Source organism: Rhamphochromis sp. 'chilingali', assembly GCF_963969265.1.
Source record: "Rhamphochromis sp. 'chilingali' genome assembly, chromosome: 15".
Lineage (NCBI taxonomy): Eukaryota > Metazoa > Chordata > Actinopteri > Cichliformes > Cichlidae > Rhamphochromis > Rhamphochromis sp. 'chilingali'.
Genome location: NC_137942.1, coordinates 24,266,658 through 24,391,807, shown reverse-complemented (window position 1 = coordinate 24,391,807; position 125,150 = coordinate 24,266,658). Strand labels below are relative to the sequence as shown.

The following is a 125,150-nucleotide window of genomic DNA, read 5'->3' as shown; positions in this document are numbered from 1 at the left end:
TCAGGTCAAGACTATTAGTCATTCCAATTCAGTGGTTAGAAAAGTTAGAGGTCAACCTGTTAACTGTGGTTGGCATTAATAACCACAATCCTTATTTTGTTCATTGTAATTTTCCTTGTAGATGAATGGTTGTAAATGCCAGTATTAAACCATTACTTTCCATCTGCTGTATGATGTCTGGCTGTTAACCCCTGACAGCAGTATGTATAATATATTGGTTGGGCAGCGGGCCTGGGTGGGGTTGACCCTTTGTGATATATTTAGAGGAGCCCTTGCTGAATGTTTTATCCATGCTACGTAGAAAGAACACAGGGCAGTCATTAAACATTCATATCTGCCACTGAGATGACCTCCTGGAATATCAGCCCATCATCAATGAATCCACGACAGACACTTCTGTAATTCTCTCAGTCTTTTGCACTTCCCATTGCGCATCTACTGACAGCCCATACATGTATGTATGTGTTTGTGTTTTTACCAGTTTAAATATGCCAACATGCCACAATAATGAGGGGGAAAATAATAAAAAGGTTTTTGTTGTTTGGCTGTTCTTTAGTTTGCCTCATAGCAGCCATCATTAATATTTAGAAAGATGCATAATAGCCAGTTTATGGTCACGAAGCAGACTGAGTTTTTAAAAGATCTGGGCAATATCAATAAGAAGCAAAGCGACTTGATTTTCTTAAATCTTTCCTAAATCCTTACTTGCTTTTTTAGTTGACATTTTAGATCCTTGAATGGTGTCTTTTTCCATAAAATGTATTGTGCATATGCACTGTAGGAACCTAATAGAAGGCATCACTCTCAGCTGTGGTCCATGCTGCTTCTTGTGTGTGTGTCTGTGTGCGTGTATGTGTGTGGTTAAGCTATTTGAAGCTTTGCCTCTCAGATACAGTTTAGCAACAGCTCAGCCAGCTTGCATTATTCATACAGAAGTGAGGCAGCAGATAGTGTTACCCCAAGCCAGTATAGCTGGGACATTATGGTTCCCCTTTTCAATTGTAACTGGGGAGACTCATATTCTGATGCACATGCACGCACAGACATACAATATATTTCTATTTTTCTATATATGCTCCTATGTCATGCAACTGGATTGAGATGCGGAAGAGGCCTCGTGTTGAGGTGAACTGGGCTGTGGAAGTTTCAGTAACCAGAGAGAGATGGAGAAGGTTGCAGGAGGTCACAAAGGCAAGCTGACGCGGTTGTGGGTGGATACAACCGCAAACGCAACACTTGTGCACACTCATTCTGAGACAAAGAAGAGGACATCCCTTGACACGGAGACTCACTCTGACGCACTTGCATCGGCTCTCCTTGTTGGGGGGAGCATTGCGCTAAAGTTGGTGCGGTGGCCAAGATGAGGATTCACTGCTGGACTCACAGGACGAACTGACAATGGGAGACACACAAAGGACTACACAGAGTCTGTCAGTGGGATAGCAGGGTCTTTTATCTGTCGTGTGAACCTGGGAAATTACTTACAAACCCATACAGACCATCGGGACCAGGAACTTGCTTTGCCATGATGGATTATTTTCTTATTTTAGATGTTAAGTGGAAAAACTCAGTAAGTGGGTAAAACTTGGAAACAATCAGCACGATTTTTTTTTCCATATGTGATATTTGAAAATCAGTAAGCATCTGCAGTTTGGGGAGTTTTTGGGGGGTTTTTTGTTTTTTTTTTGCAATACTCCTGGAAAGGAGGTTTGTTTCTCTTTTTGTGCTTAGAAAACAGCTCTTTTGCCGAGGATTGAGGACGTATTGTAATGCGAGCGAGCACTGATGGCTGAGATTCCGACTCTGTTACTAGATCGTCTTTTGAAGGACTGTGGTTTGTGTTTATCTTGGTGTGCATTATAGAACAACTGACTCGAGACAGAGTATCCTGAAGTGTGTGTTTGTGGTGTCACACTGACAGATCGGATGGAGGAAAAAGGAGAGAAGACATGAAAGCAACTGGGGATGAGAGGATGTCGCTTCTGTTTAAACTGCTCTTCTCAATGCTGCATATCAACATTTACATTAATGCTGCCCTGTCCAGCATGCGTTTGGGAACTTCCTGACCTTCTTTGAAATGATTTGACTCAGAATTCATCATGCCACCCAAAAAAGGTGACCCAAAATCAGCTGCCAAGAAAGGCAAGTCAGAGGAACCAAAGAAGGGAGGGAAGGATGATAAAAAAGGAGGAAAAGATGACAAGAAAGGGGGGAAGAAGGTGGAGGAGCCCCCAGCTAAGGGGAAAGGAAAGGATGATGGAAAGAAGGGAAAAGGAAAGAAACCTGTCAGTGAGTCGGAGGAGGGGTCGGAGGAAGAAGAAGAGGAGATGAAGACTGAGGAAGAAGAAAGTGGTGACAGTGAGGAAGAAGTAGTGACCAAGAAACCAGATAAAGGGAAAGGGAAAGCAGCTCTTAAAGGTGCATCCAAGGCCATGGCTGTAAAGGGTTTTAAGCCTCCTTCTAAACAGCCTCCTCCATCAGATGATGAGAGTGATGATGGAAAGCCACAAATCAAAAAAGGAATGGGTGCAGTAAACCTGAAAAAGATGAGTGATGTACACATTAAAGGAGCGTCTAAGGCCATGATGGGATTTGCTGCAGAGGGGCAGAAGAAGACCTTAGGAGCAGCAAAAGTACAGAAGACACCCGATGTGAAATCTCACCTGAAAGGAGCTTCCAAAGCCATAACAGGCCTTACAGGAAAGGCATCCCCTTTCAGTTTTCCCTCTAAACAACAGCAGCCAGAGAAGGCAAAACCAAAGAGAAACCTTAAAAGCACATCCCGTCTCTTCCTACAACTCTCCAAAAAAAAGAAACCAGCTGCTGGTAGTAAACCACTTCTAGGCACCAGTAAGCTTTTTGCTGGTTTTGGGGCAAAGTCTGCTGACAAAAAGCCAGGCTTGTCTGGCTTCAGCTTGCTTAATAAAAAAGACAACAATGCAAAAGAAACCACACCACCTAAAAAGACAATAAATCTATCCAGTTTAGGGGGTAAAGGAAACATGGCAACAGAGGCAAAGGGACTAGGAGGGAAGTTCAAAGGCATGTTTGGCAAAAAGAAAACCACACCAGGCTTTAAGGCTAAAAGTTCGATGTTAGGGAGGATAGCTGCAGCAACAAACTGGTTGACAGGGAGGTTCCTGACTTCAAAGGGCCATGGTCAATTTGGTGCAAGGGCTGGAGGACGAGGCCGAAAGCGCTTGTCATTTGCCAACAGGGACACTAGAGGGAGACAGACACATTATTACAATGGAGAATATGAGTATGATGATAATGAGCATGGATATGAGGATGATTACCATGACAGGTGGAGGCCTAGAGGCTTTGGTAGACAACCAATTGCCTATGACCCATATGACCCTTTTGGAGAGGAAATGGATTACTATGATGATGATGAGTGGGAAGATGAATATGGTTACTATGATGAGGAAGGCAACTTTTATTACGATGACGAGCTTTACTATGATGATGAAATGGATTACTATGATTACCCTTATGGCTACTATGAGGATGAGTATGACGATTACTATGGTGATGAAGGGGTGGAGTACTACTATGGTGAGGATGGAATGCTATATGCAATAGAGTCAGAACCATATGGCTATTATGGTGATGCCATAAATGGTTTCTCTGACCCATATGACCCTTGGCCATATGAAGAATACTTTGACCACAATGTGGGATCTGCCTTTGGCCTTTCAGACTCTTATGGACTGATGAACGGTGGAAATGGTTTTGTTTCCGGTCTATATAATGACCCAATGCTGGGATATCCACAGCCTGCTCCTACTTATAATCATTATCAGCAACCTTTCCATATGGATTCTGGGCTGATTCCAGTTGAGATTGGGCAGCTATATGGACAAGAACAGCTGTCTTATCCTCTACCTGAGCCAGTTCCTACACAGCAGTTCAGGTTTCCCAGGCCCCAGGTTAGGTTATTTGGAAAAGACAGACTAGAGGTGGAAACATTGCCACCACCTCCTCTTCATTCTCGTCCCCCATCCCCTATGGTTCCTCCTCCCTCCCCAGTTCTGGCCCTCAACAATCAGGAGATGATGTCAGATATACAATATGAGCAACCCATCCACACATATCATCCTACACAGCCAAATTACCCTACTGTCATGAACCAACAACACACTTCCATTCTTGCTGGACACGCCCCTTTTCTTACAGCCACAAGCATTCAACAAGAACACATTCCTTTCCCTCAGCACACTTACCCTCCTTTCCCTGTTTCTCCTAGTCATCTGACCCCATCTCCCCTGCCACCTCAGTTCTCCTCACAAGTCTATCAAGATCCCCTTGCACAAGACCCACAGACATTCCAGATGGTTCAAATGACACCACTGGGTCCACCAGTGCAGCCAATGATGCATTCACAGCTATATTCACCTGTTGCCTCACCTAGGCCAGTGCGCCGAATGAGTCCCCTTCCATCCCCACAGCTATCACTGAGGCTGGGATCAACTAGGGCAATGGCGCCTCCTTCATCTCGCCTTTCACCACATCACATGGACTTCCAAACAGGCATCCGGTCTGACCTACACCTCTCTCCTCACCCTCATAGGCGGGTGCTCAGTCAGCGGGCCCCAGTGCCAGGTCAAAGGCCAACATCCCCAGTTAACAGGCGCAGACCACACAGCCCACCACCTTCTTCTCCACTACAACATAGGAGAGGTATGTCAGTGAGAACTCAACCTTCAATGACAAAAGAGAGGGGAGATATTCGGTTGCGTCGAGCACCTTCATCTGTCCGACCCCAATCCCCAATTTCCAGCCCGCTAGCTTCTCCCCGGGGATCGCTAAGGAAGAGAGCAAGCCCACCACCTTCCCCAAGACTCTCCTTTAGACAGCAACCTCCACCAGATGCAGTCCATTTGCCTTCTACCAGACCACAATTGTTCAGAGGAAGAAAACAGACATCTAAGATGAGGCGTTCCCCCTCTCCACCCCAGCCACATTCACAAAGAAGGAGCCCGACTCAACCTGAAAGAGCTGAGTCGCCTCCGCGATCCTTCCGCCCCACCTCTCCCCATCGCCCTCCTTCTCCATCGCCGTCGCGCATCACCAGTAGACCCCTCCCCACCCGCTCCTCTACTCGCAGAATGAGAGGTGGTGCAGGGATTCGAAGTCATGTGCCCATGGGGGCTGTGAAACCGTCTCCAGCCAACCCCTACTTACAGAGACACAGTCGACACGGGGCCCCTGTTACTCAGCATGTTGCCCCATTTAGGTCCTCCATCCATAGTGGTCCCGCCCCTCTTTCAGGTCAGATAGAGGATATAGCTGGAACACCGATGTTAGCCAGGGCAGGCTCCCGGCCTACAGGGTTAAGGGAGTCCAAGCGAATTGGTACCCCCCAACGAGGATTCCACAGACCTGTAGGTAGAGGGCAGCCATTAGTCCGAATGCCCAGAAACCAGTCCTCTCTTCAGTCTAGGCAGTCATTCAGAGCACCTCCTCCAGGTCCCCCTGCCCCTCCACAGCAATCATTGAAACAGAGTGGCCCTCTTTCTTCCCAGCCATCAGTGCGCCGGCTTCAGAGTACACCTCCATCTCCACAGCCCTTGCAGCAACAATCTCCAATGCTGTCCCGTTCTGCATCTCCCATGCACCATTTGTCTCATCCACCCTCCCCTTTGCCTCACAGGGCAATGAGTCCCCATGGTTTCAGACCAGCATCTTTTCAGCCTCCTGTTCCTAATGCTAATATTTCTCTTGCTACTTTTCCACCATCACAGAATATCACTCATTATGACTATACATTGATGGAGCCAGGCCCATCTCCAATGCTTACAAATGCTTTACCAAACGGTCAAATTGTAGGCTCACCCTTTCCTACCTCTCCTCTCCCTTACTCCACTATAGCTCACACTTCACCTTTACAAAGGCCCAGCTCCCCACAAACACAACATGAGATTTACCCTCAGAGCCTCCCTCAACTTACACCCTCATCACCTAATCTTGGACGCACACTCCAGAACCCTTACCTGCACAATGTCAGCAACACCACAGCTTTTCAGAGGAGCCCGTTACCTGTCATGCCTGGTGGACAGGAGGAGATATCAGCTAATGTACAGGAGAGCCAGATGATGCCCCAGTATCCCACTGCTGGTCTATCCAATGCTTTAATGCAGAACTCACGCCTACGGAGTGCCTCCTACTCATTTCCTCTGCAACGCAATGCCAACCTCTATACAACAGTTCTCACGCCACCTGAAGCAGCAGTCCCTCTTGCCCCTTCTGTCCCTTCCTCCCCACAGTTGTCCCCTGCTATGCTGACCTCTCAGCTACGTAATGCTTCTTTTGCTTCACCATTTCAGCGACAACCCTCCCCCACATTGCCAGGCTCACCTGCTCCTCCACCTTCCCCACAACAACAAGGAGGTGTCAGAGGTAGCTCCCCACTTCTCTCAGGTGGATTGCGAACTTCACACATCCAGGGATCCATGTTCAAGCTTCCAGGTGGCACTTTGACAATGTCCCGGGGCCCTGTTGAGACTCCAGTTAACACTGATAGTGTAGGTGGTGTTAGCAGTGGGATGCTCTCTAATGCCTTACAGAACCAAAGCCTACATCGGGCGACCTATAGACTACCCGATGGCTCTTTTGTCACAAGAAATGAACCTGCTGAACATGTCTCAGGTCCATCTCCACTGTCTTCCCCTATGCTGTCCTCTGCTTTGCTCAATCCCAATTTGCGACAAGCCACATATCGTTTACCTGATGGTACACTTGTTACCAGGACAGAGTCCACACCTGCACCCTCCCTTTCCTCTTCTACACTCTCCTCTGCTCTTCTCAATGCTAATGTTCGTAACGCCTCTTATCGATTACCAGACAGTTCATTTCTCACACGTCCAGGAGAGCAGACGCAGAGTGCAGAGAGCTCAGTAGCCTCCCCTGGGCTTTCTAGCGCCCTGATGAATGCTAACTTGCGTAAGGCAAAGTTTCAGCTCCCAGAAGGATCTTCATTGTTCTCACGGAACCAAGCTCAACCTTCTTCCTCTGCTTCTTCCGGCCCTGTCCTTTCTGGTGCATTGTTAAAAACCAACATCCGTGGTGCCTCTTATAGGCTTCCAAACACATCATTATTTAAGCAGCCTGGATCTACTGATGCCTCTCAACCGCGCTCACTTGACCTTTCCAATGCTCTTCGCAACCAGAACCTCCGATCTGCCACTTACCGTTTGCCAGACGGAACTCTCATGACCCGCCCTCAGCCGGCTTCGACACCCAAAGCGCTTGACCTATCTAATGCCTTATCAAAAAACCCAAACCTTCGTGGGGCGAAATACCGCCTCCCTGATGGCAATATCATGACACGACTCGGTGCCCCCAAAGCACCAGAACCTCGAACACTCAACCTATCTGGTGCTTTGCAGAACCCTCACCTTCGGGGGGCCTCCTTTCGCCTACCCTCCTCATATGCAGTAGTATCACCCCAGGTGCAAGGATCTGGCCCTAGACAGCACTGGGCACAGAACGCTGGAGTTGAAGCCCAACAAGATGAAGATGTGTGGGGGGCAGAGAGGGTTTTACCTCATGGGACAGTCCAAAACTTAAATAAGTGGTCCATGTATGGTGAAGGGGAGCTGCTGGACCCCCGCAGCTTGATGGGACAGGAAGGCTTGGGGAATGAGCAAGGAGAATGGAATCTCCGCAGGGAGGGGGAACCACATGGGCAGTGGTTTGACAAGGTAATTTCTAAAAACGAATGTGGCATGACAAAACTATGTATCCACAATGGCTAAAATTGTCATGGTGTCAACCTGTGAAGTGCTTTTGTTTATGCAGCGAGTTCGAAATATCTAGTGTAACATTAGAGTGAAAAAGTTCCATAAATGATTAGGTATGTCTTGATGTTTTTGTTTTGAAAAAGCAGAATGTTTTGCTAAACAGCAAAAAAGGTAAAAATTTCTGAAATGTTTTTCATAAAGTTTGAGGGTAAGCAACTAATAATAATTCAAAAGTAAGAGAATCAACAGTTCCTTGTGAGTGAATGTGTTCTTGTAACATGTACTTGCATTTAATTTCTGAATGTCTGTGCTTGTTTTAGATGTATGCAATCAGAAGCCTGCCCACAATGGTTCAGCGGGAGCAAAGAGAGGAAAATGGTGTTGAAGATATGACACAGCTAGAGTAAGTTAAAAACAAAAATGCCACAGTACACCACAGTTACACTTAGAACAAAGCAGTGGGGACCTTGAACACTGTCTGGTTGTTCAGTATTTGTATATATTTAAGTCATATTTTTGGTTATCAGATTATGGAGGCAATGCATTGTGCTCAGCAGGCAGTGTTGCACAACACATTTTATAACACCTTTATAACTAAAGAATGATGAAAGGGTGGAGAAAGTATTTGGCTGTAAGAAAAAAAAAGCTCAATTTAAATTCAGTTGAACTCAAACATGAAAAAATAGTGTGGTTTTGGGTTGCTTTTTTTGTTCATAACCCCATAAATAATACTCTAATTGCTTCTTTCCCCTAGTGACATGCATGAAGTGGCTGTTCTGCTGAACATAAGGAAAAGGTTTGAGAGAGAGGTTATTTATGTAAGTATTTAAAGTATTTAAGCAATACACACATTGCAAAAACAACCCTAAGGATGTTTTTTTGTTTTTGTCTTTGCAGCACTCATGTATGGTCAAGTTATCTTGTTGTCTTAAAATTTTCCTTAATTTTTATTTAGTTGGATGACAAAAACGTTGTCTATAAACATCTATGGCTACTTCACAAACTACATTGAGTTTGAAAGACAAACAAAACCTGACCTGTAAACCTTGGGTTACACCAAAAAGCGTACATTTTTAACCTGGAATCAAGAGTTATAAAAGGGACATAGTGCATGTATTTAATTCTTTGGTCAATAATTTTAGATACCAGTTTTAATACACATTGTAGCCAGATGGATTTACATCTTGGCTGTACATCTAAATTGACCCACAGGCTGATCATTTAACCTACGTCTGCTGCCTTTAGCAGTACTTGCTGTGTATGGCGTTATTTTTGTGCCACTATTCTGAGCGCATGTAAAAACAAATTGCAGGTGCAGGTGTTGCATTTTGAGGAGAAATTTATTTTGAGTGAAGAAAAGCTAAATTAGAGTGAACAAAATTCATTGCTGCGTGCAAAAAATGTATTTCAGTGTTTGCTATTATCCACACACACACACACAATAGCAGCCCCTCTCGCTCAGTTTTTGCATTTGTGCTCGCTCGCAATGTGTTGCTCGCGCTCTCAACATTTCTGCCTGTGCGTGCTCAACTCTTTCTGTACACCGCTATATTTGTGCCACAAAACCAGCCAATCACAGACTTGGATGCAAAAAAAATCTGATTGGCTGTTTTGGTCTCCAATCAGTTCGAAATGACGAAATGCAATATCCCAGAATCCATTTCGTCCAAAACTCAAACGAGGCAGTGGCGGAGGAACACAGAGTGGCGGAGTTTGAAATATTACTCTTTCTGGGTCACAAAATAAACTTTTAAGATATTTTCATGCGAGAATGGTGCTGTGTAAACTTCAAATATCTGCTCGATTTATCGAGACATCACATATTTGCATAAGTGCTCTAACGTTTTCGGAGATGCCTGTTACCCACCAGCTGACCTGGTGGTCACTCGGGTTAAACATAATATAAAAAGCTGAACTGACAAAAAATCGGCCGACTGCACCACCAGGTATTATAGGAAAAACCATAAAGCCTTTCAACTAAAACAAACGCTGTTGTGACAGTGATGTACACTGTCTTGTTGGTATATATGTATGATTTGTATCACCTTCATGTTTCCCTCTCACCACATATCCAAACCGATATCATGACCAGCAGCTTTTACAGCTGTGGCTCCAGCAAACATCAGCTGATACTAGAAAGTAATATTAAATAAATTCTAACAACAGCTTATCAAGCTTGAACGTGCTGCTGTTGTTTAGCGCGACATCCGCTGGTTTCCTGTTTCTGGTGCAAAGTGGGCGATAAACAAACAAGAGAGACGATCAGCTGATCATTGATCAGTTTCATGATTGAAATAGCAACAGGAGAGGGAGGGGGAGAGAATGAGAGAAGAAGAGGAGCTGTGCGTTCCTTTTCCCCTCAATACGGATGTATTGTAATTGGTCCAGCCCAGAGTTGATCATGACCAACTGGCTAATCCACCACCTTTCATTGTTTATATTGTTACAAAAACAAACATAAAAATGAAAAATCACCATCGGCCCACCGGGCCAATGTCCGGTATGCCCAACGGCCAGTCCAGCTATGCGGTCAGCTGGTGGGTAACAGGCATCGAAAGAGTAATATTTCAAACTCCTCCACTCTGTGTTCCTCCGCCACTGCCTCGTTTGAGTTTTGGACGAAATGGATTCTGGGATATTGCATTTCATCATTTCGAACTGATTGGAGACCAAAACAGCCAATCAGATTTTTTTTGCATCCAAGTCTGTGATTGGCTGGTTTTGTGGCACAAATATAGCGGTGTACAGAAAGAGTTGAGCACGCACAGGCAGAAATGTTGAGAGCGCGAGCAACACATTGCGAGCGAGCGCAAATGCAAAAACTGAGCGAGAGGGGCTGCTATTGTGTGTGTGTGTGTGTGGATAATAGCAAACACTGAAATACATTTTTGCAAGCAGCAATGAATTTTGTTCACTCTAATTTAGCTTTTCTTCTCTCAAAATAAATTTCTCCTCAAAATGCAACACTTGCACCTGCAATTTTTTTTTACATGCGCTCAATTTTTTTTACGTGCGCTCAGAATAGTGGCACAAAAATAATGCCATAGCTGTGGGGTTCATGCAGTCCTGGTCACCAAAAACATCGCCTGTCAAGTTAAATGTCTATGATATTTCAGGATTTTTTTTGTAATTCTTTATTCAATATTTGGTGGTGACTAAATGATGACAGTACGGTGGCCCTGAGAGGCCAAATGGACTGCAACTTAAGAAAACACCAGCAATAAGAAAAATGCTGCAAAAGCACACAAAACACAACAGAAATAGGAAAAAACACAAGGGAAGTGTTTCTGGGGAGACAATAACCCGACAGACCAGTTCCAGGAACCCAAAACATGGTAGGCGTGTTTTATCATGATTCATATAATACTGATGACGGATTTTTAGGCTAATAGTTAGGCTAACACACTTAGCTCTCATCTTTTCTTTCCTCACAAAACCGATAGATCCTCCACTTCTGTTAAGTGTCTTCCAGCGCAATTCTTAACATATTTTGGTTCCTGCAGCTGGTCCGTCAGATCTCCCCAGAAACACTTCCCTTGTGCTTTTGGATATCTGTTTTTTCCTATTTCCGTTGTCGTTTTTCCTGTTTCTGTTGTGTTTTGTGTCCTTTTGCAGCGTTTTTCTTATTGCTGGTGTTTTCTTAAGTTGCAGTCCGTTTGGCCTCTCAGGGCCACCGTACGACAGATACAAATTTTGATGTCTTTTAAATTCCACGCAGGTGATGTACAGGGAGTGCAGAATTATTAGGCAAGTTGTATTTTTGAGGAATAATGTTATTATTGAACAACAACCATGTTCTCAATGAACCCAAAAAAAATCATTAATATCAAAGCTGAATGTTTTTGGAAGTCGTTTTTAGTTTGTTTTTAGTTTTAGCTATTTTAGGGGGATATCTGTGTGTGCAGGTGACTATTACTGTGCATAATTATTAGGCAACTTAACAAAAAACAAATATATACCCATTTCAATTATTTATTTTTACCAGTGAAACCAATATAACATCTCCACATTCACAAATATATATTTCTGACATTCAAAAACAAAACAAAAACAAATCAGCGACCAATATAGCCACCTTTCTTTGCAAGGACACTCAAAAGCCTGCCATCCATGGATCCTGTCAGTGTTTTGATCTGTTCACCATCAACATTGCGTGCAGCAGCAACCACAGCCTCCCAGACACTGTTCAGAGAGGTGTACTGTTTCCCCTCCTTGTAAATCTCACATTTGATGATGGACCACAGGTTCTCAATGGGGTTCAGATCAGGTGAACAAGGTGGCCATGTCATTAGTTTTTCTTCTTTTATACCCTTTCTTGCCAGCCACGCTGTGGAGTACTTGGACGCGTGTGATGGAGCATTGTCCTGCATGAAAATCATGTTTTTCTTGAAGGATGCAGACTTCTTCCTGTACCACTGCTTGAAGAAGGTGTCTTCCAGAAACTGGCAGTAGGACTGGGAGTTGAGCTTGACTCCATCCTCAACCCGAAAAGGCCCCACAAGCTCATCTTTGATGATACCAGCCCAAACCAGTACTCCACCTCCAGCTTGCTGGCGTCTGAGTCGGACTGGAGCTCTCTGCCCTTTACCAATCCAGCCACGGGCCCATCCATCTGGCCCATCAAGACTCACTCTCATTTCATCAGTCCATAAAACCTTAGAAAAATCAGTCTTAAGATATTTCTTGGCCCAGTCTTGACGTTTCAGCTTGTGTGTCTTGTTCAGTGGTGGTCGTCTTTCAGCCTTTCTTACCTCGGCCATGTCTCTGAGTATTGCACACCTTGTGCTTTTGGGCACTCCAGTGATGTTGCAGCTCTGAAATATGGCCAAACTGGTGGCAAGTGGCATCTTGGCAGCTGCACGCTTGACTTTTCTCAGTTCATGGGCAGTTATTTTGCGCCTTGGTTTTTCCACACGCTTCTTGCGACCCTGTTGATTATTTTGAATGAAACGCTTGATTGTTCGATGATCACGCTTCAGAAGCTTTGCAATTTTGAGACTGCTGCATCCCTCTGCAAGATATCTCACTATTTTTGACTTTTCTGAGCCTGTCAAGTCCTTCTTTTGACCCATTTTGCCAAAGGAAAGGAAGTTGCCTAATAATTATGCACACCTGATATAGGGTGTTGATGTCATTAGACCACACCCCTTCTCATTACAGAGATGCACATCACCTAATATGCTTAATTGGTAGTAGGCTTTCGAGCTTATACAGCTTGGAGTAAGACAACATGCATGAAGAGGATGATGTGGACAAAATACTCATTTGCCTAATAATTCTGCACTCCCTGTATGTTGAACGTGACAAACAGTGAAAGATAGCATTTGCAGGGGGATAGTGAAATGCACATATAGTAACACAGAAAATCAAAAGAATTGGGATTTATAATAAGTGTTTTTAAAACATATATTAATAATTGTGGTATGTGTGACAATGTTCATGAAAAGTTTTTGTTCAGATTGGTCCACGTGTTAAGGGATAGATAGGGTACACAGACACATGTTCCTACACACATACACTATGATCATTATGGTAAAATTACTTTCTTTGTGAACCTCTTCTTTCTTTTTTGTCCAGACATACATAGGCAGCATTCTGGTGTCTGTGAACCCCTATAAGATGCAAAACACCTATGGGACAGACATGGTGCTCATGTACAAGGGCTGTGCCTTGGGAGAAAACCCTCCGTAAGTTATTTTCACTCTAAAATTGTTGAACCGTGAACCTTATATTTAAAAAACAAAACAATAAATGTCAAATTATTAAGTATGTTTCATCCATGCTGACAGCTGTAAATAACTGTCAGCAACAGAGGATCAAAGTGCAGAAAGAGGGAAGCAGAATACTTTGTTGCGCTTCCTTTAAGAGTCTGAAGGCTTGTTGTGTATCTCTTTCTCCTTCAGGCATTTGTTTGCCATAGCAAACGCTGCTCATTCCCAAATGATGGATGCCAAAAAAAAACAGGTCATAATAATCAGGTAAGAGGCTGACTCTCATTGTTTCTTCAGTCACTTTCTCTGTAAATATGAATCAGACAACAGAGACGTGCATGCAGTTAATTATACGGTGCATTGTATTTTTAACATCTGAGTCTTGCAATGTGAAGCTTTTCTTTTGTATCCTTTGATATATCATTGGTAACCTTTCAAGGTTGTCCGTGAAGCTTCTTGGTTAAAGGTTTCCATCTACAGATGGATTAGTGTTTGTAAATTCATGAGTGTCTGTCTGTGGTTTACTGGCCAGCAAACTTAAGATGGAGTGTTTTGCTCCATGTCAGAACTGATCTCTTGGAAGAAAAAACACACACACACACAAACACACACACGCACATAAACCAGTGAAGTTAAATTTACCAACACTTGAGTGTGACTTCATTTAGTGGCTGCGCTCATCTGTGAAAACAAACACACCGACATCCAGAGGTTTGCACAAACATAGGTCTATGCTTTTGGATATGACAAAAGACACTCATAATATACACATAAACGCACACTCACACATGCACACGCCCTCACAAACCTGGAACACTTTAGCCGTATTCGGAAGGAGACACCTGTAAGGAAAGCCCAGCCAGGTCTGAGTTGGAGCAGGTTATGTTTCAGAGGTGTGTGTGTGTGTTTGTGTGTGAGTACATTTGTGCGGGCTGTGTGCTTGCAAGTGTGTCTTTGTGTTTCAGTTAGTATGTGTTAAGGGGTAACTGAGGTCTGGTGTACAGTGACCAATAATGGTCCTGTTTTTAGCTAAGCAGCCATTGAGCTGAAACCCTATGCTGGAATGCGGTGAAGGTGCCAGCATCCCTAAATGCACACACACACACACACACACACACACACACACACACACACACACACACACACACACACACACACACACACACACACACACACACACACACCCTTTGGCCAAGCTTACATAATGGTGGTATTTAGTGCTTGGCAATGGTAGATCAATGGACCTGTGTGTGCATGTGTGTGAAACTCTTTCAGGTGGTTTAATGCAAAAGTGGAACCGAAGCCTTGCCTAATGCAAGATTAGCCTTGTCTCACATCACTTAGTCAATTAAGTCAAACACTCTGCAAGCACCACCACAGAGGTGAAAAGGATCAAATAATGGACGCTCTAAATGATTTCTGGAAGTCCTGAGAAGCTGTGCTCTAATTCAGGGTAATGTTCACACTTGGTGAGCTTTTCCTTGCATCAAACCTGTTTTTGTATTTCCACTAGTAGAATGCAGATGATCAAAATAGTTCAGAGTTATTTTTGCCTACCATTAAAGAATATAATCTTTTACACTGCTCAAAAATAAAAGGAACACTTTTTATTCAGAGTATACCATCAAGTTAGTTAAACTTCTGGGATGTCAGCATGACTGGTTTGGTGGTGGGTCAGGGATGGTCTGGGGGGGCATATCCATGGAAGACACACCTCTACAGGCTAGGCACTGACACCATGACTGGCGTTACATATCGGGATGAAATCCTTGGACCCACTGATACACCCAACTCTGGTGCAGTGGATACTGGATTCCTCCTGCTGCTCAACTCATGTACCAAGAGTATGTAGGCAGTTCCTGGAGGATGAAGGATCTGATACCATTCACTGGCCCCCACGTTTGCCTGACCTAAATCCAATAGAACACCTCTGGGACATTATGTTTCAGTCCATCCGACGCTGCCAGACTGCACCTCAGACGGTCCAGGAGCTCAGTGATGCCTTGGCCCAGATCTGGGAAGAGATCCCCCAGGACACCATCTGTCTCATTAGGAACACCCCCCGACGTAGTCAGGCATGCATGGAATCATTTCTATCACTTGATGTGCCATCATTTCATTGAGCACATTGCCCAGTCCATATCTGTGTAGATATCAGCATCATTTCTTTCCACTGAGATCAGTGTTTCCAAAGTGTTCCTTTATGGAAATGGCACCTCATAATTAACCCATCATGGCTGTATAACAATAAAGCTTTTTGTATCTGGGCTTTGAAAAAGCACACACAAATTTTAAACATTAAAAACTGGGCATTGTAATGTTTGATAAGCTCAGTTTGTATGCACTAATATTCAAACTTTCCAGGTGCTGGTTATCTGAGGAAAAGTTGTCTCCAGCTCAGCTGAGCACTGGGGCAGTTCTTGATTGTTTTCATTGCCGTGTTGATGGGTTTTCTGTATTCCCAGTGAGACTCTGTTACTGTGTTTCAGTGGGGAGAGTGGGTCTGGAAAAACCGAGTCCACCAAACTCATCCTTCGCTACCTAGCAGCTGTACTTCACAAAACTAATCTTGCGCAACAGGTATGCACACACACTTCCTGACATGAATAAAGAACTGCCATCAGAGTTGGATATTTGCAAACTAAGACACTCAAAGTTTTCCTTCTTGTAATGACGACTAATGTGCTTGTGCATATTTTTTATTTGCCTGTATCTCCGGTGGCTTTCCTTGGGTGCAGATTGAGGTAGTTGGGGTTTTCTGCATGCTGCGTGTTTTATATTTTACAAGTAATTTTCATCAATGGCCATAAGAATATCAGGTTACTGTGTTTTGCCGTGGTGTGTTTTTCTATGATTCATTTGGCCAGACATTCCCACTGAAACAGCTTCTTTCCTGTGTGTTGTACAGTTACAGTTACTGCTCCCTTTATAAGGCGATCTGATAAAGGTTTATATATTGTTTGTGTGTTTGGCATCCCTGATAGATACTTGAGGCAGCTCCTCTTCTGGAATCTTTTGGAAATGCCAAAACCGTGCGGAACGATAATTCCAGTCGCTTTGGGAAGTACATTGAGGTCTTTATGGAGAAGTGAGTTGTTTTTTTTTTTAAAAAGCAACAAGCAAAACTTTGACCTCTGCTCTGATCTCACTCCAGCTTCTTTTACTTCTGAAGCTGCTTCTTTTTCACGTGTGTTTTCTGATTCCTTGTTTTCCCAGTGGTAGGATCAGTGGTGCCATAACCTCTCAGTATCTGCTGGAAAAATCCCGCATCGTCTTTCAGGTGAGGCAAGCTGACACAAAGGTCTCGATAGCTTGTTTATTTCTGTATATGGAAGTGTTGCTGTAAATGTGCCGCGTGTGCTTCAGGCCAAAAATGAGAGGAACTATCACATCTTCTACGAGATGCTGGCAGGTCTTCCTTCGCAGCAGAAGCAGGCCTTCTATCTACAAGAAGCTGAAACCTACTATTACCTCAACCAGGTAGAAGATAGTTTGAGTTTGATCATCATCATTGTCAGTGATTTTGGGTCACGACCCTTCCAAAAATCCTTCTCGGGTCACGTTTAGCACTGCTGGTCTTCTCGTTCTGCACACAGGGAGAGGATTGTGGGATAAAAGGGAAGAACGATGCAGAGGACTTTCTACGTCTGCTTTCTGCCATGGAAATCCTTCACTTCACTGCGGATGACCAGTCATCCATCTTTAGAGTCCTGTCTTCCATACTGCACCTGGGCAATGTTTACTTTCAGAGGCATGAGGTGTGAATTATTTTATTTCTCAGGTTTTTCTCGTATGTCATCCCTTTTTTTAAATTTTGATTAATATAATAATAAGGTGCAAAGTGTTCAGTCACCTAGACTAATGAGTTAAATTCTAAAATAAACTAAACTTTATCAGGACAATAAAAACTATGTAAGATAAGCAGCAAAGATTTTCCCACAGGTAATTCTTCTTTTCTTTTTTCTTTTCTTTTTGCATTTCTATTTTCCTCCTGAACTGCAGGCTGATGGCCAGGAGGTGGCGTCAGTGGTTAGCACTCAGGAGATCAGAGTAGTCGCAGAGCTGCTGCAGATCTCACCAGAAGGACTACAGAAAGCCATCACCTACAAAGTCACAGTCAGTATCAAACCGTGTCCCGTCTGCATGTGCACTGATGTTCTGTCTTTTGTTCGTTCAGTGCTTGAAAACAACAAGCATAGCACTGCAGTCTGTGACATTCCTGAACCTGGAGGTGATTTTTCTACATTGTCAACAGGAAGGTTTCTACCTTACTTACACAGCTGTGGTTACATTAAAGGCATTGTATCGCCCAGAGTGTCGCTTACGCAGACACAAAGGAGACACATGTGTTGATGCCACACACAGAGTGAAAGAATGAAAGACAAGAAAGAGGCAAACTGCTGTCATCGACCTGCTTGGATGGTTCTTTTCTCATCCTGACCTCCTCTGGTCGGTTATTAGGATCGTTTCTAGCCAACCTGACTATTTCTATAAAGCAGGGGGTTTTGTGGAGTATTTGGTTATCAATTCCAATGAACCATGCATGTTTTAAAGGGGAATTTAAATATATTGGAGTGCAAAACATTGGAAGATACTTTGTATATGTTTGCGTTTTAAGGCCTTAAACAGAACAATGAATTTAGAAGTGAAAGAATTGAAAAACAAATCAAACATGTGCATATAGCAGCCTGTAAACTAGGAGAGCCTTCAGCATTTGTGAAGGAGGTGCATGATTATTTATCGAAGGACTTCACTGCTGATTTAGTTTAAATCTAGGACAGCTCATAGCTCTGTGTAGTGCAGGAGAGTGACTCAGTTTATCAAAGATTTATTGGAGGAGTCTGATTAAAATTGTTCCCTTTTTTAAAAAAAAGTTTTGATTCCTTTATTAAGAGCCAAACATTCAACCCAGTAACTTTTTTGACCCAGCTGATAAACTACCAGCAAAATGGCAGACATCCTCAAGTGAATGTACAGCATGAAAAAAAAGTCTAAAACTGAGTTTTGCAACTTTAGCTTTTACCTTTGTTGGTGTATTAGTGGTATTCAAATAAATGCAGATGTGCCTTTAATAGGTCACTTTTAATGATCTGTATCACTTTCACATGGTGAAAACAAGACTTTGCAACATTATACACAAACAGCACAATTTGATTAAGCTCTTGACATCATTGAGGAGGAAACGTCTCTCACCAGGACCAAGATCAGGAAGGGCAGCCATCTGCCTCAGCCAGTGAAGGCAAAAGGGGCAAAAAAGTATGATGCACAGACAATATATATAAAAAAAAAAAAAAACCAAAAAACAAGGACGGGTCAGTCTAAATTAATTCAGTTCTATTCAGTTTTATTTTATATATGGATCAAATCACAACAGTTGCCCCAAGACACTTTATATTGTAAGCTAAAGACCCTAAAATAACACAGAGGAAACAGAGAACAACAATAACCCTCTGTTAGCAAACACTTGGGAACAGTGGGAAGGGAAAACTCCCTTTTTACAGGAAGAAACTTCCAGCAGAAAGAGCCTCAGGGAGGAGCAGCCATCTGCTGTGACCGTTTGGGCCTGAGCGGTGGAGACAGGACAAAAGACAGACTGTGGAAGAGAGCCAGAGATTATTAATAACTAATCATTAAATGGAGACTCCTAAAACGAGTGACTGAAACCATCAACTCAGCAGGAAATTGTATAGAGTGGTCAAGTCAGAAAGTCCTCTTTCTTATAGGCCTCTATAGGTCTGAATGTCTTTTTTGCAGCCATCTGGTGGTCTGCAGTTAGAATGCAATTTGAGGGCACTTTCACACTGGTTTAATTTTTCCAACCCAGAACAGGAGGCAGCCCACAGCGCTGGAGACTCGCAAGGGGGAAAGCATGAATGTAAACGGCTGCACACATCCACACATCCTCGATACATCAGAGGACACAGAAAAAATTCATATATAGTATTTAGACTGAGCTATGCTATTTTAAAAGGGAAAGCATCTTTTTACTTCTTTTATTTTTAGTGTGCTGCAGAGATGAACAGCCACATTCAGCTTATAGCTCCAGGGCGTGAATCTGTCAGTCATGCTTTTGTTGTGATTTCAGCTTTTTATGCTTCTGGTTTTTGAATCTAACCAGCTGGGAATCCTCTTTGTCCAAAGAACGCAGTTACTTATTTCCACGAGGCTTTGCTGTTTGCATCTTAGTGTCTTCATTTCTATACCTTACACATTCTCCTGCATAAAGAAGAAATGCTGTTTTGTTTTCATGTGAACTTTCTTGAGGTCCATTGAATTCAAACTGGGACAGGATGGTAAATTGGTCATTTTTTTTATGCTCTGAAGGAACTTCTTTAAAAACAGTAAACAGTTAGGTGGTGACAATTTTAAAACCTAGATTGTTTGCAGTACAAATAAATAAATTTGGTTCCATTTTTCCTTATTGTTGCCCACATGGTCAAGTGTGATTAAAAAACAAACTATTTTTGTTATTAATTCCAAACTAACCCAAACTGAGTGTGGAGAAGTGTCACAATACCAGTAAGTATTAAAACCAGAGAGCATAAAAACCTTTGCAGAAGCCTGGCTTTACTTGAACTTATCTCCTTTATTATTTTAAAGCAGCATAAGAGATTTCACAGCTCCAGAAAGTTTGATGGAGCTTTTGAAGGAACTGTCAGTGTTAACAGCGCAGTTAAAGGACTTGCACGTGACTTACAATAGCCAAAAAAAGAGAGGACCCTCCATCGCATTTGCTGTTCAGTTATCCTTAATTACCAGTACATGAGCTATTGATGTGGTCATTATCATCCAGCTAGGAAATGAAGTGAATCCATACCAAATCCAGGAAAGGAACAATTAAAATATCCCACTGTCCATACAAGTGTTCCAGTTGGTCATCCACCTATTTGTGTATTTCCTTGTTTGCTTAATTTCCATCATATCCATGAACAAAGTAGAAAAAAAACATATTTTTTTGTTAAGCAAAGTATTTCTCCTCTTAGTATTTCGTTTTTTGGATCCATTTTCTTTTATGTGTAAGTGTCCAGTAGTTTCTCTGTCCGGTTTAAGGGCTGATTCAACTCGTCCTGACCCCTCTGGTGCTGCCTCTGGTGAGGAATGAGGGTGATGGGAGAATTAAAAGAGAGAAACATCTAATTATCACCCACCTTATATCTTCCACATACACATGCTCCTATACACTAACCAAGGACCTTTTGTATAATTGAATTCCTAATTACAAAGGTGCCTGAGTAACAGGAGAGGGGTGAGTCGTACCCACTCATTTCCTCTCACTGGAGGAATCATGTGTACACATTAGTGTCTTTGTGTGAGCGCACACGTGTGTGTGTGTGTGTGTGTGTGTGTGTGTGTGTGTGTGTGTGTGTGTGTGTGTGTGTGTGTGTGTGTGTGTGTGTGTGTGTGTGTGAGTGATAATTAAGTGTGTTTGGCAAGAGAGGGTCTCAAGTCTCAAAGCATTCTTTATCTGATCAGATCTCAAGTTTAAGACACCCGAATCAATGAATAAGAGAGTAGAAGAAAGGGAAGAAGGGAAGAGCTGAAAGGATGCAAAGGAGTGGATACAAATATAGGAAAAGAAGTTAAATAGGAAGCAGTTCAGTAAAAACAAAGGGTGAAAAGCCTAACTCTTCAGCCCAGAACTTATGGCGTCCTGTTGTGATTCTTCAATTGCAGAAGAAAAAGTTCTGCTTCTATAAAATATATATTACAGTGCAGGAAAAAAAAAAGGAAAAACAGGCTGGAAGAAGCAGGAAGCAGGTGGAGGATAAGACCACCTGATCTGTCAGCCCAAGATGAGAGCCTCACCACAGTTACTGAACAGGCACCAATGAGGGGCACATTAGCAGGAAATTTGGGTGCAATTCCATTTTTAATTTGAACTTAAAGCCTTTCAACTTCAAACCAAGATGAAAGGAGGCTTGAGACTCTATATTATCAGGTAGACGCCTGCGTAAAACGTGCTGACTTAATGTTTTTTCACAGGAAACAATGAGGGACAAGATCTACACCCCTCTGAGTGTAGAAAGTGCTATTGATGCCAGGTGAGAGACAGCTACACACAGAACATGCCGTGCATAAAAAATCATTACATTTATTACCGTTAATTTATTTAAATAACATGTTTGCATCTTTATCATTATGTATGCATGCACACTAATACATGTGCACTAAATTACTAACACATATGCAATCTTAAAATCCCTTTTGTCTTAAAGTCTTACCTAATAAAATTCTTGCTAATAACAATGCATATGTTTTCTTTCTCCTTTTTAATTTCTTATATCATTGTGTCACTCGCTGCCCACCACTCACACACATCCAGAGATGCTGTTGCCAAGATCCTATATTCGCTGCTCTTCCGCTGGTTAACAGAGAGGATCAATGGTCAGGTGTACCCTCACCAACACACCCTCTCCATCTCCATCCTGGACATTTACGGATTTGAGGTAACGGAGCCTTGTTGTATGTTTGACCTTAAACCCCTCAGAAAAAACTAGAATGCAATGAATCCTTAGTAGGTTCTAAAATTACTTTAAACTTAATCACAGATGAATAACAGCGCATGATATATTGCACCTTGTCATTATTTATTTAATAATTATTAAGCCAAAATGAAGAGGCAGCTTTACTTCTTCTATAGGAATTATAGGAATGCTACTTTCAGCTGCTCCTTTGCCACATGGGGTCGTCGCAGCCGGCAGCTCTACGTCTTTGATTCATTAGAGTTTTGCACCAGATACCCTTCATGACACCACCCCAAAGGGGATTTGTGGCTTTGGCTGGAATTGAAGCAGCAACCTTTCACTCACACTACATCATGAGAATGATTAGTCACAAGTGGAAAGTATTAAAAACTGCTGCCAATCGACACAGGAGTGAACGACCCAGCAAATTCACCCTGAGGTCATACCGTGCAATATTCAGAAAAACTGCAAAAACCCAAGAGCTCCATCTCAACTCTACAGGCCTCAGTTAGGATGTTGAATGTTAAAGTTCATGACAGTATAGTTATAAAAAAGACTGAACAAGTGTGGCCTGTTTGGAAAGGCTCACAGAAGGAAGCCTCTTCTCTTAGGACAGTTTAAGTGTGCAAATTTGCGGTGCACGAGCAGCTTATCAACACAAACACCTGATACCAGCTGTTAAACATGTGGTGCAGGGGTGATGATTCGGCTTGTTTTCCAGCCACGGGGCCTGGACGCCTTGCAGTTACTATGTTGACTATGAACTCCTCTGTATACCGAAGTACTCTAAAGTCAGATGTAAGACTGACAGCTAAAGCTAAAGCATTTGAAATAATCCGTCGCATTCCCAGTAATGCAGTCAAAGCTTTTATTGACATAACTTATAACTATAAGAGAAAAGATTCAGATTACTATCAGCAGGGAAGGAAGGAAGGAGGGCTTAACAATGTTGCACGTTAAAGATACTCAGAGGGACATCCAGATAATCACTTTGTAGGCATGATGATGAGACAGAATTACCATAAGAATTACCATATATATATGTGTGTGTGTGTGTGTGTGTGTGTGTGTGTGTGTGTGTGTGTGTGTGTGTGTGTGTGTGTGTGTGTGTGTGTGTGTGTGTGTGGGACAACAGGATCTGGTCCTCAACAGCTTCGAGCAGCTTTGCATTAATTATGCAAACGAGTACCTGCAACTCTTCTTTAACAGGATCGTATTCAGAGAGGAACAGGTGAGTCCACGTCACACTTGCCGATGAAAAGCACACACTCACGCACTTGTCCTATAACAATTGAGGACAAAAAATGCACATATTTGAGGCATCATATGCACGCAAATGGATCTCATTAAGTGTAGATTAGTGGCATATAAACATGTGAATCCTTTGCTTATTTCAGGCGTTGGCAACGTTCAACATCAAAACAGCCATTTTACCTCCTCCTACCAAACAGCAGGAGTAAAATAGCAGCACTTGGGGGATGAGGGATAGACGGGTGGATGACAGATGTAACTGGGGGAGGATAAATGAATGTATTGCATATAGTATATGTATTAATAGGTAACCCTAACCTGTACCTCGTGAGCTGCAGGTTGCCAACATCTGGCTTAGGTAATAATGCAACTAATATTTTATGATCTTTTATGTGATCCTGTTGAAGGAGGAGTACAGCAGGGAGCAGATCCCATGGCAGGACATCACATTCAACGACAACCAGCCCTGCATCGACCTCATTGCCACTAAGCCTCATGGGATACTGAGGATTCTGGATGACCAGAGCGGTTTCCCGCAGGTGAGGATGAGGAGGAAGTACTGACAGACTTCCAGATTCCTTATATGGATTATAAAACTGGGACTTTTGGTGTGGTAATTTGTTGACAGGCAACAGACAACACTTTTCTTCAAAAGTGTCACTATCACCATGGCAGTAATCCACTGTACATGAAGCCAAAGATGCCGGTCCCAGAGTTCACAATTAAGCATTTTGCCGGGCGGGTCACTTACCAGGTACTAAGCTCCTCACTGAGATTCTCTTGGCTAGTTTCATTGTATTATAATTCATTGAAGTATTGAAAATGTGGTGAACTGTAATGACAAACAGAGTGATCATCTGTCACTGATGCAGGTTTACAAATTCCTGGATAAGAACTACGATCAGGTGCGTCAGGATGTCCTGGACCTGTTCATTCAGAGCAAGAACAAGGTCGGCTTGGTCTTAAAACTTAATCTAATCGACACAATCGCTAAGCAATGTTTTTGTAAAGTCTGTATTAATCTGTGCATTTGTGTGTTTCCAGATGGTATCGAACCTCTTCCTGGTTCATGCAGAGGCCACGGGTCAGCAGAGAGGTCACATAAGGAAGAGCAGCACAGTCACCAGAAAATACCAAGCTCCCACCGTCAGCAGCAAGTTTCAACAGTCCCTGCTGGAGCTGGTGGAGAAGATGGAGAGGTGAAGTACACATGTTCTCTCTCAGATCATAATTGGTTTTTATTGTTTTCATTAAAAAAAAATTATCATGTTTTTGTTGTTCCATTTCAGGTGCAATCCTTATTTCGTTCGCTGCATTAAGCCAAATAACATGAAGGTAGATCTTGAAGCGTCATATATTTAAAGTTAATTACCTGCACATACATTAGTGTTTCTGAGCTTTTGGACACCTGTCTTTAGCAACCAGGTGTGTTTGAGGACGAGCTGGTGAACAGCCAGCTGCGGCACTCTGGTGTCATGGAGACCATTAGGATCCGCAAAGAGGGATATCCAATCAGAATGCCATTCTATGTCTTCCTGTTCAGGTAACATGAACTCTGATCCTCAGCGTATTTGTTGAGTTTGTGAAGCTATTCAGGACTTTGTGTTCCCAAAAAAAATGAAGATAATTGATCTCACAGCTGAGGCAGAGGAGAACCTTCTATAACAGAAAATCCCAGCAATAACTGAGCAGACCGCGAAGTGGCAACTCATAGCTGATGCTCTTCTGATTTGCAAATATCATATGTCATGCCTTATTTAAGCTACTTCAACTGGTCCACAGTTGCACGTGTCTCTGCAAGTCACTTTGCAACCCAACTTTAACTAATTTTCTTCTTCTCATGCTTTGTCTGACTTAATCAGTGTCATAGCTGCTGTCATTGCGCTGCTCATTGGTGGGGTCTTGCTGCTGCCCTCCCAGTACAAAGCCATGCCACCAAAGTTTAAAATTTTAATTCATGTGTAACTTTGTTTATGGTGTTGTCTTATTTGGCAAAAAAAAAAATGAACTATGGAAGATTCTGTAACCACAACCACAACCATAAAAGCACACAAAAAGAATAATTACACATTTCACACAATATACACTACATTGACTATGAGGACACGTACACATTATACCTACAGGAGCCTTTATTACATCCCATTATAAATCCACAGCCATTCATAATGTGTCTGTTAATGCGTCCATAATGCGTTTTCCTTCCTCCACCAAATTTTACAGTTGGCACAATGCAGTTTGGTGTTCAAACCCAGACTCATCCATCAGACTGCCTGATAGAGGAATGTGATTTGTTATGCCACAGAACTATTTTCCACTGCTTCAGAGTTCAGTGGTGGCATGATTTACTCCGCCTAGCACTTGGCATTGTGTCTGGTGATCTAATGCTTAAAGCATGGCCTTCAGCTATGGAGAGCCATGAAGTGAAGCTGCCAGTACTCCAAGAGCTTTGGTGTAAGTTGGCGACCCTGCTCTGTAACTTTGCATGGTCTGAGCTACTTTGGCTCCTAAACAATGCAACTGTTAAACAACAGTTTAACAGCTGATCGTGACCCAATACCTCTGTCCATATTACGTGTCTGAATTGCGACACAGTCAGTATCAATTTATATCAGTACTTCTTTTTTAAAAATCACTATTATCGACTGAGCACCCCTAATTTGAATGTGTGTCTCTGTCAGGTACAAGTCCCTGGCGGGGATACAGACACTTCCTGTGGCAAATGGAGAGAACTGTGTGTTGTTGCTCGGTAAACTGTGTCCTCTCCGACCAGGAGCCTACCATGTTGGAGTCACAAAGGTGAGCTTGTTCACATTAAGCCTCACAGTTAAAGACAGACCCAGCACCAACTGCTGGTCTAATGGCTGAGTAGAGATTGTTTTCCTGCTTTGTAGCTTGAAATTTGAGATACTATGGTTTGTTGGATCAATGTTATATCTTTTTTTTTTGCATGAACTCACACATGTATTTGAATAATTGCACTTATATGTGTGTGTGTATGAATGGCAGTTGTTCCTAAAGGAGGACATCTACCAGCTGCTGGAGTGTAAGCGAGAGCGCTCTCGTCATCTTGCCGCCCTCACCCTGCAGCGTTACACTCGCATGTTCTTCGTCAGGAAACGCTACGTTGAATTCCGCAACAAAATCAGCAGGTTTCAGGCACACTGCCTAGGCTTCCTCGTTAGGTGAGGTGTCCCACAGAGATCTTACATTTTCAGTAGATTTTATTACAAAACAAAACGCAAATTCAGATTCTGATTGGAGTCCTGCATTCTTTCAATGTAATGATTCTGAATTCCAGTATGTGCTCAACCACATAGTTTAGGTTAAAAGGGCAGTGAGGTAAAGAAAATGTAAATTGTGTCTTTACATTAAAATCACTATAATTAAGAAATAAAGCTTTCAGTGAACTGTTGTGCTTGAGCTTGTAGCATGCTTGTGAAGTTTACCTCTGTGAATGTGGCAAATGTTAGGAAACAAGATCAACAATCAGTGCATTAGGATTCATTGTACTGAGATTCTCTTCATCTTCTAGGAAACGCTATGTGAAAATGAGGGAGAGTCTGGTCCGTTTCCGCTCTCTGGTCCACATGTATGTCAACCGGAAGCAGTACATTAAGGTACACTGAGATACTGTGGTTTGTTGGACTGATGTTTATACCTTCTGCCTGTGATTTTTTTTAAGTAACACATGTATTTGATGCAGTGTCCTTTCAAACATCTTCATGTTTTCTTCATTTCTAAGAAAATAATTTCAAATATGACCCACCCTTAAGCCTGCTTTGTGCTTTTGAGTCTTTCTGCTCTGGATTTACATTAAAACACTGACCGTGTGTTTTTGGGATCTCATTGAAGATGAAGTTTGAAGCCAGGAGGAAAGCAGAAGAGGAGAGGAGGAGGAGAGAGATGGTAAGATGAAGGACTAGCTAAGACAAGACTTCAATGAGAAAAGCATCCGTGTTTTTGTTTTTGCACACTGGCATGAGTTCAAACCAGCAGCCTATGTTAGAGCTCTTCTAACCTCATTGTTAGTTTGCAGATAGATTAAAAGTGGTGTTTCTTTCAGGAGCTGACCAAAAGGGAGGTGGTTAATGTGACCCACTTGGTGATCCCTGCAGAGCTGGGCGCTTTGCTGCAGACAGCAGGAGGTGTGTAGACGTCTGTCCGTCTTTCCCGTCAGTGTGCATCACATGCACATAGATTATTCATGTGTGTGTGAGTGCTCCAGCCAGCTGTTTGAATGTGTCTTATCTCATCAGCACTGACAGTATCAAATTAAGAAATGATACGAACAGTTCTGACAGGGTGGAGCAGGAGGCCCATCATCTAATAAATAAACCAGACACTGAAAAATTGTCAAGGAATGTAAAAAAGTTTTAGGATTTTGTACATGTAAGTTTTTGGTGCTCTTGCATTACTCCTGGCTGACTCCTCGTTTAACCTTGTCTGTTACTCCCTTCAGTCCGGAGGGAGTTGCACTCAGACTGCTTGGCTCTGCTTCAGGCTCCTCATATCCAGGATGATGCTGAACTCACGTTGCCTCTGGACATCAACAACTACCCTTTCTTCCGCTATGTTCAGATTTACTTCAGGGTGAGATGCACGTGCATCAGCATGTCGTCATATGCTGTGTAACATACTGTGTATGTGCGTGGTTACTCAGATTTGAGGACAGCTGTTGAAGTTTGTGTTTAGATTTATCGGTTATAACATAATTTTGAAAGGTTTTAGGTAGATTTGTTTGAAAAGCTGTTTATTAAACACAGCAAATCTTTTGTTGCTGTAGGAGCCAAAGTTTGGGATGTTGATGGCTCCTCTGGAGTCATCTCTGACCCGTGTGGAGGACGACCTGAGAGGGGAGGCTCTGGAGCTTTTCAACATGGTAGGGTGATCTTTGTTCTCCCCTTAAAAGGCAGAGACTATGTAAACTGTTCTTTTTGGTTGTTTGTCTGTCCGTCGTGCACAGTTTTGAAACATCGAAGAGCTCGAGCTGATTTCAGTTGGGTGGAAATCGCCCCAAGGTCAAGGTCAAATGTGAAAATCAGTAAAAACCTTCCTATTACCCAGTTTTTATGAATCGTCTTCAAACCTCTCAACAGTATAGCAGGTCTTGGGGAAATGAGTACGTAAGTTAGCTAAGCATTTGACCTTAATCTTCATTGTTAGTGCCGAAGGTCAAATTTAACCTTGAACACAAACTTCAAGAAATCATATCAAGTGTCATACACTTTTTTAATGCAACGCCCTACGACGTCACAACTATGCCATAACAGGTTGTAATGAAAGCATCATAAAACATCAGTTTAAGTTTCCCATTTACCCTGAATATTCTTGAGCACTGCAGTAATTTAAAATGATAACAGTTTCACAGAGACACACTTGCATCATGTCATTATGTTACTCTCGTTACACAGAAGCAAACCATCCTCTAATTATGAGGTTCTGCTACTAACTGGGAAGCAAATAAGAAATTTGGAACATGCTTTTTACATTGTAAAAGATTTAACAGCAGAATAAAAAAGTCTCTTCTATTTTCTCGTGTTTGTAGGACAAACCTACAAAAACACACACAAATACGTCACCAGACTGCCATAAAGCTGTAAAACCGACAGAGTTAGTTGTTACAGCTTTCACCTGGATTCTGTTTTCTTCAGGTATTACGGTTTATGGGGGACCCTCATCTGAATGGGGCGCAGGAAAACATGTTTGGGAATTACATCGTCCAGAGAGGCTTGTCGTCGCCAGGGTTACGAGATGAGATCCTGGCTCAGGTTGTCAACCAGGTGTGGAGGAACATAAACTCTGAGAATGCAGAGAGAGGCTGGCTGCTGCTGCTGGCATGTGTCTGCTGCTTCGCCCCATCGGCCAAGATGGACAAATATCTGCTCAAGTGAGAAATCATAAAATGACCTCGCAACTAATTATTTAGCAAATAGTTTGAGAGGTTAAAAAAAACACATGTTAAGAAGCTATATGCTGTAAGTAAGAGACTTCTACTCCACTGTTGAACCTCATTTCACCTCTGCTCCAGGTTCGTGTCGGACCACGCTCCTGCTGGCTGGCAGGTGCTGCTGCAGCACAGACTCATCCAAGCGAATCAGAAGATGCAGCTGGGATCAGGCTCCGCCCCCGAGACTGCGCGGACGTATCCGCTGTCGCTGCTTGAGTGGACCGCCAATAGGAAGAAGGCTAACATGGTGTTGCACGTGCACTGTCTTGATGGTAATATCTCACCTGCTTAATGTTGCAATGTTCAACTTTTCATCGGTCTGCTTCTTTGCTCTTTTCCAAGAACTCCAAATGATTCAAGCAAAGTAAATAAAAAATTCACAACATTTTCCTTTACAATCAGTATCTAGTTTTGAGGTGCACAGAAAAAAACCAGGAGCTGTTCAAATATTTAGGAAGTCTTTCACACCTGGGGTCTAAACTGGCACACACCTCAGAGAAAAGAAAGAGGGGCGACCTGGCATTGCTTTTATTGTGTAGGATCAATTACATCCCCAGATCATTGATTATTCATTGTCATTCAGGATCAGGTGATGTGACTGTGGGGCTCATGTGCTTTGTATTGCGCAATTAACACAGTTTGTTAGTTAATGAGTGTAATTTAAAGCAGCAAAGGAACTATTTGTTGCATTTTTATTAATTTATCTCTCCCTGCAGGAGGGTCCTTCCTGTGTCCTGTCCATTCCTGGACCAATGGAGAGGATTTAGCAGGAAACATTCTGCGTCACAGGTTTGGTTTTGTATTTTTAGCTCCATAACATTTAATGTAAACATCTGAACATGCCATGATAATGTTTAGAGAGTAGTTTTAACACGTGTGTATAGATATTGTGAACATCTGAATCATGCATCTTGCAGGGGAGTGTCTGACTGGTGGAGGGGGAGTTCAATTCTGATGAAGGAGCAGGGTCAGTGGGTGGAGTTAGCTGGTCATGACTATGTCATGGACCTGATTGCAGATATGGAGCTTCCTATGGACTTCCCAAAGCAGAAGAGTTACTTCATCATCAGCACTGACAACCCAGCTAAAGTCAGAGCTAATGCCAGCCTGTTAGTATGCAAGATGCACACATGCAGTTCATTACTCACGTGACTAAAGCTACACCACGTGGCACATTACTCCTCTCTCCTCTCATCTCTCAGTGCTTTGTTTGGCAGTGGCTTTGACTCAGATGAGGAGCTTCCTTCCTCCCTTCCTCTCAGCAGCAGCAGACCAGCCTACAGCCTGCCTGATTCAGATGGTTACTACAGCCACGGTACACACACACAGTTAACTCTTAACTGCATAACTGAATTTTTAAGCACTTACAAATTAAAGATTTTCAAATGATCTGATCAAATGTACAAACTAATCTTTGTGTGAATTGAAGCCCCCATCGGCTGTTGTTTTTAACTACTTACTAGCGTGTATCACTCCCAAACTGCTGAACCCAAAACTTTTATGCTCTTTGTGTTTAACAAATGCTTCAGCTGTGTTATAGATGAATCCCACCTGTCCAGATGTTTAAAGCTGAGTACCAAGGATGGCACTCAGAAAATAGCTTTTTTGAGTCGTGAAATCAGAGGTTTCAGGTTTCCAACTCACTCTGGGTTCCAAGAGATACAGTTAGCAGGATTATATGCAAATTTAAAACTTGTGCTAGTTTGAGTACACAGTCTATAAGAGGAACACTAATGAAGCAAGCTTGATCCTTGCATATTTGCCACTGCATTTTTGATATGCAAGAAAACACATGGATAGGCCTGCAGGGTGCTGTGAGTCTGTTTATGGACTGATGAGACTAAAGTGGACCTGTATTGACCTCTGGATGGGCTACGTGTGTGGTGTAGGAAGAGTAGGCACTATTTTACCATCATGACAGCCAATCCCTCTGATGTTCTTTGATGGGACTTAAAGAAAGCAGTGGATTCATAACTGAGCTGGATGCTTTTGGCTTCTTATTAGGAAATTACCGGAATGTCTTATTGTAGATTTTAACAGTTAAAAGGTGCCCAACAAAGTAATGTATTTGTTGATGATAACCTTTTTTGGAGAAGTTCATTAAAGCTTTAATTAAAGCTTTAATTTGAATAATTTTAATCACATGACCGGAATGTCTCTTACATTAATGCAGTTGAATAATTGTTTGTACAAGTTTCTGTATTTAAGTAGTTTTGTTTATTAGAGTTTTGGTTATGATGTATGCTCACCTAGTCCTCACCACTGTGTTGTATGTTTCTAACTCTAATTAGTTACTTCCTGGTTCATTTTGCAAGCACTTGTTTTTCTGTGTCTTGTGTTTGTGTTTTCATTAGGTTATTGTCTTCGTTTCCCACATTATCTGGTGTGTTTGTATTGTGTGAGTCTCCATCTGTTCCTTGTCGCATCATCCAGGTTGTGTGTTTCCTTTGTTCAGTGTTTCCCCTACGTTTCCTAGTTTTGGGCCCTTTGCTTCAGCTGTGCTCTTGTTTTGTATCTTTGTATCATTTGAAAGCATTCAGCACTACAGCTGCTGTTTGAGTTTACACGCTGTTTCATGAGCCCTGGATGTGGGTCCATGTCCTGCTTGTCACAGAGCTGCACTTTGGCAACAAAAATGGAAGAGTTGGGAAAGTTTGAAAGTCTTGTGATCTTGAAACAGTTTCCTGTGTGTTGTCCGAAGAGAGAGAGAGACGTAGATAAAAAGCTGGATCAATTAATCAAGGTTTCTGCAACAAATGTGACAATCAAAACCGTGAAAAAACAATGAACTGACTTAGGTTGCATTTTTGAGAATAAGACATTTTGATCAGTGACTAACAACCTTTTCTCTACAGTTAAAGTAAACCTGATCACCTGATAAAACATGCTTGATTAAAAGAAAAAAAATATCAAACATGACAGTTTCTGTGCACTAAAAACACTGAAAATACAATGTTTAAAGCATTATTGCTGTTTGTCTGTGTTCAGAGTCAGAAACATTGAGCGAGAGTCAGCCTCAGAGAGGGATGGACCGCTACCTGGACAGCCTGTTTGACCCTGTGCTGTCGGACAGCAGCACGGTGAGTGCTCGTCCTGATTTCTCATAAACTACACATGTCAACCAACTATTTCCTCTTTGTTTTTAAAATTGCTGTAGTGCTATGAAACTAACACGCAAAATAGTAATAAATGATTGCTTGGTATAATCTTTTAAGTCATCTACCAGGTGAAATACTCGACAGATGACCATATTACTGCATTGCCACTGCTTTCATTTTGACAAAGACTTTTCACTATAAATGTGTCTATGTAGAGCTGCAAGTGCTTTCCTGCCACTGCAACTCAAAGCTTATTACTTCTTTGTTCAGTTATATTAATTATATTATAAGACCAATCAGTTAATTGCCGACCTAAAAGAAAAGTAATAATACAGGTGGATAGTTGTAGCTCTGTGTCATTGATCTGTCCTCTGAGTGTGAACAGAAGAGTGCTGATGGAGGAATTGAGCATGTGATCCTCGGCTTGTGTTTGGGTATGAATGGAGCACACGGGACGGCTGATTAGGTTACCGAGTGACCTACCGTATATGACCGCAGCAGCAGTCAGCATAAACGAGTCACCGTGTGGGGAAAAGATTCCGCTCATAGCTTCATCTTTTGTTTATTAGTGGAAACAAAACGAGTTCAGCGTCCTCATCACTCGGGTTGCACAGGAAAGGTTGCATCAGGAATGTTTTAGGGCTTTGAGTAGTATATATCAATGGCAATAGTTAAAATAAAAACATAATATCTGTGTTTGGCAGAAGTCTTGATAGACCTGTTTAGATTTTCTTGAGCAGTTTTGGCTTTAAAATCATCTGACACTGGGAACAAAGTAGCTGAGAATTTCAGTCAGCTCAGGAGAATGAGGTCTGTCATGTAGTGGTGAATTTTGTTGTAGTCCATTTAGTGTCTTTATGCTGGAGCCTCTCCTCCTGCGTGTACGGTACTTCCTGGAGAGTATACTGTTCCTGCAGCTCTGGCTCAGAGAGGGTCTAAATCAACCAATCCAGTTCACTCCCTCTTGCTTGTTGTCTTAGTCCCTCTCCTTCCCTCCCTGCTTCTGACACCTTTTCTTTTTCCACTTCATGCCCCTTAAACTCCAGTTTCTCAACTATAAGCATCCCTTTCCTTCTGCTGAGTCTCCTGCTGCTCTTTGCTCACCAGGACATGGAGAAGAGTGGAAGTTTGTCAGAAAGGATGAAGGGAGGAGGAGGTATAGGCATCACAGGAGAAGGAAGGGAAGAGGGAGAGAGTCGTCCAGCTTCCAGCCGGCCTTATCCACCAGGAATACATCCTGGAGGTAAACACTGAGTGCTGTGTGTATTTGTTGTTATGTGTGTCAGTGCTGATTGGCCATATGTTTGTCTCTGGACTTCTATTTTTTTTGCTGCCTATATTTTGTGTCTAAGCGGATATTGCTGTTTCCAGAATTAGTGGCACCTTTCTCCCTTTTTGTATGTGAATATTTTGCTGGACTTTTCATTTTCAGACATTTCTTTTGTCCTCACAGCTCACTCTCTCTGCACTGACATTAATAATTCAGCTTAACCTAAGCGCTCCTAAATCATTGGCTTTTGTCTCAGGCTAATAGAGTTTCCCTTTGTTTCTCCTTTGTAAGCTCCTCCTCAATAAATTAATAATAACGCATTTAAAATGTTTTGGTGATGCTTTATTATCAACCTACTTTCATTCCCATAGTAACAGGCAGACAGAGTATTTCTTTATTGGTATCTTAAAGGCAATGAACAGACCTGAACTTTAAAAGTTTAACTTTGAGCTGTTGGCTGTATTGACTGTCCTCATAGATAATACATTAAAAGCCATTCACTATAACAGGTGACTGTTATTTCTCTTAAACACCAGTCATTACAAATTGATCACTTTCCACACATCTAGTAATGTTAAGTACCTGGTACTATTTTTACTGGCTCTTGTGTGCTCGACTGTAAAATTCCAGAATTTTTATTTATTATTTTACCTTCACAGTTTCCTCTTTTTTCCCCTCTAATGTACTGATGCCAGGCTTACGGCACTGAGCAAAACTCACATAGTGACAGTGCCAACATGCTGATGTTACACTGGTTTGATGTTTATCATCAGCAAGCATGTTTGCTTTACTTCTAAAGCAGGGTATTGGACAAATTGAGATTTTGACCTGACATGTGTTCAAAACGCAAATCTAAAAAGAGGAAACCATACAGTATCAAACAGCACATACTGTAGAGAAATATTGGACTTTTAAGACCAACACTGATAACAATATTTGGTGATTTAAAAATCTGATATCCTGATATATCACCAATGCTTTTTTTCCCCCTTTCAGACACATGAACAAACAGATTTCCCTAGCGCTTGCTTATTTACTTGCTTGCATATTTCCTGAGTCTGATTGGATAAACTGGTTGTTATGCTTATGGTGTTTCAAACATGTGTGTTGCCCTCTGCTGGACGACCTAAACAACGTCAACTCCCAGGACACGATTGAAGCATGTTTCACCTGTCTTTACTTTTTTGTTACATTCTCATTCGTCAGCCGTTATGTTATAAGTGTGACAAATAGCTGATATTGGCCAGTAATATCATTCCACTGATGTGCTCTAACAGTTACTACTACTTTACTCAATAGTAAAAATGTTAATTTTACAATGGCTCCAGCGTAAAGCTGAAAAATAAACCGAACATTGGCATGAAACTAATTTCTGAGATTTGTAGAAAGACCCTTTGCAACAGTGTTAATTTTGACAGCAAATTTTGATTTAGTTGTAGTCACAGACTTGACTATGATGTCATTTAGTTTTAGTCGAGTAAATAGCTCATGATGAAGTCAAAAGCTGCCCAGCAAATTGGGGAAGTTGGTTGTGTTTTCACTGATGAGATTTGCTCAACACGATTTACAAAGTGTCTTATTTTCCTTGCCATCAAATGTAAAATGTGTACATGTGTCTACTCTTCTCTTCCTCCCAAGCGTTGACATTTTGTCGTGTTTTCATGAGAATCGGGGAGCATGGGAGCTGGTTGTAGTTTCCCTGGGGCGGCTCAGACGTGCGTGTCCAACCTCACAGCACAAGATTAGTTCTGCTTGGATCACTTCCAAACTCGCTTTTCTGTACAACTTAATTAGTTCTGATTGGATCTCGTCTCTCCAGAATGTTTTCATCTTGTTTTTTATTTGTTGAATGCATCAATACATTTTATCATAGCTTTTGTCGTCCTGCATAAGTTTTTATTAAGTTATTGTTCTCATTCGAAAAAACAAGGTTGTTGATGAAAACTATAATTAAAATTATTTTTCAACATAATTAACACGGTTTTTCAAAGCGATAAATACAGCACAAACATCTTCACACCAGCACTGATACAGAGCAGAAAAACATAACAGCTTCTTCATACAAATTGTATGAATACAGAAGTTGTTTGCTCAGCTTTAAGGACTTTTCTTGTCGTAGTCATGTCAGCACCTGCCTGATAACAAAGACACGGAAAGTGCCTCATGGCCTTGAACAGAGTTTACAGTTAGATTTGAACCTGTTGCTTCCCATCTTCACACACGCACACACTTTGTACTCTTTGTACAAGATGTTACAGTCACATACCAGCAGAACACAGAGATTAGAAAAGCTGAAACAGGTTTTCCATTACACACTCAGCAGGATTTGTCTGGGTCAAAGTTGGGGAGTAATAAACACATTAATATTGATGTTCTATGAACCACAGCATCAGTGTGGCTAATAACGACCACTCTGACATATTTTATTTCTGAATCTGAACTTGATCATACCTTGTTTGTCGTAAAATGTGAAATATTTCCCAGTCACTAACAATGTGTGGACTAACTGCCACTTAAGACCTGTCTATCTTCCTTTTCCCTGCCTGCTACTCCTCAAGCTGTGCCAGTGCTTCCAGTAGCAGGAGGAATGATGCCCCCAATCCCTGCTATGCCAATCCCCTCCCACCACCATCATCACGAGCAACATCAACAACAGCAGCAACAACAACAATACCACCAATACAACCGACCCCAACACCCCTACCACCGTCAGCAATCGTTTTCTGCCACCACTCCTTCTAGTCGTGTAGCACCCACGCAGTCACCCACTCGCACCCCCGCTGCTGCCCCCGCAGCTGCCCCTGCTGTTGATACCGATGTCGCTTCCAATGTGTCTGTTGTCCCGGGTCTGCCTGCGGCGCCCTCACTCCCAGCCACGCCTGTGGTTCCAGGCTTGCCTGTGATGACAGGTGTGCCAGGTAGAATAAAAGGATGTGTGTTAGGTTTTCCAGCATGTTTGGCCTGAAGTGTTTGGGCATGATGGACTCCTTTATTTCTTTTTTCTTTAATTAAAGCCAGTTTCAAGTTTTTTTGTGTTTGTTTTTTATGTGGGGTTGCAAAGTTCATTCGTGTGGTTTGTTTTAAACAGATAATTCTGTTTCTTGTGCTCTTAGTGCAGCAACAACATAACAGTTATATGTTTGTGCTTCTCCAGGATCGGAGCAAGTGGTACTGACTCAGCAGCAACAAGCCATCATCAACCAACAAGCCATCATTCTGGTCTGACATCATTTCTCTGAACAACTCTGATATTAAAACCACTGTTCGTACTGGGCGATACAGTTCTGTGTAAAAGAGAGACTGTGCAACACTTACACCTAATGATTCAGTAGTTTGTAGGAACACATCTAGCAGCAATAACTTGAAGTAATCATTTTCTGTGTGACCGGTTTGTCACATAATTGTGGAGGAATTTTGGCCCGCTCTTCTTTACAGCGTTGTTTCAGTTCACTGGGGTTTGTTTATGCTTTCTCTTAAGGTCACATCACAGCTTTTCAGTCAGGTTTCACTGGACCATTGCAACACATTGATTCTTTTCTTTTTCAGCCATTCTGTTGTAGATGTGCTGCTATGCTGGGGATCAATGTCCTGTTGAATGACCCGGTTTAGGCCAAGTTTTAGCTGCCTCATGTAGACAGACATCACATTGTATTTTCTTTCTGCACCAAAAATATGACACAACAATCTAGTTTTTTGTTTGTTGGTTTTTTAGACTTGTTCAGTATATTTCCAACTTTCCAACTTACCTAATATTCATATTTAACATGCTAACTGATGGCTGCAGAGGCTTACATGTAGCTAATGGGTGTTTTGCAGTTCTTCTGAGTATTGCACTGTCTGACCTTAACTCGTGAATGCACCAGAGCAGCAAAGCGCCAAAACATCTGATTTTATAGATGTGCTCACACTTGCTGATGATCAGCTAATCCATTACATTTGATTTGCTGCTACTTTATGGAACGCCAGGACTGCCAAAATGAAATAAATAAATATATCATTAAATTAATTATTTAATGATAAATATATCATTAAATAATTAATTAAATGTGTCAATAATTAATTAAATGTGTCAATAATTAATTAAAATGTGAAATACATAAATAATTAATTACATGTGTCAATAATTAATTAAAATGTGAAATACATAAATAATTAATTAAATGTGTCAATAATTAATTAATTAATTACATGTGTCATAACTATTTATTTAATTAATTAATTCCAATTTTAATTAATTATTGCCACATTTAATTAATTATTTAATGGTGTATTTAATTAATTCATTATGGCAGTCCTGGCGTTCCATACTACTTACCCTCTCAATTTCAATGGAAACATTAACGGTGAACTTTTTTTACAGGACTGCACAGAGTCTTTTTCACATGGCTGTACGAGCAAATGAAGTATGATAAAACTGTCTTTATGCAGTCAAATGCTAAAAAGATAATGCTGCACTCTGAGCCCTTAAACTAATGTTTAAGTGAAAGATACCATAATCAGTACCACTTTCACATTTGTATGTCACAGTACACATGACGCTAAAGGCTGTACTACCAAAATACTTGGATAATCTAAGCAGTTAATTCATTTATTGAGTGAAAATTGACAACTTTACAAATGTACCACATTACTTTACTGACTCCTGACATCAAATGTCTTGCCTAAACAAATGATATCAAGTTACAAATTGACACAGTTAACCTAAACATTAAGTTAAACCATAAAAGATGAATATGTTTTAAACATAGGTATAAACTGTTGTTTACTAAATATTGAATATATGTTGGATTGTTTGTGTTGCAGGCCCAGCAGATGACGATGCAGGCCATAGCAATCCAGCAGCAAATGTTGTCTTCTTTCCCCCCAGCTGCTCCAGCCCCACAGTCACCACCCTCATACTATCACGCGCACTCACAACAGCGCTCACGCACAGCCAGTCCTGTGAGTAAACACACACGCTGCTGTGTTGATGTAACGTTCAATACACTTTATGCATGCAAATCTGAAATATAATCTTGAAGCCGTATCACTTATTGTTGTTTTTCCTGCAGACCAAAGACAGTGAGGCGTCTCTGCACAAGCCAAGCGCTGCCGCTGTTCAACGGAAAACGAGTATGTGGTACACTTGCTGTGCGGTTTCTGAATCAAAAAAGAGTGGAAATAAAAATATTGGTGCATTGCAGCATAGTGATTTGTGGTTGGAAAGCCCACTGCAATAATTGAAAATGCAGAATTGAGTAACTGTCCTTAAATAAGTATATGATTATCACTTTAAGGATTTCTCCCTGTGTGTCATGAGTCGCTGTGTGGCAGGCAGGAGTTGGACCCAAAATGCAGGCACTCAGGCATGAGGTTTAAACACAAAAAAACTGAGCTTTATTTGCTGGCAGGGGAAAGTCATAAAAAAGCAACCTAAACTAAACTGGAAACTCATAAACAAACCTCACAGTGAGCCACAGGGAGATCCACACAGCATGAGGGACAACGCAACACTGACTCAGAGAAACACAGGGTTTAAATACACTGGGAAGTAACGAGGGGAATGAGACACAGAAGGAGAGCACAGCTGGGGGAAATCAGAACTGACGAGACAAGGAAGCGTAAACTGAACACACTGAGATAAGACAGAGACCTTCAAAGTAAAACAGGAAACACATAACACAGACTGAACAAAAGACACAGACTCACATGCAGGCACTACAACAGAGGGAACAGAGACGTGGGACCAGGGCAGACACAGACACTGACTGGACACGGGGATATAGCGGACAGGGGAACCAGCAACTAAGGATTACACAGAGACAAACCATAAGACATGACTCTAACAAAGAAACCAAAGACTAGAAATGATAAATAATATATAAACTCAAAACCCTGGTTCAACGACCCAGGCATCCTAACACTGTGGCTACAGGGGTTAGGGATGAACCCTGAACAAACCGGGTTCGTGTGTAATCAAACTTTTTATTCCAGGTCCATTACGTGGCCCCCCTCCTGAGGATGTGGTCCGCTCCACTGTGAGTAACACTGAGCACTTGGACCCCAGCCATGATATTAAAGACATTATCAAACAGCACCAGCCTGAAGGCACAACATCTTCCTCTGGATCTCCCACGCAAAGGTTAACACACACACACACACGATGATGTGAGATATTGACGACTGTCATACTCTGTGGTATTTAATCTGTTCTGACTACTGTGGTGTGTGTAGGAGAAGTGATGGAAAGTTGTTTGGAAAGAAGCCAGACCCTCATGATGAAGCGATGGAGATCCTTAAAGATCAAATGGCAAACCCACCACAACCGGTATCCTAACTCCACACCTACCACACACACACACACACACACACACACACACACACACACACACACACACACGGCAAAACAATATCTAACCATTTTCCATATCTCAGACTCACAGAAAGACTTCGTCCGCCCAATCTAAAGAAGACAGGGGACACAAGACTAGCCAGAAAGCCAAGCCTCGCCCCCAAGGGCCATCTAGCTCCAACATAAGCCCCGCCCCTCCTCCAGGTAAATTTACACTGTAGAAATACCTGTGAATAAGCTCCAGATTAGACTGATACAGGTGTGTATTGTTCATGATATAAATAAATAAATGAATGTTCTTGCTTCCAGTCTCCAGAGAGTTGCCAGTTGAGGAGGAGATCATTCAGACTCAGCTCCACAGCAGAACCAGTGATGAATATTACACTTATTCCAACGTCCCGTGGAAACTCTACATGAGGAAAGAGGTTTGTTTTTACCTCAGTTTTTTTTTTAGCTAAGTACAAAAAATGGAGCTGTAAACCCCAACGTCAATATAATCATTTACATAAAAATACAGTTTATTTATGTCTGTCCTCCATTTACAGGTTTTTTATCCTAAAGAGAACTTGAACAATCCACTGATCCTGGATCTGATCTTCAGACAGGTTGGTTTATAAATCCAATAACTGTCAATATTCATCATCTTTATTTATTTTGCTTTTATGCAATTCTTTGTGTAAACTTGTGTAAATTATCATAGAGACCTCAGGGTGTCTTCCAGCTGGTCTAGTTAACAGTAATTATGGCAGTAGTTCAGATGGTCATGATTCATTAATATTAAAATGCTAAAATAATGTCTGTGATGTAGTTATTTTTCACTCCAAGTGTTTCCCATTAGCACATTCCTATTCCTGGCTGTGTCTTCCCAGATTGTACATGACACCTTTTCTGAGGCTTGCATACGCATCACGCAGGAGGAGAGACAGAAGATGAAAGACCTGTTGGGTATGAAACTAGCATGCATGCTTTAAGGTTTATGACTTACTTGCATCTATGTGACGCTCTCTGTTGGTTCTCAGGAGTTCAAACCTTTACTGATCCTCTGTTTCTGTGACAGCGGAGAACAAGGTGGATCAGGTTTCAGGAACATACAATGAGAACGTGAAGAAGAAGGTGGTCACCGTGGCTAGAGACGAATGGGAGATCTACTTCTCTCGCCTCTTTCCAGCCTCTGTGAGCTGTTGTTTTGCTTGGCATAGATAAACTGAATTAATAAATAGTTTCATGTGTTTATATTGTGGTGTGTGTATATGGTTGTGTGTGTTTTCCAGGGCAGTGTCGGGACAGGTGTGCAGGTGTTGTCCGTGTCTCATAAAGGTATCAAGCTGCTGAAGATGGTGAAGAGCAGCTCTTCTGCTTCAGACTACTTCAGAGTGCTGAGGCCTTACAGGTGAGTCTCATACAACATATTCCTGTTAAAAAACCCTGTAAGTTAGATTGTTTTAAATGCATTTTCTTGTTTTAAAAACACAAATCAGATGCTAAAAAGAAGATCTGGTCATAGATCTTATTTAACTTTCTGTGTATACATGTCAAATGCCTGATTGCTTTGAACTATGACTTTAAGTTGACTTCCTGGTTTGGCGTATCACTTCCTTTGCAGCTATTCAGACATCCTGTTTGTGTCTATTCCATCTAAGAACATGCTTGAGTTCAACCTGACTAATGAGAAGCTGATCTTGTTCTCCGCCAAAGCCCCGCACGTCAAGCATATGACCGACTACTTCCTCACAGAGCTTAAGAAGGTCAGAGGAATGTTGTCAGTGTCTGCGTGTGACGAAGTGTGAATTATGAATGGATGAGTTTTTGTAATGCACACTGATTGGCACAATTAAATTAGATAACATTACTGTGTAAAAAAACTCATATAATTTTTTTTTAATATATGTATGCATGGGCTTTACTCCATGTCCTCTTTGATTTGAGTGTTTTTTTATTAACTTTCTATTTATTTATTTTTTTACTTTAAAAAGATGAAATTTCAGGTGTAATCCAAATTTATACTGATGCCATAACATTGACATCTAAGCGCGTTCACAGGGTGTGTAGTGCTCTTTATCCACGTGTGAAACTGGCTCAGTTTTCAGTGTCTTAAAATTATGTGCAAAAATAATTTTTTTTAATATTTTGCTTCCAAGAAGCCAGACTTTCTTGTATTTTTTTTAAAGTGGTTTTGAGCAATACTTTTAGAGTTTTTCTTTGGACATTTTCTTCTTTTTCCCTCATTTTCACTCCTTGTACCTGACCATTTTCAGAGGAATTTTTTGTTTTGTTTGTTAAGCCACTTAACACTGACCTCTGAATCATTCAAGCACCAAAAAAGGCGCTTGAGTCAAAGGATAAGTCTGTATTTTGTCTACATGTGACACACAACTTAGCAAAAAAAAAAAAAACAACAACAAAAAAACCAAACAGGCACTTTGTTTCTAGCAGCCTGTAAAAAAAAAAAAAAAATGAAAATCCCCATTTCTGGAGCTGGATCTTCAAAAAATTCCAAAGACAACAGACATGAAATAGCAATTAGCAATTTTACACCAAACAGGTCCTTCCCAAAGAGCTGCTAGCTGAAACCTGGGTGTATACCGGCATGGTGTGCAGTGTGTCCTGACACGTGACCTCATCAGAAATGGTTTGATTGGAAGCCATTCTTAAGGAACGGAAACGGGGAGAAAAGACTGAAGTGTGCCAAATAACCCAAGAAGTGGACTAAAAGTCAGTGACAACAGGTGTTATGCACTGATGAATCCACATTTCAAATGATCGGTTCAAATCATCATCAGTATGTACGGAGGAGGAGGTCGGGAGAGATGTACAACACTGAGCGTCTCCAGCCATCTAAAGCATGGTGGAGGCTCCGTCATGGTTTGGAGCTGCAGACTACTTAAACAAAGCTTGCCTGATGATTTCAGGCTGTGCTGAAGAATAAAAATGGTCACACAAATCCTGTATTTCTTGTATGCTTGCACATGTTTCAATAAATCAATGCACATATTTCCCATTTTCTTTGTAAAATACAAAACCATGAAGTGTGGCTTAAGACTTTTATACAGTACTGTATTATATGGCACTTTAACTATAAAATATCACTACCTTTATTTCTTTATTTTTTACTTATGGAGATGTGATCAGTACGCAGGAATAACTATTTTAAGTTTATAAACTTTAAAACAAACCTACAGTGAGTAGCGCTGACAAACCCATGAATTCAAAGTGGACATTAAGCAGTGAGTGAGGAAAGGGATTTTCTTGGCACAAATGTTCTTTGGCTCTCTGCTGGATGTCAGCGTGCCCTGTCTTTGTCAGGACTCGGAGTATGTGGTGGCAGTGAGGAACTACATCACTGAGGACAGGACTCAGCTCAACTTCCACAAAGGCGACATCATCAGACTCCAGCACATGGACGGACTGGAGGCTGGTGAGATACAGGAACAATCCAACACTGAAAATTGTCACAGTGATAGATCTGCGTTCTGCCTCTGAATTATTTCACAGTGCCCATTTCATTGTGTGGTTGTATCTCAGGTAAACGTTATGGCTGCATTGTGAGGAAGAAGGTGATGCTTCTGGAGGAGCTAAAGAGAAACACCGCTGAGTTTGGTGCGTGTGGCGTGACCTTTCTTATTCTAGCTTTCTTCTAACATTTTGGAGTTTATTTATGTTGGTTGTGTGACGCAAAATATTTACGACATTGAAGAGTCTCTATTTTGTGTGCAACCTTTTACTTATTTTGTGTGTGTGCATGTGTGTAGGCTGGCGGTTCGGCGCCGTGTATGGAAAGTCTGGAGTGTTCCCCAGCGAGTTCATCCGTCCTGTGGCTGCTCCGGACTTCTTGGTCCTGCCTCCTGAACGCGTGGAGCCCCGAGACCGGCAGGGACGAGTCGCTGCCTCTGCTGCTGTTGCCGTTGCGATGGGCTCAGCTGTAGCTGCTCATGAGCTCGACCTCTCTACCGAGGTGCTAACTGCATTTTTTTACTCTTTTTTTCTGCTTTTTCAAGCTTCCCACTGTCAGAATAATAGATTAAAGGCTAGTGTAACCTACAGAGCTCAACATGAAAAGTACCCTTACATTATGGTATTAGCCAGTGTTTATACAGCATACATTGGAATGCTTTGGTTAGCAGAAATGGAAATATTTTTTAGATAATTACACTGTTGGTGCTCCCAGTAAGTGGCACTCTTGCTTTTGCTCCTCATGCTGTGGATTTGTGTGTGTCTCAGGTAGTGAATGAGATCTATGGAGACAGCCTGGGTGTCGAACTGGACGACCTGCCTCTGCACAGCAGCCAGTACCACATGGTTGAGTTTGCCAAGAAGTACTTCCGAGAAGCGCAGAGGAACAGGAGGTCAGACACACACATGTGCAGTGTCAAAAACAAAAAAGAGTTAGAAGGGTTCAATGTAAAGCTAAAATTTGCACTTACGGTGATAAATAAATAACCAAGAGTTGATTGTCTGCTTTTCCCCACAGTGATCAGAAAGCGAAAAAGGGGAAGGAGCTCAGGGACCCTGCTGACATGGTCAAATTCTCCAAGGTAATTCAAATCACAATCATGTCTCTGTGTTCAAATATATAGGATATGTTTCTCTGTGCCTGTGCACAGACATCTAAAATGTTTTTCTTGCCATCGTGTTCTGGTTTAACATCTTGTTTCTCTTTCTAGTCTCCAATCCAGGAGTCACTGATCGACTTCTCAGACAGTGGGATGAACCGAGTGGCTGCTGACATCTTCTTAGGTGAGAGCAGATTGTGGAAACGAAAAGAAACATAGGAGGTTGAAGCAGAAGATAGCAGCATAAAATACGCATATATTTCGTGTTTCTTTGTGTTTATTTTTAGTTTATTTTTAGTATAAAAGCATTAATGTGCTTTAAACGAAATACATCCGAAAAGATGTGGTCCAGCTCCTTCTGTTTCTTTTGCCCAGCTATAATGAAGTTTATGGGAGACTTCCCAATGAAAGGCCAGACCGAGCAGGACCTGGTCACCACTATATTAAAGGTATGCTTACATCAGCAAATTGTCTATCCATTGTAATACTAAGACGAGGTCTGTGTGTGTGATTTTATGTTTTTCTTCATGCATGTGCTTAAACAAATCTAGTTAAGTGGTGACCATGGCCTGATGAAGGATGAAGCCTACTGCCAAGTGATGAAACAAGTTACTGTCAACACCAGCTCCAAACCGTAAGGCTTCCAGCGCTCGCTTGTTCTTAAAGAGCGGTGACATGATCGTGGAGAGGCTTTAATCTGTGGCTGTGTGCGCGCTTCTCTGTGTGCAGGGACAGCTGTCAGAGAGGATGGCGGCTGATGTATATTCTCACATCTTTCCATCGGTGCTCTGATGTTATGAAGCCGTTTCTGTTGACGTTTCTCCAGGATGGATGTGCCAGCCCTGGTTTGCAATACCAAGGTGGGCATCGTGTTCATCAGTCCATCTCTTTTGATCTTCACTGGTCTAAAGTGTTTACTAGCTGCTCTTCCAATTGACAGGTATTGCCAAGGCATGCGAGCAGAATCTGAGGAGGACTTTTCAGTATGGCGGGCGTGTGCAGTATCCCAACAGCATGGAACTCAAAGCAATGATGGTTAGTTTGTAAATAAGCTACACAGTGTTCCTTTGTGGCTTGAAATATGTCAAAATTGTAGGGATTGCTAACATTTATTAACTTAAAGTGTCAACAGGTGTTTAAAAATACGGAAAAACAATCGGGATAGTCCTGTATAGTCTCCTTTATCAGGTAGATCAGGCCGTGCTAATTAATCTACAGCGATATCTTTCATATTGTGGTGTCTGTCTGTCATGTTCAGATGTGACTTTGCTACATGACTTCTCAGTAACAGCTGTGGATAGCAGTGTGTGACGTTTCCCTCTGATTTGTTGTCCGTGTACAGGCCGGGCGTAGCTCCAAGAGACAGCTGTTCCTGCTCCCAGGTGGCATCGAAAGGCACTTAAAAATCAAGACATGCTCTGTGAGTGGAAAACACACACACACACACACACACACACACACACACACACACACACACACACACACACACACACACACACACACAGAATGGCTGCAGTCTCTAAATGTAAAACACAGATGCCGAATTTGTAGCCTGTAGTGGCATATTTGCTTTTTCCTTATCAGGTTGCTTTGGATGTGATCGAGGAGCTTTGCTTTGAGATGGGACTCCAAAGAATGGAGGCACTGGATGAACATGCCGTCTTTCTGGTCACACACAAGGGTAACAAGGATCTCTTGTTTTAGTGGAGCTCTAAAATGCTAACATTTCCTTTTGCCGAGTTAGATATTGTTACATGTTTTGGATAATAGATGGTTACTAAAGTGTCTTTCTGTGTAGGTCAGAATGTACGTCCCCTGAACAAGCGAGAGTACATCCTGGACATCGCTACAGAGGCCGAGCCCGTGGATGCCAACTACAGTCTTTGGTTCAGACGGGTTATATGGAGTCTAGCTCTCAAACTTGACAATGAACTTTATGTCACCATGCACTATAACCAGGTATAAATCTCATTTCACAGAGCTGTAGATTGAAGCAGTCCTGAAATTTTAGCTCACGTGCTAAAAATTTGTGACATCCTAATATTTCATTGGATAGCTGACATCTTTTTTTTTGTGGCCACATACGTCATCACCACCTGATGAGGGTTTTTTTTTTTTGTGGTCGGGCGGTGTGCATAGAAGTACATCTTGTTTCGTCTTCTCATCAGTTGATATTTGTCATAGAAACAAGACGGACTAATGCACATTGTGCATCTCTTTTCAAGGTGTTGCCAGACTACCTGAAGGCCTTGCTGAGTGTGGTTCCTCAGGGTAAGCCCAGTGAACAGCATCTGCAGCAGATTACCAGGCTGGCTGCCCTACAGCATCGTGCCAAAGACACCATCTACCTCCCCACCCTGTAAATATATCCATTTGTTGTTGGAAACCTTTTGCATGCTAATGTACCAACTCACACTTGCATATCAATTACTTTTGGGCAAGTTACTAGTGATACAAGGGACAAATTAAAGGTAGGTTTATGTTGATTTTTTGTCACCCATCATATCTAATCATATCTATGCAATCAACATGTGACTGAAGTGCAGACTTTTAGCTTTAATTCAAACGGTTTAATGAAAGTGTTCCATTCACTTTTTAGGAATTAAATTGATTCAAAGTGATTTAAATTAAAGTTATCTAAAGAAACCAGTGATTGAGACTTTTAGTAGCTTAATTTTTTCCAAACAGTAAGACATGGCTGACTTACAGAAGAGCACGTTTGGCCCAGATATCCCTTTTCTACTATTTCTGATATTGTGGCTATATCACAAAGGGCTGAGAAGGTTGCTGCTGCATCCAGGGACTAAGTTAGTTACCTAAGGGTTTTATATAACAACACTCTTTAAAATGTAGTAAGACAATAATAGTAGACCCAGGACTGAACCTTGGGGAAACCTACAGGTTGGAGAAGCAGTGGAAGAGAATGTACGGTATCCCTGAGAGGTCAAACGTACTGCAACGTAAAAGAACACAAATAGAAAAATGTTCCAAAAGCACACAAAACACAATGAAAATTCATCAGGTTAGACCATTACATGGTATGTTGAACAACTAATATAAAACATTCATCTACAGTGTTATATGTATCATTCAATTACAACTTTACTTCCTCACAACAGCTACAAATCCTCAGGTTCTGTGTCTCAGTCGAATCCTGTGGATGTCGCTGTTTCTCTCATTTCCACAGCTGTTCTGTAAGATTTTCTGCTAAAAAACCACTTTTGTTGTGTTTTGGGAGCTTTTTTCCCCCAACTTCCACTGTGCTATTTATCTTTTTATTTTTTATTTTTGCTTTACATCTGTTGTGTGTTTCTTTTTTAATTTCATTGTGCATTTTTGTGTTTTTATGTGCTTTTGTAGCATTTTTGTATTTTTCTGGCCTTTTCTTATGCTGCAGTCTTTTTGACCTCTCAGGGCCACCATACTCTGCTTTGCACATTGTCGGCTTGCACAGAAAAATACACCTAACATGCACATGTATAATTTGATCTGCTGTCTCTCAATTACACCTTGTTCCCTCTTTGTGTGTGCGTGTGTGTTAGCCGTGAGGTGCAGGAGTGTATCCCTCCGCAGTTCTACAGCAAACAGGGTTCACAGCAGTGGCTGAACATGACAACACAACACATGCAGCAGGTCCAGCCCTTAAACCCACACCAGGCCCGTGCGCAGTTCCTTGGTAAGACAACAGTTCTTTGTGAGTGTGAAAGATACTCACAATTTGGCCATTTAACTTTTACATATGTCCTATAATATTAATAACTTTTGTATTGTTAATAGCAAAGCCCATTGCATGTTCTGTCACAATTCTATTAGGATAAACATCTGAAACATCTGGTAAACAAAAAAAAGGCTTATTCTGATCCCAAATAGCAGTTCTAAGTTGATATGAGTGCAGCAAGGTGTCTTCTTAGAGCATTTTTGTTGGACCAGTGGGAAAGAAAATGTTCAAAAGCACGCTGAGTTGTCGCGACATTTTCTGTAAACATCTTTACCTCGCAATTTGAATGCGGCAGCTTATCAGAAGTGAGCTTTGGTGTGTTTTTGCCCAGGTCTGGTCAGTGCCTTCCCCATGTTTGGCTCCTCCTTCTTCTACATCCAGAGTTCTGGCTCTTCGTCCGTCCACGCCCCATGCATCCTGGCTGTTAATCTGAACGGGCTTCATTTTCTTAACAAGGACACACATGTGAGTCAAACAAGCATTTTACCCTTTTACTGATCTATTGTGATTGAAAAATACAAAAAAGGCAGGAATTTTATTATATTTCAACAAAGCTTTTGGCTCCCCCTCTTGGTTATGGTGTTTACTGGCTCTCCCATCCATCATTTTTTAATAAAATCTAAATTACAAATAAAAAAAAAATCTGTGCAAGAGAAAATATAACCTTTAAAACTTGAGATATTTAATTTTATATTTTATGTCTGTGTGTCCCCTGAATGCCTATTTATATGCACATTGGTGTGTTTGTGTGTGATTAGGAGACTATGGTGCGTTTTCCTCTGAAGGAGATTCAATCAACTCGCACTCAGAGGCCAACATCTGGCTCCAGTTACCCATATGTGGAGATCATGATAGGAGACCTGCTTAACCAGCGTGTCACACAGCTGCAGCTGGAGCAGGTGGGTGTATAAGACATAGATGGAAGATTTAGATGTGTGTGTGTAACAGTGTCTGTATTTACAGTGACACATTTCTGCAGTCAACATGTGACTGAGGTGCAGACTTTTAGCTTTAATTCAAGGTATTTAATGAAAGTGTTGCATCAACTTTTAAGGAATTAAAGTGATTTTTATACGCAGTACCCCATTTGCGAAAATCTTTCGCAGTCAACGACAGCTTGAAGTCTACAACCCAGGGTCATCACCAAATGCTTAGTTTTCTCTCTTGAGATGCTCCCCCAGGCTTTTACTCCAGCCACATTCAGTTGCTGCTTATTTGTGGGTCTCTGCCTTCAGTTTTGCATTTGAAAACTGAAGAGCATGCTTTATTGGTTTCAGAAAGATATCCCATTTCTTTGCCTTGAGAAACTTTTGGGTTGCTTTTGCAGTTAATGTGTTATAATCTGCAGTTTGAATCTGCATCAATCTGAAAGTCTGGACTTCAATCAAATATTGATTCATTTGAAATTCACTCTGATGGTGTACACAAGAAAAATTACAAAAGGAAAAAGTGTCCACAAACTTTTGCCCCTTTCGCCCCTAACTGTACCACTGAGCAGTCTATATTCACTCTTCATCTTAAGTCCAGTGTTGTTTCTTTAAGGGTCTAAATGATGTTATGCTATATGATGTTTTCCAGGGCCTGGAGCTTTGCCGAGTCATCGCCATGCACGTGGAGAACATGCTGTCAGTCAGAGAGAAGAGACTCACATTGCCACCAAGTGAAATCACCCTCCTATAGCACAAACACGAGGATGACATATACATAGAAATCACAGTTTATGCCTTAAAAATGTACTCTACCTCTATTCGTAAGACAGGTTATTTTTGTATGTAAAGGCACTGTTATGTAAGTTGATAACTTGTTTATTGTGATGATTTTGAAAAAGTGCTTTTCCATTATGGCCATGAAAATGTTATTTTTTCTTAATTGATCAGCTGTTTTCTTAATGAATGATTTGGCACATAAAATGTCATTCATGTCAGTCACATTCTAGTTTTAGGAGAAACTTGAATGAATGCCTTAATCTTTAATGTTTATAGTTTTACATAATCATCCAGAAATGTTTAAGATCTTGTCCAATATAACTATAAGGGTTAATGTCTCCTTGTTTCCATGCCCCCTCTTTAGAAGAATAGCATGATTTGCTTTGTTCTTGGGACAACATTAATTTAGTGTAATGGTGGCGCCAGTTTATTGCTGTATAACAAACAAACCCTTATAACCTCATCTTGGTTTTGACATTAATGGAAACTTTTGGTTTGATAGGATAAAGAACTTTTTCTGACACATCTCTTATTCTCTGCTTTGCCAAGGGGCAAAGTCTTTTTGGCACATAAGCTTTGAGGCCACATCACTAAGAGTTTGCACTAACTTAAATATTTTATTTTTACAATAAATTTTTTTGCAAATAGCAGTTTTACATAATTATTGCATGTGAATAATAAATTAAAGCTTTAGTATAACAGTAGTGGTGTGTGAGTACTTTATTTTTTAGCAAATACACAGCAATGTATATGAGTTAGGTGGAATTAAAGAGTATGGAAAATCATTGGTGAATACAATACTACTAAAAAAACAACAACTAGTAAAATATAATTAAAATAAAATATATGCTAATTATAACCTTCAATTAATGGTCAGAGTTACCATTCTTTTCATGTTTTTCTTCCTAAACAGTACGTATAATCATGTTTGAAGTAGTCATTCAAACATGATTGAATCTGTCTGCTTCCATTATTTATCTTAAACCCAGTTTTTGACATCTTAAAAAAACAAATTTACAATAGTTAAGGTAAAATATTTACATTTTCTCCACAGTTTCGAGTGAGAAAAGTTAGCCGTTATTGGCTATTTAATCTCTGGCCGTTCCATTTTGTTTAAAGGAACTCCCAGTTGTCGCAGTGTACAAACTCAAGCAGCTGGGACATACCGCCGGTGTATCCTGTGCTACAAACCGAGCATCCGTCTCGCGAGCCCTTGGTTGTGTAGGCGTTGCTGAGTAATTGCTCGCAGATTTCCTCGTCCCTATTGGTTACCAATAACGGGATCCGTGTGAACCGGGAAGAGGAGGGAAGGGAGGGGGGCTGCTGTGGTCAAACCCACCAGGACCTAAACAGCACCAGGAGGGAGAGGAGGGAGGAGAGCCGCAGCAGAGGCAGTAGTGTTGTACCCCCGCTTTCAGCCTGCATGGGCTAGTCCGTTAGCTAGCTTAGCATCTTCCGACTGCGCCGAACCGCCTCTAGTCCCGCCGAGAAGCTCGGGTTGATACCTCCGTGTTACCCTCTCTGTCCCCTCGGTCCTGCCTCCCCCGTGACCGGCTTGAAGATGATGAAGTTTAGGTTTCGTCGGCAGGGCACCGACCCGCAGAGAGAGAAGATAAAACAGGAGCTTTTCGCCTTCAACAAGGTAAAGTAACGGGACAAGAGGAAAGAGAGGGAGATGGTATTCCTCCTCTCGCCTGGTTCCCCTAAACTAACAGACTTATTTTTTAAGTATGGATATATAAAAAAGCCAGTACTTTGCAGCTGAAGTCCGGCCACTCCTCTTGCGCTTGCTGTTTTCTGTCCTACTTCGCGGACAGAAAAACAGATTAGCTGTGAAGTGCGGGTGGTGTGTTTGCAGGGCGCTTTGTTGATGTGTGTTTAGTAGCTGTTGAGTTGTTTTCACGGCGTGTTAATTACCCCTCACCCAAACCAGGACCTCGCTCAAAGTGAGCACCAATCAAGGAAATCTGTAGCGCTAATATTGCTGTAATTAACCAGCAACAGAGGATTGTGTGGGTGTTGGGGATTATCAGCATGCAGATTAACGGGATTAAATTACAATACATGCTTTTCCAGCAGTTTGATGCTTCGTGTGGTGTGACCCATCTGTCATGCAATGAGCAGGGGTGTCTCTCAGCGTGATGGCACTTTTTACTCCTCTCGTCTGGTTTTAGTAGAAGCTGCCAGAACTCTGCGAGCAGGGTTTTTTTTTTTTTTTTAAAATCTCTGCTGCTTTTTGTTATGCAGAGTCCTCATACCCCTTGTTCCAGTTCTTGGGGGTCTTTGGGTGCAGCCACGAGTGTCAGGTTTCATGCTGGCATCACATCCACATGGATATGAACCAGTTCATGTACAGTAAATCTGAGCGTCCTGTGGTAACATTCAGTGGTGGTGATAGTGGGTTTCCCCTCTGGACAGTCAATGTAAGAGCTCATTTCAGTTCCACTTTCAGTATAAGCTGAATCTTGTCACCCAGATCACTGTTGCTCCGCCGGTGGGAACATAAAAGCAGCTTGCACCACCCAGATCTGTGGAATGTACTGATAATTCTGCATATCCAGTGTCAGCTGTAGTAACTTACCTAACAGGTTGTTTCTAAGCTCATACTGAGCACTGCAGTGGCCTTGAACTCAGGTTAGATGAAGGCATGGTCTGCATGCTGTGTCTCAGAAAGTGTCCCAGAGAGCCGGGCTGTCTGAACCTTTTAAATGTTAAAAGAATCAAGTTTGTCCTGCACGCTGGATGTGATAGTGACATTAACCCTTCTCAGCAGGATTGTTTAGGACTGCGGTGCAAACAACACGATGATGACTGATGATCGTTAAGAATCAGCACTACAGTAGATTTATTTCTCCAGAATTAAGTACTTCAAGTCTGAAGTAAAAAGAGTCCTCTTTTAAGCCATTTTAGCAAATGAAAGAATAAGTAATATAAAAAAAACACGAACCAGTGCATGTCCTGGAAAATATTAATCAGCCTTTCGTGGCTCCTAGAGTCGTACTTGCATGACCTTGCAGACTTGGGTAACCTCAGTTGTCTGAGTAGCATGAATGAGATTGCTCACTGTGGCCAGCACAGTGACATGAGCGCTTTGACAAACTGTCCTTACACCATCCCGCCTCAGTATCTGCATTCCAGTCGAGGCCCTCATTGAGTTTGCCATTGAACGGTTTTAGATTGTGGCTTTCCTTAGAGCCACAGCAAATAGTCGATTTGTCAGCTGGTGGATCTGACTGAAAATTAATCAGCAAGCATGTCTTTTGGTAATAGAATGATCAGGTGTTTGTTTTGTTCATTTAATTTAGTTATGGGATAAAACAGCTCTCACAAATTTGAAAGTAATTGCTCTTGTTAACTTCTCAAAAATGAGGTGTGATCAGTTATTGTTTTTTTTTTTTTCTTTGTTTTTCTGTTACTTATTCCTGATGATATCCTATGTGGAAGTAAGCTTTTGTGTGAATGTGGCTCAGGCGGGCAAAAACTCCAGAGCAATCAGTTTGACATCATTGTTGCCGTTACACAGCTATCAGAAATGTGTTGACGAGAGTGATTTAACAAGAGTTGGTGTAGTGCCGAGTCATATCTGATAAATATATTTTGTATTATGTCTAACCAAACGAGACATCTGAGAGAATCGCCCACTAGATAAATGCCTTTGTGGTAGGAGAGTACAGTTAGGGCCATTATTTGTTGGACAAAGACATCATTTTCTGTTGTAGTTTTTCTTCCATACACCATCACAGAGGATTTAAAATCAAACAACCGGGATGTGGTTGAAGTGCAGACTTTCAGGGTCATTTTAATAGGTTCAACAAAAGTGCTGCGTTAACTATTTAGAATTCACAGCCATATTTTTCACAGTCATCCATTTTTAGAGACTGAAAATAAATTGGAAAAAAAATGAGGGATTTAAGGAATCCATGGAGATCATGAAATGCTACGTTTCCCACCATGAGACGCTCTCCTCGGCCTCTGCTGCAGCCAGCTTCAGTTCCTGCTTGTTCAAGGGTCTTCCTTCAGTAACTAAAATGACATGCTCTGTTGGGATGAGATCAGTTGATATTTATTTTTCCTTGACAAACTCTTGGGATGCTTTTGCAGTCTGCTTTGGGTCATTAACTGTCTTCACTGTGAAGTACCATCTGGTCAGTTTTCAGCTAGATCTGAGCAGAGGCTCTGGTCCTGTACATGTCACAGTTCATCCTGCTGTTTCTGTCAGACTAGACTGTGGCGATGATGCACCTCCCTTCCAAAGGAGTGTTCTTGTTGCTCGGTTAGATGTTGAAAGTAGTTCTGTCATGAAACATTTTAGTTGTCTTCTGTGGTCTTTGAGGCCTTTCGGCTTTTCTAAGTATGTGTCAGATTGTTTGGTCACTTCTAAAGTTTTTGCTGTTTCTCTAATTGGTTTATTTTACTTTTTCAGCTTTCTCCTTCACTTGCACTGACATCCCTATTTATCTCTTACCCATAATTCCAATAAACAGGTACCAAATGGGACATCAACTACTGATCTTTTATCTGCTATTTTGTTATGGAATAATGAGGGAACAGGCTTCACCTGCCCATCCAATTAATTTGGACTCTCTGAAAATGAGGGACTGTGTATAAAACTTACTGTAATCCATAAACAGTTAATGCAACACTTTTGTTAAATGCCTTGAAAAGAAAACTGAAAGTCTACACTTGAATCATATCTTCTTTGAGTTGTAAAGAGGCCAAAGCTGCAAAAATGTTGTCTTTGTTCAAATACTTACAGACCTCACAGTTTTTAGGTGGGGAGACACTTAAACAGCTTATGTTCATGTTAGCCAAATGATGATTCTTTGTTTGAATCTCTGATGAAAGTCCATGGACTGTTTGTTTTGCTGTAACACACACACACACACACACACACACACACACACACACACACACACACACACACACACACACACACACACACACACACACACACACACACTTTTGTAATGTTTGGCAGCAGCTGCCAGACTGTCACAGACGTTGTCTCTCTTCAGGAGGGTTGTTTTGATGTGACTGTGTTTGTGTGATAGAGACAGATTGCACTGCACCGGCACTTTAAAGACAGAAGGAGTTAATGTTTTACGTTATGTCTGAGTTCAAGCAAACAGCCAGGCTCAGTTTTTTCAGTTAGCCATGCCGAAACCTCAAAGACCTCCACAACCTGTTTTTAAACCAGTTTTAGGTGTCTCTCTACTGGTTTCTGTTCCCTTTTTCTTTGTTGACATAAACACTTCTCCAGCTGTCTCACCATCTCCTGACATGGGCTTGGAGAGAAAAAAGTTGAAATTTTATTTCAACCCAATTTAACAAGGTCTGCAGCACATTACAATAAAGCAATGCTGCTGCCATCAGTACTTTTTAAACTACTTTCCTGTAACTTTATTAAGGGAGTCCTCCCTTTTAGACGCCTCGCTGACTATATTCAGCGAGTCTGATGAGCAGAAAATGACACGCAAACTCTCAGACAGAACTGGGTGCATTTATGGAGGAAAGTCTGGAAAAATAAATGCAAGTGTACTTGTTGTTGTATTTCTTGTGGCATTTGATAAATCTGTCTCATCAGTTTGTCTTCTCTACCCTTTCTCTGCCTGGCTTTCTCTCACAGACTGTGGAGCATGGGTTCCCCCATCAGCCCAGTGCTTTGGCCTTTGACCCCAAGTTGCAGCTCATGGCCATCGGGACAAAGTCAGGAGCCATCAAAATGTATCCTTCTGTCAGTGAGCTCATGCATCTGCAGAAGTTGTTTTGGGGGCTTGGTAAGGATTGACATTTTCAAATAAGAAACAACAGCATCACACTTTTTAAATGAATACATCGCATTAGACTAGATTAACAGATCATATTGTAGTCCAAGTCTCAAAGTGGTCATGCTGTATTAGTCAAGGCATGCATACTACAAGTGATCTAACACAAAGCTGAGGTGACTGACTTGTGTTTGTGTCAAACAGATTATAATTTATCATATTTTAGGTTGTGTCATGAAGCTGATAAAGATTTTGGGGACAGGAAAAGATCTAGGAGTACCTCGGATAAGATTACAGAGACTGTTTCTTTTTCACTGCTGTCAGTTTACATCTTTTGAAGTGCTGCTCTGCTTATCTCGCTGCAGTGCAGATACCGTTTTGCTTTAGCTGTGGGTTTGTGGCAGAAGTGTTTCATGGATGTGTCTTTTTTTTCATGCTCTTTAGTGAAAATGCACATGTTGTGGGATGACAGCTAGTCATTCTTTCAGCTGCTGTTATTACACCAGGTCTACAGTGATCATACTCTTCATTGCTTTTCAATAGAACTATATCTTATGGTCTGTCTTTCTCAAGCTCCACTTTTTTTTTTTTTTCTTTTTTTTTTTAAATGTGGAGGAATGTCTGATCAGTCGGGATTTGCAGAAGAGCTGTTTACATAACATCAGTTTGGTAGAAGTGTGTGTGGGTGGGTGGGTGGGTGGGTGGACCAGTGTGTCTCTAGATTTTCATGTTCCATGTTTTTGTTTTTTTTTTTGTTTTTTTTAAGTTGTGACATTAGTCACATATATTTACCACGCCAACTGTGTTTCTAGAAAGAAGCCTACCATGTGACGCAGCCTGTGACCAGAGAGGTTGTGAAGAAACCCTCAATTTTACTATAATTATTTCTCTAAATAACTGAAATTTTACTTGCACTCACATTCTGACAAGTGGGTTATAAGATATGATTGAAGTGGGGGGGTTATTTACCATCAGTAGCATCATCTGGTCACATGTACTTGCATCCCCAAGTAAGTTGCTGGCAAAAAATGTCATCACAGCTAGGGCTGGGCCATATTATACCGTTCACGGTAATACCGGTATAATGTTAGGCAACGATAGGAAAATGAAATATCGCGATAGAATGGGAGTAAAACGCGCATGCGCAGTGCCTTTGTTTTCATACGCACATGGCCGATTGTTGAGTGAAACAGATGAACCAGAATTGGTTTGTAAAAATGGTGCAACTTCCGTGATGTGGAACTGGTTTGGTGTTTGTCCGTCAGATACACAACAAAGCACATTTTTTTGCAGAACATGCAAGCGGCCGTTCTAAGATGCTCTTAAATCTGGGAGTAATCTGGGTCCTAAACTCCGTATGCTTCAGGTCAAACAACACTGCAGCATCACTTAGAGTTAAAAACTGTCTAAATTCTTTCATCTTTAATAAAACGATCAGCATTGCTGCTTTACCAGGTGTAACTATAAAGTTTAACTTCCAGGCATCCATGAAAACAAAAGTTACATTTTTTACATTTAACGGAGTTAGAAGTTAGCAGGAAGCTAGCGGAAGTTAGCTCGCTAGTTTCGCTAGTTACCTAAGCATGATATAGCATGTTCTGACGGAGAGATTTCTGAAAAAAATCAAACGTACAGCTCTGCTATGACTTCCAACATAAATGAAGACAGGAAACTAAACAGCAGTGACGTTTGTAGGGTTACTGAAGTTGGGCTAGCTGGTATATAATGATGTGCTACGTGATCGCTAGCGACACAGCTATGTTAGCATAACATAAACAGTGAAGCTGGAGGACGGACACTAACACTTTTCCACTTATAAAAGTTAACGTGAAGGTTCTTCATGGTTAGAGACAAATGCAATCGCATGGCAGGATGCTGTAAACGGACCAAACTTCAGTCAGGAGAACAACTGAGATAATCCATCCACAATACGAGGTTAGTCATTAATATACTGCAACAACATGGGAATAGAGCAGCTGCCAGAGAATTCAACATTAATGAATCAATGGTACAGAAGTGGAGGAAGCAAGAAGAATGAGTTTAATAAAGTTTGATTTATCTGACTGCTTTGTTTCGCTTAATGTGCCTTATAATCCCGTGCACCTTATGGTCCGAAAAATGCGTACTGCACACTGCAGTTTAATGTTGCAAAGCACCTCTTTTTAACTTCAGTGGATATTATACATGGTTATGCTCAGGATATGTCAGCCCATTTCTACTGGAAATGCCTTTTGGTTAAACTTTCAGCAAGGAATTTGCATTTGCACTGTTACATTTTTATAAAGCTTTAATGTACATAAAAACCAGCTTCTTGTTTAAGTGAAAATAAATGGAAGGTTGTCTTTTTGCGCTAGTAATGTTGTGGAGTTGTATTTTGTCTCGCATCAATTATATCGTCGGTTATATCGTTATCGCAAATTTTCAAATATATATCGTGATAAATATTTTTGGCCATATCGCCCTGCTCTAATCACAGCCAAAAGGATGGTCAACAAGAAGTATGAGACTGACACAAAGCCTGGAAAAGAAAAACTGATAAACAACATCATCTTTGTTGCAACAGAATTTAGATGCTTGAAGAGGATTTCATCCTCAGAGGCTTAGAATACCTTAAATGCATTTCTTGGTGTGCGGTCAGTGGGGGAATCTTAACCCCCCGACCCAGGGAGTGGCAGTGTGACGTTCACTCTGTTTGAGTAATGCCGGATGAGCCGAGTGAAGCTGTGCTGGGAATCTGTATCGGGTTTGGCTCATGATATGCATTATGACAAAGCCATAATCTGGCTCAGTGTGTCGGTTGTGTCAGAAATTCCAGCAGCTCTGAGGCTAGTGCTTCATCCACACCAGCAGCTCCGTGACATGTTGTTGATGTCTGTTATCTCTGTGGCATTCAACTCTGCCGTATTTATGCCGTAGCTTCTAGAGTGAGTAGCAGTCTGCTGCTGCGGTGTTGTATTCAGGATTGCCCAGAGTTGGGCTTTCCTCCCTTTCATCGATCAGACAGGTGAACTTCACCAGAGTAAGACCTTAGGTGGAAAACGAAACGCTGGGATATGTTAAAACTTGCATTAAAGGTGTTTCTGCGCAGATTATAGTAACTGCGTGTGTGTGTGTGTGTGTGTGTGTGTGTGTGTGTGTGTGTGTGTGTGTGTGTGAGTGAAGGGAGGCTGCCGGCTGTGTGTGCATTATGCTGGAGAATCGACTCTTTCACATTCAGATGGGAGGAGAGAGAGAGAAACTGGTGGTACCAGGCACTTGCACTGCAGAGAGGGATGGATCGAGGGGGGAATGGTGAGATGGAGATAAACGGCAGCAGTGAAGACAAGGGAGTGTGAAACAGACAGTGGGGGGGAGGCAAAAATAACTCCAGTCCACGGCGAAATGTCTGTATCTAGCAAAACGAACCTGCCATCACCCTGCCTTTTAACAAGATTCCAGCTGCTGGAGAACATTTACCTACATTGCATTAGAACTTCAGCCTGTGGCTCAGGACCACCTAAAGCTGGTTAACTTTCCCAGGTAGTTACACGAGACACTGTTTTAGAGGGCTGGACCAATAAGCTAATAAAGATATAAAATTAATATTGAGGTCAGCTTTTTGGTGCAGTCCTCTACAACATCCCAGTTTCTCATGTGGCCCCTTGGGCGAATTAATTGCCGACCCCTGAGCTAAAGTTGTAAGTTGTTTAAAAAAAGTTTTATGGTGCCCAAATCTGAGAGTTCTCCTAAATGTTAAAAAACTAAACACTTGATGGCAGTGAGATGTTTGTTTGTTTTTTCCCTTGGAAGAATGTTTGTCACAAAGAGCTGCAGCTAATGATTTTTATATTAAGCTGATGGAGTTACAGTAATGTGGCAGCTGTGACTTTTGGTGTTGGATGACGTTTGATCTTCAGTAGAGATTCTTAGAAATGAGGGGTCACAGAAAACTTGGCCAACCCGCTGGCTAATCACTGCTTTCCATTCAAGCAAGAGAAAAAAGAGCCAAACCATACACTACAAGGACAAAAGTATTGGGCCACACCTCAGTCTTTGAATTCAGGTGTTTTCAGTTTCGTTGCCACAGGTGTATAAATTCAATCACCCAAGTCATGCAGTCTGGCTTTACAAACATTTGTGAAAGAATGGGTGGTTCTTAAGAGCTCGCTGAATTTGAGTGTGGTGTTTTAATAGTGTAGGTTTAGTTGTAAATGCTTTTATTTAGACCGTGAGAAGCTGAGCAGGAGCTTTTTTTTGTGTGGAGGTGAAACACCATGTCCAGCTGGTATTTTTTAACAAAGTGGCAGGTTAATTATTTGTAGATTTCCATCTGGTGGTGTTCCTATCTGTAGATCCACCACATTTGGTATCAATAAGAACAATGTGAGAGCAGCAGCACCAGTTTCCTTAGGTTTGTTGTTTTTCGTGAGTGTCCTGTTGTCTTTGAGTCTCAGCCTCCGGTCATCTGCATCTTGTTTTCTGTTTGATTTTAACTGCGTGTCTAAGATCTGGTTTCTTCAGAGAATTATGAGTGAAACAAACTGCTGTTTACTAATGAATACACTGGTGTTAAGGTCATCTTATGGTTTTCCCCAGAAACTCTTCATTTCCCCAAATCTCTGTAGACACTACAGGGATCTGCATGACACTTTGAGCCACAACAGCCACTTTAGTGGGAAATTCATTGGAATTTCCCTTTAATCTCTCAAAGCCTACTACTTGTTTGTTTTAACATTTACAGTGATATACAACAAATAATAAACTTGAAGAAAGCAACACCGTTTTATTCCACTTCCGAATTCAAGGTTGGGGGTAAACTAGACAGACAAGCAGTGAGAATGAGTTTCAGGTTTGTGTATGTGAGTGAGTGTCCACATTCCTTGTTAATCTGACAGGCTCACTGACTTTGGTTTGACCTAGAAGTGGTTGCCAGCATACCTGTACTGTAGTACGCATTCACAGCCCTGTAGAGCCAGATGTGCAGTCCTCCTTTCTGACGCTGATGCCTGAACTGTGCAGAGAGCGTGCTGAGTAGTAGGACTAGAGAGTATTCACAAAAGAAGAGTAGAAAATTGCTAAATTTGAGGTACTCGTTTCATTTGAACTCATGCTCTCCGTCCTGGCACCACGTCTCCTCCTCTCCTCTTGTTCACATTCAGCCTCTCGTTCAAGTTTCTCACTTGCTCCCTCTCCTTTTCTCCTTCTCTCGTTCTGTGTTTATAAAGGCAGGGTCATATTACACCCTCAGAGTTTCTGCTTCGACCACAGACTGGGGCTCAGCAGAGGGAAGGGGACAATGTAGCGTGGAGGGGTTTTTTTTTGTTGGTTTTTTTCCCCCCCCTATCATCTGTGGGGGTGGTGGGGCGACTTAGGAGTCTGTCTCCTGTCATGGAATGCATGTTGCGTTGCCCTGGGTTAACCCTCCCTCATTGTGTGTGTGCGTGTGTGCAGATCGGGTGAGTAAGAGCTTTGTTGCTGAGTCGAGTCTTAATAAAGGGCGCTTTTGAAATGGTTTCCAAGACGACCATTGCAGTTGCCTGGGATGAGAAGTACTTGCACACTGGAGGGGTTTAAAAGTCTGCAGCTAAGCACATCAGACATTAGAGTTTGGTAAGAAATGCATCGGTTAAAGGTAAAAAGGTCAGAAAATGCTGCCTACAGTATTACAGAACCTCTTTGCGATGAACACATTTATTTCAGAATGACAAGTCAGGGCTCTGATTACTTCTAGACAATGTGGTACGTGCTCAGTCGCACAGACACTCTGACCATTTATCAAAAGGACCGGCCATCTAGCAGCCAGGACGAGCTAATATTTACACACTCGGGCAGCAGAGCTTTGATCTGTGTGTTTGTGAGTGTGCTCCAGCTGATGGCTCTGCATCTGTCTCGCTGACATCCTGCTGGTCAATTGCCTGTTGTTGTTCTGATTCATCAGTTCCTATCTGACACTTTATATTTGCATCTTTATTCAGTATTTTTATCTGTACTGAAGTCACCATAGTCCAGCTTAGTTTAGACCACAGGGTTGTTCACTGATTATTTTTTTCTTTTTTCGGGAATTCAAGAGAAATCTGTCTTTAACACCATGAGTCATGCACTGTTGCAATGTCACACTGACTGGATTTAAAAAAAAAATAATAATAAAATAAAATCCCTGTTTTCTTAATTTCTTCTCATGATGAGTTGATTTTATTCTGACAGCTGTTTTAGTTTAATGCGAGTGCTCATGTCTGTGTAGTTGGTGGTGAAAACGGTGCATTTCCTTTGTGCTTGTTGGTGCCATCAGTTTCCCTTCTAATTGTAGTACAGCTTCAGCTTCTCCTGCCATTTCCCCATCATCAGTCTCCAGCTTTTGATCAAGTTATATGCATTTGTGTTTTTATGCACAACTGTGTGGTCTGTGTTGCAGGGGAGTCTGCAGAGAGGGTATACCATTTTATGTAAGCTGCATTATTTTTGTTTGTGTTGAACAAATCAATGCAAATATTCATTGGTATAGTTGAGATCAAGTTAGACTTTGATTTAATCTGGAACACTCCTCCTATCCTTTACCTCCTACCTTCTCCTCCCCCAATCACCCACACACAGCCTACTCTCTGCTTGCTTATACGGATGTCTTATAAAGTACTTTTCTCTCTACAATATTTTTAGTTTCTCCCTCCTCCTATCATACTTTTGTCTTTGTTTTTTCTTTTTCACTTTCTGTGTCACTTGGTTTCCCGACTATTCCTAGCTCCTCATTGATATTCCTGAAGAATTGCAGGACCTTTTAACCCCACCCCTTCTGCTCTCTCTGCCTTCACCCTCCTCACGCCTCATTCTCTGCTTTTAGTCCCTGCCTGCTTTTACACCCACACACATGAATTAATGTGCACACACTCGCTCGCCCAGTTGGCAACAAGTTGCAGGAGTCTGTCTGCGGGGATAAAGACTGTGCGGGCTTACCAAGTAGAGCAGACTGGATGGGTTCTATAATAGAGTTGAGGCATGAAAAGGAAAACATTTATCTGAACTGACAAATCAAAGTTGTCTGATTTGCTGAATGAGCAGGGTAAGGTGACTGAATTAAAGAGAGCATTATGGCAGCATTAGCTACTTGGTAGCTTTACTTTGAGTTGTATTTGTAAGCCATTACCTCCCAGTGTTACTGGCTCTGGCATTGCAGATAATAAACCTGTTAAAGCTATGTTTACATCTTTACATAAGTAACACTCAAAGCACAATTTTTATTAATTTTTTTTAAAATTTCCTTTCCTTTTTTGTTTTTTCTTTTGTGAATTAATCAGCAGCTATGCTTCTGGGTTTGAGGCTGTAATTTCAGCCAAAAAAAAGACTAATGACAACATTAACATGCCCATAGTCACTATGTCCGAAATCAGGTGTTATTTACAATAGAGTAGTGTAAAGTTTCAGTCAGTGTACTGCAAACCTGGTGACCTGCATCACCTAAACATCAGGAATTGTACAATTTTTAGTTAAGTTTATTTTAGGTTTTCTGTACGTTAGCTTTGCTAATGTATCTTGTTGGCTTTTGCCTTAAACTTGCGTTCTTTTTAAAGGTGGGATTGTTGCAAAACAAAAGCCCTCAATATGTTGTACATATAAATAACATCCTTTTCTATTTCTTTTTGATGTTACTTTTAGTAGAGGGTTTTCTCTAGCTAGACCTGGCTTAGGTAGAAATGCTCTACTCGAATTGCTGGACTTGTGCTATTTGTTCCTTCTAATGATGTTATTTTGTTCAGCTGATCTTCTTGGGACCATTAATGTTTGCAGTGTTAAAATAAACCGTGTACTGTTTTGTAGTGATTCTCCAATGTACATGTACATCCACTCCTTCAGGTTTGACTGCCTCGGTGTGACAGAACGTGCACTGAGGGGGCTGCACAGAAAGGGGAGTGTGGGAGGTGGAGAGGTACTAGCAGAGGGAAAGGATGCAAATGAGACAAGATTGTTTCTCTAGTGGGTGGGTGGAGTTGTTTGGCTTGTCTTGTTGTAGACTTTTGCCAGACGTCTGAAGAGTTTGTGCATGTGTTGCTATGCATGTAGGGAGGTGAAGGAGTTAGAAAATGCACATAAATGATGTCTTTCATCAGTTCAGCTTCCCTGAAAGTCTGAAACTTTTAGGAATATATTTTTTAAACCTTTTTTAGGGCCTTCATTCTCTTTCTGTGTGTGATTAATTTGTACTTCATCTTTAGGTCTAGTGATGGGGTCAGGCAGGAAGTAAGAACATATCTTCTGTCACTGTTTGTGGGTGGGTGGGTGGGTGTTTGCTGCTACCTGTGTGTCCACATGGAAGACAATGCCTTCTGTTTGTCTGTATTCAGACCGTGAAATCGCTTTATCCTTGCTAACGCACTCTCTCTGCATCAGTGGGCAATTGTGCGTGCGTGTGTGTGTGCGCGCATGCGTGTGTGAGGACGAGACAGTGATTCAGTGATTATAAGTTACTGTAGGCCTCCATTGTGTGCTTTTCTGTCCTCTGGTGAGCAGTGAAGCAAACCTTTGCATGCTACAAACAGAACATATAGATCAGTTCAACCAGTCTGTCATTCAACAGGTGTCGTTCTTTTTCTTTAAAATTTTCTCTAAACCCTTGGCATGCTGTTTAGGAGTGGTTTTACACAGCTGGAGTGTCTGTTTATACTTTTTTTCCAGACTGGATGGAGGAGGACTTTAAGTTTCTGCTTTGAGTCAGCGTTTCATTCTGTTTACGAGTATTAAAGTCTGACTCCCTTTAGTTTTTGCTGTTAGAGCCTTGTGTGTGTTCGAAGTGTCGATGAAACTTCTGCCTTATCTGGTGAGGCACCCTGAGACTTTGCAGGCGTTCCTCTTTACCTTATCCTGCGTTTGGTAGGCACATAGTTTAACTCTTTCCTCCATAAAGATGCCGTTTGATGTCCTCCACCTGTACTCTTAATGACAAGCTTTGACACCTCAGTAATAGATCAATAAAGACATGGTTCAGGTTTTCCAAGGGTACCTCCATAAGCAGAGACCACCCTCACCAACTTCTGATGCTGCTCATTTCAAAAAAGAGCTTTCAGGAGGTAAAGAGCTGAGCCTCAGAAGCGTATTTTGTACATGATAAAGGAAGCACTTTCCAAATTACCTTTTACAGCACATGTTCCTGGTCCCCAGAGGATAAATCCTTACATATTTTATTACAATCCTACTTATTTGTGTATCAGCATCAATATCAAGTCATGGGTATAAAAATAAAATGTGTGCGTATAATGGGCAGATTGCCATGTCTTCGATCTGTTGAGCACATTTGTGCTTCCCAGAATACAAAACCATTTGAGGATCAACACTGCAGCTCCAGGGATATCTAGTGAGCCTTCTGTGTGTGTGTGTGTGTGTGTGTGTGTGTACATTATTCCTATAAATGTTTAATCAGTTCCCCTCTGATCACTTTATTCCTGTTGGCATTGCTTTATCTTTTGTCTTGCTGGAAATGAAGGTATTGGATATCAAATTACCTGATGCTTCTGAAGGGATCAGGACTAGAGTTGATGGGGAAATTGAATTCAAACACATTTTAAAGAAACTTTTATTGAAATCAATAATATATGTAGGTTTTTAATATTTTCTTTTCAGCTCACCTGTTTTTTTTTGTTTTGTTTTTACCGTCAGTGCTTTGTTTTTTTTTTGTTTTTGTTTTTTTTTTAAGTGCGATTTCTCAACATTTTAATGGTCCAGCTCTTCTGAATAATAATCTAACGACATTCCCAATCAGCCTTAGTCACACTTGTGGTTTGTGCTTCTTGACAAACATTTGCATGTTAACAGGCTAAAGTAAGACTATGATCATGGTGAACATTATACCTGCTAGACATCAGAAATTGTGAGCCTGTTAGCTTTTGGCTAGTACTCAGAGGTGCCACCATGCCTGTAGACTCTTATGCTAAAACTTCTTAATGTTTATTTTAAGTTTCGTCATTAATCAGAGTTTACTGGAATGAAGATGACAAAGCTGTGAGCACAGGCACATAGTTGTAGAGGCAGGAAGGGTGACACATTTACTCACTTATTATGACCCCACAGCTTTTGGGGGCTTGTATTATTGGCCAATGAGCAGACCTCTTGGGGGAGGGAGCTTAATTCAGACATGCACATAAACTTTTAATGAGGTCAAAGCAACAGGGTGACATCATCCCTGGGAATCCCTCTACCAGCTGTCTGCTGACACACCAGGAGCAGGAAGTGTGTGTGTGTGTGTACACATTTTTACTTATAAATTTTTCTAACTGCTCCTGATTGATAAACGTTTTTATTCCTGGTTATGTGGTGTTGGGCTGGTTTCTGTCTGAGCTGCTACAGACCAGCCAAAAGTCAAGTCTCTGACAGAGTCCTAAATATTAGTGGTCTTCTTTTTTTTTTTTTTTTTCCCCCTCAATGTGCTGACAGCTTTCTTTGCACTCGTTTTTGCGTAGCCAACCTAAATGTGTGGGAGCTGCGAGATTTGTGATGAATGAGCTGTGGTCACCATGACATAGCTGGAATATATGCACAAACCGCTGCTGTCTGTCTGTTTTTCAGTCCCTCTCATCTTTCCCACACAGCTGTGATTTTTCTCCGTTCACTTATTCTCCTGTCGGCTTTTTCACTTTTACCTTTAAGTTACAACAGAGCACTTTTAATTTGTCCCTCGGTAATTTACCTTTCTGTGGAAGCTTATTTCTGCTGCTGGAGGGGAACAAAATGCCATCCATAACTTAAAATTTGGGTATCTCACAAGTTTAATTTAGTAAGATTGACAGAGCTAACACAAAATTCAATCCGGAAGCTTCACAAAGGAAAGCAGATGGAGCAGCATGCACACTCAAAAGCATCAGAGAGCTACCAGTGAACGTGAACAAAGACCAGGATGAGTGTGTTCATGTCAAACTGTTGGGCAGCGAATACTGTCAGCCACCTCCTTGTTACCTGCTTCCAGATGGCAAGGAGATGACATATCTTCATAGACCTTCCTGATTGGGAGAGCTAACTTTAAATTTCAAGTTATTATTTTTTTTCCTCTCCCCATTGGCGGTAATGCGGTTCTGTACCTTTTTGCCATTATTGCTCCTCTTTAGATCGTGATGCCTACTCTGCTCATTGAATCTGCTTTTAACACAGATGTTGTAATGCAGCAATTCAGTCCTTTTAATATTTTAGCACACATGCTGTTGTGCCACGCACAAATTGACTCACAGCTTTGGCTTAAAAAAAAAAAAAAAAAAAAATCTGCACTGGCAGTTCATGACCCACAAATGAAAGCCCTCCTCACACCTCCACCTCCAGCTGTCTGAGACTTGTTACTGCCGTGTATAAAACACAGGGACAGGAAGTGACAGCACTCAGGAATGCCAGTATAACACCCAGCTTGGTCTCCAGGGGATCGGCGTCGTGAGGGAATGAAAAAGAGGGATTTAAGTTCTTCCTGATGGAAGAAGACAGCTTCCATAAACAAGAGGATGGAACTTACAGTTATGAAAGCTGTAGGAGGATTTTTTTTGTTTTTGTTTTGTTTGTTTTTTGCACCCCCTCGTCTGACAATAGAGCAGTAAAGCAGTGAGAATGATGATGATCGAATATCTGTGACTTTCTTAACAAATTCCTGACTATGGGGATTTGGAGTCCTGGGAATAGGAAGTGAGGGAAAGAAACGTATAAATTAATGTAATTATAATATTGATCTTTTCTTTTTCCTCAGATAAAACAGGAATGTAGAAAACCCGCTGTGCACACAGTAGAATACAAACATGCACTCCCCAGATTTCCTCTTATTTTTCTGCATTTTTAATCCACATTCCTACAGGCTTATGTAAGCAGTGTGCTGAAGTGTGTCGATATTGCTTCCAAGCACCACGTGTGTGTGTATATGTGTGCAGCTTCTAGTGAGGAGTGTGTGTGTGTATGCGCGCTAACTCACAATTTAGTCCTATTTAGTGCAGTTGTCGTCACAGATCTTGAGAGTAATCTTTATTTTATCAGCTCGGCTTCATTTCCTGGGCTAACAAAGGGGTGACTGCGGAGATTGCCGCTGATTACACACACGCTCAGACGTACATATATGTACACAGTGGTGGTTTCAGGCATCTGCGTCATCTGGTTTTGATAATTGCTATGAGCTTTGTTATAGTGTTCTAATTCCACCCCTCTATTACACCTAAACTGTGTGCGTCTAGTTTACAGCTCAGAATTATAGCACTCTGTCCTCTTACTCACTAGTTTTGTTTGTTTGTTTAGTTTTTTTTAAATAAAGTGAGATACTTTAAGGTACTCCCCTCTGCCTGCTGGTGTGTACGTGCATCTTTTTTTTTTTTTTTTTTTGTGCCGTGATTGTTTTGTGTATTCACATTGTCTTGTAGTATCTGAGGACGCTGAATTTTGTTACAGAATATATGCATCTAAACAGACAGGAGGACACAGATGACTATGTTATGGTCCCCTCTATCTCGTGACCTTTCTGAAAAACTAAAAATATCCACAGTTTGGTTATCTGCTTTTAACAGCACTGGTGTTCCGTACCAGTCATGCATATTTTTAAACCATGATGGGAGTCTAATTGCTTGCCCTGGCAGAGTTGGCGCCACGCTTGGTGCACAGTGTTATACTGATGTGCAGGGAAATGGGAAGGAGTAAAAGAATGATATTTTAAACAGGAATGTTAATTTGGGCATGTGACAGAGAGGCAGATATATCCAGGTTTATGTTTTTAAACCTCTCAAGCTTTGTTTTAGGAGTGTTCTTCTTGTGTATAACTAGCCATTGACTTAAAAAATAAAATGTGCTTTTGCCCGTCTCTCTGCTGAGACCACTCAGTGTCTAATAATTCATGCAAGTTTTTTGCCTGCAGAAATTATATTATGTCTTGCTGCACCAGCTGTGGCCAGAGGCATCTTCTCTATAATGTGATATCTCAGGATACTGAAAAAATGTACTTTTCTGATTTTCTATGAGTTTGAACACGAAAAATAAAATGATGACAATGACACGCCATGGGTTATGTCTTTGTCAGCAAGACGATTGTAAGACTGATGAAATTGCCGTTAAAGGTTCAAATTTTATCCTCCTCCGTTTGAAATGACCATATTTTTGAAAGACCAGGAGCAGCCGGGACCCCCTGGCAATATGTTTGACACTCCTGGTCTAAAAGAAAACATTATACATGGAAAAAGCCAAGCCTGGAATGACAAAGAGGTAAAATGCAACTTTACTGACTGGTGGAAGCAGAAAGTTTAGTTTGGATTAAGGTGGAAATAGAGCAGGGCGATATGGCCAAAAATATTTATCACGATATATATTTGAAAATTTGCGATAACGATATAACCGACGATATAATTGATGCGAGACAAAATACAACTCCACAACATTACTAGCGCAAAAAGACAACCTTCCATTTATTTTCACTTAAACAAGAAGCTGGTTTTTATGTACATTAAAGCTTTATAAAAATGTAACAGTGCAAATGCAAATTCCTTGCTGAAAGTTTAACCAAAAGGCATTTCCAGTAGAAATGGGCTGACATATCCTGAGCATAACCATATATAATATCCACTGAAGTTAAAAAGAGGTGCTTTGCAACATTAAACTGCAGTGTGCAGTACGCATTTTTCGGACCATAAGGTGCACGGGATTATAAGGCACATTAAGCGAAACAAAGCAGTCAGATAAATCAAACTTTATTAAACTCATTCTTCTTGCTTCCTCCACTTCTGTACCATTGATTCATTAATGTTGAATTCTCTGGCAGCTGCTCTATTCCCATGTTGCAGTATATTAATGACTAACCTCATATTGTGGATGGATTATCTCAGTTGTTCTCCTGACTGAAGTTTGGTCCGTTTACAGCATCCTGCCATGCGATTGCATTTGTCTCTAACCATGAAGAACGTTAACTTTTATAAGTGGAAAAGTGTTAGTGTTCGTCCTCCAGCTTCACTGTTTATGTTATGCTAATATAGCTGTGTCGCTAGCGATCACGTAGCACATCATTATATACCAGCTAGCCCAACTTCAGTAACCCTACAAACGTCACTGCTGTTTAGTTTCCTGTCTTCATTTATGTTGGAAGTGATAGCAGAGCTGTACGTTTGATTTTTTTTCAGAAATCTCTCAGTCAGAACATGCAATATCATGCTTAGGTAACTAGCAAAACTAGCGAGCTAACTTCCGCTAGCTTCCTGCTAACTTCTAACTCCGTTAAATGTAATAACTTTTGTTTTCATGGATGCCTGGAAGTTAAACTTTATAGTTACACCTGGTAAAGCAGCAATGCTGATCGTTTTATTAAAGATGAAAGAATTTAGACAGTTTTTAACGCTCAGTGATGCTGCAGTGTTGTTTGACCTGAAGCATACGGAGTTTAGGACCCAGATTACTCCCAGATTTAAGAGCATCTTAGTCCGACAAATACGACAATAACGACGGCCGCTTGCATGTTCTGCAAAAAAATGTGCTTTGTCGTGTATCTGACGGACAAACACCAAATAAGTTCCACATCACGGAAGTTGCACCATTTTTACAAACCAATTCTGGTTCATCTGTTTCACTCAACAATCGGCCATGTGCGTATGAAAACAAAGGCACTGCGCATGCGCGTTTTACTCCCATTCTATCGCGATATTTCATTTTCCTATCGTTGCCTAACATTATACCGGTATTACCGTGAACGGTATAATATGGCCCAGCCCTAGGTGGAAACTTGTAGTATATGAAGTGTCTTGGTAAGGTGTGCAGCCAGAACAGCCTCAGTGCACGTCTCTGGAGGGATGAAGGACCATTGTTCCAAACATTTATTGATTTGCAGTGAATCTTCTCTTTAAAGGGAGTAGTGGACACAAATTATACAGAAGAACAGAGATTCCCTCCTTCCAATCTTTTTTTTTTCCCCTCCGTGTCTGTAGCTCTAGACAATAAGTATGCTGCTTTGTGACATCTTAACTTTAGCCCACTGCTCGTGCCAGTCTAAATGTCTGAATGCCAAGTTGTGTATTTCTTTAACGGGATACCTGCAGCTATGGGGCGCCTGGTGTGGAGTTCACAGGTCTGCACAATGACACCACTGCTGTCACACAAATCCACTTCCTGCCTGGACAGGTGAGCTCAATTTTCTCCTGAATGTTTAAAAATGTTAAAAAAAAAAAACCCCTCCAAAACATTAAAAATTAAGTTAAGGTTTCGGCAGTGAGTCATGGCACACATCATATATTAATTCTTTTCTCCCAAGGGTCGTCTGCTGTCACTGTTGGATGACAACACAATCCACCTGTGGGAGCTGGTGGCCGGACCCCTGAGAGAGGTCGGTGGGGTTAAGAAAGAGGGCGTGGTTTCTCTACAGGAAGTGAACACCTACAATCTGCCCGGCAGACCTGGCATCGAGAGCTGCAGGTACACAAGAGTCCTCTTTACAGAAACCTGAATGAAAATTGGGAACTTTTGAAAGTCTGTAATCATGTCTCGCCTTCTTTCACACCCCAACTTGTTGTTGGTTGTGCCTGTTAGAATTTTGAGTATCATAAATTTTCCTAATTTCCTTTCTCTCAGTGCCACTCGGGTGACTGTCCTCCTCTTGCTGAAGTCATGTGACCTCCTCTGCGTTGGAACAGAGGGAGGAGGCGTCTACTTCCTAGAGGTGCCCAGCCTCTCGCTGAAAGATAACCAGACACTGCTCCAGGATCAGATCACACACAGGTGAGATTGTTACACAAAAGGAATTAATACAAAAAAACATGAACAAAGAGACAACCCAAGTACAGATCAAGCAATAAATCTGTGTCTTTTTTTGTTAACTTACACTGTTAAACAAAAGAATCTGGTGGATACAGCAGCTAAGCTGATATTGGAATGGAATACATAGCCTTATTGTCTAACTGTCAACACATGTGGAAGGGTTATATTTTTTATTTTGCAGATATTTATTAGAGAATATGAAATTATCCTTGTAAATAGCTTCACATGCTTAAATCTTTTGACTTTTCTTCACCATCCTTGTTCTCCACTCTTCTCCGTCCTCCATCACAGTGAGCGTTCCTGTAAACATTAAAAACTTCAGCTTCCTCCACTCACAGCTCCAGCTGAGCAGCTCACACACATGCGGATACAAATATCCCCACTGACCCTAGCACCAGCAGGCAGGTCAGGTTCACTGGGTTCAGGCTCCATTAAACGCTGTCAGATGTTTTATATATTAATTTATTTAGCTTTTAAAAAACCCCCAAAAAAACCGACAAGTCAAAAATAATTACACACCGTAGTGTGAGTGAGGAGCACTAAAAATGAAGATATGGCTGCTTTTACTTGCAGAATAAAATGATCAAATCAGTCATGACAGTAAAGTTGACCTAACAAAGCAGCCTATTACCTAATTTTGGCTTTGTTCCGGTAACTCACTTGCACAGTTTTTTAACAGACATGTTCTGTGAAGCTTATTAAAAATGTACGTGTGTTTTTTCCCTTCAGCGCTTTTGTTTTCACATAGGAGGTTTGTGTGTGTAGAGTTCATTTGAACAAAGGTAATGTCACATAATGGATTTTTTGTTTGTTTGTTTTAAACCAGTGCAGATTAGAAAACCTTCTTTAATTATGTGTGAGGGTTTTCAGCTTTAATTCTTCATTTTCTGCCATATTATGACAGTGGTTTATATAATATAATATTATTACAGTGGTATTAAATATGGCCAAAGTTGAGCCTCATTTTTGTGGGTTTTTTTTTTTTTCTTCTTTTGTCTAAGATATCAGAGTGAGGGGAATAACGTTAATATTGGTCCTCTCAGGCTGTGGCTGTGAGCACAGTAGCTCCAACCACCTGCTGATGAAAACCTTCTCTATGCTAATAGCAGCCAACCATTAGAATTAGAAAGGTTTAGAGGAAGGGTGGCCTTAAAGAAAAGCTAAAAACGCCTTGTTTCAGACTGGGGGTTGCACCATGATATCAGTTGTAAAGGCTGCAAAGGAACTTGCTAACAAAGCAGTGTTAACTAGATATACAGACACCTGAAAGACGGCTATGTTACTTCAGGGCTGTTATTTGTAAGGTGTTTTTACCCCCTCCCCCTTAATGATGGTGGAGCCTCACTGTGGCAAGCAGTGATGTGAGAGCTCAGCAGTGAACTAGAACAAAACACAGTGAGAGTGGAGCACAAACACCGATCATCACGCACGTAAAGGAATTCAATTGTTATCATAGAAGAAAGGAAATGCAGAATGTTGTATGATATCTGACAGAAAACAAACGTGATTTTTTTTTGCCTCCCTACATACCACAGACTACTTTGTGGTTCGTGCTTGAGCTTTGCTGTGCTGCCACACTGGCTGTGTATCAGTACTACTGTTGTTTCTTTTTCATTCTGCTGTGACTGTGTGACTGCTTGGCCAAACCCCTCATTAACCAGGCTTGTCGAGGGAAGTAAGCAGAACTGAAGCCTAACGAGGGCGCTGATAAGGCGTGCGTGCGTGCGTGCGTGTGTGTGTGTGTGTGTGTGTGAGAGAGTGTGTTTGTGCGCAAAGGAGGGGAGGTTGTAGACAGTAAAGCTTTGTACCAAATGCCAAAACACAGTATTCCGGTTGGGGAAGTGTTTCCACACACACACACACACACACACACACACACACACACACACACACACACACACACACACACACACACACACACACACACACACACACACACACACACACACAAGCGTACACAGGATCATCTCTAGGACTCTATGGCAGGATGCTGGATTCCCTAAAAATACTTATGAACAGGGCGACAGAGACAATGGAATGCTTTGTTGGGAATGTTTCTGCCGCTGTGCTTCCGGAGAGGATCTTCCTCAGTGAAGCCTACAACAGCAGACAGAAGTTATATATGTGTGTGTGTGTACGCTTCACCCGGCGCTGCTGTTCATTGATCCTTGTTTCATCTGCATTAAAGTCCATAAAGCTGCAGTACTTTCTTTCTTTATCACTTCATTTTCTCTCTCTGTCTTGGCTGTTTCGTCTCCTTTCTTCTTCCTTCGCTGAGGGAATCCTCTGACATCTCAAGGGTGTGTCCTGCTCTACATTCCTGCTCTGGCTCAGAGGAATGTCTTGTTCTCAAACTTCAGCAACTTGGGTCTTTGCTCTGTGCTGATTATACATGTTTTAGCACTTTTGCTTTGGGGTGTTTCGGTGCAAAGAACAGCTTTGTGTATTTGCTGCAGTGACTTCAACATTTTGTATAATCTCCTTGCACTGTTTCCGAAACTCTGTTGCGCCGTATGTGTACTGCATTATTTACCCTCTCCCTCCACACACCATAATTTCAGATGATAACAAACACTAAACCAGTTTGAGGATGTAGTTGTTGTTGTTTTGTTTTTCAAACTCAGCTGTTTACTGTGTCTGTACAGTGTAACCAAAACACAGAATTTCTCTCGCATGGAACCAGGTGACTCTGTCCTCTGGTATCTCTCGTGTCATTGGATAATTGTTTCATCAGACAGATGTCTGACCTCGTCAGGATGTGTAGATAAATGTAATTTACAGCCGTGTGGATCACAGTAAAGCGGGAAGCTACAGATGTGGGATAATGGATAATGTTTGTTTTCATTTTCCCAGTCTGCCAGATGACTACAGATGTGGGAAATCTCTGGGGCCGGTGGAAGCTCTTCAGGAACACCCTCAACAGTCAGGGAAGATTCTGATTGGCTACAGCCGAGGCCTGGTGGTCCTGTGGGATCTGAGCATTCGTCACGCTGAGCAGCTCTTCCTGGGCAAACAGGTACCTGTTACAGTTGGTGCTCATTGTTCTTGCTCCCAGTTTTCAGGGTGATGTTATAGCTAGATGACCTGCAGTGATGACTGTGTGTCTATGACCCTCCCCCCAGCAACTGGAGAGTCTGGTATGGGAACGCTCTGGAAACTTATTTGTCTGTTCCCATAACGATGGAGGCTATTCAGTTTGGGCTGTTACCAGTGGCAGCACCTGCAATCACCAGCCAGTGTCCTCCACTATCCCCTACGGTGAGAAATGCACACATGCATACATCACATGTCACACACTCCACACATTTGCATTTCAAGTGTAGGAGTGAAACATTCTCAGGTCTGGAGGACAGAGTGGAACCAGTGATGGACAGTGGACTCCACAGTGATGAGAATAAGTGCTTCAGCTGAGAGCTCGCTGTGGCTCCACACACAGGCTGTGTTAGATGCATTTTTCCCAGTCATGCAAATTGTTTTCAGAATCTTTTTACCTGTCATTTTACATTTCTTTCATGATCATAAACATTTCTAAAGCATTTAACTTTTGTTCAGTAATGAGCTCTAACGTGATAAAACTCTGTTCTGCATCTTAGTTAATTCTCTCTACCACGCTGCAGACGTGTAGAGAATAGATGAAGAGCCACAAACCATATAGAGACTTTTCATGCTTACCCTTTTATTTTTCCTGTAGTAACAGAAGCATTGAAATAAAATGGACTAAAACTTCACTTTAAAGAGAACCTGAGAGAACTTCGCACCTAAATTACTTTGGGTGTGAATGCTGAACTCGTACTTCTATTACAGTTATGAACTCGGAAGAACCCTTCCTGGAAAGTGTTACAGCTTCCTCGAGTTGTGGTGGATTCTGTAATGGTTTTGCTGCTTAAGATTTGATACTATGTTAAGAACAGACCACTACTAGTGCATACACGGTTTCCGTCTGTGTTGGCTGTAAATTATTTAATATTCCCGTGGAGTACCCTGAGTGCTGTCTAACAGACGGCCCCTTTCATTTGCCCTCTCTTGGACTAAAAAGGATCTCTGGTAGCTTTTAATAGTCTTCTTTTTCTTCTTTCTTTTGTAATTGTCTATCACAGGTCCATTTCCCTGTAAAGCCATCAGCAAAATCCTTTGGAGGACAACACAAGCAGGGTGAGTGTTAAACCTCGTTTTGCAACCTTCCTGTTAAAGTGTGTTTGAGTCCTTCTATCAAACAGGTCATTTGGAATCAGCGCTGGCGAATTTTCACTTATGACTGTTTTCTCAGATTCATTTTCATTTTATTTTTATTGGTCTTTTCTTTTGCATCCCTATATTTATGCAATTGCTGATTATTTTCCTAGTTTTGTAAATCTAAAAGGTATAATTTACCACATCATGTAACTATTATCTGTGGTGAGAAAAATACTATTAAAACATAATAAATAGAGAAGTTAACTTTTTGTTTGCAAGTTAATGTAAAAGAATGCAGTGATGCAGAGTGAAAATAGAAAAAAATTGTGCGGTAGAAAAGTAGCTAATCTGTGTTTCTCACTGTAGTTCTCCAGTGCTTTTATACAGTGGAGGGATGCCCAGAGCCAGTTATGGTGACCGCCACTGTCTAACGATCCAACAGGACAAAGATCACGTCACCCTCGATTTCACATCTCGAGTGATTGATTTCTTCACCGTCCACAGTGTGGAGCAAGAGAGAGGTCAGAATCTGACCTGTGTTAAAGATGGTGTATGTAAGGTAACATTTTCACGAGTATCAATCCTTTATCCCCTGTGTGATCTTTTCTTCTTATAGAGTTTGATGAGCCATCTGCTGTAGTGGTGTTACTAGAAGAAGAACTGGTTGTAATTGACCTCCAGACCCCCGGATGGCCCTCTATGCCCACTCCCTATCTTGCTCCTCTTCACTCGTCAGCCATCACCTGCTCCTGCCACATCTCCAGCGTCCCTCCTAAACTCTGGGAGAGGCTGGTCAACGCTGGCAAAGCACAGCAAAGCCGGCAGCACACACACAGGGTAAGAAGCTCATTGGCACTGTGAATGACAGGATTATTTAGCAAATTGGTTTATACATGGCAGTACGGGATATTCAGTCGCAGGAAATCCGAGATCCTCATAAGAGGCTTAACCTGAAAACACCTTAGACAAAGTCTGACCCATCAGCTGACGTTTTACTTGGATTTATATTAAAATTGCTTGTTTCAAATCTCAAAGGCAAGAACAGTTGTAAATTGATCAGAGGAGGCTATTTGCATGTAAATGGAAGTAATAAGTCACAGGCTCTCAGCCCAGCAATGAGAAGAGGAAACAATCAGGAATGTAACCATGAGCCACTGGTAGTGTGTGAGCTTTAAGAGCAGGTGTAGACAGTTAAAGGCTTTTCAAAAGCTCTGTGGCTTAGATCGGTTGTGCGATCAGTGGGAGATTAGCAACACACACGGACACACAGCTGTTACGCTCTTCATCATGGCTCTTTGTTTGTCTATGTGAGGCCAAATCAGATTGGCAGATCCTTTATGAGAGTGTGAATCTCTATGGTACATTTTTCTGCTCTAACTTTTAAGACGAGTTCATGAGAAAATATGTTGATGTGAAAAATGATGAGTCCTAGCTTGGTTCAGAATGATTATTTATTTATTGTTTGTGTGTACAGAGCTGGCCGATATGTGGGGGGAAAAATCTGGCACCTCCACCTAAACAACAAGAACTGCTATTGACAGGGTATTTACACACACACACACACGCACACACACATACACTCTTTGCACATGTCTACCCTGCAAATGAATTCAGGTCTCTTGTTTTTTCCCATAACGTAAATCTGATGCTTTCTAGTAAGATTAGGTCACTAAAAGCAGCGTGAAGAAAGGATATCCTGCATTCAAAAAAATGGTGAAGGGGAAATCCCGTGAAACTGTTGGTGTTGCCAACCGCACACTTGACAGAGCTTGCATTGGCCTAAAGTGCAATAAAAAGAGTTATGTAATAGAAGTGGTTTAAAGACAATTTGAAAACTGAGAATAGCGTGAAAGCAGGAGGAGAATTTTGATGCCGCTGTTAGTTTTGTTAGCAACAAACTGACTGACGTTATCCTTGTTTTTCTCTTTCTTTGTCCTTTGTGTTTCTCTCCATTGTTTAAAGTACAGGAACTTGTTTCCATCACCAAAGATGAGTTAACTAAAAGCAATGGATTGCAGCAGATAAACACTTATATGATTTTAAAAACTTGATGGTCAGAAAGTGACAGGTTTGAATAGCTAGCTAAGAGTATAAATAACTGTTGAAGTGGGTAGTGGATAAATTGGTTAGTGTATCTATTAAACATTTTATATAGCGACCTAAAATTCAGAATTAAAAAGGAAATTATTACTTACAAGTTTGTTTAGCATAGTGACCAGCTGGTCATGCAGAGGTTGAGCTTGCAACACTCTCAACCTCTGGGTAACTTTTTTGGATTGCAATGTGGTTGCACAGGTCGTTGAGAAATAACATGTCTGCAAACCATCATGCTCTGACTGGGACTGACTGCAGTCACTCTCATACAGTTCGGTGAAGGCAATCAAATAAATGCTGACCAATTTACAAGCACGGAAGGATTGCCAACATGTTGCGATCAATTTGATTGTGCATTAATGAGCGCAACTCGTCTGGGCTGCGCTGCTTTGCTGCAGGGTACTCGACTCAGCCAGTTGCCAGCTGGTTGTATTTTGGTTATTTTCATATATAAAAGCAAGTTACTGAGTGCTTGTGTTATTCTGCAACAACTGTACCACTACGTGTGGAGGATTTTCTCTGACTGATTGCAATGTGTTGACAGTCTGTCTGCATTTATAAATTAGATGGTGATTATTTGCAAACTTTTGCCAGTCAGTCTGAGAGTGATTCCAATCGATTCACGTCAGACCACGAGTGCTTCAACTGCCATAGCAGGCAACCTGAAAACTAGCAACTACGTATCCAGCCAGTAAAAGTGGAACAAATTCAGTCATTGAGCAGACACTGATTTTTATTTTTTTATTTTATTTTATTTTTTTCACTAGTGATAATGAGGTTGCCATCTAATTTTTACTGCAGTGTGACTGACCCATGATTTGATTGTCTCTGTATGAACACGGCAACTTATGTAGTCATTTCTATGCCAGTTTTTCCCAGTCAATCGCCACATTATCACGTGATCCCATTCAGTCATAAACTGATGGAATCAGGTGAATCTGCTATCTTATTGCCTTTTTATTGCTGTCTTGATGCACCAACATCACTTTGAACATGGCACCTGACTAGCTGGACATAATAGACTAATAGTTTAAACTGGTCACTAGCTGTTATAGATGGCTGTTAAAGGGAGCAGTTGTTGAATTTTCTGTGATTGTTATTTATTTTAAATCTGTTGTGATTACAGCCATGAGGATGGCACGGTGCGATTCTGGGATGCTTCGGGTGTCGCCCTCACTCCGCTGTACAAACTCAGCACAGCCAACGTCTTCCACACCGACTGCGACCCTAGCGATGACCCGCAGGACCCCAGCAACGACCCCGATATGCAGCAAGAGGAGGAAGAATGGCCTCCGTTCAGGAAGGTGAGAAGCAATGAGGCTTTTCACGAAAGGAGGTGAAATGGACATAAATATAAGTCTCTCCTCAGAGTTCAGACACAGGGTCTGGTTTTACAAGCTGAGGGAATAAAAGCAATCTGTCTTTCGCACACATGCAGCCCTGTAATGCTGCATCTGTGGCCCTAATTTTCTGATTGTTTTCATGTGTTTGGATTTGAGACTGACCCACCCCATTGTTCCTCTTATTAAAACTCGACTCCAGCGTAAACCGCAGTCTGTTTCTGGTTTAATGGACAGTTTTCTGTGCAGAAATACATTCAAATGAAGTGATTCACAGTCTGGAGGCAGAATTTTGTGTCAAGGGGAATCTAGCTGAGCTGTTTGGCTTCATTAGTCAGGAAACGGAGACGGGAGATTTTAAAGAAACGGTTTCTACAGTCAGAAATGTTTCTCAGTGCTCGGGCATGTGATCAGGATAAGAGCACATTATATCTGGGATTTGATATGAATGGAGAAAAAAAATAGAGGCATCACACCAGTAGAAAATAGATGAAGTATTTGTACATGCTGATAGACAGAATGGCAAGTTCCTTCTGCTCACTTCTTTTCTTCCTCTTCGCTCTTTAACTGCCTTACAAACACATCTCCTCGTGTATCCTGTGGTAACAGAGCTGCATGTTCAGGAATGTGGCCCTCATATGGGATGAAGAGCCTTTCCCTTTTTTCTCCTCTGTAATGAAAACCAGACCCATCATCCCACTCTTTCTGCTGTGTGTGTGTGACAAGCTTCTCTTACTCCTTGTTTTGCTAAGACAAAACTCCAATGTGAGAGGGATTCCTACTGTGTGCGTGTGTGACGGACAGATTAATGCGCATTTGCAGAGACTGTCAGGGTAAAGTAGGGACTGTCCTGGCATTTGGTTGATAGTAAGAGGAGAGAGGCCTTTAAAGGAGGAGGAAACCATCAGGAGGGCATTTTGGCATTAAACTAAATTTGTAATTGGGCCATTAAGACAAAATGTTTTACACTGATGATGCAGTTTTTACAAGTTTCCAAAAAAGGTCTGCTTGTGAAGTCAGGTAGAGTTTATAAGATAATTTCTGACATAGGTACATTTCATTAACTGATTTGCAGCTCACTACCTAGCACTTTTCCATGGGGATATTCAGAGGTGGGACCAAGTCATTGTTTTGCAAGTCTCAAGTAAGTCTCAAGTCTTTATCCTCAAGTCTCAAGTCAAGTCTCAAGTAATGTCAGGCAAGTCAGAGTCGAGTCTCAAGTCACTGGTGTAAAAGTCCAAGTCAAGTCACAAGTCTGAAACTTTGAATTTCAAGTCCTTTCGAGTCTTTAAAAAAAAAACAAACGAAAAAATAATGTTGCAGTTATGCTAAATGTAAATATTAGACCATGTAATTTTAAAATCTGTGTTTTTCTCAACACATGACAAAATAGTGAACTTAGAAAATATACACAAATTGTGAAATTGCACCTCTTTAAAATGCAGCTCAATTAAACCTAGCTCCAAGAATAATTTTCACCGACAGTTCTGAGATAAGCTGCATGTTATTCTTGGATGCGCTTGTAGGACTGGCTTTAAAATCGCATGACAAAAATATCATACACATTAAAAAAAAACTGTATCACCAACATAGCCTGGACAACATTTGCTATTTAGATGAAGTCAGCTATCTCATCTTAGCATATTTATATGCATATTTATAATTATACGGTTCTTGGAGTGAGTGCACACACTCATGAAGTTTAGTAACTTCCGGTCACTGCAACAAGCCCAGGTACAGTTTACCGACAGATGGGTGCAGGACCTTGAAATGCACCGTGTCGAACGAAAGACCATCGTACGTATCATAAGTTTACCAGTCTCACAAATCGTCATCATAAATACACATTCCTTAACCGTTTATTAATAGGACCTTTGAGCTCAACGGTAATTAATTAGTAGTGGAAATAATTTCTGGTAGCATCACAGAAATGTAGCAGTGACAATAATATTGTATGCTGTAATCGTACTGGGCAATTAGTGATACAAAAAACCTGTTTTATCCTGTGAATAAAAGCATATGTTTTTGTCAATGTACCATAATAACAGAAGCGAAACGCAATATTGTGTCAGGACAATTCACTATTTATGCACAATAAATAAAGGAGCATAGCGCGACAATTTCTGTTCAGCGCCAGACTTGCTTGTAACCTATATCACCAATTATGTTATGAAAATGACGTATTAACTACTAAAAAACACTGACCTTCGTGTAAATGCTTGGAGCAGACTAACCTGTGAGCTGGAGTGTTCTGGGACGTTATATTTGATCTTTGAATGGCTGCAATCCAGGCCATCCGTCGCGTCTTTGTTACTTCGGAAACATGGCTCGAACAATTTCTCTTCAACGTTGTAATCCGATAACAACCGATCTCTTTACTCGTCGGCTTCCCGTGGCTGTCATGCGACCGGCTATTGCAGTTAATAATACAAAAGCTTCTTGACATTTTTGTGTTTCTTTTTATCGCTGTATAACTGATTTTAATTGAAAGCCTGCGTGCGCTAGTACCGCTTGCCACGAGTTCCCAGAATCCTTTGCGGTTCTACCCGTGAATGACGTCACATTTTCAATCTCTATATAATATGCGTGTTAAATTTTATATTTGGGGTAAAATATCAAGTCTTTTCAAGTAAACCGGTTCAAGTCCAATTCAAGTCCCAGGTCATTGGTGTAAAAGTCCAAGTCAAGTCACAAGTCTTAGAACATTTTTTCAAGTCAAGTCTAAAGTCATAAAATTAATGACTCGAGTCTGACTCGAGTCCAAGTCATGTGACTCGAGTCCACACCTCTGGGGATATTTATGATGAACTTGAAGTGTGTGGGAAGTAATCTTCAGTGTAACTTTGCGTGGCTTAGTGTCACTCACTGCATAGTTCAGTTTTGCTTTGATCATCTAGAAAGGCACAGTATTCAAAATGGTTTAATGTTAACAACTTACAAGAAAGTGGTTTTATATTCAAATGAATTAAATCCAATGTGTGTGTGTTTAGGTGGGCTGTTTTGACCCCTACAGTGACGACCCCAGGCTTGGCATCCAGAAGATAAGTCTGTGCAAGTACAGCAACAAGCTGGTGGTGGCCGGAACCGCCGGACAGGTGAAGATCAAAAACACACTGTCACAAGTTATTAAAAAAAATAAAACCAACATTAAGTAAGTTTGTTTCATTAATTATATCATAGAAAAACTGAAATCTAATTTTAGTCATTTTCCAAGTGTTTGCTTATAGGGCCTTGTGTGATTGTTGGTTTATTTCTTTTTATTATTGTGAATTGGGGATATGTAAACAAAACTGAATTGCTTGGAAAAAAAAAAACCCAAAATGAGCCACGGTGTTTCTTTACTGTTTCTAGGTGATCGTGCTGGGTCTGAGTGATGAGCGTTCGGACCACTTGGTCGACGTGTCAGTGGTTGATCTGCTGTACGACAGGGAGGGCTTCACCTGGAAGGGCCACGACAGGCTGGAACCGCGCTCTAAACCCGCACCTTTCCCCCCGGGCTTTCAGCCGCTGGTGGTGGTGCAGTGCTTGCCCCCGGCCTCTGTGACGGCAGTGGCACTGCATGCCGAGTGGAACCTGATCGCCTTTGGGACGAGTCATGGTTTTGGCCTTTTTGACTACCACAGACGAAATGCTGTGCTGGCAAGGTTAGGCGCACACAGTCATGTGATTTGTATTCTTTGGTTATCGGGCAAAGCCTGAGTATTTTTGGCATAATGAAGATCTACTTAGTCCCTGCTTAACCCATTTTCCCGCTGTCTTTACATTCATTCTGGTGCTCTTTATGCTCTCCTAGGTGTACCTTACACCCTAATGACTCCTTAGCAATGGAGGGTCCCCTGTCAAGAGTCAAGTCCTTGAAGAAGTCCCTACGACAGAGCTTCAGACGCATCCGCAAAAGCAGGGTTTCAGGAAAGAAACGCACCATCACTACGCCCACCAGCAAGGTGAGAGACTGTGTGTCTGAGAGTAAACTGTCCAAAAAGAACACTGTCTATACTATTTATACTATGTATTGTATGTGTGTATAGGTTCAAGAGGCAAATGCTGCTCTAGCGGAGCAGGAGGAAGTAGCTCCGGTGCAGAGGCGGATAGAGCCGCGGTCAGCAGATGACTCGCTCTCTGGAGTGGTCCGGTGTGTCTGCTTTGCAGACACATTTCTACGTGATGGTGCGTTTACTTACTTTTCAACATATTTCCACTCTGTCTTTACTTCATTCACTTTTTCTTAAACTGTTTGAACTGCATTTGTTTGTTGGAGAAAATGTCAGGATTGAGCTAAGGAAGGTTGTCGTTTATCGTTTGTGCCGCGCTAACAACACGCTCGGTCTTACTTAGGTACACACCACGGCCCCACGCTATGGGCAGGCACCAACTCGGGCAGTGTGTACGCCTACGCTCTGGAGGTGCCCGGTGTGGGTTCGGGGCGAGTGTGTGAGCGTGGCGGTGCGAGTGAGAGCAGTGTGTGCGTGGAGGCAGTGCTGGGTAAAGAGATTCAGCTGATGCACAGAGCGCCTGTGGTGTCGATCTGCGTGCTGGACGGTCGGGGGAAACCTTTACCAGACCCGTACGAAGCCTCTCAAGACCTCGCCATCGCGCCTGATATGACCAACGCTCACTCTGTCCTGATCGCTTCGGAGGAGCAGCTCAAGGTATCGTCTGGAAACAACATCACAAAGTCTGTATTTACATTTTTATCGTCATTTTTTTTAAGTTTGTAATGGATCTGGGCTTAAAACGTGGTCTGTTACTTGTATATTGTTTTAAATCGTACCTTTCTTCCTCCTCTGCTTAATTCCAGGTGTTCTCTCTTCCCAAAGTCAGCGCTAAGACTAAGTTTAAGCTGACTGCACATGAAGGCTGTCGGGTGAGGAAGGTTGCCATGGTGGTCTTCAGCTCCACAGCTCAGGAGGATTACAGCGAACACACACTCGTCTGTCTGACCAACCTCGGGGACATGCACCTCTTTAGTATTCCTGCCCTCCGACCACAGGTGCAGCCTCAGGGTTTGATCAAGAGCTTGACAGCAGCGTGTGCTTTCAAATGTGTTTTTGTGAGTCATAACTGTGTTTTATGTGTCCTCAGGTGCGTTATGACTGCATCCGTAAGGAAGACATCAGTGGCATTGCATCATGTGTCTTTACCAGGAATGGACAGGGTGAGAAGAATATGCTTGAATTTAAAGTGAAAGAAGTTATTTCAAGACACCTAAAGAGCAGAGTGGGATTTCTTTCATTATTATTTTTTGCTTTTAGATTTTCATCACGATAACATTCGCCTCCTTGTCTCTGATATACACACACATGAGGTAGTGCAGGAAAAAATTAAATTAAATGTGGAGGCAACATAAAATGAAAGCTATGTATGTTCAGAAAGGTCAGCGTATGACTAAAAGGATGGTTTCACTCACTAATATAAAAAAATTGTTCTCCTCTGCAGGGTTTTACCTGATCTCTCCTTCAGAATACGAGAGGTTCTCTCTCTCCGCCAAGGTCCTCACTGAACCGCTCTGCTTCGTTCAGCTCGACCGACCATTAGAGCCCACACCCACCAGGTAACACACACACACACTCCGATTGTAAGCATCATTAAATCTCAGGCTGCTTTTACTCTGTGATTATGAGCGAGTGTGTTCAAAACTTTAACGGGTGTGTTATGAAAAGGCGAAAGGGAAGCAGATCCTTCTTTGCTGAAATTTGGTTCTAGATCTGAGGATCCAGTTAAACTAGGGTTGGCTATATGGATTAATTTTTTATCAGAATATACGTGCTAATAAATATATCATAAATAATAAAAAAAATTAAAAAATTCAGTGTCATTGTTACTGATTTGCAACATTTCCCAGGACCAGTGTAAGTCCCTGGGAGGTCTCTGGACACCGCACTGAAAACCACTAAGCTGTGACTGTTCATTATGATTTCTCATGTGAAACCAAAGAAATGATCATTTTATTGTTATTGCTGTATTATTCCATCGACTGCCAAAGTAAATGGTGCATGCTTGTGTGTGTGTGTGTCCACAGCGATGGTATGACAGTGCAGCCTCAGGCCAACGGAACCCACAAGAACCAGATGGGTCAGGCTGAGGGTAGGTCTGGACACACACACACACACACACACACACACACACACACACACACACACACACACACACACACACACACACACACACACACACACACACACACACACTTCTTCCTCCTGCCCTTCTCTCCTTTTTTTTTCTTTCTCCTCTCGCTTATTCTTCCTCTTCATCACTCTCTCTTCTTTCTGTAAACCTCTTACAACCCTGACCGTGCCTTAGCAGGGGTCCCCCCCCTCTGGTCTCCACGGTAACCATTCAGTATGCCCCACTCGCCTCTCCTATCCAAAACCACCTTCCACAGCAGGAAACTGTGGTTGCTGTGGAGACCAGCAGGCCTTTGATTGATTGATTGAATCTTTATTTTGAACATGTTGAAAAAGTATAAAAAAAAAAAAATAGAATTAAAAGAGACAAATGAACAAAGCAAACAAAAGGAAAACGAGCAACCACAACTCCAAATAACGTCCATGTTCAAAAAGGAGCAGGAAGAAGCATAAGCTTATTTAATCCCACCCCTTTTCCACTATCTAGTATCAATAGACTACAGAAATACCTCCTTGTAATTACATTATATGTTATGTGTAATTTTTTTTTTTTTTTTTTTTTTAAATATATACACATATATGTTTCTATCTATCCATACCTACGTATATACACACATACGCACATATACACATTTTCAATAACCCCATTAACACCTGAAGGATACACAACCTACAATTTTATATATATATATATATATATATATATATATATATATATATATATATATATATATATATATATATATATATATATATATATATATATATATACATGAAAATATTAGACAAGAACACCCTATCAAATCTCTACCTTTTCCCTGTACCCTGTAAAAACCATATCCTTAAACCGCTTTTTAAACTGCGCCATGCTTGGACATTGCTTCATATCTTTACTTAGTCTGTTCCACAGCTTCACTCCACACACAGAGATGCAAAAACTTTTTAATGTTGTACGGATACGAGGATGTTTTAAATTTAATTCCCCCCTCAAATTGTATCCCCGTTCCCTTTTAGAAAACATTTTTAGAATATTGTCAGGAAGCAGGTTATTTATTGCTTTATATATAATTTGTGCTGTGAGAAAATGAACCAGATCTGTGAATTTTTGATTTTAAGAATAGTGGATTTGTATGATCTCTGTAACCAGTTTTATGGATTATCCTTATGGCCCTTTTTTGTAATATAAAGATTGATGATAGCGAACATTTGTAAGTATTGCCCCAAACCTCTGCACAGTAATTCAAATACGGTGCAATCAGGGAACAATAGAGAATGTGGAGTGATTTGTGGTCCAGAATGTGTTTTACTTTACTCAAGATTGAGACACTTCTTGAAATTTTGTTATGTATATGATTTATATGAGACTTCCAGTTTAATTTATCATCTATAATCACACCAAGAAACTTATGTTCAAGTACTCTTTCAATTTCCACACCATCTACATGAATCTGCACTTGTGCATTTCTAAGGGAATTCCCAAATAAGATAATTTTAGTTTTACTTAGATTTAGTGATAGTTTGTTCCTGTTAAACCATTTTTTAATTTTGCACATTTCTGAAGTAATTGTATCCAGCAGCTCCTTTAGATTCCCCCCAGAACAAAAAATATTTGTGTCATCTGCAAATAATACTAATTTTAATATATCAGATGCCTTACAAATATCATTTATATAAATAATAAATAATTTTGGACCCAGTACAGAGCCTTGTGGAACACCACAAGCAATGTCCAAGCATGATGAGGAATGGACACCCAGCTTCACAAATTGTTTCCGGTCACTTAAATAATTTTTCACCCATTGCAGTACAACCCCCCTAATCCCATACCGTTCCAGTTTATTAATTAATATGTCATGATTGATTGTGTCGAATGCTTTCTTGAGATCCAGAAATACTCCAGCTGCATACTGTTTCTGATCTATAGCATTCGTAATCTCCTCAATTGATTCGATTAATGCCAGAGATGTTGATCTTTTTGATCTGAATCCATATTGACTGTCAGAGAGTAATTTATATTTATCTAAGAATTTGTCTAATCGTTTATTAAACAGGTTTTCTAGGATTTTGGAGAATTGTGGTAGTAAAGAAACAGGCCTGTAATTTGTGAAGTGGCGTCTATCCCCGGTTTTATACAGCGGCACAACTTTAGCTATTTTCATTTTGTTTGGCACTTTTCCCGTCTGAAATGATAAGTTGCAAATATATGTTAGAGGTCCTACAATTCCTTCAATGACCTTCTTGACGATTTTCATGTCAATATCATTACAATCAGTGGATGTTTTATATTTACACATGTGTACAATGTCAATTATTTCTTTTTCCTCCACTGATGTGAGGAACATTGAGTTAGGGTTCCTATCAATCAGGTTTTCACTACATTCTACTGATGGCAGTGACTCAGGAATTTGTTCTGCCAGTTTTGGTCCAATATTTACAAAATAATGATTAAAGCTGTTGACCTTATCAGCAGTGTTTTCCATAATATTGCCATTATCGATAAAGTATTGTGGATAACTTTGTTGTCCAGAATTATTTTTAATGATACCGTTTAAAACATCCCATATTCCTTTCATATTATGTTTATTGTTGTTCAATATTTTACTATAATACTCCTTTCTACATACACGTATAATATTGGTCAACTTATTTTTGTATTTTTTATATTTATTTTCAGCTTCTTTTGTTCTTTGTTTTAGGTATTCCCTATAGAGTGTATTTTTCTTTTTACATGCATTTTGTAAACCCTTAGTGAGCCATGGTCTATCTGAATATTTGTGCTTTCTGTTGTATTTTATTGTTGGACAGTTTTTATCGTACAACTCCATGAATATTCTTAAAAATATGCCATATGCAATATCAATATCAGCTTCTTTGTACACCTTGTCCCAGTCCTGATTTAATAGATCGTTCTTAAATGCAGTCATAGTTTCTTCTGTCCTTACACGTCTGTATCTCAGTTGTTCTTCATGCTGATTTTTCTTATAATTAGTGTCATAAACTGCAAAAACTGGTAGGTGATCACTGATGTCATTAATTAATATTCCGCTCACAATGTTGTTTTCCATATTGTTAGTGAAAATATTGTCAAGTAAGGTGGCACAATGTGGTGTAATTCTGCTAGGCCTGGTTATTTTAGGATGTAAACTCAAACTGTACATAGTGTTTAGGAATTCGTCGGTCTTTTTATGCTTTTTTGGATTCAACAGGTCAATATTAAAATCACCACAGATAAACATAACTTTTTGATTTGTTTTAGAGAATATTTCCTCTATGAAGTCATTAAATACTTGAATACTAGAGCCAGGTGTTCTATATATACAGCTAATTATTACATTTTTTTCTTTTTCCTTATAAATTTCAATTGTTATACATTCTAGTAAATTATCAATTACAGTTGTCATACTTTCTACCACCTTGTAGTTTAGGTTTTTATCCACATACACAGCTACTCCCCCTCCACTCTTGTTCCTTCTATTTACAAAATTCACTTCATATCCCTCCAGTCCAAAGTCCATTCCTTTCTCCGCATTGATCCATGTTTCAGAAATGGCAATAATTCCAAATGGATTTGTCAACTCATTTAGATATTCCTTTATATTGTTGAAGTTGGCATACAGACTTCTGCTATTAAAATGGATTATTGATAATTTATTTTCCGTGTTGATGGTGTGCTTAAACTGTTCATCAGTGAAGTAGCAGCAGTTACAGCTGATGTTGTAGAAGAAATTATTTTCCGGGTCTATATCCTTTTCTAAGTCTAGAACATTATGGTCTGTGTATCGAAATGTTCTCAGTTCCAGATTATCATAAAGAGAATTCCAATGAGTCATGTTGATATTGTTGCCGGATGCAGATGAAGTTCTTTTGGACTGTGCCATGTGTTGTGTTGTGTGTCACGTCACATGTGCATTCATACCTCCAGAGTAAGTTGACCTCAGTATTTGTCCAGCTCTTCCATATTTCTGATGACCAACACTTTGGCTTGTTCCGGTGTTCCATTGAGTTTAATGAATACTTTGCAGTTGGTGGTCCATGTATTTTGAATTTTTCCCTGTTTCTTCAAGTAACGTGCTTTCCTGGCAATGTCCGCATTTCTTTTTATCAGATGTTCGTTCATGAAGACATCGGATCCTTTCAGTTTCCTTCCTTGTTTTAACAGTGCTGTTTTCTGTTTTCTGTTTGCAAATCTCACAATGATGGCTGGTTTGTTACTGTCATTTTTTCGGGGTAGAGGGTGGCAAGCCTCAATGTTGTTATAATCCACTTCCACACCTTTGGACCGTAGAAAGGTAACCACTTGATGCTCCGTGGAGTTGACATCTTCCTCTCCTGGCCCTCCTACATTGTCAGTGGCGACCGCCCGGGCGTATGACCGGGGTTTGATGCGAAGCCCCGTGATGATAACATCGTTCATCCGGGTGTACTGCTCCAAATCCGCCACTCTGTTCTCCAGGTACGCCAGCCGCCGATCCTTCTCGGCGTTCTGGATGCGGAGAGCCTTAACTTCCTCGACCAGGTCCAGGATGGCTTTCTGCTGCAGTTTGACAGTAGAAATCTCCTCTGTCATAAACTCCAGCGACTTCTTAATATCGTCTCCTTCCTCGGCTGACAGAACTTTTTTCGGGCCCATGCTGAGAGACGCTCTCGTAGCTTTGCCGTGACGACCGGCTAGCTACTTCCCTTTCACCTGGGACTAGGTCATTAAGAACTTTACACGCAGGCACCAACACATTATCCTGGATTATGATACATTGGGGCAATTTTTACTGTCTTTGTACAAGACAATGTCAATTTTGGCACATCAGAGCAGCTCCAGTGTCTTCAGACAGTGTAGCAGGGCGCAGATGTTTAAATGTTTTGATCACATGCAAATATTTCTAATGAGGAGAAAACAGTAAAATCCAGCTCAACACACAATAATGAGCAAGTTACTGGAGGAGAGAGTGGTGGTGGTTTGTTTCCGGCTGTTCAGATGTGGCTTGTGGTTACAAGTCTACAGAATACAGTAAAGTGCTTTATAAATATCAATCTGTTCGCCATATTTAAATCATTTGTTTTCTGGGGCGACCAATCAGTCACTCTCTATCGGACGTAGATGAATCTCTGGATTTGTCCCTTGCAGGGCAAACAGAAGAGCCTCCCAGCTGCTTGTCCTCGCCAATCCTGGACACCCCACTGGACTCCCCCCTTAGCTGTGCTGACCTCACCCTCGACTCGACAGCAGAACTCACCGTGGAAGACGTCAGGGATTTCCTAACGTAGGTACACACACACACACACACACACACACACACACACACACACACACACTTATTAAATGTATTATCGGCAAAGACGATAAATAATTTGCGTGTCCGTGCTACAGAAGTGTGGACGAGGCAGAAAATAACCTGAAGAATATCAAAGAAGAGGAAGGACGATCGACTGGCATCCTCATCAACTGAACAGGTGAGAAACATTGGTTTATTAACCTCATAGTCCTTGAAGCCCGTCCACCTCTATGGTGAGGGTATCAGAGCGAGTGGACACACACACACACACACACACACACACACACACACACACACACACACACACACACACACACACACACACACACACACACACACACCTGTTTCTAATGGAGCGCATCCAGACTGTGCAAACTTCAAAGAGCCGCTCTGTCTGAGCGCTGCATTCCAATAACGAGCCGTCCACACTGTTTCCACCCAAACTATGTGTCTCTGAAAGCCAGTCGAGCTGAAAACCTTTGCACCGAGGCGCACTGAAGCTTCAAGCTGTAGCTCAGTATTTTTGGTTACTGTCATTATAAAGTACACGGAACGGGCTCATGAACTTTTTTCTTTTTTCCTCACTGTTCTGGTTATTATTTCAAACATTTGCAACTTTTACTTCACATCAATCAGATTTTCTGCAGCTGTGACCAACACGAGTGTCCTCAGCGGGTTTCCTTAAGACACTGGGGTTTCACAAATAAGAGCTCGTTTACTTGATTTAGATTATAAGCTTATTATTTATGACAGGATAGTATTTATTTTAAGTCTCTGCTTCCCTCTTGTGGTGCTCAAAAAATATCTTTGCACAGATTTGACAAAGGAAACTCAACATCTGTCGTCACCCCTCCCAAAATAAATAAATATGACTTCAGGTTTTTTTTTGTTTTTTGTGCAAAGCAAGATTGTCAGTCGTACTAACAGTGTGACTGAAAACTGCTGTAAATGTTGCCATAAGACGGTGTTACACTGCATGTAATTGCCAACTTGACCCCATTCAGTTGCAGTCTGTTTCAGATATTACAGCAAATAACTGATAAATCATTGAAAATCACGTGTTGCGGTGTACACAGACAGAAACATTACATAAGTAAACATTTGGAAATCTTTTCTTCTTTTGTGGATGTGAGACGGCTGCTGTTCAGTATTTATTTTTTAATTCATTTTTTTCCTTGTGTGACTAAGTCATTAGCTTGTTCTGAATTAGGAGTTAGCTTCATGGAGCTCAATGTGTTGTGTGTTTGGTTTGTTAGTTGAGCCGATTTATTGTGAATTTGCTTGTAATTATGTATTTGTTTATTTCAGTATTACAGGGAGGGGCTCAGGTGGTCGTGATGGATTGGATTTCAGTGCTGGACCACAAACATCTCCCATCAGCCCACAGTGGAGCCCCCTGCCAGCACTCTGCACTCTCTTGTTTACCTGGCACAAGCTGGGATGAAAGTCTTACTCCAGACACAGAATCCAACGTTAAAAACACTTGTTGTGGTTCCTCCTGCTGGAAGAACAAATTCTCTATTGTCTTCTTCTGGAACCCCTTTGGAAACATGTCGTTTCCTCCGATGTGGAGACACAAAGTGGGCACAGTGTGGCGTGGGGTCGGCCTTGGAGCTGATGGTTCTGATTTCAAGAGCTCAAACTGAAACGTCCGTCTTTGAGGTCTTTGTGTTCATCTGTTATCGGCCCTTCAGCTCAGCATTCGAGGAAAGAGCCGTCACAGTCTACAGCGGAGACTCGATGGTCACTTTTTTCCCTCCACCTGCAGCCTGTGGCGCGCCTGGCTCGGCCTGAGGTTTTGCAGTTGCCAAATTCCCTTCTTGATCTTCAGCACATGAGCGGATGCGATGGACCGCTCTTCCTGACGCGTCCTGTGAATAACCCGTTTAAAAAGAACCGAGATTGTCCAGCAAAGCCTGAAGGAGAGCACTGTAGTGTTGAAGACAGAATAGCAAATGAAGTATTTTGAGTATGAGTCTTAAAGTTGTAGCATTTCTCTATAGGTGCCAACAAAGGCAGCTGACTTTTTCACCTGTGGGGGTCGAGGCAGCGCTGAAATCGGCAGCAGGCTCTGAGAAGCTCTCTCCACTCTGTGGGTACTGAAGAGGAAGCTGAGTGTGGGACAGTGGAGGTGTTTTTGTATTGCAAACTTTTCTATGGCTTTTGGAGAAAGTGAAGATATTTTCATTGATGAATGAAGTGAGGAAATATTAAAAATTCATACTGTGACTACAAAGGGAACCAGCTGGGGCAGAGGGCAGATTTTGGTGATTTATTTTTTAACTTTTGAAATATCTTTATTGCTAAAGAGCCGGGCAGTGATGTCACAGGGGTAATAAACACAGAATTACCATCCTCGTGTTAGTGACTGTGGCAGAACATCTGCTTTCCCTCCCACGTTAACACCTCTTATAAAGGACCCCCGTGGCATCACTGTCCCCGACTACAGTGGGAGTCAGCGGGGCCATGTGATGTGAGGTTACTGTGCAGTGTCAGCCTGTTTGAAATTTAAAATATATTTTGTCAATAATTCAAACATGTGGATGAAGGTGGAAAGTGGGTCTCTCTCCTGAACCCTCCTCCTTCATCGCAGCATGCAGAAACCTTCGGGCGGGACTCAGGGAAGTGTTGCAAGCTAAGCAAAGTTAGCGTGGAAGTGGAGTGGGACTACTTTTTTGGAGGGGGGGGTCTCTTGAGTTGGTGCATTCTGCATAGTGTTGGTTACACACAGAGCTTTGATTGCTAGTATTTTTACCCCCCTTGTGTTTTTTTTAAAAGACGTTTTACTGTATATAGAAACAAATGTATACAGCATCTATATCTGGGTTCACACAAGAAAAGAGGGAAGTATTTGAAACTGTCATAACCTTAAAACCACTCTGTTCCCTCACTTTAACACACGTCACCACTAACTAATTTAGCTCAGCAGGTAGGAGTCATGTTAATGCCTTTTTAAAATGTTAGCTTTTTTCCCCCTCTCGGCGTACTGGTTGATGCACATAATTAACCCTTTCATGCTACAGCTGGCACGATTTACCTTCTTAATCCACATTTAAGATGAATCTGTTTCTATTTTTGTCAGTTTCGTGTGTAGGAATTTATTAATCGGGTCATTTAGCAGTTTGGCTGATGAAGAATTGAATGTTAATAAAATTATTTACACTCAAACTCAAGTTTGGTTTGTGCTTACAAATCACCTCTGCTTTATTAGAGCGCTTAAGAGGTTTGACACCTTGCTTGAAAATGCCTCAGTTTGAAGAGCTGATGCTTTAAAAAAAGAAAAGACCAGATGGACAAAGATGTGATGTGAAATTTTATTTTTATATAAAATACATAAATAAAGCATCTGCAGGTGGCATCAGGAGCATGTGCAAATTTTCAGATACACACATGTATGTGTGCAGGACTCAAACACACAGACAGGCATACACCCCACACAATATTAACCAAAATGATGGAAGTTGCAGCCATCTGGGAACACAGACTGGGTTTTGCCTGCACCAGTGCCAACATCCAACACAGGTCACATGATCATTAGAAGCACTGCAGCAGTTTAGTTTGACGGCGCCGGCTGCAATGATTTTTAAAAAGTGCTTTAACAACTCAAAGATTAGCCAAACCATAAGTCACGATACAATGCTCGAGCTCTCCCATTTCAGAGTTCTGTCCCAATAAGGAAGCTATTTGAAAAGCAAACATGCGCCTAAAGTTTTAAACCTGTAGCATTTTAAATATCATGCATTTACTTTTTCAAATGTAGGTACACATTCTATTTTTTTTTTTTTTTTTTTTTTTTAAATTTGGAAAGAAATATCTTCTTTCTTCGGATTCTCTCCAGAAAATAAACATTTGACAAGTTAAAAGCAGCCTGTGATGAAGAATACAGTATTGTTCAGTTTCAGAAACTCCCGATCTTCACCAATTGCACAAACATCAGTCCTCAAACATTACAAAAAAACCAAAACAAGACTTTGCTCTGACCTTGACAAGATTTCTTTGGCCAAATAAACGTGACTGTGTTACTTTACTTCAATTACTGTCCATCATGCTCTTAACAGGATCAGGAGGTGAGCGCAAAAGTATACTAATATGATGACAGGAAAGGGGATGACCCCATTTCAGCAAAGGCGCACAGGGTAGACACTCACACTTCATGAAAAATATATAATATATAAAATGACATTCCTCAGAAAAACTATTATAGTGCTGTTTCGTGTTCAGTCCCTCAATGACGACGAGAATACACACTAGTCCCTGCCTTAAGCTGCGTGAAGGAGCGCCTAGCCCTCCCCGCTGACGACCGTCGACCATGCAGCACGAGCCACGTGAAAGCAGCAGAACAGATCGATATGTTAGATGGTGCAGCTCCCTTAGGTTTTCATAAAGCCCATTTTTATCTCAAAACATAATTCTTTAATTCAGACTTGCTAAGAAAATAAAAAAGCTTGGGGGAAAAAGGGGAGGGGGTAATTTGCAGTCTATATCAGATACTTAGCAGCCAGCAGCCGCTTGACCAAAAAGGCTGCTGAGCATGGATGGAGGGGAAGGGTCTCGGGTAAAGCTGGGATAGATTTCTGTAGAGAACTCTCTGGCAGTGTGTGTGCACGTGTGTGTGATTGGGATAGTGTTTGGCCTATGCAGGGGGAGTTTTGAAGGGTCCCCAGGCGTGGAAGCAGCGCGTGAAGCAGTGAGGCTCGTTGCCCTTCCTCACCAGCCGAAGCTTCCTCGGTTGTTCGGTTTCCTTGGAGCGCATGTGCTGGATGTAAACCTGAGAGGGAGGAGGAGGAGTTACAAAGATGTAGATAACACAAAGCACGCACACAGAAAGTGCACTCCCCCTACTCACCTGGCAGGCTTTCAGACTGAGTTTGATCTCCACCTGGCTAGTCTGGGTACCAACCCACATGTACACCTGAAGGAAAAATGATATCAAGTATGATGATAAAACCTAACAAAGTCCATCAACACACCAATCCTTAATTGTCTCTACCTCTTTGCCGTTATCCAGCAACATGATGTCATCATCAGCCAAGTCATCCTGGCAGAAGTCTGAGCACTTCTCTGACACAGAGAAATAACCTTTCTCGTTTGAACACCTGAAGCAGAAGAGTAGAGGGGAAAGGAGGAAAACGCCACAAAGATAGAACCAATGTGATGAGTGAAAGAGAAAAGCAGCTGTTTCATACTGTAATGTGTAAAAACACGAACAGTTACTCACCGGAAGAGACGAGCGTGTTTCATGTACTCTGCGTCTTCATCATAAGGTTTCTGAGAACCAATGCCGACCCAGAAGAAGTTCTCTGGCTCCTCCCCTTCATTAATCACCTAGGAGACACATTAATGATCTGTGACTGCATTTCCACTGCTGAAGGCACACAATCTTCTTTAGAGAGTTTAAAAGAGAGGCCAATGCTTCCATTAGTCACAAGTGAGTCTCTCATTTCCTGTATGATCATTTTTACCCGCACACCTGCCGAGCTGCTGGGGGGGGGGGGAACTGTCAAAAGTGGCTACAAACAAGTTTTTGGAGGTAAATCTCAAAGTGACGATGCTGTGAAGTTTCATCACTGCCGAGGAGACGTATGAAGCAGTCTCAGAAAAATTAAAGATTCATTATCTTGCTTTTTAGCGAGGATGGATTTTGTTTTATCGAATGACTCATAATGCCAGCAGCTGTCACGTCCCAGCTTTTGAAGAAGGCCCCTGTGAGTCGGCTGTTTGGTAGCCTACTTTCAGAACTTGCTGATTTGTCAAATCTGGTAAAGGCCTGACTTTTTGTTTTCCTCTTTCAAACACACGACACGCAAATAGGTTTCCATAGCAACTGCTGGGTGTGGTTATTTGTGAGTCCTTAATAAGATAATGTTACAGTATATAGTATACAGATTTTGCTAACACGGGAAGTTATAGAGTGCCCTCTGGTGGACAAACTATGCAACATCAGCACCCGTAACATGGCTGAAGGGTGTTCCTCCTGCGTCTTTCTCACTTCTACAGATGCTGATACAGATAAATAACAAATATCAGCCAGGTTACGAAGAATTAAAGACTAAATTGAAATTAAATCATGTTATATAATGTAATGGAACATGTAATAAATCAAGAATTTATAAAAAGGTATCTGCTGTGTAAGCACTGAGCAGCTGTAGTAAAGGATGAAAGCACTTGAACTCAAAGTTAAAGGTTAAGTGTGCAGAGGTTTCTACTTGACTGTATTAGCTGTATGCAGAATAAATAAATAAACACTGGCGGGTACCAGTGGTCCCCCTCAGCCTCCCAGTAGACACACCTACGGTGTCAATTTCAAACTCCTATTTTGCCTTTCTCTTGAGTTACCGCAGTCACAAACTTGGGTGCCTACACCGCCTGTCTGTCTGGAAGGGTGACGACAATACCCGTGAAGATCCATGCTTGCACATGATCTCACCTGCTTGCTGTACGTGTCGTCGAACATGCTGTTCATGATGTCCTCGGCCAGCTTTCCTTCATCGGGATCGGCGGCTCTGCCCACCCAGGTGTAAACGATGCCCTGATTATCTGTGCTCTCAAACGGTACCTGCAGAAAGCACATTTTGGGATTGGATCCACATGAAATCATGCTTTGTCTTTATTAAGTTGCTTGAATGACAGATGTTCTTTTTTTATATCCAAACCTTGAGTATGTAGCAGAACTCAGAGTTGAGATTGCCGGAATCTGTACCAATCTGGATGGTTCTAAGAGAGAGATGGAGGGAACATGTTTAGCTTTAAAAAAAAAAAAAAAAAAAAAAGATCTTTCTGGGGGAGTGGAAGCTGGCATGCGTCAAAACATTCAAACTTTTCTGAGGACAAAAGAAGCAGGTTTTGCATGCCTGGTGCAAAGTGCGCTGCCATTGGTGCGTATGTGGTAGAGGGAGGGCTGGGCAGAGTCGGTGTTCTGTTTCCTCTTCCCTTTGTGGATGATGAACTTCCTCTTAAAGTGGGACAGGAACTTGAGGTTCTCCTGCTGCTGAGTCATACGCACCACCTAAACAACAAAACAGGACGTGACTGTCATTGTGATGCTGATGGATGTAGTGTGGTAAACATTTTTTTCTTATTTTGGAAAAACAAAATTCCAGAAACTAGATTAAACTCTTTGCTCGTACTTGCAGTTTTCCAGGGAAAAGACTCTCAAACTTCTTCTGCAGGGAGAAGGTGAAGGTGAGCCAGCCCATGTTGGAGGCCTGCCTGCCCTGCCAGAAATAAACTACACACTGGAAGTCCTCCTCAGGCTGTTTGTCCTCCTCCTCCCCATCTCCCCCTGCTCCTTGCTCACCCTCCTTCTTTTCCTTCTCTTCATCCTCGTACTCCACAGGCACCCAGTATCTAACAAAGCACAGAAAGTCACCAGTAAAATGAGGTTTTTCTTCATCTTTGAAATCAATTCCAGCATTACAGCCCCAGAAAGACTTGTCTACCTGCAGAGGAAGACATAACAATCTTGGGTGTAGAAGTGCCCAAACTCCTCCTCGGGGAGGCGAGCAAACTTCTTTCCCTCCAACACAAATCCTTCCATGCCATCCAGGTCCTCGTTCCACTCCTCCATCAGCTGTTCAGCCTACACAGGTAATACAGTAAATATGTGAGATGTAAATATGTTGTTTTACTGTGCTTTACAAAGTCAACAACAATCAAAGGTAGAAATCAACTGCACTGCGTTGTTACCTCAGTGAGGGGCATGGGTGGCTGTCTGGGAAGGAAGAGAGCTGTGAGGTCAGCTTTCATCTGGTCTTTCTGCTCTGCATCCTTCTTCACCTGAAAGAAGAGCACAGTTTAACTTGTGCATTAACAACAAAACAAAAAACAGTCTGATGCTGGTCAGCATGTGTCACTGACCTTGCCCTGCAGATTATCCTTCTGTTGCACAGTCTCCGCTGCTCTGGTGTAGTCCACCTTCAGCACATCATCCCAATTCTTAAACTTGGACTTGAAAACCTGAGGAAGAGGATGAAGCAGAGGAGAGGTTAAGCAGGAAGAAAATAGTTTTAAAGAGTGTAGATTAAAAAGTGACAATGATATTTAAACCGTATTCAACTGCAGTGGCTTCAGTAGACGTTTACCTGGCACTCTGTGCCCTCCAGGTTGCGGGTGACACATGCGTGTTTGGGCCGGTGCAGCATGGAGCACAGCTCCTGACCAAGCTTTAACGCGGCGGCTCGGACGAGACGGGGAGACTTCCTCCCGATCCAGATGAAGACGTCAGACCAGCAGTCCAGGATGTAAACGCACTTTGTGTCCAGCAGGGACTGCAACTGAGGAAAGGGGCAGACATAGAAGGAAAGGAGGGTGAATTTATGGAGTGCACCATGAAGGGAAGAAAGGTGAAACAGGACTTTACTGCTGCTCATTTGCAGCAGATGGACGTACCAGTCTGAGCTCTGGTAGGACGTCCAGTTTGACCTTGTGATCTTTGTGCTCGACTGAGAGCTTGTAGTTAATCTGAGGCAGCTCCAGGTAGCCAAGACCCAAGCCCACCTAAAAGAGAGATTAAAAAGTAAAAGCCACTGATGAATCTTTGCTTTGAGTCTTTCTCATATCCGAGTAATGTCTAAGAGCTGTAAATTAAATATGGGCTGTCATGCAGATGATTTTTCAGGCTACAGAAGGGTTACGGTTAACTGATGTAAACAAACAAACAACCCCCCCTCCAAAAAACCAAACAAACAAAAAAAAAACCCACATGCAGCTTCAGGTCTGCATCCCCTACAACACTGACCAACACACTTTACACTTGTGCCACCTTAAAACTTAATGTGAAGTTCAACTAAAAGATATGCACAGCATGTAAACATCAATAAATATTTACTTTATATAGTTTAGGTCTTATTGGAGTGAAGTCATCTGGCACGTGTTTCTTGATCTCCTCTGGCTGCCCTCCCAGCGTCTCCCAGAATCCTGGAGGCTCCTGGTTGTGCATGAGGGTGATGATCTCTGACTTCCCCTTACGTTCGTTCTTATTTATCTTTTCAGCAAATAACCTGGAGGATGACAACAAATCACATGACATTTCACCAACTTTCTGGGCTGTAATAATCGGTACAGTGTCTCTAACACCGTCGGTTAGCGTCTCACCTGGCCTTGGTGGTGGCGCTGAGAGTAGCGTTGGCTCCTCTCCAGATAAAGATTTCCAGGCCTGAATCCAACAGGAAGACGAAGCTGCCGATAAGGAAAAACGCAGAATGTTATGGACACAATGCTCCGAGTTCCAATAGGAGAAATTAAAGCTTGAAGATTAAGGATATAAAGAGGATGATGATTGTGTGTCAACTGTGCTGGAATGTGTAGAGAGCTGGTGGGTGTCAGAGAGTGTTGCAGCAAGAGTGTGTTCAAAGTCACCGTGGATCGAGGGACGAGGCCTTTACAGGAACAGACTCCAGTTTGATGTTTTTCTTGCCGTAGACTCTGTACAACCTGATAAACACATGAAAGCATTCGAGCCTGTTAAAGTGCTCTGAGCCTGAGCAGACGCAGTACTTTGAATTTACCGCTGATACACTCACAAAATTAGGCTCAACATAAAGATATGAGCAGCTGTTTAAAGCTAACGTGTTTCTGCACATTGCAATGAGTCATTTTCTAAGTAAAAAGGTGCTCCAGCCTACCTTAGTGGATACTGTGTCTCTTCCACAGTGTAAAATCCACTGGCTGTTCCTCCCTCGATGTAAGAGATGTCATTGTTAAAAACCTGAACACAAGAGAAGGTCCTTTATGACAGCACAAAGCGAATAACTGCTCACACAGGTACGTGTAGTTGTTTTAATGTTTCTACATACGGCAGTAAACTCGTCGCTCTCGTCTCCCATCTCTTCCCTTATCGTCCTGCACTCTGCTCCCAGGAAATTTCTGAGGTTGACTGCATGGATTGCAGAGCCGGCCTTCTTGTCCAGGGTGGCTTCCTGACCAATCCAGTAGAAGATCTGCCAGTTTAATGCCCCATTGTCATCCAGATATGTCTGTAATTGAAAATTGTAAGATTAATGACTGGAATATTGTTTATATTGCACATTATCGTGACCAAACAGACGAGTTTATCCCGCTTTGTTTTGCTGATCAGACTCCTCTGAGGCAAACACACTTAAATGACACGTTACCTTGAGGATGATGTAACAGTCGGCCTCGTAGAACTTGCCGTGCAAAGCTTCGTCCACTTGTAGGGGAATGAAGTTCTCTATCTGCCACACTGTCACACCTGGAATCTGGAGAAGAACAACAACAGAAATATGTAAGGTTACATTTAGTTTAGACCTCTAAACTGTCGACTGACCACTTTTCTGTCCCATTTAAGGGAGGATGTGGCTCAACAGGGGGTTTGATCCCCAGTTCGCCCAGTCTGCATGTCCTTGGCAAGAAACCCAGCCTAAAACTGCCCCCAGCTGTGTCGGAGTGTGGAGAGAAAGCCTTCTGAGAGAATGTGAAGTGCAGCATACAGCACTCTGAGGAGCCAGCAGGACTCCATGTGATGCAGACTGTAAACAGTCATTTAAACACAAATAGGAAGTAGGAGTTGCTGATTGTTGGAGTTAGGTGTTTATATACACACACACACACACACACACACACACACACACACACACACATTACCTGCCCCACATCCTCCATATAGAACTCCGAGTAGTCCAGCTGAGGCTTCTCTAGGCTCTTGTCCCAGCGCCGGACTTTTAAATCACCATATTTCAAATCCCCGTTTTCCTGCAAAATTAAAGGATTTCTTTGTAAGGATTACGCAGCCATTTCTTCTACCAGTCGTTTAGATTATGTTTAGATGAAATATAAAGACATTCACACGACAACAATTACTTAATATAGCCGAATAACCTGACTTTAAGTTGGAGTAGGCTGAACTTACTCACTTATCAGATTACTGTAAACCTTAGGCCTTGATTATACTCTGCTGTGCACACAGACAAACAGTTGGAGACCCAGCAGCTGAGCAGTCATTCCTACCATACGAAGTCCACCGCCTGGACCACATGTATAGTTGGTACAGTGTCATTAAATTCTTTGCAGATAAGTCCAAAAAACAGACATCCATACTGACCATTGAGCTCACTGTCTGATGATTACATTTAAATCACGTGGATCTGAGTGGACCTGTGGACGTGTGAAGCACAACCCCAGCTTTAGGTGTGTTTACACCACAGGGCTGCAGTAATCTGAGGGAACCACTGCGGGTTGTTATCTATATCACAAATCATGATGTCATCACATTACCTAACAACCACCTATCAATAGGTTTAAAATACCCTTCTGTTGTATTTACTTATCCTGTATAACACTGTATAACCTTCCAACAATAAAATCTAAGTCATAACCACCTAATGTTATTCTGATGCAATCATGTTGCTTAGTAACAACCTACCAAAGGGCTAAAACAACTCATTTATAATATTTATGCACCTGCAAAACATTTATTGCTAACCTAAATAGCACATTTTACACATATTTAACAAATGAAATTAATTTATATCCACAATACTTGCATGTTACATAATATATTAAGACGCCATCATGTTGCCTAGCAACCACCTAACAACTGATGATTAATGACTAAACTCACAGGCCAAATAATCCTGAAGCATTACTAGTAAATTTAATTCCAACAGCTTCCAATAACATGAATAATAACTGTCATGCAGAACTTAAATCCCTATTTCTTCTGTGTGAAGTTCCAGGATCTGTTTGATGTCCTTAACTTGTCTTTTGCCTTACCTCCAAATTCTTCTTCTCATGTGCGACATCACTCATGCCCTTCAGCACTTGCTTTGCTTGATCATCCTGAGAACAGTCCTTCCTCCTCCTCAGTCGCATCCTCCTTGCCATGGGATCCCGGGGGCTGGCTCCTGGACAAATGTGTACAAAGATGCAGATCTGAGCCTCCAGGAAATGATCAAGATGTATGCAAAGAAGGAAACAACAAAACATACTGTTGTTACCAATACATTCATTCATATTTAGAAGCTGTCTTACCTCCTCCTGCAGCTGCAACGGTAGCAGGGGAGGCTCCGGCCAGACGGAGCTGGTTCTGTAGGGAGAAGTCAATGTTGTACCACTCTGCTGCGCGGTCGACTGGTTTAGGAGGCATCACGAGGTTGGGGTTCTCACGCACATCAAGCACCTACAGAGAGAGACGGGAGTGTGTTTGTGAGTGCGTTTCAGGCAGAGATTCTTTTCCTAAATTACAGCAGGGGGGAAAAAAAAACCAAGGCATATTTAATAAACCATTTGTTTGTTACAAGGTCAATCACGATTCTAATTTGTTTAAGAAAAATATCATTACATAGTTCCATCTCATTACATTCACTGCTCAAACTTCTTCCTGGACTGTCTCTTCAGTCATGACTCAAGCTTGCTGGGGTTTTTTCCGCCAATAAAAGGATCACAACCACTGTTATGCTCCATTTAGCCAAATATTACAAACATTGTGTGTAAAGGTATTTTAATTTTAATATAATCTGATTACTTTACTAGAGTACTGTACCTCTAAGTCTGTCAAGAAGTGGATAGCCTCAGGTAATGTAACCAGACGGTTTTTATTCAGCACCAGCTTCTTCAGCTTGCCACACCTGGACAACACAAAAACACAAGAAGCTTTAATATTTCTTGGTGTAAACTGGAATGAGCAATGTAAACTAAATTATTTTAAGTGTCAGCTGATTGCCCAAAAACTGTGTGTTTGTTTATGGGTTAAACTGACCTGCAGAGTCCCTCAGGGATGAGTTCCAGGTTGTTGTTAGCAGCCATGAATTCAGTGAGGTTGGACAGTTTGCCCACTCCGGGTGGAACCCCATCAAAGTCCAGTTTGTTGGAGTTGAGGTACAGCTTCTTCAGTTTGGACAGCTTGCAGATGGCAGACTGGTTGGAGAAAACAAAACCAAACTTTATATTATGGGAAATTCCACATGAAATACATTTCTTTTTCCTGTGTCTCCGCTTCCCCTCTGCAGGATACTAAAGCAACAAATTTGTTTCTGCTTGTGCTTCTAATGTTAGTTAACAGAATAGAATAGAATATAAAAATGGCAGCTGCCTGCTCATGGTCCTTACAGGCAGTGAGGTGAGCTGGTTGCGGCTTAGGTTAAGCGTCTCCAGCTGGGTCCACTGGTCGATGCAGAGCGAGAGCTCAGAAATCTGATTACTGCTCAGGTTCAGCCTCTTCAGACTGCTCAGTGAATACAGGCACTCTGGTACTCGAGTCAGGTCATTACATGAAAGGTCAACATCTTGGAGGGAGAAAAGAATAGAATATGAAACAGAGAACACATGTTTGCAAAACGCCGATAGGTGTGTGTGTTTATGGTGTTACCTGCTAATTGTGTTAGTCCCTCCAGGCTGGTGGGCATGTTGCTCTGTGTTCTCTGGGTGTTCCTCAGGTGCAGAGTCTGTAATGCCACCATTGCTGGGAGCTGACTGCTCAGACAATAAAAGAAGAAGCACTAAAATCAGTAAGGAGGTTTAAAAGATAAAATCATCCTTTCTGGATGTTTGTTTAAAGGTATAAGGTGACTGTTAAATTGAACAGAGGTTGGCAAAAAATGATGCAATATTAAATCTTTTTTTTTTTACCGCAACTGGGCATGCATCAGCGGGTTGTTGTTTAGAATCAGAGTCTGCAGGTGCACCAGGCGTCTCATCTGGGGTGGCAAGCTGTCCAGTTTGTTGTCACTCAGGTCCAGATACAGCAGGTCTGTCAGATTGATGAACAACTGGTTGGGGATGGAGTCGATGCTGTTGTGGCTCAGATTGAGCACCAGCATGTTCTTGCTGTTCTCCAGGTCCCTGGGGATCTCTGTCAGCTGATTGTAGCTCAGGTCCTGGTGGAGGAGAATGTGAATAAATAAAGAAAAAGTAGTGGACTGGAAGAAACCGATTCATGCTCAAAATGTTAGTGTTAAATTTAAGGGTATGTTGAAAGTATGAGAGTTAAGAGACGTTTGTGTACCAGCACAGAGAGGTCATCGAGCTGAAAGATGTCATCTGGGACTCCAGAATTTTTCAGATTGTTGGCTCTGGCTACCACCGCCTGCAGACAAAATTTAGAATACTAGATTACACACTGGTGTACAAAGAAAGAAGCAATCATGTGGCAGGAGCTCTGTTTTTTAATGTATGGGTGGAACATCATTTCCATTTTTTCTATTTTTTTTTTAAAGGCATGCGGTTTTTATGTTTTTTTAGTTACCCGTAGATTCGGTAAGCTGGACAGTTCCCCATGTAAAGTGGTCAGGTTGTTGTGACTCACTGAAAGGTGCTCCTAAAAAGGGAAAATACACACAGACACATGTCACTGCTATACTTTGGTCTTCACAAGTCATGAGAATACAGGGTATGTGTGCGTGTTTCACAAGCAAATCAATCTGCTGATTGCACCCTTGTAGTTACCTGCTATCAGATTAAATACTTCTATGTTTTGACTTCAAACACAGTTTAAACTTGTTCATGTGACCACAAATACAAAGTTGAATCCAGCAAGGACAAAATGAAAATATATTGAGCTTTGATCTGTCTCATCTCCTGTATAAATAATTTTCTTGCACGAATATCTACCTCACTTGATAAAATAAACAGTTCCTTGATCCTTTTATCTTTGGAAAACTGCACAGTACAGATGTAAAACAAAAAGACTGTGGCCATTACAACGAGGTCTACTCACAAAAAATTCTTATCTAATTGAATTTTAGATGCACATACACACATATAATGACATAAATGACTTCATGTATGAGGATGCTCCTAACTAGTCAGGATGTCTCACCAGCTTCTGCAGAGAGGCCAGCTCCTCTGGGAGGTAACACAGTCCTGTCCTGTTCAGTTTCAGCCATCGCAGGCTGCTCATACACTTAACGTGCTCTGGGAAGTATCCACCCTGAATGAGATGACACAAAAATACATGACTTTTGACAGCAACAATGCAAGAACTTACTTTGTTATAGCGCAGGGGGGCTGAATTTTTCAGGATTTACCAAAGCACTGAAACACCTGAAACAAAATCGCAGACATGCTACCAGAGAAAGATTATATTTTTAAACAACTTCCCCCAAAAGATACTCTAACAATCTCATTGCCAATTATAGGAACGAACTGCACGCATGTTCAGGTTGCATAAAAAGTGACAGTGGCACATTTTCATACAAATGGGCAGATAGCATTAATCTTGATTTTTTTAACAGATGAAAAGTGCACACATCAAGGAAGAGAAATGCTAGGTCTACATATGCTAAAGCATTTGGAATATAAGGAAATGATCTCTTCATGTACTGGCAGATTTCAATCAAAAGCCACCGATCGACTAACAGATAACTCAGTTGTTTAAGCAGCATATTTCCAATACTTTGACGGGGATACGTAAATAGTTGTGTCAGGACAAATACATGCCAGGTGATCGCAGCTGTCAATCGGGCTGTTTTTTCCACTCTCCCAAAATAAGCTCACAAAAGGGTGTCGCAACCTAAAATCAACAGCAGGCTCTATTAGTTAGCTGACGCTGTTTGTCAACTTCACTTTCTGACAAGTTACAACACGGAGCTTGAGCTTCTATAACAGACATTTAGTTAGCCATAAGTGTGGCTAGATTACTTAGCTAACATGACGGTGAAAAGAAGACCTGGCTCATCAACAACTTCACAAAAATAATATTAACGCTAGCTGACGAGCTAAAAATATATATCATTCGCAAACCAACACGTCAAATAAGAACTGTGTTAACCACCAAACTGGGCGGTGGTGGCTGAGAGCAGACTGTGTCACTCTGACAACTGGCTAACGCCCAATGCTAGTAACGTTAAGCTAAGCTAGTTTATAGCTAGCCCTGCCGTTTGTTGCTCTGAGAATGACTGAAGTCGCTCCAGCCACGCTAACGTCGTATTTACTAAACATCGGAGGGTGTGAAAATCAGTGAATGCTGTTTAAAAACCCTTACTTTAAAGTCGTTTCCACTGAGGTCTACCCCCCGTATAAAGGGAAGAACTCCGGTGGCAGCCATTTCTAACTATTTGATGTCTGCTGCTCTATTTTGGTCAAAAGAGGGTTGTGGCTGAAAAGACTGCCGTTTCTTTTTCTTATTCTTTTTCCGTGTCGCAAACCAACGCGATGAGTGGCATGTCGCCACCTAACGTACACCCACTGAGTAACAGCTGTCCCAAGCATGGATGAGTGGAGTACCAGGAAGGGCATCCAGGGGAAAATCTACTCCAAATCTAATACGCGGATCATCAAATGATTAAATCCCCAAAATTGTGAATTTGCTGCAAAAACAGTAAAAAAAAAGTCAAACACAACCCCAATAAATACATAAGAAGGTCAACAATTAAAAAGTAAAAATCTAAAAACTATATATATATATATATATATATATATATATATATATATATATATATATATATATATATATATATATATATATATATATATATATATATATAACACCCAGCACGCCCCTGCGGGCGGTATATATATATATATATATATATATAACACCCAGCACGCCCCTGCGGGCGGTTTATCCTTCAAGGCCTGGGAGCTTGAGGGTCCTGCGCAGTATCTTAGCTGTTCCCAGGACTGCGCTCTTCTGGACAGAGATCTCCGATGTTATTCCCGGGATCTGCTGGAGCCACTCGCCTAGCTTGGGAGTCACCGCACCTAGTGCTCCGATTACCACGGGGACCACCATTACCTTCAGCCTCCACATCCTCTCGAGCTCTTCTCTGAGCCCTTGGTATTTCTCCAGCTTCTCGTGTTCCTTCTTCCTGATATTGCTGTCATTCGGAACCGCTACATCGATCACTACGGCCGTCTTCTTCTGTTTGTCTACCACCACTATGTCCGGTTGGTTAGCCACCACCATTTTGTCCGTCTGTATCTGGAAGTCCCACAGGATCTTAGCTCGGTCATTCTCCACCACCCTTGGGGGCATCTCCCATTTTGACCTCGGGACTTCCAGGTTATACTCGGCACAGATGTTCCTGTACACTATGCCGGCCACTTGGTTATGGCGTTCCATGTATGCCTTGCCTGCTAGCATCTTGCACCCTGCTGTTATGTGCTGGATTGTCTCTGGGGCATCTTTACACAGCCTGCACCTGGGGTCTTGCCTGGTGTGATAGACCCCAGCCTCTATGGATCTTGTGCTCAGAGCTTGTTCTTGTGCTGCTATGATTAGTGCCTCTGTGCTGTCTTTCAGTCCAGCTTTGTCCAGCCACTGGTAGGATTTCTGGATATCAGCCACCTCCTCTATCTGCCGGTGGTACATACCGTGCAGGGGTCTGTCCTTCCATGATGGTTCCTCGTCTCCCTCCTCTTTCTTGGGTTTCTGCTGCCTGAGGTATTCACTGAGCACTCGGTCAGTTGGGGCCATCTTCCCAATGTATTCTTGGATGTTCGTTGTCTCATCCTGGACTGTGGTGCTGACACTCACCAGTCCCCGGCCCCCTTCCTTCCGCTTAGCGTACAGCCTCAGGGTGCTGGACTTGGGGTGAAACCCTCCATGCATGGTAAGGAGCTTTCTTGTCTTTATGTCAGTGGCTTCTATCTCCTCCTTTGGCCAGCCTATTATCCCAGCAGGGTACCTGATCACGGGCAGGGCGTACGTGTTGATGGCCCGGATCTTGTTCTTACCATTCAGCTGACTCCTCAGGACTTGCCTGACCCTCTGCAGGTACTTGGTGGTTGCAGCTTTTCTAGCGGCCTCTTCATGGTTCCCATTCGCCTGCGGGATCCCCAGGTACTTGTAACTGTCCTCTATGTCTGCAATGTTGCCTTCTGGTAGTTCAATCCCCCCTGTTCTGACTACCTTCCCTCTCTTTGTTACCATCCGACTACACTTCTCCAGTCCGAACGACATTCCAATGTCATTGCTGTATAGCCTGGTAGTGTGGATCAGTGAATCGATGTCTCGTTCACTCTTGGCATACAGCTTGATGTCATCCATGTACAGGAGGTGGCTGACAACTGCTTCGTTCCGTAGTCGGTATCCGTAGCCAGTCTTGTTAATGATCTCACTGAGGGGGTTCAGGCCTATGCAGAACAGCAGTGGGGACAGAGCATCTCCTTGGTAGATCCCGCAATTGATGGTGACTTGTGCTATGGGCTTGGAGTTGGCCTCTAGTGTTGTACGCCACATCCCCATTGAGTTCCTGATGAAGGCTCTTAGGGTCCCATTGATCTTGTACAATTCTAGGCATTCCAGTATCCAGCTGTGGGGCATTGAGTCATAGGCCTTCTTGTAATCAATCCAGGCAGTGCACAGGTTGGTCAGTCTGGTCTTGCAGTCTCGGCTGCAAGACCATATATATATATATATATATATATCCTCTCGAGCTCTTCTCTGTGGAGGGTGAAGGTAACGGTGGTAATCGGAGCACTAGGTGCGGTGACTCCCAAGCTAGGCGGGTGGCTCCAGCAGATCCCGGGAACAACATTGGAGATCTCTGTCCAGAAGAGCGCAGTCCTGGGAACAGCTAAGATACTGCGCAGGACCCTCAAGCTCCCGGGCCTCTGGTAGAGGACCCGAGCTTGAAGGATAAACCGCCCGCAGGGGCGTGCTGGGTGTTTTTTTTAAAAAAAAATATAATACTTGGTGTATTCAATTAAAACCAAGCATGGCAAATATCAGTCAACATAAAAATGGCTCACTGTAACCCACAAAAGTACATTTTTTCTTTACAGTCTTTAGTGCAGAGTGAAAATAAAACATTTGCTCTCATCTAATTTCTTTTTTCGACCCTTCATCCCAGTTCCTGCAGTTTGTTGCCCTTGTTTAATATCTGTGTCCCACTTCTTCTGCCAGGAATCCCACATTGCCTCTCTTCTTAACCAGGTCGAATTTTCTAGAGAGAACCTTCATAATTTCTTCCTCCTAATTGCAGCACTTTTTTTTGTATAATTTCACCTGCTTTCTCAAAAAAAAAAAAGGGGGTAAGGACGCAGCAACCTCCAACAAGCTGTATTCTCTACATTATGGAGAAAAATATCCACCAGTCAGTCATCTCCTTTTATTTCTGCTGGATTTAAACTAATATGGTCTGCTAAAAAATGTAAACAAATTACAGCTCCCTCGGGGCTAAACTTCTTATCTATCATCATTTCCTTTGCACACACGGCCATTGTCTCATATCTTGTCTCGGAATACAGCGCCCTCCAGTGGTTACCACTGATCATAACAAATCCAAGGACTCACTTGTGTCCCACTTTTTCTACATTTTTCTCGCTAACAAGCCAAAACCTGTAGAAATCTCTGTATAGAGGTGATATATTTATATATTGTGGTCCTTATTTTTGTTTAAATAAATAAACGAATTTTTAAAAATATATTTTAAAAAATGGCTCCCTTTTCTGGGTGATATTAGTGTCAGCTATCAGGCTACCGAAGCGTTTATTTAATCTTGATAAACCTTGTAATTATTTTCTATTCGAAATAAAAACACAAGCTTTGTGTTATCAAATTAAAATTCTGTCAAGTCATTCACAGACAGCGAACTAAAATCGGAAGAGCCACAGAGATCCTTCAAAATAAAGCAATCTCACAAGAAAACAGTCGACCTTTCATTAAAGATTCTCGCCAGCCGTTCTTATTTTGAAAGCAGTGAAAGCGGAAGTGCTTGGGCTATTTAAAGGCCTGACATCATTCCTTTCGTTTAGAACCTCGCAGGAGCGTATGTTGAGAAAGCTCTGTGGCTTAGCTAGCTAAGGAAAAATAGAAAAATAAAATTTCTGAGTTTGAGTTATGGACAAGAATCCTACGCGATACAATGTACAACTGTATATTTATGATTTGTCCAGAGGAATGGCTCGGAGCCTTAGTCCTATAATGTTGGGTAAGTAGCCTGCAGACAAATACTGATGCAGTCTGGCCTTGGGGGACAAATAAGTGATGATAACCGGCTGGAGAAGCCTTCTTTGACGGTCGTCTAAAGTAGATGTTGCTGTTCTCTGGTTAAAATATCAAGGTCAAGGGACTTTTATAAATATTGTTTGGTTTAAAATAAATGGCGAACTTAATCGACTTGCACCCGTACATCATTAGAAATGGCTCATCTCTTGTTTTACCGGCTTCTTGCATTAGCGACCATCTCCTGCCTTGCATGCATTAATCCCCCCCCCCCCCTTTTTCTATTGCAGGAAAGCAGCTGGATGGGATATGGTAAGTGTAACCTCCTTATCACGAAAACACAGCTTTTACTGTAGATACATCAGGTGTAGGCCACTGACCTAATTCTGGTCCCAGGGAAGACGGCAGTGGCATTAAAAATGGTCAAAACACCTCCTGGTGGTCTGCCTGTTTGTATTTATTAATGAAGGTGTCTGGGGATGTATGTGAACTGACCAAGTGAGCTATAATTAAAAAGATTAGGCAGATACATATGATATTTTAACACTAAATAAACAGCTAGTTGCTCACTCATCCACTCGTCTGTCTATGGATGGATTTTTAGTCCTTATAATTGTTGTATTCGGTAGTTTGTAAAATGCACCGTGACTGTATTGTGTTATTTGGTGTGCCAAAGTGGATTAAGCGTCATGAATGGTGCTAATGTAATTTTAAATATGCTGTTATGCCACTGAGATGCTCTGACCTGGATTTACCAATGTAATAATTTTGCAGGCACACAGCTATAGTGGCATATGGTGATGAGTTCTTCTTTGGAGGGGAGGGGATCTCCAGCTGTTCTCCGGTAAGGATGTGACGTCCATTTCACTTATATCACCAAACACCTCAGCCTTCTCCCAGACTGCTGCACACATGTGGAAAATAATTTTTGAAGGTGTTTTAGACGTGTGTCGGCTGCCTCTCATTTCTGCAGTACCTTTCATTTTTGCAGGACTTACAAAGTATACCCTGAGTTTTGAAATGGTTGTTGTCCCGAAACAAACATTTGTATGTTTGTCCCTTGGGGCCACAAATGAATCGACCAGATGTTTGTGATGTCATGATAGCGAGCAGGGGGAAACAAAGAAACAAACAAAAGCTGTGCAAAGAAGGCAAATCACAACGCCTGAGACCAGTGTGACACTTGTCAAGAAAGAAAAAGTACAATTGGGTAGGTGATATTCTACAAAAGAACTCAAGAAATGAAGTTCTATCCATTTTCTTTATTTATTCGTGGGGTGATGGGTTGAGGAACCTATACCAGCTGCTGTTGGGTGAGAAGCAGGTCACCAGCCTGCACAACGCTAACACAGAGAGACGCTTCATACCTACATAGAATTTAACTATATCTATATGTACTACTCATACATATGAAAGTAGTACATACCATTTTTTATATATATATATATATATACACACACACATACTATCAGTAAAGAAATGTTCAAATTTGCCTAATAATTTAGATCATAGTATATCGTATAATATACATTTCATACATCTATGGTCTGCTACCACAGCTTTATTATCATGACAAAAGTCCACCTATTAAAAATAATAAATTAGTTAAAAATAATATAAATGGGTTGTTTTAATGTTTTGGCTGATTGCATATTCTTACCTGTAAGTTGAAGTATTTTACTTTTTTCCAAGACCAAATAAATGATGTGAATTCAATCATCTTTTCCTGATTTTTTTTTAATTTATTTTTTTCCCCCAAAAAAACAAAAAACAAAACCTCAGTCATAACAATTAGCTTATTAGCTTAGCATTTTTCCCACCTTGGAAGTAAGGTAACACGGTAAGGTAGCTAGTAAAGTTGGCCAAGTTAGCATTGGCTCTGTGGCTTGCTAACTAACTTAAGCATGTATCACAAATACAGAAAATTGACTCAAGAAGACCTCTTTATTTTTTTATTTATCTAACATTTCTTTATGCAGGTAATCCCATTTTATGCTTACTAGCGAGAGTTGTTTTAGACATGCATAATAAAATTAAAACAATAGAAGCTAATACTGCAGCAGCTTCCTCAGACCATCACTGATTTACTCTTTAATCATGTTTCTGTTTTATGACACATTTTCTTTGTTTTTGGCAGGGTGGGACTATGCTGGGGCCTCCTGACACAGTGGTGGAGCTCGGTGAGACTGAAGTCTCTGAGGAGATCTTCATGGATTACCTCTCTTCCCTGGGAGAAAGCACATACAGGTCAGTTTCTTTCCCGCATACAGAAAAGCTCCAAGCTCCTTACATAAGTAATGTATAATCAGGAGATAGTCAGGTTTATTATTTGAACTTTCCATGTTACTGAGTTTTTTTGTTGTTGTTGTTCAGAGGTGACAGGTATCGTCTGTTTGAGCACAACTGCAACACTTTCACCAACGAGGTGGCTCAGTTCCTGACTGGCAGGCCTATCCCGTCCTACATCACCGACCTTCCATCTGAAGTCCTCTCTACGTGAGTGAAACTCGGGCTGTCAGCTTACATTCGCTTCATTTGAGTCTGTGGTATTAATAATGTCCCTGCTCACCACTGCTCACCCCATGACTGTGAATGTGTCCCATTGAAATCTGAACAAGGCGGCAAGTCTTTGAACGCCACATTAGTCGTCTAGACCTCCAATTGCAGTGAAGTTATGTACTATTAGTCATGATCGCAGCTAAATTATGAAATGTTGTGTTTATTATTAAGCATTAATTATAAACTACAGTGTAGCTTTGATATGTTGCCATACAGTCTTGGATGAAGAGGAAGAGATTTTAAATTTGCCCACTAAATGTTAATATAGTGCAGCCTGCAGTGGAGTTGTTTGTACTTTGCCCTGGTTGAACTTTTTGTGGTATTTAACTATTATGAAAGCTCAGTTTGAGCCTTTTTTAGCCAACAACAAGGGCAGTCATAGCAGAGGCACAAGCTTTTACCACAAATTCAGTGTGACTGCATGAAAAGGGAACAGGCAGCACTACCTTAGGCTGTTGCTATTGCTCCTATACTTTAAACATCCCTGCAGAGATTTGCTTCACATCTGCTGATGCATAAAAGTAAATATGTTGGAGGTAGTTATTGGGTTAAAAATGGGGCAGTCATTGTGCTTATGTGTTTTTAAAATGTCAAATGAAATCTCTCCATCTTTAGACCATTTGGCCAAATACTGCGGCCCATCCTGGACTCTATTCACATCGCCCCTCCGGGAGGAAACGTCATCAACGGGGGACGAAACATGTAACCTGAGAGAGTGCAGAGTAATCTCGAGGTATTCCAGTGTAGTCAGGCAGTGTGAAGTCTCAATCGTTCTTTTTTTCTTTCTTCATATACATCACTAATATATAATATAATGAATGACTTGGGATTGGGGGGGTATTATTTGACACTTTAGCTTTTCAGGAGTGAAAAGCCGTCGAGTATGTTGAGTCATGTTTTGTATAGAAGAGGTTTGAAGCACTGAAACATTGTTTTGACTTTAAAAAAACAGACTTTGTAGTATTAAGAACAGCTCATGTGGTAGCTGTAACTAATCCACCTACGATATAACTTAGTTTTGTACTGAGGTACAAAATGCTCTTTTATCTTAAAGCTGAAATTCATTTGGTCACATGTTTGATCACAATTTTCTCGCTCCATTTGCACGACTAATATTTTTAATAACACTCACCTCTGAGGATCTTCTGCTGCTGACTACAGTGGATTGAAATCTCAGCATATCAATTTCCAGTGGATAAAGACTGACATGAACACAATGGCTGATTAATGGAGAGGTTTTTGTTTTTTTTTTTTTCCATTTTGGTCAATCATGTTTTGATTTTGCACTTTTATGTTGTTAATTTTCCATCTTCTGTTCTTTTGTACCTGTAATCTTTGTCTTTGTTTGTATTTAGGTCAACTAATGTGGATGCCTACTTACATGATCGCTCCATTTGTCACAGAGTGCGATGTAACATACAGCAGGTGATTGATTGTCTATACCACGCCAAGGTTGTAAGACTAGAGTGTATAGACTGTATATAAAATATGATTGTAGCCGTGGTGGTGGATTGGCTTGAGAGGTCACCAGTAGAAGCCTCCAATTGCGCGTTTTGGCCACACCCTTTTTTGTACCCAGACTTGTTAACAGTTAAATTCCGTGTTTTTTTTTTTTTTTTTTTTTTTTTTTTTAAAAAGACCGTAAATGAGACTATAAACTCCTCAGACAGTGTTTACTGTGATAATAGATGATGTGATCAGTACTATAATTCTACACAGTCAGACTTCTTTTACCTGACTATGGCTACGTTCACACTGCAGGTCTTAATGCTCAATTCCGATTTTTTGATCAAAGCCAATTTTTTTTTTTTTTTTTTTTTTTTTTTTTTTGTCTGCTTGTTCACACTACAACTAAAATGCGACAGCAAACGCGCTCTACTGTGAACCCTCAAAGCGGCCCGCATGCGCAAAAGAAGACGTCACACACAACTCGCTCTGTTTAGACCCAGAGCAAACAGTATTGTTTGACTGATGGCCCTTAATATAAAGACTTCGGACTTTACGTTTCCCAATTTTTGCTTTAAGTTATTTTGTTATTTACATAATAATGTAAATAACCTAATAATGATCCTTATTGCTGTTTTAGAGGAGCGGTGCTTCAAAGGATAGTTGCAGATTTCTGTCAGAATGTGCAGATTATACAGTACAAATAAAATATTCACATTGTCTTCCCAACAGTTTCACTAACATCTACACTGGATGGCCAGGAAGCGTTCACGATGTGTTCTCGGGCGCTACTCCGGAGCTGATAATTGGCGTCTGTCTTGTGTCAGTGACGTAAAAGACGGATTTAATTCGACCTGACCGTTCAAACAGCAGTTGCTTTCTAAAACATCGGATATGTATCGGATTCAGTACTACATACGAAAGTGAGGTCGGATTTGAAAATATCGGATTTGTGCCGTTCACACTGTCATACCATGATCGGATATGGGTTGCATAGGGTCAAAAAAATCGGATTTGATGCGCTTTCACCTGCAGTGTGAACGTAGCCTATGAGTCGCCTCCTGCTGGCGATTAGAAAAGAAATGCAGTTCTGCTTCAGTCGTCAGATCTGGAGGCTACATCTGTTTTTATATACAGTCTATGGAGTTGACTACTGCTTAAACTTGTTCTTATGTGTGCACATCTACAGCAGGACTGTAAATTCTCTGTATATGCAAGTAATCCCTGGCTTTCAATAGTTAATTGCAGAGATGATTACAGGCAGCAGAGTTCCACAGTGCTGTAAACTAACTTTCCACACAGTCTCTCTCTGTCTTCTTAAAAACAAAGAACAAAGCAGTGCGTTTGGCTGTTTCCGATTAGGCCGAAACATTTTGAGAAATAACCTTGTTTTGGTGTCGAGTCTACTGAAAGCGATGCGCGTCTCAGTCCCGCTTTGACAGAAAGTTGTCATAGGTGCTTCGTGGTCTGAATTAACTCTAGAAATAGATGCTGATCATAGATACATTTTCTTATATAGATATATTTTTACAACTGCCTGTGATCCAGATGCCATGACAGTAATTCCAAACGATAGCACATCCACATTTGCAGGCAAAGTTGACCTGTACTCTTAATAACTTCCCGCTCGAGTCCTTTAACAACCACCAGAGTGTGTTTAAAAATACAATACACCTCTGTGCCTTCATTCCCCTCTGCTTGGCTGTAGTTACACTGTTGGCAGTTGACGTGGTTTCCATATAGCACGCAAGGTAATGCGCCGTGCAGGCTGCGTTATAAGCATCTGATCCTATGTGAAGAGAAAGGAACTAAAAGTAGTAAGAAGCAACACTCATTAGAACATTTACCGTAAACTATCAGAAATATTCAGATTTAATATCAGTAAGTGCACACACAGCTAACTTCAATATAATGCATTTAGTAGGTGTCAATCTGTTAAGCCGATGTTAAACACGTAACCCACATTTGAACTTACTAACTTTTCTCTGCTTAAACAGAGTGATGGGTGAAAGAAGCACAGAAAAAACAAATTCTCACCGAGTGATTAAACCAGCATTAACTCTCCTCACGTGTTCCTGTGATAAACAAACCCTGCACACACTATCTCCATCACTTTGGCACGGCACCTGTGGCTCGACTCTTTCTTTGTTGCACGCGCACAAGCTAACTGGACCTGCAAGCTTTTTAAAACTTTCTTTTAGAGTTTAAGCTGACCTTTGCAAAGCTTTAACCGTACACGTTTGGAATATTTCTCTTCAGCGAACTTTTGAAAAACTCAGGTGATTCTGAGTTCTGTAAATCTGCCTTCTACTAATCAACTAACTCATATAATAACCCGACCGCTGAAATGTTTTTAAAAGTCACCCTTCGTTGCTCTGATTTTTGTTGTTGCTGGCTGCTACCTGTAATGTGAACTTGCAACAGATGTTTATGGATATTATTTCCTGATTTAACTAATAACTATGATAGATATATTTATGCATATTGTTTGTATTGTTTGTGTGATTGTTTTTTGTAATTCTACCTATACATAAAGCCATTGACTGCAAATACTAGTTGTATTTTCTTTTTAATTATTTTACCCCATAAATGTAGCATTTTGCCTTTTTTTTTTTTTTATACTTTTTCATAGGCATACATAGATCCATAGGACCTTTCTCTCCCACAGCTGCACTGCCGCTGATGTTCATTTCAGCTTTGACCTTTGGCCTCTGGGGGCTTCTTAATGTAAGCCTGGTCTTTACCCTATTCAGTTTGATGCTTTCTGTTTCAACAGGAATAAAACCCAGAGTGAGAGCACGTGATACCACTGTGTACATCTGTGAGGAAAGTGCTTTAAAAAAAACACGATTAACGCTGTAAAACTGAATGTGTGTGAATGGAGGAGCCAGAGTGGCAAAATCAGACAGCATCAGACTCTGACTATACACATGCAGAGACACAGATGGGAGAAGATAACAAAGAGTTTATGAATATACAGATGTTCAGCAGCTGTGTTCGCTCGTGTGTTTGTGTTTTACGTACAGTTCTCTAACAGGATGCAGGTACTGGACCATGTCGTCAGCAATCTTCAGCACATTATGCTTGAGATGATGATGATGATGATGGCTATCAGACAAGCTGCAATGCTACCATCTATTCAGTAGGTGGTAGAATTTGCCCTCTTTTACATATAAAAATTGAATGTGTGCGGCGATAATATACATTCACGTGATACCACTGTGTACATCTGTGAGGAAAGTGCTGGGAGACTGCAGTGTGTGAACAGGAGCTTACTGGGTTTGAAGGAGTAGCAGAAAGAACAGTTGCTGTTGTTGCTGTTGTTGCCGCTGTGCATAAAACCGTAATACTGACACTTAGGCCGGCATTTCAAAGACTAATAATGATAAACAGCACAGAAACATGAAAGTGTGGAGTGATTAAACCTTTGGTAATCTCTTTGCATGAACTATGCAAAGTAGAGTGAACATGTGCAGAAACTACATTCATTTAAGTTTCTATTAAGACGTGCTACACAGACTGTTCAGTTTGCTTCACAGCAAAGATGTACTATATCGCCTAAAGTATTCACTCACCCATCCAAATCATTAAATTCAGGTGTTCCAATTACTTTAATGGCCACAGGTGTATAAAATCAGGCATGCAGACTGCTTCTGCAAACATTTTGTGAAAGAATGGGTCGCTTTCAGGAGATCATTGAAATCCAGGATGATACCAGGATAGGTCCACCTGTGCAACAAGTCCAGTCGGGAAATTTCCTCACTACCTATCATTGTTTGCAAAGCACGCTACCACTGGACAGTAGAGCAGGGGACATGCGTTCACTGGAGGGATGACGCTCTGGTGGTTGCCAGGAGAACAGTACTTGACTGCATCGTACCAAGTGTAAAGTTTGGTGGAGGGAGGTTTGTGGTCTCGGGTTGTTTTTCAAGAGTTGGGCTCAGGCCCTTAGTTCCAGTGAAAGGAACTCTTAATGCTTCAGCATACCATTTTGGACAATTTCATGCTCCCAACTTTGTGGGAACAGTTTGGGAACCTGACTGCACATGCGAGCCAGGCTTCTAGTCCAACGTCATTGTCTGACATCAAAATGTGCTTCTGTAAGAAATTTCTAAACCTTGTGGAAAGCCTTCCCAGAAGAGCTGAGCTGGCATATTAAACCCTAGGGAATAAGAATGGGATGTGACTCAAGTTCATATACGTGTGACGGTACAGCAGCAAATACTAATATAGTGTATAATGGCATGAACAAACACTAACAGTTCCTCTGGAGATAATTTCCTAATGAAGCATTTGGTCTTTACTTGCACTTTGCTCGCCTGAGTCTTTGGAATTATGATTCACTGGAAGTGATTTAAGTTCACTGATCAGCAAAGCCTCACAGCACAGTTACACAAAGGTAAACTACAAAGAAGATAACAGCAGATTGATTTTTAGACTCAAAAAGAAGTTTTTCTTTCATTTGGCCTGAAGCATCCAACAGTTTCAAGCACCTTTATCAATAAAAGTCTAATTACACCTGTCACTACCTCCAAGTGTCTCACCTGTCCCTGGCTCTCTGTGCCTGCCTGCCTGTACATGTGAGATGGCAGCATAGTGATGGGAGCAACCATGAGTGGAACTTGCTGTTGAGACAGAGGAGGAGCTGATCTCAAGCAGGTGTAGCTGCACTCGGACAGCCACCCACAAGATTTAGAGGAAATATTTTTGTAGAAACCGTAATCATGAGTTAAAAGAATCAAGTGTATTTGTTTAGATTAAACAACCTGAGTTTCAGTTATTTTAAAACCATCTATGCCAGTGCTTATCAAAGTCATTCAGTGATGGTTCAGTTTGTGTTGTAAAATTGGGGCGACCGTGATTCAGGAGGTTGGGAAGCTCATCTGTAACCGGAAGGTTGTCGGTCCGATCCCCCAACAAGACACTTTACCCTACCGCCTACTAGTGTGGCTGTGGTTTGCCTGCACCAGTGTGTGAACGTGAGAGTGGAACTGTAAAGCGCTTTGGGTGCCTAGAAAAGCGCTATATAAATGCAATCCATTATTAAAATGTTTGAGTTCATCTAAATATTTCATTGGATTCCTGTCCATTTCTCTTCACCCACAATCATCATCATGGTGGGATCAACTTCCATGGAGACCCCCAGCAGTTACTGGACCCCCACTGACCTAACAGTACTGCGAGATATCGCTATACACTTATTTCCTAAAGCTCCCAGGTGTGATGCTGATGATTTTTGGACATATTATATATTTAATAAATGAACTGACTTTTAAAGTAAATTGCTTTCTTGCAATTCATTGCAGTTATGCAAGCATCTGCCAAGTGAATTAGCGTTGGGGTGAGCATGGCAATTAAACTGCTAATTGCCGTAAAAGGCCCTCAACCACTAACAAATGACTGATGTCCTACTGAGCAAGTGCTCCATCATAAGTGTGAGCTTTGAAGGTCAGTGATCCTCAGCAATTGTGGGTCATTTCTTGGAAAACGCAGAGTAAAAAAGGGAAAATGCACAGAACACACATTAATGTGTGAGCTTTATACACCTAAAGCGCTACGGTAATTTACTTTTAACTTTTAAACAAAGCTCATATGTAACAATTAAAGTTCATCATTCTTCAGCAATTTAACCATCAGCACAAAAATATACAAGACCTCCTCTGTACTGTGCTGTCAGTTTGTCAGCTAACCCCTGTGCTGCGTGTTACGATGGCAAAAAAGATATCACTTTTCCAGATGGCCGACTTCTCGCTGTGGAGCAAAACTGTTGTGCAAACAGATGTGCAGCAGACTTTCTCAATGGCCTTTCGACCAGCATCCCTCCTAAGTGAGAGGAAAATAAATGCATGCAGACCTAGCCCGTCCTTGCTCCCTGTGGCTGGGTAGCTGAATCAAATCAAATTCAAATTCAAATTTTTATTTGTCACGTACACAGTCATACACAGTACGATATGTAGTGAAATGCTTGGACAACTGCTCGTGACCTAAAGAGAACAAAAAAGGAAAGGCTATGAATAAGATAGGAAATAAATATGAAAAATTAAAAAGGGTAAATTTAACTAGGAAGGAATAAAATATAAATTAAGGTTAAAAATGAAATAACTGTACAACACAAATTAGAATGAAGGGTAAATTTAACTGGGAAGAATAAGATAAAGATAAATATATAAATTAAAGTTGAAAATAAAATAACTGTACAACAAAATACACAATACACAATATAGAACTATATAAGAATGTATGAAGAAATCTAAATATAAATAAATATATACACAATAACAGCAGCTGTACAAGTATTAACCGGAAATGAAGAATATAGTGACCAGTGTTGTGCAAAACCAAAGTCCAGAAAGTCCAGTGTGTGTGTAAGAACCATATGTGTGGGTCAGTACTGTGTGGTGGTGTGATTGAGAGACCGTATCGCCTGCGGGAAGAAGCTCCTCCTCAGTCTCTCTGTGTTGGTCTTCAGGGAGCGGAATCGCTTTCCTGACCTCAACAGAGAGAACAGTCTGTTGTTGGGATGGCTGAGGTCCTTCACGATCTTCCTGGCCTTGGTCCAGCACCGCCTGCTGTAGATTGAGTGCAGGTCAGGGAGCTCGGAGCGGATGGTGCGCTCAGCTGACCGCACAACCCTCTGTAGAGCTCGTCTGTCCTGCATGGTGCTGTTCCCGAACCAGGTTAAGATGTTTCCCGTCAGGATGCTCTCTATGGTGCACGAGTAAAAGTTCCTGAGCACCTTGGAGGGCAGTTGGAAGTCTCTCAAGCGTCTGAGGTGGTAGAGACGCTGTCGGGCCTTTTTCACCACGGTGTTGATGTGACAGGACCATGACAGGTCCTGCGTGATGTGAACTCCGAGGTATTTGAAGCTGTCCACTCTCTCCACTGGGCACTCGTTGATGACGGGGGTCTGGTAGTTCCTCTCCTGCTTAGTGCTGAAGTCCACTATCAGCTCCTTTGTCTTACTGACGTTTAGAAGGAGGTTGTTCCTCTGGCACCAGTTCTCCAGATTCCTAATCTCCTTCAGGTAGGCCGTCTCGTTGTTATCAGAGATCAGGCCCACCACGACGGTGTCGTCAGCAAACTTGATGATGGTGGTGGAGCTGGTAGTGGCCACACAGTCATATGTGTACAGAGAGTACAGCAGGGGGCTCAGAACACACCCCTGGGGGGGCTCCAGTGCTGAGAGTGGTGGAGGCTGAGACATGTCCGCCCATCCTTACTGCCTGTGGTCTGCCAGTTAGGAAGTTGGAGATCCACTGACACATAGATGAGCTGAGTCCCAGATGCTCCAGCTTGGTGGTGAGTGTGGAGGGAATTATGGTGTTAAATGCAGAGCTGTAGTCTATGAAGAGCATTTTAACATAATTCCCCCTTCTAGTGTCCAAGTGAGTGAGTGATGTGTGGAGGAGATGAGAGATGGCATCGTCTGTGGAACGATTTGGACGGTAAGCGAACTGTAGTGGGTCCAGTGTGTCTGGTAGTGAAGAAATGATGAAGTCTCTGACCAGGCGTTCAAAGCACTTCATCACTACTGAGGTGAGGGCTACAGGGCGATAGTCATTGAGAGAAGCAGGGTGGGGTTTCTTCGGGACAGGAACAATGATGGACTCTTTGAAGCATGTGGGGATCACCGACTGAGATAAAGAGATGTTGAATATCTCAGTGAACACAGGAGCTAGCTGGTATGCGCAGTCTCTTAGGATACGACCTGGGATGCCGTCTGGTCCTGCTGCTTTCCTGGTGTTCACTCTCTTGAAGGCTCTCCTTACTTCATGCTCGGAGATGACGAGCACGTTTCCGGTGCTGGCAGTATCTTCCTGTCTGCAGCCGTTAGCGCCGCTAACACTAGCATTGTTGGAGACCTTAGCTGCAGCCTCGAAGCGAGCATAGAAAGTGTTCAGCTCGTCTGCCAGAGTCACGGCCGCGTTCGTCATACCGGTTGTTGGTGCTTTATAGTCCGTTATTGTCCTTAGTCCCCGCCACAGGCTCCTAGAGTCACTCTGTTGGAGTTGTGACTCTAGTTTCCTCCCGTAGCGCTAGCCCGTCCTTGCTCCCTGTGGCTGGGTAGCTGAATCAGTTGAGTTAGTGACACGATTATAAGAGAGCGTGTGACATTTGACAAACGTTAACCTTCTCTTTTACTTCAAGGATACTCTCAGGCAGGGCCAAAGTTGTAAGCATGGCACCTGTGTGATAAAAGCTGGTGAGTCACACCAAACCTCCTGCTGTGGTGACACATCCTTCCATGGCATACAGAGGTGACTTGGCTTTTCTTTCTTTAGGGTCTCTTATAACTGTGAGTTGTTCATTTTACCATTATCATTAAAATATGAAATGATAAGGCTGAAGATTTTAAGCCAAACAAGTTAATATATTTAATGTGGCTGATAAAATAAAAAAAAGAAAGAAAATATGACTTATAATACAGTAACACATTATATAGTACTGCACAAAAGACTTGAGCCACCCCTCCTTTCTCAGAATATGCATCCAAGGATCAAAACTTTGTCACTTTTTAAAGTCGTCTTCAGCAATAGTTCTCCAGGCTTTCTGAAGCTCTTTCAAAGTGTTCCTTTGAACATCGGTTGATTTTCTTTTTCACTTATTTTCAGTCCAATCTTTGTACCTGATCATTTTCTGGTTGCCACTTAACAGCAATCTATGAATGATTCATGCATTAAAAAAAGGCAACTAACTCAAGGGATGAACCAATGTTATATCATATAACAGAAAACTTAGCAGAAGACTGATTTTAAATTGTACTTCCATTAGATTTGAAATGCCTGATTGGTAATGGTTTTCTTTTTCAGCATGAGAGGAGGACGGCGTTTAATCTCGCTGATCAAATAAAGTTATTTAGATATAATGACGCTATTTTCTCAATTGCTTTTTTGACAGTTTGAGGTGTAAAGTGCAAATGAAACATGTAAGATGTAAAACTACACAAACTGATTTTGCATAGACTTAAACATCACAGATCTGTAATGATCTGTGATGTTTAAGCTTAGAGAGATTGGGATCAGAGGACAGGTGCAACGGCAGGCTATAAGAGAATTAGCTAACACTGCTGAGAGGACCAGTCACTGGCTATGGCTAAAAAAGGCTGACATCACTTGGGCAGCTAAGGCAGTCAGCTAACCGCGAAACACCCGCCCAGGATTGATCAACCCGTGGCTGGTCTGCCTCAAGGGGGCGTCAAAAGGGTAAAACACAACATTAGAAGTTTTGCTGGTTGACTGATACAGCTGTCTCAGGGCCTCCTGGGGACTGTGCAGTTAACCTCATGGTAGTGAAACTAAAAGGAGGAATAAAAGAAAAGAAAAGAAAAATGTTCCGCTCTTCTCCCCTCTGCTCTTCTTCCCTTTTCTGGGAGCCAGTGGGGAGGTAGGGCGTACAGCCCGATCCAGGGGGAGGTGTGGGAAGCCAGATCCGGCTCTCCTCTCTGCTCTCTCCTATCTTGTCCCCTTTGTCTTACTTCTCTCTATCATCTATTCTATCCCTTTGAAGAAGTGAGGCTCCATGAATGTTAAAGAGGTAAGTATTACTTCTCAGTTGCAGTGAATAGATAGAAGAAAATAAACTGTAGAAAACTAAAAATTTTAATATGACAATCTAGATCAGATCTCTAATCTAAGTTGGGAGTTGTGACTGCTTATCCATAACAGGATATGGTGAACTCACTCTGTAGTACAGGGCCCTGATTTGCTCTACCAAGTATACATGAGAGCTGATGTCTGCATCAGGGTGTGAGCAAAAGTAAGAGACAGGGAACTAGTTTGTAAAAGCTCTCCTGAAGGTTTTGCAGGGGAGATCCCCATGGCCTAATGTTTCATTTAGCACTGGTGTGCATAATTAAGGGATTCATGTACCATTTTTGAAGGTTACCCTGCAAGAAATAATTAATGAACATAGCAGCGGAATACCAAGTTCCTGGTTTTGGGGGTAACTGAATGTGGTGTTTTGCAGGAAGGCAATCCAAATCTTATCTGGAGCACTTAAAAAACACAACGTGTTGCAAAATCGTCTGCACAGCGCAGCTTTGAGTCTCTGATTCATCACATTCCAGCAACAGGCTCAAGTATTTCCGGACACCTACAACAAAATATTGCATTACTGGACCAAATTACTTACACACAACTGAGGCAGTAGAATAAATGTGTCTGGCGTTGAAATTATTCATTAAAATGTGTATTGCTTGTAGGTACTTTATTGTGTGGTTACAACAGCTTTCTCCACATTTATTAGGCTGTTCTCAGAGGGATCAGGCTAAATGCTGTAGCCACATCAGTAAGTGCGATGATTATTCTTGTCTGGTCACGCTTGACCAGACATGGTTTCATCTTTGCTGTAAGTGTCACTTTAAATGACTGTCAGTTTGTCGCAGCCCCTGTAGTCCCTCTTTCCACTTTTCCAATTCTTTTCTTTCTACCATACATCCCTGTGTTTACAACAGTCTCCCTCTGAATTCGCTCTTCAGCATCTCATCAGTCATCTATTTATTACCGGCATCTTTTTTTCAATAACATACCTTTAGCAAACAGTGGATTACTTACCTTCTTAGTCTTTATTTCTTGCCTGTTTCTCTTCAGACCTTCATTCCCTTCCTTTGCTTTGTTTCCCCAACTCCATTCTTTTTCCATCCTAGTTGACTTTTTCTCAAAATCCTTAATTACCTATGAGTTTCTGCCTCGCTGCACCTCCTTCGCTTTCTGAGCCTCCTCTCATTTCTCTACTTGCCTCCTTCTCCTCCTCTAACTTCCTTGACCTTGTTCCTCAACCTGTATCATTTTCTATTATCCATTTTGGTTTGTAGCTCTAATGGCCTAAGACTTTTCAGCCATTACAAAGTACTCGAGTACACCATTTTTAAAAGAAAACTCTGAGAAATGCAGTTATGCAAAGTGCAAGCATTTAAGGTCGAGAGTTTCTGAATGTCATTGGGTTTATGGCTGTTGCATGGTCAAATGCAGAGTTAGCTCATTTCTGAGTCCTGCACAAAATTGCGTCTTATGTGTTTGCATAATGCTCTAAGACA

General features: G+C 41.6%; 4 protein-coding genes across 6 annotated transcripts; 3 read left to right on the top strand and 1 right to left on the bottom strand.

Annotated features, from left to right (window-relative positions):
• The first annotated feature begins 5,780 nt into the window (after positions 1 to 5,780).
• On the top strand, positions 5,781 to 50,390 carry myo15aa (myosin XVAa). Its single transcript, XM_080904239.1, has 64 exons — positions 5,781 to 7,706; positions 8,066 to 8,148; positions 8,500 to 8,563; positions 13,323 to 13,432; positions 13,649 to 13,723; positions 15,946 to 16,036; positions 16,441 to 16,544; positions 16,673 to 16,736; positions 16,823 to 16,936; positions 17,053 to 17,214; positions 17,459 to 17,572; positions 21,440 to 21,498; positions 21,780 to 21,903; positions 23,057 to 23,152; positions 23,580 to 23,711; positions 23,801 to 23,926; positions 24,045 to 24,122; positions 24,217 to 24,371; positions 24,462 to 24,507; positions 24,591 to 24,715; positions 25,854 to 25,971; positions 26,182 to 26,357; positions 26,708 to 26,792; positions 27,028 to 27,081; positions 27,239 to 27,320; positions 27,635 to 27,765; positions 27,959 to 28,054; positions 28,827 to 29,062; positions 29,204 to 29,394; positions 29,839 to 29,911; positions 30,040 to 30,231; positions 30,325 to 30,437; positions 32,111 to 32,202; positions 33,328 to 33,463; positions 36,645 to 36,709; positions 38,294 to 38,431; positions 38,542 to 38,602; positions 39,464 to 39,611; positions 39,704 to 39,797; positions 39,905 to 40,025; positions 40,131 to 40,246; positions 40,367 to 40,426; positions 40,691 to 40,766; positions 40,879 to 40,994; positions 41,093 to 41,211; positions 41,425 to 41,566; positions 43,125 to 43,236; positions 43,344 to 43,418; positions 43,571 to 43,773; positions 44,040 to 44,164; positions 44,290 to 44,353; positions 44,483 to 44,555; positions 44,747 to 44,820; positions 44,923 to 45,005; positions 45,101 to 45,231; positions 45,312 to 45,406; positions 45,714 to 45,791; positions 45,956 to 46,052; positions 46,170 to 46,330; positions 46,597 to 46,730; positions 47,914 to 48,047; positions 48,421 to 48,554; positions 48,848 to 48,988; positions 49,668 to 50,390. The coding sequence occupies exons 1-64, from the start codon at positions 5,796 to 5,798 to the stop codon at positions 49,767 to 49,769; spliced, it is 8,880 nt and encodes a 2,959-aa protein (XP_080760365.1). The 5' UTR covers positions 5,781 to 5,795; the 3' UTR covers positions 49,770 to 50,390.
• A 700-nt stretch (positions 50,391 to 51,090) lies between these two features.
• llgl1 (LLGL scribble cell polarity complex component 1) lies at positions 51,091 to 93,440 on the top strand. Of its 2 annotated transcripts, none has more exons than XM_080906509.1 (24): positions 51,091 to 51,437; positions 55,422 to 55,519; positions 70,551 to 70,632; positions 70,763 to 70,923; positions 71,080 to 71,226; positions 74,119 to 74,281; positions 74,388 to 74,523; positions 75,363 to 75,417; positions 75,805 to 75,959; positions 76,055 to 76,275; positions 76,913 to 76,980; positions 78,659 to 78,836; positions 81,863 to 81,967; positions 82,224 to 82,516; positions 82,666 to 82,816; positions 82,901 to 83,039; positions 83,208 to 83,521; positions 83,671 to 83,862; positions 83,955 to 84,027; positions 84,309 to 84,423; positions 84,892 to 84,956; positions 90,120 to 90,255; positions 90,366 to 90,445; positions 91,576 to 93,440. In XM_080906509.1, the coding sequence occupies exons 1-23, from the start codon at positions 51,357 to 51,359 to the stop codon at positions 90,439 to 90,441; spliced, it is 3,204 nt and encodes a 1,067-aa protein (XP_080762635.1). In that variant the 5' UTR covers positions 51,091 to 51,356; the 3' UTR covers positions 90,442 to 90,445; positions 91,576 to 93,440. The 2 variants fall into 2 exon arrangements, with proteins under 2 accessions (XP_080762635.1, XP_080762634.1); XM_080906508.1 differs by having other exon boundaries at positions 51,092 to 51,437; positions 90,363 to 90,445.
• A 122-nt stretch (positions 93,441 to 93,562) lies between these two features.
• flii (FLII actin remodeling protein) lies at positions 93,563 to 106,331 on the bottom strand. The gene is made up of 31 exons (XM_080906507.1): positions 106,205 to 106,331; positions 105,041 to 105,151; positions 104,468 to 104,539; positions 104,228 to 104,308; positions 103,852 to 104,099; positions 103,592 to 103,695; positions 103,333 to 103,508; positions 102,983 to 103,140; positions 102,767 to 102,851; positions 102,256 to 102,403; positions 101,998 to 102,128; positions 100,870 to 100,977; positions 100,380 to 100,484; positions 100,062 to 100,241; positions 99,891 to 99,973; positions 99,625 to 99,699; positions 99,361 to 99,444; positions 99,095 to 99,266; positions 98,656 to 98,763; positions 98,349 to 98,540; positions 98,125 to 98,223; positions 97,954 to 98,043; positions 97,707 to 97,846; positions 97,395 to 97,614; positions 97,119 to 97,273; positions 96,921 to 96,981; positions 96,695 to 96,823; positions 95,486 to 95,592; positions 95,258 to 95,363; positions 95,114 to 95,179; positions 93,563 to 95,035 (listed from the first exon to the last, which is right to left on the bottom strand). The coding sequence occupies exons 1-31, from the start codon at positions 106,265 to 106,267 to the stop codon at positions 94,901 to 94,903; spliced, it is 3,792 nt and encodes a 1,263-aa protein (XP_080762633.1). The 5' UTR covers positions 106,268 to 106,331; the 3' UTR covers positions 93,563 to 94,900.
• Positions 106,332 to 109,914: 3,583 nt separating this feature from the next.
• Positions 109,915 to 114,510, top strand: desi1a (desumoylating isopeptidase 1a). 2 transcript variants are annotated; one of them, XM_080906512.1, is made up of 7 exons: positions 109,915 to 110,096; positions 110,401 to 110,422; positions 110,885 to 110,954; positions 112,248 to 112,357; positions 112,484 to 112,606; positions 113,285 to 113,402; positions 114,025 to 114,510. In XM_080906512.1, the coding sequence occupies exons 1-6, from the start codon at positions 110,006 to 110,008 to the stop codon at positions 113,373 to 113,375; spliced, it is 507 nt and encodes a 168-aa protein (XP_080762638.1). In that variant the 5' UTR covers positions 109,915 to 110,005; the 3' UTR covers positions 113,376 to 113,402; positions 114,025 to 114,510. The 2 variants fall into 2 exon arrangements, with proteins under 2 accessions (XP_080762638.1, XP_080762637.1); XM_080906511.1 differs by having other exon boundaries at positions 113,285 to 114,510.
• The last annotated feature ends 10,640 nt before the right edge of the window (positions 114,511 to 125,150 follow it).

Bases quoted from the DNA above. Each gene is read 5' to 3' on its own strand.
- flii (XM_080906507.1), bottom strand. From the start codon at position 106,267: ATGGCTGCCACCGGAGTTCTTCCCTTTATACGGGGGGTAGACCTCAGT. The intron at 100,485-100,869 runs GTAATGTGTGTG...GTTCTTCTCCAG, and splicing joins ATATGGAGGATGTGGGGCAG to ATTCCAGGTGTGACAGTGTG. The intron at 98,224-98,348 runs GTAAACGTCTAC...CCTCTTCCTCAG, and splicing joins TGGAGGGCACAGAGTGCCAG to GTTTTCAAGTCCAAGTTTAA.
- llgl1 (XM_080906508.1), top strand. From the start codon at position 51,357: ATGATGAAGTTTAGGTTTCGTCGGCAGGGCACCGACCCGCAGAGAGAG. The intron at 74,282-74,387 runs GTACCTGTTACA...CCCTCCCCCCAG, and splicing joins AGCTCTTCCTGGGCAAACAG to CAACTGGAGAGTCTGGTATG. The intron at 75,960-76,054 runs GTCAGAATCTGA...TTCTTCTTATAG, and splicing joins CAGTGTGGAGCAAGAGAGAG to AGTTTGATGAGCCATCTGCT.
- desi1a (XM_080906512.1), top strand. From the start codon at position 110,006: ATGGACAAGAATCCTACGCGATACAATGTACAACTGTATATTTATGAT. The intron at 110,423-110,884 runs GTAAGTGTAACC...ATAATTTTGCAG, and splicing joins AAGCAGCTGGATGGGATATG to GCACACAGCTATAGTGGCAT. The intron at 112,358-112,483 runs GTCAGTTTCTTT...GTTGTTGTTCAG, and splicing joins CTGGGAGAAAGCACATACAG to AGGTGACAGGTATCGTCTGT.
- myo15aa (XM_080904239.1), top strand. From the start codon at position 5,796: ATGCTTACAAATGCTTTACCAAACGGTCAAATTGTAGGCTCACCCTTT. The intron at 17,573-21,439 runs GTCAGTATCAAA...GTTTTTTCACAG, and splicing joins CCATCACCTACAAAGTCACA to GAAACAATGAGGGACAAGAT. The intron at 24,123-24,216 runs GTCGGCTTGGTC...GTGTGTTTCCAG, and splicing joins TCATTCAGAGCAAGAACAAG to ATGGTATCGAACCTCTTCCT.